A 121896-nucleotide genomic window follows, 5' to 3' on the forward strand; every position below is an offset into this window, starting at 1 on the left:
TGATTGCCAGCAGGAGGGTTCTTTCCTATCAGCTAGCAGGGCCAGGCTGTCAGTGGGAAGAGTGCGAAAACCCTGAGAGCATCCCCTCTCCTTGAGGCTTTTGTGCCTGGACATGGGCTGAGTCAGGGCTAGAGCTGCTCTCCAGCACGAGGAAGTTTAAATCGAAGCAGGATTTTTTAATACTACTTTTTAAAATTTAAACTGCAATTAAAAGACACCCCCAACTGGTGAAAGTACTTGCATTTCATGTGCTTGCAGGTTTCCAAAAGCCTAAACTTAGCATCCCAAATAGTTGAAGCTTTTTGAGCAGACTGACCACAAGTCAAGTTTGTATCCTCTCTGGGCAACCTTTAAGTTTCAGTTCCTGCACATACACACCTTTTTTCCAGGAGTTAGTCTTTCCCCAAAGACCTACATTTGCATGCTGGTTAAGCACATATATAACTTTACTTAAAACTGGTGTTTCAGCACACGGCACAGGGGGATTTATATGTGAGACAGGAGATGGTGATCTGTTCAGGAATAGTTTAATTCCCTGAACTCTTGGTTTGCAAGGAAATATGAAGCAATTTGGTTAGGAGCCTCTTCCTACAATGTTCTTAAATCTGTTATTTTTGCATGCTGTGTGCCTTTCTTCTTGTGCAACCACAATTTGCCAAGAAAGGCAGACCATTTTCCCACAACCTCAGATTGAGAGTGGAGACCTCCTGAGGCTTGGGATGGGAGCCCCATGAAGGCTTGTGTTGGCATTGATAAGGACTCAAGAACTCAGAGGGCTTCCCAAGGATATCCCATGGAGCAGTCCAGCGCAGGAGCTTTTACTAATGTATTTCTTAATGATTACCTGGGTGACACCGGATCCTAAAAGATAAAGCTAACTACTAACAGGGATAGAAAAAAGAAAAGAGAAGAGAGACAAACAACAGTGGAGCTTTTCAAACATCTCCCAAAGAAGATGCTTCCCTGGAGGGAACTCTGACACTTGTACAAACACCCAGATGGCAGCCGCATGTACCCTGTATCTCCCTGGGTGAGCTCCCCACGGCCATGCCAGTGAGCTTTGCTACCCTGCTTCTCCCTCTCAGCAACTTCCCTCTGCCTTGGTCCTCCAGCAGGGAAAATGTGCCTTGGCACTCAGGCCAGGTGCCTAGACCTAGCCCAGAATTTTGTTGTCTTTGAAAAACACCTGTTTGGGATTTCTGATTCCCTTTTTAAAAGCACTTTTGATGTTTCAGTTCATCTTGCGATGCTGTTTGCCACTGCTGCAAGTCAGGCTTTGCTATTGATTTATATGTGTACGTCTACATATGGATGAGATGACAGTAACTCCTGAAGGGAGCTATTTCCTTCCCCAGTTCCACCAGAGGCTGCCATGTATCTCAAGGATGGTTATCCCGACAGGGATGTAATAAAAAATTTCCACAGAACCAGCCATTAAAAAAAAAAAAAAAGGAAAAGGAAAATAAAATAAAAAGACTTTATGCTGCATTTTTGTTGCTTATAAGTAGGTATTTTCTCCTGTGTTTCCCAGGTCTGGCTCAAGCACCTAGTCCCAGCTATCATGTCACGCCTTCCCCCGACATAACTGCCACAGCCCAACGGCACCAGGAAGGCACCGGAGGTGTTTGGCAATCGCTCAGCGGCGATTTAAAGATTTAAAGGTAGTGAGGACTGAGGAAAGCGCCAGGAGAGCGCATTACTGCTCTGCAGCCCGGCTCCAAGGAAACATAAACACGCTCCTGGCCGCAGGTCCAGGCCTGAGCGTTGACAGGGCGCCTCGCCTCACCGCTGGTTCCCTGCGCTGCCCTGCCTGCTGACAGAAAACGGGTCCTGTTGGCAGTAAGCGCCATGCTCTCCGCAGGCCATGGTTTAATCCTGCCTGCGGGAAGCTGCCATAACGAAAACTCGTGTTTGGCCTCCCAGGGCTGACCCGCTACGTTCCCCTCTCCCCCCATCCTGTGCCCCCAGGGACCGGGATCTCTGCCCAGGCCAGGCCGGGATGGAGGCGGCAGCCCCCGGGAAGGGTCGGCGGTGGCCTGAAGAGCTCGCCGGGGCTCTCCAGCTCTCGCTGGGGCTCTGGAGGGGGGCAAGGAGCAGCGGGAAAGGGCCGAAACAGCCCCGCAGTGCTAGCAGCATCGGCGGACTCACGTACCGCACACCATTCCCCTACGGGCATGGCAAGGGGCTGGTGTGTTTAATGGCTGCCCCGGGGGACAGGGTGGGTTTCTCTATCGCGTTTTATCTCGGCGCCCGCAGGTGCCATCCCCCCGTAGCCTGCACGGAGGGCGGCAATCGTTAAGGGGCCGGCGCCATCTTCTGGGCTGCGGCACACTGGCTGGGGAGCAGTGAGGATGGGGAGCGAAGGGGCGGTTGTACAGGCCTGGAGGGGAGCCGGACCCTGGGGTTGGGCGCGCAGGGAGCGCCGGTGAGGAGTTGTTGGGGCTCTCTCGACTCTTCCGCCGCCACCGCCGTGAGAAAAACCCTGTCTCTCTAAGCGCCCCGGAGCGCTCCCAGACCCTCGGCAGTGGGAACACCTGCACCGGGGCTGGGAGGGAAAGTTCAAAGTGCAGTTGGTGGCGTGGGTAGAGCCCAGGTGAAAACGTGACTCCGGAGCAGCTGGAGCAATAAGGTTATCTCAGCCTGGGAACCCCTCCTCGCTGCTGTCAGCAGTAAGGCAGACAGCCAAAAAAGCACTCGGTATGCTGTGGTTTGGATTTATTCTCCCCTCCCTTTCCTCTCTTGTTAACCTTACAACCCTTTATCAACCTGTGTTTCTCAAACATCTCAGTTGAGGGGCAGAGAAACCACTGTGGTACCAATTTCTCACCAGCTACTGCTGGCTGCAGATTGCCTAGCGTGTGTGTGTGTGGTGAGGCTTCACGCTGTGCTCTATGTGCCATATGGTCCCCGTCCTTGGGACTTCTCAGACTTGCTGCATCTAGCAGGATGCTAATTATACAAAAGCAGGAAAGAAAATGTATAAATCTTGTTTGTGTCAAGAAGCCAAAGGAATGGCACTTTGCCTGGATGAAGGTGGTGGACACATGTGCTGTGCTGCACTGCCTGTGCTACCTATTTAAAGGCGGTGTTTGGCTTGCAACAGGCAGTTGGAACTGATGGGATGGTGGACCTGTGCCTGTCTATGCAGGCATGCCCATGGAGTCTGGGGAGATGAAATACAGGTCTTCTTATTTGCACTTATTTGCCTCTTAAATTTGGTGTCCCTCCAAGGAGGAGGGCATAATGTTCAGTCACTGCTAGTGACTGAACCTGGGATTCTGGGGAACAGAATTTACAATGATGCTGAGATTTCACAGAGCTGTACCTTGTTCCTTCAGTTCATGCAGGGTCAGCCTTAAGAGCTTTCTATGTTTTGTTCTGTTTTTTTTTGTCATAGGATCAAAAAGGAATCTCATCTGCACATCCTTGCCCTGATCGTTGCCACTCTGCATGGAGGGAGTCGTCATTGAGCAAGGCAATGAAGAAAGTCTCAGTAGTAACCAGTGAGAAATGGGAGGTTTGCAGAAATGAATTGTGGTTTCTTGGCTAACATTAAGGAAGAGAGTCTGGCCTAGATAAGCTGCTGGTCGGCTGCTGTAGGAATTCAGAGTGAATGCCCTGGAGTCATTGCCTCTCTCTGCATGTGAAAGGGACTAACACTTCCCATTCCATCCTTCAACTGTCTTCACAAACTGCAAGCCCTTTGCTCCAAGGCCTGTCTCTCACTACATGTGGGGATGACATCTCACACAATGCAGTTGTTGTCTATCTGGTGCTTTTAGGCACGACCCTAATGTTTCTTCGAGTAACCCCTGTGGTGGTGCTTTTCTTCCAAATCAGGAAACTGTAGAAATAAATCTCTTCCTCTCAAGGATATTTTGTGGTTCAAGCAGAGAGTTGCAACACAAGAGCTCTCTTTTGCCTTGCCATTGACTCAGTGAGGAAGACATTTCCTCTTTCTGGAGGAACTTCATGTCTCTGAAAATCTCAGTAGCCTGTATCTGGCATGAAAAAGTGGTCGGGTGTGGAATTGCTTGCATAGCGATAAAGTAAAGGAGTGTTTTGTTCTTGCTTAGTTGTCTTAGATTACTTACCACATAAAAGAATAAAATGGTAAAGGTCATCAGCTTGGGGAGAAATGCCTTTTGTGGAATACTTAATTCACTGAAAAATACAGTTTTGCAGAATGAATTTATTTGGGAATCTGGACTGAGTTCAGTGCACTGTTTGGGCCAAAAATGAAGAGGGAGAACTTTTCCAAGGAGGTTTTTGTTCTGGCATAAAATGTGACACATTTTGTTGGAAGTGTTGTTTCCTTAAATCACTAAAATTTCTAGGAAGGCAAAGGAAACAATTAGTGTGACCTGGAGGAGGGAAGGGCTCAGAGTTCCTGGAAAAAGCCTGAAAAAAAGCCTCGAACTGTCTGAGGTCAAACTTTTTAATGGGTCATGATCCGTTTTTTTTGGTCAGCCATCACCCGGAGCTCTAGGTCCTCATCATTATAAACCTGGGCTGGTGAGAGGACTCCCTGACATTTTTCTTATGTCAGAGTTGCAGTTTGCTGCTGCTCTCACCTGCAGGAAGACTTTGGCTTGCACCTTGGTGAAGAACACAAAGGAGTGATAACAATTTACAGACAAAAAGAAAAATATATATTTGAAACTGGTGGCTGTATCTGAGAGCTCCTAAGCTGGATGGGCTGTAAGATACCTACGTGTGCTGATGAAGAAATTGAGGTATCCTGTAAGGACTTTATCATTTATGGTCAAAAGTGGTAAGATGTCTGGAAAACATGTACAACATTATCTTCAGAGCCTGGATTATCTATTAAACTGTGGATGTCCTTGGAGAAAGAGTCTCTCCTGTGTGCTGGTATTGCACTCCTGTATAACCCTGACGGATCAGTGGCTCGCGGTGAGCTCTGGAAGTTGGAAACACACCTGTAACACCACTGCTGCAGTAGGCAGCTGCGAGGTTAGCGAAGCACATGCCAGTCCCCGGGCTGGCCATGCAGTGGCACTGAAAGCAAAGCTAAATCCCAGCCGCCAGCTCTGGCTAGGCGTGCGCGGGTTACAAGGGAGGTGCTGTGCAGGCTCTCTTGTGCTGGGAGGGAGGATGGATCGGGGTGTGTGGAAGGAATTAATCAGCTGCAATTTGCAGAGCACAGGGGGGGCATGCTCAGTCCTGTGCCGTTTGGGAGTTTGCTGTGTTAGCCCAATTGCTCACAGTATGAGCTGGCTTTCTGGGGCTGCATTTCACAGAGGCTGTTAGGAAATGAAAATGAGGGTCTTTGTTCCTTGCTCAGTTTGCCCTGCAGAACCGCAGATACTTCAGCTTTCCCTTCTGTGAGAGAGGTGTATTTTCATCCCTCTTTTTGTTCTGCCTTGTCTATCCCTTGAATGGGATGCTGACTTTGCTCACAAGTGTGTCTGCAAAGTACGTGAAACCAAAGAGAAGCTGGAGGCAGGAGTGTTAAAAGCACACATAAAGGAGTGTCTGCAACAGCAAAGGTTTTTACTGTAGCTAGCAACAAAAGCAAAGGTTGCCTGTTGATCTGCTCAGTTGCAGAGCATGCACAACGCAACAAATGGGTTTGAGCTGTTGTACTTGAAATGGCTGAAAATATTTCAATGAAATAGTTTTGCTCAGAAAATACTTTTCAAAAAGAAGGTGGTTTTGATTAAACTCTGCTTGGATCAAGGACCTACAGAGAAATGATTGCATGCTATATTACAGTGTGTAGCATCGGAGTGCAAGCACTCATCTGGGAAGCTAGGAGATGTGAGAGTCTGCTGAATGTGAGCTTGGGTGAATGTATCCCAACTTCAGATACCAGGTTCAGGGGTATTTTGGGGCAAGATTTTATAACTTATCAACAGTTGAAACTTCCACTTTGTAGAAATAAATATTCATTAGAACCTGGGTTCAAGTCACTGTTTGGTTGAAGCTGTGATATTTATGGGGTGCAGACAAGCTCCAGAGGCAGAAGTCCTGGCATGCCCTGTAGCCTGCTTGCTGGAGACCTGCTTAGAAGTCAGCCTGGGCTTGAAGAGTCTCATGTGGTAGTCCCTAGCCACTGGGATACACCTGCGTTTATTTTCAGAAGGATTTGAGACACCCTAATTTTGTTCTAAAGTGGGATTTTTCAAAGTTGCAAAAATCTCTGTGGGTTGGGAACCCATTTCCTACCCAGTACTTGTTTTGGTAGAGCAGCCACAGGAGTAAAATGCAAGATATACTGTACAATGTGTTCATGTGTGTGCGGTAGCTAATGGAATGGGACAATTAAATTCCAACTGAATAAGTTTCTCTAATTTACAGAGAAGTTCTGAATTGGGAGAATTGCTCTGAGGACTTGCTGGAAAGCTTTGGAAATACATGAGCATAAGTTTCCTTTCAAACTGTATTAGGTATTATCTGTTAAATAACTAGGTGAGCACAGAGCAAGCTGAACCTCTGACCTGCTCAAGGTAAACAGGTCTCTCTGTGTGAATCTAAATTAAAGTAATCCAGCTGGATGAGAAGGCACCCTTTCTGCTTTGGCTCTGCAGATCAAACACTGTGAAAACAAACAATCTCTCCAACCTTGTGCCCCTTCTCAGAGTATCATTTGCCTTATTCTTGTACAGTATGTTCTGTGCTGGTATTACAGCTATTCCCCTCCCATATGTAGACCCCTCCCATATGTAGTCATGGAAAGGGCGGTGGACAAGCATAGATGAACTGTGGAGATGAACAGTGACTCCACTGGCACGTAACCTAGTGCCCCAGTCTGAATTCAAATGCACTATTGTTCAGGATGTATTTACTGCAACATGGGATTATCATCTGCTCTCCCATCTTTGGTTGCCTCTAAGCACTGTTCTTTCATCAGTGTGTCTTTCAAGAATGCAGCTATTGCAACTTGATTTTCCCTGTTTTTCCAGGCTCTGAACAAGAAAAAAGATTGATTTTGTTTGGTGTATTTGGCCTTTAAATTGGTGGAGGAATCATAGTGCTTTCAGTTGGCAATGATCTGCACTCTGCACCTACCACCTCTGCAGCAGTGAGGGGCTGTGGGATGCAAACAGACCTGGAAGAAGCCTCTTCTTTGACCTGTGAGGTCCTGAGACAGGAAGGAATGGAACAAAAGAGGCTTAGTCTGTCCTAAAATACAAGCCAAGCATGCTTGGGATGCAGACTGCAGTTTTTCATTCATATTTACTGCTATCTACCATGCCTCTTGCCAGGCGAGAAGGCACAAGCACAAACCTTGGCTCCTACCAGTCACAGTCCCTGCTGCCTGTGCCTTACATCAGCATTCCCCTCACCTAGCAGGTATACTACATTCTTCCTCTGCTGTCTGGCTCTGATTGATACTGTCATTCGTATATTGAGACAACCAGAGCCTATAAATCCTTCCAAATACCCTATTATTAAAAAGGGATCTCACCTTCAACTTCGGGGTGGTGAGAAGGGCTCATTATGCTTCTGTTTGTTAGCTGTGCTTATGCAGGCAGTGTCTCTTGGGGCCAGAGATAACGCTCGGTGTGTGGTGTAATGCAGTCAGTGAGTAGGTTGCATGCATCAAAAGGTATCTTGAGGGCAGGCAGAGATTTCAAAGGCAGCAGCCTGCAGAAATTGAGATTTTTACAGTTGCACTGTGAGGGCTGGTGATGTGGGGATGGCATTTGTGACTTCCAGGTGACAGCTCTCTCCAGAGAGGTTCAGAGTGACGGCACAAGCCCAGGAACACTTTGTTGCTTCCTTACCTATGTCTGAGGGTTAAGATGGGTATAAAACCAGAGGCCCTGCTTAGCGAGTGCTAAACCTGACTCATTGAGCCTGTTTTGGGGGGGACAGAAACAGCCACTATAAGCAAGGCAGGTGCTGTCTTGAACTGATGGGAGGCTTCTCAGCATGTCTCTCCTGTGTCCTGGGAGCCTCACTTCCATAGGGGAGGACAGATACGGACTGGCCATGCACTAAGCCTCACTTACAGGCCAGGCTACAAAGACATATATAAGAAGAATTATCCATTTATGTATTTGGGAGTATTGGCTGTCTACTCCATGTCACCTCCAAAAAAATAAAAAGCTGAGGTAAATGTCTATCTCTGTGCACAACTGAATTGAGATTTCATGCTTTCTGGACATTCCCATTTTTTACTATTTTGCCTCGGGCTGAAGGGTCTGTTTTAGGGCCAGTGTAATAACAATCATAACTTTGTCAGCCTGACACATCAGTATGGTGCCAATCACAGTTATAGAGACCCTGGGACCACTTCATCACAGCAACTTCACTCCAAGGCTCCTTTTAATCTTTCCTAATAAAATTTAAATGACAGTAGCTGTTCCAGTCATGAACCAAGAAAAGCCTCTCATATTTCCTCCTTTTTTTTTTTTTTTCCTCAGTGTTGGGTTCTACATTTTATAGTGACTAATTTATATGAGAGCTGACATCTTCCAGAGCCAGCTGTATGTGTCTGAAACAAGTGACACTTCTGCTTTGTGATATTCTTCTCAGCAGATAGGGTGTTTCCAGAGTGATGTGGAAAATTGTATGTTTGGTCCATTGTCACCCTCATCTGAATCTAGGCTGAATTTTCTGGTGCTCACGAGTGGTTTTTGACCAGGAGCTGCTTCTTTTAATCAGCTGTTAGAGGTCTGACCCACTTGGTGCCGTTGGGGTACCTGTCTGCCTTTCAGTCCCACATTAAATGAAGAGAGCCAGTGGCTCCTTGCATGCTTCCACTTTTCTCCTCTCCCCAGCAGAAGACAGTGGAAGAGGAACTTTTAAAACATGGCACAACCTTTTCACTTTAATTATGAGGGGCACTAAATGGCCTCCTTGCTGGAAATGGGCCTCACACTTGGAAGGAGAACTCCAGGGGTTTGTAGAGTATTTTAGATCCTGCAGGCTGCATAGTTCACAGATTTGTACCAGCCCTGAGAAGAAAGTCCTTGGCAGTAAGAGTCAAGCCACAAAAGCCCGTCTCAGCCTTCCTGAAGTGTGAGGGGTCAGAAAGCTGTTTGGAAATTCTGTGGCTTGAACCACAGTCTGAGCTATTTCGGGCACTGAACACACTGGGGCTGGAGCAATAATTTGAATTATTCCCATGTGTTTTGCTTATTTTTCATTTAACCTGCTGGTGGCTGCTGTCTTGTATTGCTTTTCAGATCTACTGAGAGCAACTGCTTGTGACTGCATTAATAGGAATGGATGTTTATGACTGATCCCTTGGTGGTTGCAAAACTCATCATGCTCCATCAAACATCATACTTGGCTTGGTTCAAACAGGTATTTTTCTAGCAGAAAGCTGGAGAGTGACCAGAATCACTGAGGCTCTCAGAGTCTTGGTGAGAAAGTGGAAGGATGCTGGGGAGGGTGTCAGTCCGGTGGGGTGGGTGCTGCCCCAGTCCAAATGCCCCACAGGTGGAAAGCTCACACGATGGGGTTGTGTGCTGTGGGTGGGTAAGGGCAGGATTGCTGACGCAGACTCCAGGCATTGGTAGGTTTCCTTCATGTCATTCAAAGGTCATGAAGGAAGCTGAAGGGAAAGCAGGAAACTGCAGTGGTAATGTGTGAAATCCGAGTCCTCTGGCAAGGAGCTGGGAGATGGAAACTGATGTCCTTTCTCATCTCAGTTACCTCTTCATCCAGTGAATTTTACTGTTCTAGTATGGGAAGACCTGCTCCAGCTACTGCACCAACATAGAACTCCCCTTTGACCTCAGCACTTCTCCTTCCTTTCTCTTAGCAATTGGTGAAGTCATATATATAAGGGAAAGTGCAATAAATTATAAACAAGGCATCCTCCACCTCCTTTGAGAATGCATGCCAGGGAAGGTGATATCTCGGGCCTTATTAATACTGTAGCGGTGAAATGTCACTGACTCTGTGGCACAAGCAGGCCTTGATTAGCATGAGTATAATAGAGATCAGGCTGAGATCCTTAGACTTCAGTGTCAGAGGCCTGCAGGGTTGTATTACATTTTCTTTTCTGCTTATGAAAATGAAGTCCTGGGGAAAATGAGTGGTTTGGTCTCATCTGAATTCTTTTTTGAGTAGTGTTGCCTTCAGAAACTCTCACTGTCAGTCAGTGTCTCTCTTCTTGGCAGTCTTAGCTGGAAAAGCAAGGAATGAGTGGTCTGGGAACAACATTTTGGCATCTCTGAGCCATCCATGTTATCTCATTTAGCTACAAGAGGGGTTACCTACCAGTAACATCTGTTTGTCATGTCTAAGTGGAGAATGCGATAACATTTAGAAGACACATTCTGCATCTGAACCTCTGTCGCTTTCTAGAGCCAATCCCAAACTGACCATCTTTGAAGGAGATGACATCCATGCTTTTTCACATTTCCTGTAGAGACACTGTCTTTACTCAATATCCAGTGTCCTTTCATCAGCATACGTATTTCTGACTTACCGGCCCATTCCCACTGGCATCATTCCCCTCTTGTGCTGATACCTTTCCAGCATGCCTTGCTGGAGATCTGGCCTTTTGGCAAGTGGGACTTGACCTTGGAGGACTTCTGGCAATAATGTACCTATCTCAAGAGCTTGGATGTTGCAGGGCATCATCGGCTCTTTCTATTCTAAGTTACTTGCAGTTGGCTCATTCAGAAAACACTGCCTAGACTGGCATTTGCTTTGCTGACTGTTTTCTTACTTAGTACTCCTCAAGTAAGGAATCTTAATGTTAAGATAGGTATCCTGTGAAAGTTTGTGGGTTTGTAGTAAGATAAGAGTTCTGGCTGCTGCTGCTGCAGGCGAAGAGTGGGAAGACCTTGTACATGTCTGAACAGCAGCTAGACAGGCCTGGGCTTCTCGTTTCACTGTGTATCAGTGGTTCTCACCTATTTCTTATTTCAGGGATCTTCTTGGGTCCCATTTATCCCTATTTCTCTCCTGTAAGACTTTATTATGAATTACAGCAGAAACTAAGAAGTTATGGGAAAGTTGGAACTGTTTCTGTTTTTCTTCTTTCCAGGTATATGTCCTCCCAGGGTATATGTACTTTCCCCATTCAAAATTGCAAATACCCCCTAAGGGATGTCTCCCCAAGAACCCACTTGTTACCACTGAGGCTGAAACAAAGCCACATGTCATATTGATTTCTGGTAGCACAGTCTGAGTAGTTTAGGGGCTGGATTCAGGGTAGATGAGGACCTTGCGTCTCATTTTCAAGGGACCAAATTCTTTTCAGCTCAATCTAATTGTGTAAAGGTTTTACAAGATGCCTAGAATTTGCTACAGACTAATGATACCCAAAGACACTTTCTACAGCCTATTGCTTGTCAGTGGATCTCTCAAGAACATCTTAAGCTGTCAGTTTTGAAGCCTAACAGAGCCCTAGAGGGTAACTGAAGCTCAAAGAGTTACAGTGACTCTGGCAATGTCTTTTTAAACCCATTTCTTTTCTCTTACAACGTTTTAAATCCTGTGCCCCGTGCCTTTTTTTTTTTTTTTTTTTTAACATGTATCAATTTGTGCAGTTTCTAGCAGAGAGCACCCAAAGTTCTGTTTATGGGGGACTTCCCATGAATAATGACCTGTGAAGCTTGCAGTCAAGTGGTGGGTTATAGTACTAATTAAGGAAAATGTCATAGCAAGAGCATGCTAACATTGTTGGAATTAATGGCCCAGAGCATTATTACTTAGCACACCTTTTGAAGTTAATGGAATCGTATTAATTGGGATATCGGAGGGACTGAGGGACACAGAGTACATCGCTACTGAGCAGCACCTCTGTTATTACATTAGGTCTGGAACAGCATCCAAGCTCTTCCTGCTTTTTGTGCCCCTTTTGCACAGCCATTTCACAAATGGATGGCTTTGACAAGGCCCAGGGGAAGGTTGTTTGGTGCTAGGGTAAAAGGTAAAAAAGTCTGTTCCAGCTGTGGTTCCAGAAACCAGTGCAGAGAACTGCCAAACTGCACCTGGCACAATCCTGAAGGAACAGGGAGATGTGTCCAAAAATACTGTGTAGTCTTCTTCCTGGGTCTGATTCTGCAAATTCATCTCTCCTCCACAGAGCTTGTTCCGATGAGCGCAACCCAGGGGTTTGGTGCAAGGCACAGTGTCAGAGCATTAAAAGCCGGTGTCTGCCAGTGGTACCGAATCCTTTTGGATAACTGCCAGCTGTGGTAGTAGTGAGACTGGTGCAGTACATGCTTAGACCTCATGCCAAGAAAATTTTAGTTTTGACATGGCGAAAAGCAACTCATGAAGGGCATTTGCTTTCCTTGAAAAAAACTGGGAGCTGATACTTTTCCATAGAAAAGCAAACTCAAAACTTTTAATGCAGCGTTTTATATAGTTGAGGAAAAAGAAAAAAAAAAATACCCATCAGTTTTCTACTGAGAATTTTGATTCCAAACCATAATGTTCTCATTTTCATCCAAGTTTTCCACACGGGGGAAATAATTTTCAAGCATCTCTCATATAAAGTAATTAACCATAGACAAGGAATGGATGATTTCCGAAGAATAGGAACACATACTATCTCTAGACAATGATATTAAATCCATTGTGCACTGGGAATGGAAGTTTTTATGATACTGTAGATTTGCTGTTCCATTTTATCCTTATTGAGTTCAGATTAGGAAAAAAAATACCTAGATATGATATAGCATTTTCTCTGTATTATGAGTAGTACAGTTATTAATTGTCCTTTGCACCATTACTGGGATGTAGGTTCATGATTACTGTTGACTAGATTTGTACACTTTCAGATTATCTCCTGGGTCACCATAGGGGAAATGTTCATATTTGTTCGAAATGATGATTTGATGTCAGCTCAGTCTCCCACGGCATGGAAGTTGAAACAACAGTATGGTTTAGCTGATGCTGCCCACACAGGAAATTCCCTCTCAGCTCCATGGTGGCCTCTCCTCCCACCTTGGACACCATGAAGGCCTGACTGTGATATCCAGAGCTCATCATGTATGACGCTGCTCATCTGGGCAATAGCTGGAGCATGTGAGCCCTAATTCTGCTACAGACATACTGTGTGATGTTGGACACATCTCAGCCTTACTGCTGGGTCTGCTGTGCAGCCACATGTAACAGGCTCAAGGGACAGGCAGAGTTTGAAGCAGAAAGTCCTTCTGTTCAGCACAGTTTCTCTCAGGGACTGTTGCCCTGACCTTAGCCTGCAGAGCCACGCTGCTCCCAAGCACGTATGAGATGCTCCTGACTGTTTAAATCTATTGTAGCTCTGTTTGAATTGAAAGATTCCTCTGTTCCTCTGCACAGGGTGTTGTAAAACAGTGACATTTGTTAAATGGAGAACATGTAGGGCAAGGACTCCATCAGCTCCAAGGAGACAGTGAGTAATGGTCTCTTAATGTCTGAGAGCTTTAAAGCTACTATAATATTTTTCAAAGTCAAGATAGTGCTGTGGGACCCCGCTTTGCTATCCTGTGTTCAGGGACACACTGTCGCTGAGCACATAGCCAGCTACCATACTTCAGTAGCATCTATGCAGAGGGGAAGGAATTAGTTGCTGTGAAACATGCATCAGGTGAGACAGATTTATTATTTACTTGTGAGCATTCCTGTAGCGCCCATCACTCAGCTGGTCACCTGTACCAGCCAGACACTGCTTTGTACTTCCAGTGATGCCTGCTCTGACCTCCTCCTGACACAAATCAATAAGCTAGGCCTCAGTGCATTTGGGAAGGTAAAAACTGCACAGCTGTCATGGGGAGTGGAGGAGAAGGGCATGTCTGTGATCGGGTGGAAACCTGCGGTACAACTCAATGTGGATTGGATCTCTCAGACCAGTGGTGCCACTAATCTCTGTCCAGGGGCTTTGTGTTACCCCTTGGGTACCTCTGGAGGGCTCAGAAGAAAATGCAGGATGACAACTTCATGCTGAGTCCCATACTGGATTTGGTTTAAACTGAGTGTTTCTTGACCTCTTGTGCAGAACTCTTGAGCTGAGGGGAGCAGCTTAGCAGAGGAGGCTGTCCTGAGCAGATGCAGGACCTGCAGAGGCTCGCTACCAGCCAGCAACACCACTTCTGCCATGTACAGCACAGGCCTGAACTGATTGACCTCGACTGTCACCAGTACATGAAGATGCATATTAACAGTTTGAAACTTTGTCTGAGTAACAACTATGTGGTAATGAACTGTGCATTTTTAGCTTCAGAGTCTCTGGAACAGACATATGGAAGCATAGGGATGATTTATATCCTCAAACCTGTTATTTACAAGCATTCATGTTCCTCATCTCCCTGTAGAAAAATGGAAAGAGTTGTAAATTTGCCATACACAGTCCCTTGAGCTAATACTTATGGGAGATGTAATTTAAAACATTCATTTGTCCTGGAGGACTAAGCCTGAGTAGAATTGCCATGGAAATAGGTACAGTACCTGAAAGTAGGTGGACATGCTCCACATAGTCCTTACTATGAAGAATTTACTGTCCGTATAGACACAACAGAAGAAGCAGGAGGGAAATTAGGTCTCCTGAGTGGCAATTCACCTTATTAGTTACTGCCACTAGTGACTAGTTAAGTACTAATTAAGGGCTAACTGGATCATGAGAAGCGAGCCAGCTACCAAATAGGCATGACAGCATTGGGCATTTGTTCCCTAACTGATAGTATAGATGTGGAAGTGCATCCCCTGCTTTTAGTAAGCATGGGACTGCTGACATTTTAGAATTGACCTGGAAAACAGTTCTGCCTTGTTTCTGAGGAAAAATGTGTGTGTGTGCCTGTGGGAATGCAGCCATTATGTGAGATAAGGGATCAGGGCTTAGAAAATTTGCACTTCTTTTTTTTTCTGTACACTTTTAAGAGGGCAGTGTGGTTCAGTAGGACCAATCTCATGCAGAACCATTTATAAGAGCAGGGGTGGTGAGGGATTGTTCTTTTCCTTTGCAGATAGTCTGGTGGTTTGGTGTCATAATGCCCCAGTGCCTGTTGCTTACCATCCAGCATCCTGAGTTTAAGGAAGAGGTGAAATACAGCTGTTTTCTGAACTTTGTTTTCCCTGCAAATCTGCTTTCAGCCTGGAATATGGATTTTTGAGGGCTAATGTGGAAGTCAATAGAACTAGTTAAATGGATCAAATTCCCTTTTCATTCTAGTAATTGCACTGGCTTGACTGGAGTTGTTACTGATGACAAGAAAAAATTGTCAGTTGTGCCGTGGACTTCTTATGTGAAGGAAGAGATCAAGCCTCTATAATACTTTGTATTATCTCATTTTTTCCTCTCACACTTTCACAGTCTTGTTCCCTGCTGTGAGTGGAAAGCACCAAGTGCAATGAATGCCCAGTGTCTTCTTGACAGACAGAGCTAATGGCAGATCCTCAGAGTCCTGACCAGAGGGTAAGGCATGAGCCTTCTTTCTGTCTTTCTATAAGGCTGCCACACATATCTAAACCATATCAGTTTTTCCTAATCGGATATTATTATGAAACAGTGGGAGAAGACTTTACCTAATCATCCAGGGGTACCTCAAAGTAATGTTATAAGCAGATTGCCAAATTCCTCTGTGTGCTGGATCTGCCTTTCTTCCTGTGTGTGCATGGATCAGCTGTACCTAGGAGCTCTGCAGTGCCTGATGAAATGGGACTTCTGCACCAGTCTCTGTCTTGTGGCTGTCAGGGCATCTGCTTGACTGCCTTACCCCCTGGTCTTGCTTGGATACCTCAGCCATGTGCTAATACAGTAGCAATATTCCAATGCTAATAAAAATACATGTTCTGTTGTTCCTTTGCTAGCATTGCTATATGTTTTAAAATAGCTTCCTTAGATTTGATTGCTCTCTGGCTGTTACCTTCATTTCCCACACAGCTGTTAGGTGTGTTTTCTCTTTTAACCAGGTGTTTCATGTATCTGGCAATGGTGAATGCCCTGTATTTTCCAGAACCATTCTTGTTGCTCTCTGCATGTTAGCTATCTCTCTCCTTCCCAGAAATACAGTCTCTGTCATGGCATTGGGTCCTCCTTTCCCTGCAAAGAGGCAAAAGGAAAAAAAAATCACTTCATAAATTCTCCCGTTTCATCACCTGCTGACTCCAGTTCACCTCTATCATTTTTACTGGCGTAATCATCTTGTTTACTTTCTGTCTGGTACAGGCTTGTCCACAGTGCATTATGCTTCCTGGGAACCTCTCTGTAAGTCTGATCCTCAATATTTCTTTCTGGTTCCTTAATAATCCTCCTAACTCACTTTACCTTGGTTTTTATAGGTCTTCTAGTCCCTTTGCTAGGTAGTTCATATCTTTAATACAATTCTCTTTATTGCTTGTACTCCTCTATACCTTCTGGCCCAAACACATTGGCTCCTAATGGCTTGAGTTTTGCTCCTAGTCTAGACTCCTGTAATTAGCACTGAGAGCACAGCAGGTGAAACAGTAATTTTATAGAGTCATCCATGAACCTGTGCGTGTGAGGGAGTATCTAGGGGTAGAGCAGGGTTTCTCTGCTCCCCAGACTGTCCTTGCCCCGATGCTCCAAAGGCACCTCTTAGACAGTGCTGTTTTTTGCTGTTGTTATTTCAGCTACTAATGTTGTCTCTTATCAGGCCTGTTTGTCATTTATCACAGTGGACGTGGGTATGCAGGTGTCTCCCACTTGCAGATAAGAAAAATGCCTCATTTTAGTACTATTAGGGCTGTTATCTCTCATTTTTTGGCTTATATCTGCAGAGGGTCCAGTGCCAGCTCTGTGAAAGCAGAGGGGTGTGTGCTCTAAGGCAAACACCAGTCTCTCTACATGGGCACTTTTTCAAACCTTAAATGTGTAGGTTAGAAAAAAATCTGAGGATATTCCAGTACTGCACTAAAGCTGGGAAAAACTCAGGAAATTAATGACTGATGGAAATGGATAGTGGAGGATGCTAGGGTAGCCCGGGCTCTCTCAAAGCAAGCATAAATCCTCATGATAGTCTGTTCTGCTTCGTGGATCTTTTTTATATTTGATGTCATTGATAATATGTGCAAGATTAGTGTTAGATGAGAAGCAAAGGAGAAGGGCCACGAGGATGATCAGGGGACTGGAGCACCTCCCGTATGAAGACAGGCTGAGAAAGTTGGGTCTGTTCAGCCTGGAGAAGAGAAGGCTGCGTGGAGACCTCATAGCAGCCTTCCAGTATCTGAAGGGGGCCTATAGGGATTCTGGGGAGGGACTCTTCATTAGGGACTGTAGTGACAGGACAAGGGGTAACAGGTTAAAACTTAAACAGGGGAAGTTTAGATTGGCTATAAGAAGGAAATTCTTTCCTGTTAGGGTGGTGAGGCACTGGAATAGGTTGCCCAGGGAGGTTGTGAATGCTCCATCCCTGGCAGTGTTCAAGACCAGGCTGGACAAGGCCTTGGGTGAAATCATAGAATCATAGAATTGTTAGAGTTGGAAAGGACCATAAGATCAAGTTCCAACCCCCCCTGCCATGGGCAGGGACACCTTATGCTAAATCATATCACCCAAGGCCTCATCCAGTTCTTTACTGTAAGGGTGGTGAGGCACTGGAATGGGTTGCCCAGGGAAGCTGTGAATGCTCCATCCCTGGTGGTGTTCAAGGCTGGTTTGGACAGAGCCTTGGGTGCCATGGTTTAGTGTGAGGTGTCCCTTGCCCATGGCAGGGGGATTGGAACTTGATGATCTTAAGGTCCTTTCCAACCCTTATGATCTATTCTATGATCTCCACATAGAATGCAGAAATTCTTCAGGTGGACACAGAACTGCCAGCAGGAAGGGAACATCCCTGTAGACAACATTAACAGAATGAAAATAAAGATCCTTTCTCCTTCACATTGGCAAGACAAAGTGTTCTCCATGTCTCTGACCTGTCACCTGAGTTCCTGTCTTGCCTTTTTGTCTGTGGCAATAATGACAGTAGCTGATCCAGCAGTATGACTTTCCATTCAAGACCCAAGAGAGGCCAGAAAGCTGAAATACTGTGAGTTTATTCAGAAAAGCAAAGAGCAAATACTTCTTTTTTATAATGACAAAAAAGCTGCGTGACTCCATCTTCTTGGTGTGCAGAAGCTGCATATGTGCTTTTAAGGCTGTACAAGTGTTGCCATGTACATAGCACATCTTGTGCCTGGTAGTGCTCTGCTTTGTTGCTGGAATTTTGAAACACCAAAGCTTGCATTAAAGTGGAGGATACTGAGGTCAAGCAAGTCACAAGGGCATGGTAGTGACATTGTGATTCTGGCATAACAAGAGGCAATGAGGATTTTTGCTTTGGAGAGGAGAATGACACTGAGAACTCCTGGATTATTTTGGAACCAAAGTGTTCCAAGCAATCCTGCTTGCATTCTTTCCTGGCTACCATTACCAAAACTAATAGATGTAGGTAAGAACACAGAGTGTGGAATAAAGTGTTAGAGGCACTGTTTCATGAGATATTACAAGCAAAATTAATTTCAGTTGGTTGGGAGGTAAATGCTACCCCAAGGTGTCAGGGACACATTTTTGATGTCTAGAATATGAAACGCATATTCCTATCGCAGAGGGATATGTGTGATTTTCTATGCTTGGTTGTTAATGTCTGTATTTACTTTGTATTGCTGGAAGAGATGAAAAACAGAGGTGGGGAATGTTGTGAGTAGTTCCCCAAGCCTGTGTTTCAGCAGGCTTTTGGCACACAGCCTTCTGAATCTGCTGGGGCAGGGTTCTTCTCCTTTGCCTCCTAAGGAAAGGGTTGGAGGTGGGCAGATGAATTGCCTTCTAGAAGAGTTGGTCTCCCTGCAGTGACTAGAGGCACCACCTCAAAGAGTAGGTTAAACTACAGGTGTGACTTCTGGATAGCTGGAAATAGGTGGGAGTGGGAGTTACCTGTCTTGTTAAAGATTCTGGGAATTCTTATATTCTGTAGACAGCACCTTGAGGGCAGCTGGGGACAGAGGTGAAGGTCACCCATTGCAAGTAGCTGAAAGTACATGCTCCTGAGTACTGGAATAGAAGCCCAGTTTGAGCATTTGGGGAATAAAATGGCAAGATGAAATTACATAATTCTGATTTCCCTGTTGGTTTCCATATTCTGATATGTTTTGTCATATGTTCAAGTATGTTCTCACATCAGTCATGAGAACTGCTGGCTGTGGACTTAATACTGCACAACGCCTTGGAGCAGGACACACCAGTGTTCCTGTGCCGCTTCTGTTTTGAGGATTTGTAGAGTATTAGTTGGATCTGAGGCTCAGTCTGGGAGGGAAAGCAAGACAGGTATCACAAGGAGATGATCCTTTTTGAAAGGATTGTTTTCTTTATTTTATTCTTTTTTTCAAAACCATCCATATTGTCTTCCATTCACGATTCCTCAGCATTTTTAGAATACTTAATTAAAAGGTCATATTCACCTATACCGGGGGCCCTAGATAGCTTCTGTTTCCACTTTCTGGAAAAGCTAAAATTCCTTAGTGAGGATAAATGGGCAAAGTATTAGACCAAATTGGGTAGGTGCAGTGGAACACAGGAAGAAGGAAAGCATATGTAGAAAGTCCTGACAAGACTGCTCAGGCAAAGCATTAGTCACAGGCTGGGAGTCAAATGGCTTCCTAAATAACATCAGGAAACAGCAGCTATCATCAAATGACACATCGTAATATGATCCTTTGGGGCAAATTGCTTAATGCATATGCATTTCAGCTTAACTCGCTGTAAAATAAGGACAACACAGTGTTCACTCATCCCAGAAAGTAAATACGTAGGGAAGGTAATAAGTTCACTGGATATTCATATAATGGAATGATACATCAGATTGTACTGAAGCTTGTGCACTGCTGCCTGTTCTTGACAAACATGCAATTTCGTATGGAGATCTCTGGAAGCATCTACTTAATCATCCTGGATTGAAGAGGTTTCACCAGTGTCCTAAGTGGGAGGTACTGTCCCGTTGTGAGAAGTACTCCTACCCTCTGATACATGTCAATGGAATTTCTGTACTTGAGCACTCTGAATGACATATGCACTTTTTACCATGCATGCCCTCATGCACATACATTGTGGAAAACCAAATAAGCTACATTCTCTTACCTCTTGAGCACAAGGTTATTAAAATGTGAACTCCATAGTTAAAGTTGTAAAGCAAATTTCATAACTCATGTTTAATAAGGCAAATCGTTGATCTGCAGCAGCAAATTATATTTTTTGAGCATTTAAGTAATACTTCCACTTGGCTTCCAGTTTACAAGGCAATTTAATATTTCCCTTGGCTCACTAGTGCTGACTGTGCAGAACTTCTGGTATTGGGCATTTGTTCAGCATAGAAACTTGAACAAAGTTATTGCTGTTTAATGCACAATATGGGACCATTTCCTCCTAGAAATCTCCCCTTTGCCCAGCTGCAACTGGCACCATTGGAGTACACCCAGTTCTGGCAAACAATTCCAGAAGGAATGGGTTAATCCAAGTGAGCTGTAGGTAGCCAATATCAGGAACACCTGGCCTAAACGGGATGGTACCAGATTTCTAAAGCTGCCCTGACCTGGTCACCATCACTTCAAAAGCACCAAAGGACACGGTGTCTCCCCTGAATAATGGGAGGAATTCAAACATAGTAATCAGGTGCCTTGAGGAAAACTATTTCAGATGGAGCCATTGAACAAGAACTAGTGACATTTGTGTTGAGCCTTAAAAGATTTGGAAAAGATATTTTTATGACCCTAAAGCTATTTTTTGTTTTCTGTTTAGGTTTGCTCATGTAATGAAAGATACTGCTCCTGTCTACAGACCTTCTCTAATCTGTAGCCTTAGACTATGGTCATGAAGATGGTCACAACTGGAGTCCCTACAGTGCTGACAGCAGAAATCTCCTGGCCCCATCCTTTTGCAATTATGGTTGTACTGGAAATCTGCCAGGACACTAGAGTGAATTCCTGAAGACAGAAATATCCTGCTTGGAATATTTATTTTTCCAAATAGATTCTTCTTTAGCTAAAAGCTGCACTAGCTTGGAAACATAAACACTTTCAGAATATTTTTGAGAAATTTCCTTTAGGTGGCAGCAGGAGTACGAGAATATTCATCCTCTTCGATACTCTGGGCTGCTGCAGTTGTGTGGTTTCATGCTAAACATAAACTCAGTTTTACAACCTTTCACAGCCTAACACACATGAGTATTTTCATTATTAGAGCAACTTGCTGATGAGCTGAAATCATGAGTCAAGACCTCATCACCTGTCTTGCCCGTCCTTTGAGTCTCTGTATGTGACAGCTACGGCAGTCTGGACACTTTACAATATGGAAATGATGCAGTCTCTGCCGAGGGGATCTCAGTCTGAACTCAGTATCACCTACATATAACACTGTGATGCAGTGTGAATGCTCAAGATCTCTGCATTGCTTGTTCACCTGTTTTAACAGTTGGGGCAGAACTATCAAGAGTCTAAATACAATTGCAGTAGAGCTATTAAACTGTACAGAATTCCCCATCTCTGGAATGGCCCTACTGCTTGCTTATCTGCTGTGATGCCAGAGGATATTGCTTTATTCCTTTCCTCATCTTCAGACTCTTTCTTCCTTGAAGTCTTGTTTGCTTTGGAAGAAAATTCCCAGCTGATATGTCCACTACATTGCCTGGGAAATACTTTGAAATGTATGGAAGTTGTGAGACTAGGAAGCCTTCAAAGCCCTTTCCCTTTGGATACCAGTATTCCTAGGGTTCTCTTGGGAAGAGGGGTGTCTGAAATGTTGGCTCTCTGAACTCTGTAGGATGCCATTCAGGCACTTCCATCCAACTGGAAATAAGTCAGTACCAGTACTGCTGAGGGGGACCTGCCCATGCTGGCCTTGGGCTTCTGGGAAGCAAAGGCAGAGGCTGAACTGTGGCTCTTGTCTCCCTCACCATCAAGTAACTGAAGTGGGACCTAGCTTGGTGCTCATAGCTGGGGGCTTCAAGTGATTGCTGATATGCTACTGTGTAAGATCCTGCTCTGCTTCAGACCCTTCTGCTTTCTGGACTTGCTGGCCTCGGACTCCTCATTTCTCAGTGCTGCTTCAGCAGAGAAATCATGTTTTTGCTATATGCAGTGCTCCTGCCTTCTCAAGAGGGCCTTCCTTTTTGAAAAGCAAGTAGATATACCTCATCTATCCATTGCTGTGACTTGTGGAAGCTGCTGGCTGGCTGGCATAGGTCCCAGTATCCTGGCATTCTCTGTCATGTTCAAACCTCCTTCTATTCATCTGTCAATGAACAACTACCATTGCCTCTCACCCTCCTGAAGCCTGGCCATTTATCCAGCTTTTATGGTGAGTAAATAATATGCTCAGTTATATGTCTGGAAATAAGGTTCTGTATAAATTCCTCAGGCAATCAATATACAGAGTCGTTTTATGTTAGAAATAGCTTGTTCCAAATGGCCATATATATCTTTATTATACTGTAAATTCTCACACTGTCACTGGAAGCCACATATGCCTTATTACCCAGCTTTGGTTGCAGAGGAAACTCCTTCTTTCCTTCCCTTTCCAAGCCTCTTTTTTTCCCCTACTGCCCCCTTGGCTCAAGGTTTCGGAATTAACCAGCCTCTCCAATGCACTGCTAAATCTCCTTCCCTTCCTTACTTCTCACTTCCCTTCCAAAAGTGTCCACTTGGAATTTTTGTCTCCCTCTCTGCAGCCTTCTTCCAAAAAAACCACAACCTAACAAATAAATAAGGATTTGAATGTCCATGCCCTATAACCTTACTATTTTAGTTGTGTTTTCTCTTGAAATTATTTCTATGGCAAAAAACTTTAATAGCTCGCAGCCAGCACTGAGCCCTGCCCTGTCAGGTGCTGTACCCAGTGCACAAGATGGCTTTAGCCATCTGGAGCCAACAGTTTTACCAGAGCTCATCTGTGTCCTCTGGTTAAGGTCTCTCCACATCTGGGGACTAGTCTGAAAGGTTTGTGAAAGATAAAGTTGTGAGACCCAGGCAGTCAGATAAAGTGAGGACAGTTCTGGCCACATCATGGAGTATAAACTGTGTTGGCACTGCAGGCAGAGATGGGGGAGATGGGTGGTTACTGCCCCTCAGCAGCTGGGGGGCTGCTTCATAGTTCTCTTGTGCTTACTTACAAAATCACTGATAGTGGTATAGGAGGAGGAGGTTTTTCGTAGCTGCAAGTCTTCTCTTTGGGGAAAAATGTAAAAACTGTAGGAGGTAGAGCATGGTGATATTTGCAGATGGAGAGTGAGAGCCTTCAAACACAGGCACAGCTGACCCCTACAAGCACTCTCACTCTCCTTCCTGAGATGGGGGAATGAAAGCTATTTGCAGGGTTAAAGTTATGGGCACTGGAGACAAGAAAGTAAACAAGAATGGCTTGAAGAGAAGACAGAAAGACAAAGCATGGCTGTGCCCTGGAAGTAGTCACTGCTTGCTGCTGCACACCAGCTCAGGGCAGGTTCCACCTTCAGACTTGGAATTACTTTAAAGAGAGGTATCTCTTTTTTACTGTGCTTAGCACCAAGAGAGAGTGAGCTCGTCCTGCTCTGGCACAGCTGTAGAAAAGCTCTGGCTAAGTGAGAGCCAGAGACTGCCATGGACGAGAGAGGTAATGCTCACAGGTGTGAGGAGCATGGGTCATAGTTTACTATGAGTGTTAGCTCAGAAGAAAGAAGTTTCTTTGCAAATCCAGCATGCTTGAGCAAGCTCTGTAGAGGCAATTGAAATGCATTGCTGGGTTGTCAGGATGAGTGTGCATAGTCAGATGCACACACATTGCACAGCTGAGCCTGGGTGGAAGGGTTGAAACATGGCCCACAGGTCTGTGACTGAGAAGTTTCTGCTCACCGGTAAGAACTCCCTGTGGAATAACAGGGAGTATTTCTCTATGCCAGGGGCTGGTGCTCTGCTTAGCACAGAGGTGTCCACATCTTCAGCTGTGGAGGTATTAGTTGTGGCCGAGTCATGACCTTGGACCAGGGGTCTCAGAGGAGACATGCTCCCAGCTCCACTGTGTGATAGGGAGTGGATAAGTGAAGTTGTTCAGCGTGGTTACATGACATGTTTGGGAAGGGTGTTAGTAAAACACAGCCAGGAGAACCTGCTCCAGTCCCTGGGACAAGGCCTACATCTCTGTGAGCATCACCACCCTGTGCTGGACAAGTCATGAAACCCCACCACAGCTTTCTGAAGGCCAGCACCACTTGTGTGGGGAAGCAGAGCTCCACCAGAAAAGCCAATGTAATCCTGCAGAATGAAGTCACAGCTGAGGGCAACAGGCATGTCCTTTGCTGGTGTAAATCACTGTGACCTGATTGATTTTAGGGCCAGCCTTGGTATTCAAGATGTCGCAAGAAGTTCTTTTGAAGGAGTCTTTAGAGAAATATTTCCCCTTTGGTCTGCTGTTAACTTGCCTGTGATAATACATCTGCAGTGTGCTATCAGCATGGAGCTTGCTCACAAGAAGACAGAAGGAGAGAGACTACTGTTCATCTTATTGACTGCTTATTCACTTCTTTAAAAGTAATTAGGAGTTTAATCAGAGTTTCCATGGATTTTTTGGGGAATCTGTAATTAAAATCTGCACAGTCCCCTTGCATTATATACTGAACATTCTCCCAGAGCTGCTCAAATATTTTTAATATTCTCACTTCCTCTAATGGAAACTGTGAAGTAGCCCAGCATAAAAATGAACAGCTAGCAAAACTGCTGCAACAGGCTGCCAAACCACAGCCCCCATCAGTTTTTTGTTGTTAGGAAAAGTCTAATCTGTGATAACATCCCAGGCTGTAGGTTAACAGGCCTGATCGACTTCAACCTGCTTTCTCCCTAATGAACAGAGATGTTTCTTTTCATCAGTGTAAAGAGTGCAGTGCATGGAGAGGGGGAAGGGAAGGAGAAGGAAAAAAAGCTGTCTCACTGTGTGGGGATGGAGCCAGTCTCTTGATAAGCTTTCAATTAAGAGCAGATTAAAATTAGGTTTATCTTCTCCTGAAAATGGCAATGATGTTAATATAATAATACAATGTAATAACTTAATAACCTAGTTGGAAGTGACTCATCCACATTGGGAAGATCATAATTTTGCTGCCTAGTTGTGGGGAGGTTAAGTGTGCCCATCCCTCATTTCTGCGGGTGTCCAGGCACTTGTGGGGAGAAGCAAAGCTGGACTGTAGTTCACAGCCTGGCTGCTTCTCCTCCTGGCTGGTCCTTCAGGCACTTAGATCATCTCGTTTCAGGGCTGCTGGGAGGTGAGAGCTGGGTAGAGTGTGGCTGAGGAGATGATTAAGGGCTCTGATTTGTTGTGAAACAAATCTCTTGATAATTAGTGTATTCCTGGAGGAACATTCTCACCTGCTGGCAGGCGCTGCATTTGTAGGGTAGCCAGGGTTAGTCCAGCTTGCTTTGTCAAGTGCAGACCTACAGTGCTTGATTCTTCATCGAACCCTGCCTGGTGGGAGGGCCCTGTGTGCTTAGACTGTGCAAACAGAAAGGGACCAGTGGCACCTGGTGGTCTCAAGGGATAGTGAGATCCTGGTCCTTCTCTCCCGGTGCAACCCAGTGTTCGGAGCAGCTGGTGGCAGTGTGCAGCCAGTTATCGCCACCACTTCCAAAACACACAGCCCAGCGCATGGACAGAGCCCTGGGATGTGACTTTGTTCAGGGTGCCACAGGTATTGCTTGGGAAAACCAGTGAGATCTGGTCATCTTTGGCTTTTCTCCTGCTCTAGTGTTCGTTGAACTGCTGTTTGTGCATCACTTCCAAGTTCCTTGGTGCCATCCTTCCCAGTTTAAGGTCACAAGGAGCTGGTTTGGTCTTTGTGTCTTTGGCCTTTGCATTCAGACACTCTGCTGCATTCGGATCTTGTAAGTGAAGAAGGTCTGTTTCCTTGACCACATCAGCTGAGCAATGTGTTCCTGAGCCTGTAAGTCAGTCTGACAGGCTGGCAGCTATGAGAGAGGATTTTCTTCCCTGCTAACTGCCCTCAAACTACATTACCCCTACAGGGCCTAAGGCTTCCAGCAGCATCAGGGAAGTTGGTGCCCAACCAGCTGTTTTGGAGGAGTATGTTGAAGCTATATTGACTTGGACCACAGCTTCATATCTGCTCCACACCAATTCCTCCTTGGCTCTCTTCTGTGTACCACTGGCTTTTCATAGTTTCTGAACACAACCTGGTGCTGGAGGGGTACTCTGTTGGCATTTCTCTTGCATGGTGCACAGAGCCATAAGTGGAACCTGAGGCTGCATTTTTCTAGGTACTCTATTAGCAGGTGGCTCCCACACCCAAGCAGTTTGGTGTGACTGACAAGGGAGATTTGAGGTGCAGAAGAATATGATGGGTCCGTGTGTAGAAATAACTGTTGAGTCTCAGCAGAATCCTCCAGCACCTGGACCTCGCTGCTTACCCAGTCCCATTGCTCCACCAGGGAAAGTACAAAGTCACAGAGCTTTGAGGCATAGCAGCTGGTATCTGGCATTGCTCAAAAAAGATCCAGGAGTCTAACACCCACAGCTGGCTTTCCCTGCTTCTCATCCAGCCCATCATATGCATTAAGGCCTATGAAATCTGCTGGCCTTAGTGGGAGCTTATCTTCTCTGTTCAGGTAAAGCAAATAGATCTCCTCTGCCACAGGAGAGTGTTAGTGAAATCTGCCCTGTGCAGTGTTTGCTGCCCTGAGCTCAGATGCTGACCCCTGCAATTAACCCAGATTGCCACCCAGGAAGAGCCTGATTGAACTGGTGTTCTAGGAGAGTGCAACCACTCATCCAGCTCATGTCTGGATGAAGCTGCATGATCTCAGACATACCCTTTGGTTTCAGGGACAAAGCTGCTAAATCCGTTTCTGCAATCCAGACAAGGTAGCATTTTCGTGCTCTACCTGGACAGAGACTACTTCAGTTTATGTCTGGGGAAAACACAGTCAGAAATCTTCTTTTGTTTTTTCAATGAACCCCTACTTGAGATCATAGCAATCCACTTTCCTTCTAATGTCTGTGGTGTTTTGAATGCAGGGTGCATGCCTGGTTTACAGCTGCTGGAACATGTAATCCCACTGCAGATTTGGTCCTGGTCCTGCAATGAGCTCTAAGTCCTCTGCTTATAAAACTATGTGGCTTTGTATTAAATCCCTGTGAGAGCTTTCCAAGGGCCTGATTGCCAGAATAATATCTTTGCAGGAACTTCTTTTGTAAGGGCTCACTAGCTGGAAAGACCTTTGGTGCTTACCAGCTGTTTGATATCACTACATTGCTAGTCATTCTGCCTGGAGAGTTTTACTGTAAACACTAATTCATCACATGTCCTGCTGATCAGTGCTCTTTTGTCAGACAAGAGATACTGCCTACTGCCCCCTTGAAAGGCTGCTCATGTTTGGTATCCTTTACGCACTGTGCAGAGTGGATGTGGTATGGCTGATTTCTCACCATCCCTTAGCAGAGGTGACTGGTGCAAAATGCTAATGCCATCCTGGTGCTTAGCCCCTTCAAGAAGCTGAAATGATCAGCCTCAGAGGAAAAGGCAGGAAGGAGTTCCAATGCAAGGTAATCTCTGGTGTCTTCAGCTACCTCTTGATTGGGCTCTGACAGCTGCCCTATGGATTAAGGAGATCTTGGACTTGTGCAAAGCATTTGACTTGTCCCACATGATGTCCTTGTCTCTAAACTGGAGAGATACAGATTTATGGATGGACCACTCAGTGGATAGGGAATTGGTTGCATGGTCACTCTCAAAGAATTGTGGTCAGCAGCTCAACATCCAAGTGGAGACCGGTGACAAGTGGCATTCCTCAGAAGTTGGTATTGGGAACTTTTTAACATCTTTGTTGGTGACACAGACAGTGGGATTGAGTATGCTCTCAACAAGGTTTCTGATGACATCAAGCTGTGTGGTGTGGTCAGCACTCTGGATGCCATCCAGAGGGACCTTGACGTGCTTGAGAGATGGGCCTGTGAGAACCTCATGAAGTTCAACAAGATCCTGCACCTGAGTCAGGGCAATCCCAAGCACAAATACAGGCTGGGCAGAGAATGGACTAAGAGTAGCCCTGAGAATAAGGACTTCGGGTGCTGGTTAACAAAAAGCTTAACATGACCCAGCAGTATGCACTTTCAGCCCAGAAAAACAACCACATCCTGGGCTCCATCAAAAGTGCTGTTGTGAGACCCCACCTGGAGTACTTCATCCAGCTCTGAGGCCCCAACATAAGAAGGATGTGGACCTGTTGGAGTGAGGCCAGAAGAGGCCATGAAGATGATCAGAGGGCTGGGGCATTTCTCCTGTGAAGATAGGCTGAGGGAACTGCATTATTCAGCCCAGAGAAGAGAAGGCTCTGGAGTGACCTTAGAGCAGCTTCCAGTACCTAAAGGGGGCCTACAAGAAAGCTGGAGAGGGACTTTCTAGAAGGACATGTAGTGATAGCACAAGCGGTAATGGCTTTAAGCTGTCAGAGGGTAGATTTAGATTAGATATCAGAAAGAAATTCTTCACTATGAGGGTGGTGAGACACAGGAACAGGTTGCCCAAAGAAGTTGAGGCTGCCCCATCCCTGTTCAAGACCAGGCCGAATGGTGCTTTGAGCAGCCTGGTCTGATGAAAGGTGTCCCTGTCCATGGCAGAGGGGTTGGAATTAGATGATCTGTAAGGTCCCTTCCAACACAGACCACTCTATGATTCTGTGATCTGGCTATGATCTGCTTCCATGATTTGGCTGGGGATGATTTGCTCATCTTGTTTCATGGGTCAGTCCGCAGTGTAGCCTGTAACTCATGTGCCAGGGAAAAGTATTTGTGTCTGTACCCTGTGTTGTGTTTTATGGAGGAGGGTACACAACATTTATATTCCCTTGTCATGAAGGCTGTTGTCTTGGTCCAATTCCTGGGAATTGAGCTTCACCCTTGAGAAGTGATCAGATTAAACGGGTTGTCCTCCCAGACAGGGTGCCCAAGACCTCTAAATAATAAAGTGTAATGATACAGTAATTTTCAGCTGACAACATTTAAGCACCTGAATGAGTTACCATGCTTTTGTGTGCTGGTCACTCTGTTAATGTGCTGGAGATTTCCCGCACTTAAGTGTGTCAGTGGCTTGCTTGTGCCCTTGAGTTTATTTAGCTGAAAGCAATGAATCAAAGCAGCTTTCTGGTAAGACAAACACCTACCTGTGCCCAAATGCAAAACCCTTCAGAGCAGTATTTACTCATGTCTGACCTCTAATGTGGGCATAACCCTTTCGCTTTTGAGTTGAGTGACTCACTGTGATTGCAGGATGGGTCTGCTCAGTCCAGTGCAGGTGCAGGGTGGACAGCTTCAGTGGTTGTTGAAGTAACAGGGAAATATCAGCCTGGAGAAAAAAAGACCAGATTTCTTTCCCTTGGCATTATGGACTGTGTTTTTTCCATCTCTAGCTTTAATTCAGAAATGTTTCTAATGCACTGGAAAGTCATCCCACAGCGAGTGACAGCACAGCAACAATGTGGCCATGACTAACACAGTTCTTTGTGGTTTTCCCTTTTCCTCTCCTGGTTGTGCAGCTGGGGACATGAAAGTGGGAAAAAGCTTGAAAGCAATTAAACTGGGAAGTAGTTAGCCATAGGAAGAGGAGAATAAAGGAAAACAAGGGAAAATAGGGGAAGGAAAGGACAACAAGGGTTTTTTTCAGGTGTGAAAAGGACATTACATGAACTGCATGAGGTGTGGCATCAACACTGGCAGCAGAAATCCATCTGTACATCCTGCACTGGTCATGAGCCTCAGTTCCTCTACCCTGCTCTGGTTTGATTTTGAAGGTCATTCACCACCCATCTGGGATCAGTCAAATTCCTCATTTCTGTGTTTTGTCTGAGGTGATGCCCATCAGGTTGCTTTTCACCTCTTGTTGTACTGGTGACCTGTTTTCTCTATGCAGGAACTTGTGGTGGCAAAAGTTGGGGAACAGTCCTGTGACCCTGGTTTGTGTCTGACCTCATGTGTCTCTTTACACGAGACTGTTGCTTCTCTGCTTACTGGGGTGCATATCTGTTGGAGAGGCTGCCTCTGTCGGGAGGGGATGGCATAGGCTTTGTTGCTGATATTCAAGGCTAAACTTTGCACTCTCTGCAATGCTGTCTGAATGTTCTTCTCCCTCAGTTGTTTGAGGATAATGAAGGCAGTGGTTTCTTATTTGAATATATGTTGCTTTAGAAGGTTAAGCTGTGGGCTACCTTTGCATACTTCTGTGTTCCATCACCCACATCCCATGACAGCAGGTTTGGTATGTGCTGGTTTAACTGCATTTCCTTCCAGATACTTACCAGTAGAACAATTGCATAAATTTGTTAACGGTGTCAGGGGAAAAGAAAAAGCATGGGGTATTTTGCAAACAAGAGTATGATTTTTATTGTAGCAGTGATATAGGCTGTTTTCTTGGGCTTTGACCTGTATTATTTTGGACTGATTTTGAAGTGCTTGGTTTTTAATAGTTCGCCATTGACTGACACAGGAAGCTACTTGTAAAATTGTAATAGAAAAATAAAAATATTGTACTCTATAGGAAAAACAAGACATCCATGTTGAGCATCAAAAATGGGGAAATTTAGCCTTTGACAGCACGAACAAACTCGGCTGATTGCGGATGTTTCTGAGGGTGCTTTTTAGCTTCTCAACAGCATAGTCAGGACTGGACCTCCTACTTGGGTGTGTGAAAACCCCTTGTCTCTTTTCCTGAGCAGCCAGGGCTAGCCAACATTGATAAGTGTGTTCAGTGTTCAATAAATGGTGTTTATTGTTGTCGGGGAAAAAGTAATTCCCCTTCTGGCAGTGCAGAACGTGTGATTTGTAAATAGAAATCTGGGAGCGGTGCTGTGGCTGCAGATACAGCCAGGGTTTGACAGAAATGCAGCAGAGCTGGGGTACGAATGTGTCAGTGTGCAGGAGCAGAACAGCCCTGTCAAAATGCAGACTCCACTTGCTAGAGACACTGCCCTGAATGAGACCCTACAGAAAACAGATACCGTGCAAAACGGCTCGTGTACCATAATTCCCAGCCACGCTTACCAAGGGGGAATTAACCAAATAATGTAGGGCTGGAAAAACATCTAACAGCTTTATTTGATGTAATTTCAAATGTGAAATATTGTTAAGAAAAGTATCTTACATTGGTCATTTTGTAGATACTGAGATGCCTACTAAGGCTTGTTACACAGGTCATGGCTGTTTTCCTTTGAGCAGATGATACTACTTGTAAACAGAGAGTGATGTTCTTTCAAAGGATCTCCACTTACTTGGCATGCTTAAGTAGGTTTTCAGCTCTCAGGAGACTTTGCTCAGCTCTGATATCCCACCTGGGGTTCTCTTTGTCATTAATTTTCTCTGGAACAGAAGCACCTAAGCTGCAAATTCAGATGCTGGAGAAGCATTTGGGAATATGCCACTTACTCTATTCCTGCACTTTTTCCTGAGCATCTCTGGCCGCAGCTGGAGGCAGGCTCCTGACAAGGGTGGACACACGTCTATCCTGGCAGCGCTGATCCTGGCATCACCTACAGACTGGGTATGGAGAGGGCAATGAACAATTTAGGTACTGCCCCCTGGATGCCAGTTTATGCAAGCAACCCTGTGGGATTAGCCTCCCTTTCTTAAATACAGGATACTTGTGGTAACTGTAGATATGCTGGATTGTCCCTCACAGCACTTATCTCCCTGATGCGTGCAACCAGATCCCTGCCCTGGGCCTAGCTACTATTTAGTCAGGATATAGATGTTTAGTCTGTTTTAATCTGTTCCTCACAAATCAATCCCAGAAGCCTTACAGCTGTCTCTGCTGCCTTTCTCCCAGCGCTGTGTAGTTTCTTGGTACCCAGCCTGCTGCTGGGGATTTAAAAATGTGTATGTGTATTTTTAACCAAGCAGCTCTTCTGCACTGAGCTCTTGGAGACCGGGAACTGAAGGCTGTGTGCATGGAGGTGTACAGGGAGAGGAAGCTGGAAAAGTGAGGAAGATCCACCAGGATGCTTGCTATCTCTCCCTAACCCCATTGAGGAGCTGCTCAGTGCCCATGCCTTGTTTTTGAGTCTGTCACCTCAGTCGTTGGGGAGCTGCTGGAACAGGCTGGGAACAGGCTGTGCTGGTGCCAATGGTGCTACACAAAAAGGCATTCACACATAACGAAGCTCTGAAACGCCCTGAGCAAAAGTGTCAGCAGCTTGAAATGGGGTCAGCTGTGCTGTGGAGAGAAGCAGGCTGGGCTGGGGGAGCAGGGGAGAGACCTCCCACTCTTCAGCCTGGCTGAGGCAAGGGGCCTCCAAGGCAATGGGGAGTGAGCCTGCTCCTGCTGACTGTCCCTGGGGTCCTTACCCCTGCTGCAGATCAGGGTCTGGTGGCCCTGGTTTTCTTCAGGCCTCATGTAGGTACCCAAAAAAGCATCGTTCCAGCCACAGAGCTTGGCTTTCTGAAGCTGCTGTAGGCAGACACTGCACACAGACTGGCAGCTCAAGTAACCTCCTGAATATCTGTGATTCCCTAAGCAGCCATGGGCAAGTTGCCACCTTGCTCTGTGCCTCAGTTTCCCCTTTTTTATAACAGGATAATAATGCTGATCTACCAAGGGAAGGGAGGAGGTGGGGAAAGGATGTTTGTGTCATTCTGGCTGTCCCTGCCTGCGGGGCTGCTGTTCCTGAAGAGTTAAGAGGAGGTTGGTTTTGAGGCTAAGGCAGAAGGGTACTTGCCTTTGCCACTGAACTAGTGGCTGGCTCTAGCCACATGATAACACCTCTTCATGCTGTTTCCTTAAAACAAGAAGGTACGTCCCACCAGGTCCCGGCAGCACCAAGAGCTTTTTAAACCTAGTTCTGTCCCAGCCAGTCTGTGGTCCCCATTTGAAGGTGTCATGCCTCTGGCTAAAGGAAGCTCTTCAAGTTGAGTCATAAGGACCCACTACAGCAGGGTAGGTAAAACACTGGCCTTCCACAGGCTATACTTGCTTCCTGAATCAATTTTGAGAGAAAAAGATTTTTAAGGCTGTACCGAGTGGGAGCAAAGCCTTCCCCTGCCTCCTAGATATTTAGTAGCAACTGAGCTGCTAAAACACTCTGCCAGCAGAAATTCTCTGCAGTGCAGCACCTAGGGTTCAGCCAGCAGCGCTACCTGCTCTGAAGACATGAGATGCAGACCTGAGGGCATATGGGATGTAGTGTTGCTGTTCCCCATACTGGAATGCATAGTCAGAGTGTAGATACCAGCTGGATGTGTGTTCAGGATTATTACAAGTGCAATCACCAAATGTTGTTTCCTGAAACCCTGGGGCTGCTTTGCAGCAAATTAAAGAAAGGAGCAGAAGCCTATATGCTATTTCACTGGTCAAAGTGCAGAGAACAAATTAAAGTGCCTATTTTAGCACAGTGAGGCAGCTGTGCTCTTCTCAGGGCAGTGGCTGAGATGCCACCTATCCATGCTTGATGGAGGGGAAATCATCTGTCCTAGCAACAGGCAGTTAGTCAGAAGTGGAGGAGCTGGCTAATGCTTGCTGTTGAGAAAATCTTTGGATGACAGCTTGGCAAGGACTGAGGGGCAGATGCAAGTCACAAACATCCCCACTAAGCAGTGTCAGATGCTTTTTATGGGTCTGTCACATGCCATGTGAGAAGAGGCTGTGATCTATGCAATGGAGCTTCCTAGGGCTCAGCAGCAGTGAGTGTGAGGTGTTCCATGGGATTTGTTCACTGTTGGTTGTGACTCTGAGTTACCCTCAGCAGAATGAACTAAGGGAAATGGGTTGCAGGAACACTCTTCAGCTGCTTCTCTGCAAAGGCAGGCAGCTACTTAAAGAGCCTGTAGTAGTTTTTAAGCAGTACAAATGCATTAGATATATCATGTTACCGTTAAGCCTTGGTGCACTCTGGAAATGTCTGGCATTCTTATTCTTCTTTTAGCAAAATGAGGTTTAGGAAGTTCAAGTGACCAGAATCCCAATACATTTCTGCCTGAGGAGAAAATGTAAAGGTGGGGGTGTTGCTGTGCCTTATCACAGGCATTAGAAATGATGATTGGATGTGTTTGACTGTGCTTATTCTTTATTTCTAACATAGTTTTCATAGCAGAAACAAAATTGGAAATCAGAGAAAATGTCACCTCAGAGTTAATAGATCAAAAGAACCAAGTTGCTCAGAGGATGTAATCCCTCCCCATACATGTATATAGATGATGGGTGTGTTCAACTGTTTCAGCACCCAAAATACCATAGGGAGATTCTCAGTGCTTTATTTTAACCCTTTGCATATTATGTCTTATATTTGCATGAGATGACTGCGTTAAGCTAAATCACACCAAATCTAGGGTGAAGTTTTCCTTACTTGGTGTTTAAGAGCTTACACTTTGGAGTAAATTCAGCCTGTGATGTGCTTATTTTTGGATGCTTCTGGACTCTTCCTGTGTGGTCCAGAGCTGAGAAAGTCACTCTGTTATCAGCAGGTTTTAGTTTGCTAAGCAGCACCTACCTGTCTTCTAAAAAAAGTTCTTACAGCTCTGTAGTCAGTAAAAGGTTGCAAATGGTTGTTATAAAGGGCTGGCGGCTTTGAAACAAAAGAATAGCTCCTTTCCTTTTCCAGGTGAAAACTTGTCCCAAAGATGAAGTGATTTGCTGAAGGTCCCTCAGAAAATGTAGAGCAGAGACAGGAAATGAACCCAAGTCACCTGACAACCCCATTTGATGCTGTTAACCAATCTGCCTGCCTGCATTATGGGAAACTTAGCAAAAAACATGGGTAATGAAGCTGCCCAGAAGAATGACTCTGCTGCTATACAGCAGATAATCCTTTAGATTTAAGAAACAACATAACTTGTAAGTAGGGAGTTTACAAAATATATCATCTGAAGACAATGCCATGTTTAATGCATTTGGTGCCAATGATTTGCTTTCCCTTCCTATACTGTTTACAGAGCAGCTAGTGCAGAGCCATTGAATTTGCTATTGAAGATGAAAGGCTTGTTGTTTTTCAAAGCCCTTTGTACTTCTTTACTCCTAACTGGAGCTGTCACTGCAGATGCTTTTTATTTCCTTTATCACTGGAGGTCTGAAGTCCTGTCTTTAAAGATTTCCTCAATTCAAAGGAAGATTTCTTTTGCTCTTAGTCCCAAGTGACCTGGAAGGTCTTTGCTCTTTTGTTTGGGCTGAAGACTCCACAGGCAATGCTAATGCCTTCGAAGGACTGCTGAAAACCTTTAACCCTCAGACAGCCAATGTCCCATCTGAAGTCCTTCGGTGAAGTCATGAGGAATTCAATCTGTCCTGCTCATTTCTCTGGCCTGGGAATGATAATACCGCTCTTGAACCATAGAGATGGAGTGAAAAATTTCTGGTGACTATTAGTGTGTTTACAATGGTACACAAAGGATGCAGCTTCCTCCCTCACAACAGCCACAGAAAGCATGTGTTAGCTACTGTACAACATTCCCATTCCCTTTCCTTTCCTTTCCTCCCACCTCCCACTCCCATCAGATTATCACTGAAGTTATTTAACAGGCAAGTAATCAAGGCAGCAGAATCTTCCCCATTTCAAAGTTGAGGCACTGAAGCTGTGGGAGGTCAAGTAATTTGCCCAAGATCATGATAAGAAGATGAGACACAGCTGAGAATTGAAACTAAGGTCCTGCTTTGATACCTTAACAACCTGATTATCTTCTTGTGTGCCATCTCCCATGCATGGAAATAGGCTGAATTGGAGGATTTACTCTCCTTCATCTAGCCTGTCAGTTGGTGGGTCTGTTACTGATCTCTCTGATCAGACATTAAATCTGCATGATCTCATTTTTAAAAAAAATGTTCTAGCCAATGAGTTCTCTTAGGTTCAGTCTAATTGGTCCTTAATGGCAGTCTGATGGACAGTCTCTGCAATGCCTATTCCAAGCACGCAGCCTTCCCACTCAGCCTACACCAGCAGGGTTATCTGTCAGTCAAACTAATGCTCCTAAATGGCTACATTGCCCAACTGGAAAGCAGTCTATGCAAATCTCATAACGAAGCTATACTGAGCAGAACTGGATCCTCAGTGTTCTCCAAAGCTCTCCCCATCAGTGCATTCAAGTGACTTTGACTGATGAAATGCTCTTCAGCTAAATGTGCTTTTCATCTGCAAATGTGTTTTCTGTAAATGACTCATAAAAGTGATTTGAACTGGTATTTTCTCAGGTTGCCCTATAGCCCTGCTGCCAACACATGCCCCTTGTTGACCTATGGGATAGCCCTGGAGGGGAGCTGCCTGTGAATTGTGTGGGGCTGAAAAGCCCATAGCCCAGCACACTCATCTTAGTGGAATGAGAAACAGTCCCAAAGTCTCAGTGTTCACAATGACCACAGAGAATCTTGCTGTCCTTGCTGAGGAGTTTGAACACTGAGCGAAGGGTGAATTGATACTGAGTGTGCTGAAACCAAAGAAGGAATGCATTTAGATACATTTTCAGTGTTCTCCACTTATAAGGAAGTGATGGCACCTGGACCCTGGGAGACCTAAATAACTATTTGCTTGTTCACATAAAATGTTTCCTTCCTGTTTTATTTCTTGGGATAGTGTTTATACAGCACACAAACATCTTCCTTCTGTGCATCCACATGTGAACTACTTCTTTGTTGTTACTGATCACCCATTACAGAATTGAAATTAGACATGCATAAGTGTGAGGAAGGCATCATCACTGCCAAAGAAAACTTGTGTCTTGCATCTCAAGTATCAGGTTATCAGAGAACTGCGTAAAGAGTAATCAAAATGCATATGGCTACCACTGAAGGTGACTGTCTTTTAGCAGGGAATGTAGTTCTTTCTCTCTCTGTTATATTTGGTCAAATTGCACAATATCAGTACAAAAACATTCTCCAAAGGAGTAGCTTCAGTCACATTAGAAGTCTGTACAGAACTGGAAAGTTAATGTGAATCTTTTAAATCCTAGAGCATTGCCCTCTCTTTGCTTTCTCAAACAGCTTCATCTGAGAACAGCACAAGCTCTCTACCTGATTCTGTTACCAACTTTGCTGATTTTTATTGTAAAAATGTTTTGTTGATTTTTATTTTTGTAAATTTTAATCTCTTCCAAAAATATCCTAAGTGCACTGAATATTATGTCCTGCCACAGAACCCTTTGGCTTAATAATTAGGAGATTGATCACCACCAGTAGCAAGCATGAAAGTTTAAACGGTATATAACTATTGTCTGTACTAACGCAATAAAAGTGGGTTTACTTTTACAGTGGTAATTTTAGCAGCAATCTAAATCAACACCCTGTTGATGATCAGGTACTCTTTCTTTAAAAAGAAATGGAGTGCTAGTTAGTATTATAGGTACATTATTGTCTTTACCTTCTGCAATCAGCTTTTATTCATAATTTTATAATAGGTGTAAATTTTTATATTTCCTTAGGCAAGCACAAGAATGAACTGAGCTTCTAGAAAATTACTTAAAATAGGCAATACTGTATGGTGTGTAAAAGGTCAATGGATTCGAGTGCTGAGCTCTGCAAATGGGCAGCCCTGCTATGCTGGGGCTGGCAGTCAGGCAGCGTGGTTGGGGGTGTTTGAAGTGTGATGGGATGTTTTCTGTATAGATGTATGTTAGGGAATTTGGGAGGGGAGAGGGAGAATGGTGGGGAAAAATTCTGTGGTATGAGGCACAGCCGGTGGGTGAATGGTGTTGGAAGAAGGAATCATCTTGCATGAGGCTGGAGGATTTGCTTCTGTGACATACAGGGCACCTGCAGCTGTGCCTTGTTCTCACTCCTCAGTCCTAGGCTTCCGAAGGCTGTGACCAGATGTAGGAGCAGTGAGGGAGACCAGGAAAGTGGCTTTGTACCTTTGCGTGATACAATGACAAACACAAAGAGGAACTCTGGAAAGCTTTAACTTTGATGCTCTTGAGCAGTACCACAACCGTGGGGCAGCCAGTTTTATTTTCCCATTCTCTTGATAATGTTGCTTTAGAAAGTTGGAAGAAATCACTGAGCTGTGGCTGGGCTAAGTGTCACAAGTGCTCAAGGCATGGAAAGTTTGTTGCTCCACACAACTCTATTCCCAGGCTGCTCTGGCTCAGACAAGCAATGTGGTGGCAGGTCATACTTGCATCTCTTCCAAGGGGGGGAGCTTTTGTTTTTCCTGTTTTCTAGGTTCAGCCAGTGGAGTCTGAGTCAGTTACAGGATAACCATCATACCTCTCTGTGGAAACTCTAGACGGATACATGCTTGTGATTGATTTGAGGATCACCGCTTACATCAGTAGTGCAATTCCTGTTGGCTCCAAGGAGAATCTGTTCAGCTGAACATCTAGACAGATAGGTTAATTATTAGCTTTTCTTCTCCTTTAGTGTCCGGATGGTCCCTTGCCATCCTCTTCCAAAACAAGACTGCCCTTGAATGAGTTTGAATGCATATACAATGTACTGCTCCCACCTGACTAGAAACAGCTGTTCTGTGTGCATGGCTGCATAGCACAAAATGCTGAGGACCTGAGGCTGACCCTTCTCAAATAGGAGTCACTGCCCTCTGTCTTCTTGTCTCTTATCTTTCAAACTATCCTCCTATATGATTGCTGTTTTGTAAACGCTCATGAAAGTTGGTTGCAAAGTGTTATCAATGCAATTTTCAAGCAAAAGGAGAGAAATGGTAACCTATTCTGTGCAGTATAACTGAAGGCAGTGACATGCATTACGTTATAGTTGGTCTTTTTATCTCCTATCCTTTTTACTTTTTTTTTATCAGTAGCAAGGTGGCAATAAGTCAGCTTAGGTTGACTGCTCCTTGCCTGAAGGGCCATACCAGTGTATCAAGAGATGACTGTGATGACCTTCCAGGCAGTTTGAATGGTAAGCCTTGTACGTTCACCAGTCTGGAAGATTCCTCATGAAAGCACTTATTATCAGTGCAAGTTCAGATTCTATGGTAGAAACAGCCTCCTTTGCAACCAACAGGGGTGGGCTTGAGTCACGTCCTGGTTTCTTGGGCCTGATCAATTTGGAGAATAACATATTTCCCTGGGCAGGAGTAGGCTGTAGCTTCTTGAGTTGCTTAGTCAATTTTGTTCATTTAGCAGTGGTAGGTTGTGTATAGCATCCTGCCTTGCTTTGTGCTGGAGAGGTAAGGACTCTTAAGGGAGAGAGTTAAGGGACTCTTAAGTCATCTTTTCTGCCACCAGTGACAGATGGGGCTGGCTTTGATATCTCCTTGCTTTTTCCTTGGGAATTCAAATGGAATCAGTAGCTGGAGAGCTGATGAATGGCATTGCAATTGTATTTTGGTACCAGCGAGGAAATTCAGAGCTGATTACCTTACCCTTCAAGGCTAGAGAGAGACTTCCACACCTGATGGAAAAGATAAGGGATGGGGAGTCTGTGTGTGGCCTTCCACACGCTGAAGAGCAGAGAAACAAATCCATCTGTTAGCTGATAGAGAGAGCCCATCCCCATGGTTCTGGAATGACTTGGGGAACAAGCACTCTCCAACAGCATACTGAAAGCAGGAAGTTCAATGAAGTGAGCTTCTGTTGTGTGCCCTGAAGCCAAAGAACATTTATTTCAGGAACAATAGTTCCAGAGCTAGCAGTGACCTTTTGTTATCGTATCCTCTGGGGCAGGTGCTTGGCTCTGGTGCTCTGAGTAAGGCAGTCCATTGTTTTGGTTTTGGCTTTCTTTGCCTTCCCATTTCTGGCTCATTTTGGTTCATCGCAACTCAAATTACTCTCATTCCTCCTTGTTCCTGCCAGGATGGGGCATGGTAATATGGTAAAGCAGAAGGTACCACATGCATAGTCTGTTTTCACTAGCTAGATACAGCTGTGCAAGCCTGTGGTCCCAAAGCTCTTTCATTAACCTGTGAGTGGGCAGGGAACCTGTAACTTTCAATGAGTCTTTTGCTGAAGAAAGCACTTTGTGACTTACACTACAGCAAGATGTTAAGTGATGCAGAGTTGTCCCTTTCCAGGCCATCCACCCAGCCTCTGATGGAGAAGAATGAGCTTCTAACTGCTGTCTAAGCTGTGTTTGGCCATCTTGCCATTGGGCTGGCCTTTGCTTGTTACACATCAATACAAGCTGCCAGAGATTTACAAAGCAGCTACAGCTTTCATTGGCATGGCCGGAGTCATCTGTTCTGCATAAAAGGGGCTAACCATCATCTGGCATATCTCTGCGCCACTGGGATCTGTTGTAAAGAGTGAGGGGCTGAGTACTCCAATAACATGACTATAGAACAGGATTTAGTCACTGTAAGCAATGGCTCTCCCCTGATGTGGTTGCTTTCGAGCTAGAATGAGCTGGGCTCCTTCCTCATGTAAATCACCTGAATCCACAATGTCTGGCACAGTTATAATATCTGTCACATATGCATTTTCTTGGTGCCCGTAGCTTCAGTTTCAGGGGTGAGTGCCCTCCCCATGGAGAAGTTTGTTCTGGCAACCAGCATGTAGCTGAGGTATCTGAGAGTCTGCCCAGTAAGGGAGGGCTGGATAGCATGGATAGATGGGGCAAATGTGGCCCATGTGGGTGACACATAACCATTCTTTTCTCTCTGCCCTTCCCTAACAGCAAACTCAACCCCAGAGCTTGTCCTCCTTTGCTGGCTGGTAAATGAGCCATGTTTACTAAAGAAGCAGCGAGGAATTGTAAACCTGTATTGCCATTCATTGGCAATAACCTGCCTCATTGCATGTGCTTTGTCTGTGCCAGCACACCATCAGCAAGGTGGAGAAGCTGCAGAAGAGTGCACTGGCAATGCAGTTTTCTTCAGCTCTAGAAGATCTGGGAATGTAATGGTCTTACAGAGTCAGAGATGTGCATGGTATCTGAGATTTAGCATGTCTGAGGTTTAGGAATCTTCCTGTCCTGAAGTAGAACATGCTGCCTGCATTTTGAAATTATGAAAACATGAAAAACAGGGCTTCAAGTCAGTGAAAATATTTTTTACATGTTCTAATTGTGAGCTTTTGCTACGTGTTTGCAGCTTTTTTAAACTATAACAACTAAAATATTTGAAATTACATGTTTGAGTAATTTTGAAACATTATTCTCTCTCTCATTTCTTACATAAAGACTATCTTCTCAATTCCTTGCCTCTAAAAGACCCCATTTTTCCACCAGTTGGTAAATCTGCTTGATTCAATTAAAAGAGCTTTTGTGGAGCTGCAAATTTGGGGAATTTCACTCTCAAATGCTAAATGGTAGCAAGAAGTTTACCACTGGACATAAGATTAACCCCAGAACTAGTTTTTCCTAGTTTTTAGCTAATTTTTAAATGCTGGTTAATTCTGTGTTTGGTTTTAGTCTGGAAATCGCAGTAAGAAGCCTCATAAAGCAGTGTCTCATTTGATAATGAGACACCAGACTGAGATGTGCATCCACATGTTTTATAGCAAGCAAAGACATTAACTATTCATTCACTGGCAGTTGATTCCAATTCTCTATAAAGGGCTTTAAGAAAATGTGTGTTCTTGAGTTTTACCCTCAGGTAAGTCTCCCCTCATACTAGGTCTTGTAGCTACATGACTAATAATGTTGGACACCATAGTCCGAGCCACCTAACAGCTTAGCACCACAGTAAATCTATTCACTTCTTACAGCATGTGCCGGGTTTTAACTAGACTTTGCTCCAGCTCTGTGTCCCTAGAACACAGGATTGCCTTATTGGTGACAACCCACTGAAATCAGTGGCGTTATATGTGTGGATCTAGTCCTGTGTGCTCCTCTTGTCTTCCACAGCCACATATGCCATGCCACAACTTCAGCCTGGTGTGTGACCTGCCACTGGGCGGCATGTTGCCTGCTCCAATGCTGGCATATTAAAATACCTGGATGTATACATATTCGTATGTAATAGTTTGAAAAGTTCAGCCTGAGGAAGGTTGAACTGAGATGAAGAAAGTTCATCAGATGAAGAAAGCAGCCCTGTCTGGCCAAGATACAAGGAGAGGAAATCTCTGCTGTAACCAATGATAACAAACCACACCAATTACTCAATTAAAGCTAAACCCATCTTTAATCAAGACAGTCAATTTAAGAGGCCCTTGGGATTTTTCAAGAAGGAGGAGCCCTAATCAGTGCAAAGGGAATTGCTCCTATTTATTGCAAGGTTGAATTTGCCCCCGAATTTACAAGTGCTAATTTTGAAAAAGAAAATCAATCATTAGTTTTTAATAAAGAACTTTCTCCTTGTGAGTTGTGGGGAGGGAATGAAAGCATTTCCCTGCACGGTTTAAAGTTCATTACTGCACAGATCAGGGAAAGTGTGCAAGAAAAGTGCAGTCAGATGAATATTCCTTGCTTAACCTCCAAACCAGTAATTTAGAGAAAAAAAAAAAAAAGCAATTATTTCTAAATCTGAGTTCCAGGTGACTACCTTTTATCTGAGCTCCATTAAATTATTCCCTTGCTAGATTCTCATGAAATAGGCTGTTTGTTCGAGCAGCTGTTGACTCCCTGTGATCATTTTGAAACCAAAACATTCTGTTTTCATTAGCAATGTTTCATCTTCCACCCTGGTGACATGAGGGGCTTGAGGAAGGTGTTTGTGCCTAGGTGTCAACTTTCTGCACTGAATCCCTGTTTCTTCACTGGTGTGGGGACAGACTGGATGAACTGCTTCCTGCTTGTCTCTCTTGCTGCGGGTACAACAGAAAAATGTGAGAGCATTTGGCAGCAGTGCTATCTCCAACCAGGTCAAGAGACAATGTCCTCAGCCTCATTCTCACCACACAAACTTGTAGCTAGATCCCTTACGCTCATTCCCACTGCAGTGTCTCAGCAAGGTCTCTTTTCAGTCTCAACTAAGATAATTTCTTCCTTCCTTGGTTGCCGTATGTGATTTCTTTGTCCCCAGGGTTTATTTCTGTGTGGCAACCACCAGACAGTTTTTTCTACAGTCTCCTGTTTATTCTGGACTTACACACTACAAGTTTCCTACACAGCCCTTTTGAAAACCACAAATGTATTTGTTTTTACTGCCTCTAGTCCAAGTAGCTGTTCTGAAATCCCATAGGGATGGAGCATTAGGGGCAGACAGATGTGATGAGCTGGGGCTGCTCCACATAAAGTGCAGCTGGTTGGAAATAGTCTTGACTTTTTCATAAACTGAAGTGTTGTCCAGCCCTGTTTTCACTGACCTGATGTATTCATATGCTGAGGTGACTGGGCAGTAGAACTCCCTCAGCATTTCCCAGGTGGTGTTTGCTTGAGGCATGTTTGCCTTGACAGATTTCTTCCCATGCATGAATTCTGAGGCAGAATTTATATTTTATAAAGCTTTATATATCTCTGCCCATAATTTTTATTGCAAATTGAGCTCCCCTCATGTTGTATTGCTTCTTTTTTCCTCTCGTTCGTGACCTCACAGTCATCAGTGCCTGAAAGTCTGCCTTTACATACCTCATTTTCTCTCTCTGCTGTCCTGAGAAGGGCTCTATATCCATGACCCAGTGTATGCAGCTTTGATGCTAGTTACTGGGGTCTGAAGGGCAGTTCACATGCCTTGAGAGACTCAGGCCTATGTAGGTGTGTAGAAGAGCCCAGAAGTCTGGGATTCCCAGCCAGGAGCAGCAGTGGGAACTGAAAGCTTGTTGTGAGGCTTTCAGGCTCCTGCCTCCATGCTGGGGAGCCTGCAGTCTCCCAGACCCCAAGGATTTGCAGGGTCCTCACTGCGGGAATGAGGTGGGTTTCCTGAGCATCCAGGTGGGACTGAGATCTGTGGACCCAGATGTCTTCACTCCTGCCAACACCAAGGAGGAGATTCCTATCAAACCATTTTACAACAGGTTTAGCACCCCAGACAAGGCAGAGCATAGATGAGAAGAGAACCAGGCTCTTAATCTCAAAGGATGCAATGGCATTTTACCTTCTTATGCTCTGAATTATTCTGTCACAAACATCTTGAATGTCTAGTTATCTGTTCTAAAATGATCAGTAGACTGCTCATCAATCAGCCTTATTTAACAACTAACATGCTGCAGGTGTTTTAGCAACCTGAATGTTTGGGCTGAAATGATTGCATTGTCTGGAGCTCTGTGCCTGAACTGGGAGGGAGATTCTGGTGCCCTTGAGCTACTTGTGTGATGCACTGCAGTTTTACAATGGATTATGAAGTCAAGGCTGAAGAAAGTGAAAACTTTTCTCTCCTGGGCAATTAAAGAACCCAGGTTATTTTGCCTTAGGAATACAACTGTACCTGCCTGCTTCTCCTATTTCACTGCAAGTTGCCCTTGAATGGCAAAGTGATTCTTGCATGTGTAGAAAGTGGGGGCCTGAAGGAGTGTTCAGCACTCACAGGAGGACTGGCTTTTTGGAGAAGCTGATTAGTCAGTACAGTGGGTTTCCTTCCTGCTTGCCATACACCAAAGCCCAAATCTAATTTTAGGCATTAAACTGAATACTAACTCTTGAAAACATATGGCATCAATTCTGATTGCTGATAATTTTTGGTAAGTTGGCTTAATGCAAACAAATCCTATAAGTTGTTTTCCATTCCCCAACAGGGGATGTGAAAAAAGGAGGAAGCTGTAGGGCTGAGAGAGACCAGATCTGGCCAAGCTAGCTCCAACATGATTCCTCATTTAGCTGTCTGTCCTCCCTGTAGGATCAGCTGCTTCAGAGCAGAGGAGTCCTGCTCTGGAACTCGTGTAAGTTGGAAAGAGACCTCACCAATAGCTCTGCACTTACAAGTGTACTGAGTGGTACAGAAAATACAAAAGACTACCCTGAAATGCATGAATGGTGAATTAAAGAGTTAATGAATCCTCAAGAAGGAGTAAGTTTGCATACAGAAATCGGAGACAGAAGGCTCACCAGTACATTTCTCTGGCCAAACCCACAGACGAGGATTAACTGAGAGTCTTTGGGGACACAAACAGAACAACGTTATTCCGAGGCTGAGAGTTTGTTTCGCCATTCATTCTCTGTATGTCACTGTGGTATATAAGTGCTGCTGTGGGTAAAAGAAGAAATAACATTATATTCATTCCCTGCATTCATCTCAAGACACGTTCTGAAATTTAAACATTTGAAGGTGCTCTCTTATTTTGTATTGACCCACTTCACTTTTTCCCCCATGGAAGTCTGTCCGTCTGGGGACACTCCACTGACACGATCCATTGGGACTTACTGCAGATATTTCCGTGAGTAATGTGCTTTGGTTGTGTTCCTGTTCTTTCCGCATTCCCTGGCTAGGAGTGCTCGAGCAAACAGATATTGTATGAGGAATGTTTGAGGGAGTGGGCTGATTTGAAGCAATTGTCCAGAATATCCATGAAAGAGCTTCACAATGAGAGCTGTGCAACCTGCTCTGTGAACCTCTTTCTAAGGTGTGTGCTCATCCAGGTGAGAAACTGAAGTGTACAGTGTAGCCTGTGTGTCCTGTTGTGCCTCCACATATTGCAGATCACTAATGCTGCCAAAGTACCTGAAATTGTTTGCAGAAACTACCTGACAAATAGTTCTGATAAACCAAATAAACCATCTTTGTTTATAAGAGTAAAAAGCAAAAGTCAGAAATTGAGCAAGCTCAATTAATTAATCACCCATCTCCAGATCTGGCAAAATAACTTGGAGGAGGCTGGAGTCTCTTTTTGGTCTATTTTCAGCCAGTGCTGGAAGGAAAAGTGACAGAAATCTCTCTGCAAAGCCTGTTCTGATGAGATTTCCAGCCAGTTTCATGAATGAACTTGGTTTGGATTAACTGTGAATAAGCCCTTGGGCAGAACTAGCTAATCACAGACACTTCTGTGAATGGGGTTCTGACCCAACACTCAATAAAGGCAATGAGAAACCCACTGGGGCAGCTTATCTGATATCTGGGGAGCCTCTTTGCAGTTCTCTCCAAAGCAGTTGGAGTCAGCTATTCCCAGACACTGGAAACTGGACGAGGGTGAATTTTGCTTATGGTCCATTCACCCATTTTATGGGCCTTTCCATCAGGCCCAGGGACCATATGCTGGTGATTTAAAAACTGGTGTAGCAGATGAGACCTCGTAAGAATCAAGCTTGTATTTTCCTCCTGCTGCCTTGTTTCCCAGCAGTAATTAACAGAGACAGATGCCTGCTTCTTCTGGGATTGTTTAACCTTGGGGACAGTTTGAGGTCTGTCCCTGGAGGCTGTCTCCACAAGTAACATGTTTTTGAAATTATGCTCCTCTATTGATCCCCTGCCTGAACAATTTCTGGTGGTTCTTGCTCTGAGCACAAGGGTGTCTGCAATCAACCTTCTGACGATATTTGAGGAGAGCTCTGTTTTAAAAGGCTGCCTCTCCTGAAGCATGCTGTCTATTTTAAATGTGAAAGACTATATGAGAGGATCTGAAACAAAGAGATTTTTGAAAGCTTGGGAACTTTTAATCCTTGAGCCTGAGCCCAGCCACACCTTCTGACTTTAGTTTGGGAGCCTCTGATTCAAACACACCTTTTCCACCTGACTTCCAAACCTGGAGCACACCATGGAATAGTTTATGTTGGATATCCCCTCTCCAATCCAAAGGAGGCCAGAAGTCTTAAAAAGTCAAATTCTGTCAGATGCTTTTGCCTCTAAATGAGTTCTTCAACATGCTACGAATGATTGATCTTGTGAGATTTCACAATGGTGGAAATCTTACGAGACTTTCCCTTGCTTTGCTTTGAAATGCCCACCCGTGTGTCTGGGTTTCTCCTGTGCACCCAAATCCCAGCTTTAAGCTAAGCAGAAAATTTGAGTGACTGTTTCAAGGTACGGATAAAACCTTTCTGTATTTTAAGGAGACTTCAAAAACATGATAAATTATCTTCAATACCAAGCATAGGAAGAGCTCAATTTGAGATGAGGAAAAGTGTGAGTTAATGAGGTTTGGGTCTTTACCAAGTGATTATGGGATAATTAATTTAGTAAGATACATCTGTGGACCCAGCTGAGCTGCACTGGAGTGGTGAGGATGTAAGGCAGTTTAAAAGACAGCATGTCCTACTACTCTACCTGGGTAGCATTACTGTGGGGGAAGGATTTGTTGAATACTCCTTGATGATGAAGCATTGGCTTCATGGCACAGGGGCTAGTATTTGTTTTTTCAGGTCTGTGAGTAGCACAACAGTGCTGTTGTAGCATGATTGCAACATGTGTAAGAACTGCTTTTTCTTATCCTGTTGTACTCCTGATTGTGTTTGCTATGCTGCCATCAATGCATGCTATCCTTGAATGCAAATGCTATGAGTTCTTAGTAGACAGGAATTCTAGGGTCTTTGCTGGCTTTTTTTTTTTTTTTTTGGCTTATGAGCACAACTGAAGCATATTTGAAGGACTAGTTTGTATCATAAAGAGAGAAAGAATATAAGCTTCTAGGTTTCCCTGATATTGCAGCTTGACAACCTCTTATTGCCTTGTAGCCCTGAGGAATGAAAGAGTTAATGTGTTCTCCAGCATCTTTGTTGTTCCTGCAGAATAATCACCTTTTTAAAGATGCTTGCCTTGGTATTACAATGTAATACTCTGACTGACTAAACCCTAAAAATCTGGGGGCTGGTAGATAAAAACCATTGAGAATGAACATTTCATTTGAGGCATCAATAACTTCATCAGAGCTGTTAGGAAAACAGCTCAGCTGCTCAGAAAATGGCAAGGAAATTTTTTTGTGTTAAATAACTCACTTTGCTTGGCCTGCAAACCCTGGCTGAGGCTCCTGGGGTCAAATTTTCTGGAGGTGGAAATACAGTGTTGAATATATGATGGGACATAAGGGCTTCCAATCCTGCTTGTGAGGCTGTGTGAAAAGAGTGTGTTGAGAAGTAAAAGCACTGGCTGAACGATCTTTCAGGAGTCGTGGGCCTAGTTCTTGTTTCTGTGGCTGGTTTTCTGCACAGCCTTGGAATGATTTCTCTTTCTCCTTGTCCTTACGCTGGCTCAATTGCCAGACCAGTCTTGCAGGAGATGTCAGACCTCCCAGCTGCTTCTTCTGGTAGTCTGGACAGTCCCACAGCTGGTAGGGTTTCTGCTTGGAGTGACTTGAGTTGACCAAGGCAACAGGATACCATGACCCCTATCTCTATATGGGCTGTGGGTGCGCTCCCAAGCAGCCATAGCACCAAACTGTCCTTGTGGAGCCAGATGCTATGCTAGAGGTGGGACTTGTAGGGAGCATCCTTGAGGCACTAATTTTCCTTCAGAGCTTTTCTTCTAGAAGGTGGGGACTCCTTTGTCACTTCTTCCCAGTCTGGTGGCAAACTGGGCTGACAGTCCTCAATCTGGAGGCTGATTCAGGAAGACAGAGCTCGGTAAGCCTGTGTTTAAAGGGGTCTGTGCTGATTAGGATCACATGCTATCACCATAGTAGCAGTTAATTGAGGGGTTATCAATGGACATCAAACCATCTCTCTCTGATTTTCCTTTTCTTCCTGTTATTTAATAAAACTAGTAAGAGGAAGGTTGCATTAACTTTTATCTTTAATTCTGTGACTGCAGTAAAAGCTAGTACTTGAAAAGTCACTGAATACAGGACAGAATTGGTTCTGTAATAATAATAATAAAACCTTGTTTTCCCTCTTTGAAAATAAATATGGTCCTTAGTAGAAAGATTTAGCCATTGCTGGCAGCCAGTCAGCCAATTGGACAATTTGGGCTCCAAGCACTTGATTAGAATAACTTTAAGGAAAACTGCCTTCCTGAATCAAGTAAGAATCTATTAACCTGATGAAACAGGGTTTGCTTATCTGAGAGGTTAAAACTCAAAACACAGCCTGGGCTGCATTAGATGAAGCCTCTTTTAAAATGACATAAAGTCAGAAAGTAATAGAAACACCATCTTTCATGTCTAGTCAATCATATCTAGTAGAGAAATTATTCCTCTGACTTAACCATTATAAGATTAGCTGTTTGTTAATAATGGGAAGTGTCAGGAATGCTGAAAATAGTTTTATTCTCTCCAATATTTTTAGCTGTCTTTATGTTGGAGTGAATGAATATTAATCAGAGTTTATAAAGCAAAGATATTTCTAGATGAGCATTATGCTAAGGCATTCCATGTTAAGTCTCTTCAGTGGTTTATTGTTAGAGGTAAAACTGAATGGGAAATGCAGAAAAAGTGCCATGTACACTTTGCTTCTCAGTGATTATTTCTATAAACAAATCTCTTGCAAGTTGCTGAGCACTCAAAGGTTCTTTGAAGTCAATTGAATATATACCCCTCAAGTGTCCCTCTGCGTCTTAAAGGATGGTTAGATCTACTCATGTAGCTTAGACATATCTGACAGTCATGGAAAAGGTGATTGCATTCTCTTGGCATGGATTTATTGAAGTTAATAAACATTGGCACTAATAGATTTCTCTGTCAGTGAGTACTAACATGCTCCCCTCTGTTTACGAAGGGCTAGACAGGAACACCTGGAGATACCTAAAGGCTGAATGCCAAACAGCAAAGTCCTGCCAGCTGTGGGCACAAGAGATGAAAGAGGTGATGGAAAACCTTATACCAGCATATACCTAGCACCTCTGCTCATCAACTGGGGTGGAAGTACTCTCTCACCTTGTCACCCACCACAGATGACACTGCAATGGATGTGTTAACTGACCTGAATGGGTACACCTTCATCATCTAGCAGCCCCTGCTGTAGCTAGTATGTGCCTATGCTTCCTCATAGCCCCCATGTACCATTCCCATCTTGCAGCTGATGAGTTTTTTCTGTTTGCTGGGCAGATGTCCTCTCCAGAGAAGTAGATTTAAGAGAGCAAGCCCTGGGACTAGTGAAACTTCTGCTAGGTTTAGGCATTTTGCTTTGCTTAGGTACAGATACAATTGGCTGCCGCTGAGTAATAAATGTAAACAAAGGCCAGCTTGATAGCTGATAGCTCACCACAAGAAGATACTGGAGATCTACAGAGGGTTTGTATCCTATAAGGATACAAGAAACTGCTTAAAGATAATTTAGGGAAACAGGAGGATTGGAGGCAAGTATAGCAGCCTAAAGCATGAAGGTGGCTTAATTTGACTTCAATAAACCTCCTGCTGTTGTGTAGGACTCAAGCTCGCAGCCTGTGTCTGCAGTCATTGAAAACACATGGGACTGGCTTTGCTTCTGGTGAAGCCAGCAAGGCTCTGGTGGGCCTTCAGGTGCAATAAGAGCAATGTATGTTGTTGCCTGCTGCTTAGGCATGTGCTGTGCTGCTGCCCTGCACCATCAGCATTGCTTTATAGCTTCTGGAAAACACCAGGGGTGTTTTCTGTGTGCCCATGGGAAAAATATTTCTGTGTTCAGGGTTGCTGTTTGCAGAAGTGAAGTATCCAGAATGTTTGCAGGTGTGTGATGCAGGACTTGGCTGTTGTGCAATGGGCACAACCCTATGCAAGATCCCATGAAGAAGGAGACAGGATGGGGGTAGAAGAGGAGGGTTAGAGCAAGTGCCTGATTCAGTATTTGTTCACAGCCAGAAGATGCACTCCAGTTAAGCTACTGAGACAGGAGAGATTATTTCTGAGAGAAAGACATGTTGAGCACAGGATGTGCTGAGGTTGGCAGCTGGGAAAGGCTGAGTACCCCTGGTCCTGCTGATGTTGGGTGGATTGGATGCCACCCAGCTCCCATGGAAAAGTGGACCTTGTTGGGGGAGTTCGCATAAGAAGGAAGAGGCATAGATGAATTCTTCCTCCTATATGGGTATAACCTTTCTTCCCACTAAACTTGGAGGGAATTTGCCATGAATTCCGGTGTAAGTGCAACAAGGTCCAGATTGCCCTGGGCATACAATGGCAAGGACAAAATGTATTGTGCTACAAAGTGCCTAGAAACCCAAAAGCTGTACGCTTAGACCAATGTTAAAAAAAGGCTGAGAAGGTCTCTGGTTTTGTGCCAGTTCCTCTGGAACCCGAATCAGAGAAAATCCACATGACTGCACATCCTGCTGGAGCTGGTGATTGCTACTTGCACTCACTGTGTTAGCAAATTGATCCCCATGGTTGCTGAGGAAGGAGGCTGAAAAGAATGGATGGCACTGTAAGCTTGTTATGAAAATGCAGGGAACTAGAGATAATGAATCTTGGATGAGCCCCTGATCAGCCTGGCCCTTGGGATGGCAATGGAGAGAGTTGGTTGGGAAGGATCTGATTAACATCTTGGTGGAAATGATAGTCCCTAGAATGCAGAAGGTCATACTGTATTTGCCTGTGCTTACATCTGGGAGAAGTCACTGTCACAGAACTAAGATCTTTCTGGATTAGATCTGCAGGGTTTTTTAATCAGAGCAGAAGTATTTTGGGGATTTACATGTTTTCTATCCTTGGCATCTTGCCCTGATGAACTACCAATTACACAATTGCAATCTAACTTAAATTGTAGTTAAAAAATTGGCTGTGTGCTGGGATACGGTGAGAATACCCTTTCTGTGATGGCAAAGATTTGAAATTGTGCAGTGTGTTATGTCTCCTGACACCAAAGCTAGCAAAGAATAAAGCAGACTGTTTACTGTGGGTGCATGGAAAAAAATGGAAAAGCTGAAATTAATGCCTTCTTTCAGATTCTCCTCATCCTGTAGCCAGATTAATGAATGAAACCATTTGCCCTAGATGCACAAGAGATTAATGCTGCTTGATTTTCATTTTAAGGCCAGTGGATTTAAGATAAGGAAACTTTAAATATGTGCTCAAGGTGCCTGAGAAGTAGCACAGTCAGAACTGAGCCCCAGTGTTCTACTACCACATCTTGTAGCCGTGCCCCCTCCTTCACTGTGCAATAGGTCCCTCCTGGTGTCGGACGTCCCTGTGAGCTGCCTTAAGGAACAGAAAGTTACAAGATTCCTGCTTTGTCATTACCAGCTGCATCTCGCTGAAGGAAAGGCCAGAACTGATTAAAAGCAGTGATTTACTCAGGAGCTGTGTGGGACTCACCCCTAGGAAGGAGCTACTAGCCAAGCTGAGGCCTCAGTGCAGAAAGGAAAATTACCAAGGCAGTATCTTTCCAGAGGTTTGAAGTGAGTATGGAGAGGAAGGCCATGCACCCAACGGATGGCTGAGCCACTGGATAGGACTGTCCTTTGACATTTCTCCAGGCTCAAGGCTGCTGCAAGCTGTGGCATCTGCAATAGCTGAGCTATTCCTCAGAGCCTGTGGCAGAATAAATCACTAGCTGTTTTTTCTTTGCTGTGATAATATTAGAGGCAGGGCAGCTTAATGGATAGACTGCTGGGTTGCCATGCAAGAGGCTTCAGTGGAGTCTGCCTTCATCAGGATGGTTGGTTTTGCTCATCTCTGAAATGGAGATACTGATATCTGCTCGGTGAAATGCCATGACACCTGACACTGAAAGGCACTATGTAAGATCCTGTTTCTGATACTACCATGGAGAAAATGTTCCTGGGACACCAAGGAATCCTCAAGTGGTCTTCCAAAGTCCTGCTGCACCACATCCATCTTCCAGCTGCAGGGACCTCCCACCTTCTCACTCTATGAAGGGGATGACCCAGTCTCAGCCTCAGCAAAGTGGACTTGGTAAACCTTCAGATTTTTCTGTTTCCAGGCTTTCTGTTATTCACAGATTTTGAACAGTGAGCCTGAGTTGTGCCTCAGCCAGACAGCTATACTGGGTGTCTGAGGGACTAGCCAGCACACCTTGTTTGTTAGGGGCATAAAAAATACCATTCAGGATAGATAACTTTCACCCTTGGGAGTCAAACAGCGCTGACCGGTGTGTTAGAAACTGAGCTCACATTCCTTTATACACCTGTCTTGGCTCTCCTTTTCTTGATTTGTTTTTTTTCAGAGCAGTCTCTCTGTTGCTGACTTTACATACCTATGTGAACAGTAAAACTAGCTCTTGTTTTAACTTGGAACTGTCTCTAAGAAGTGGGCAGCATTCCTAAAATGCTTTAAATTGCTATAAAGGGGGAAAAAAAGCCAAGCAGGAAGGGCAGAGCATAAAAACATCTCAGGGGCTGAATAAGTTCCCATGGGTTCAGATTGCCTGGGGCACCTGGATGTCCATTTTCTGTCTTGAACTTGCTGAAACCAGTGCTACCAGTCAGTTGAGTCAGTGCACAGTACCATCAGTACTCCCATTCCCTCAAGGACAACTTAGAACTGGAGGGGTAATAGCTGGAAAGGAATTTGAGAGGTCACTTAGCCCAGCTCCTTGCTGATAGCCTGAATAGTTAAATTATTCCTGATTTTCTGCGCAATATATAGCTTTCATTGGTATTCACTTAATCAGTGCTGTGTTCCAAAAGACCACAAGTCTTCTTCTGGAGCTGACTTGCATTTTTTTTTTTTGCTGTGATTTTGTGATTCTCTCATCTTGAGAGACTAGAAAGTAATTTAGCTTTGTGGTTATATTTTGTTTGTGCTGGGTTTTCTTCATTTCCTGCCTCAGCTGATCAGCCCTATCTTTCCCTGTGTTTTGCTTGAACGTTCTGTCCAGTGAAGAGTAAAATCCTAATTTTTCCATATTATGACAGCCTCTTCAAATGTTTGGAAATAAAAGCCCTTCCCGATGTGTTTGGTTTGTTTGTTTCTTTTTTCCCCTTAATCTTTCAACAGAAGTCACAAGCATTACCAAGTAAAGCTTTTTATTCTTCCTAACAACTATTCTGCCTCCAGCTTTTCTTCTCTATTGTGTTGTCTGGCCTGTAGTGCTAATACTTCTCTTCTGCTTGTTTTTCACAATGCTTGCCCAGAGTCTCATACTGCTAACTTTGCCATGATATGCTTTGTATTTATCTATGGTACATCTTCTTATAATATGACTAATGCTCCTTGGATCCTGGCCGTATATTCTACATTCTGGATTTAAATCCTTCTTTCCTTTTATCTTTGCTTGAATATATCTTGTGGTAATAGCCTGCTCTTTTGTAGCCATAATTAAAGTTTTGCTTGAATCCTCCTTTTACACACCACTTACAGTTTACCATCATCTTTTTATGAGTTGTTTGTGCTGTTCTTCCTTTTGCTTCAGGCTGTGCATCCCTTGCTGCTCTATCAAATGACTCAACACCTGTAGGAATTTATTCCTCATTTCATTCTGGAGTTTGATCTGAGATTGGCTTAGGCTCCTCACTATTGCACATATAAGTGGCTGTTGCTGTGTATTTCTCTTCACTGTAAAGTTCAGATGTCTCTCAGTGTTTCCCTAGTACATCTTTCTAGTCCTCCTGCCCAGTTCCCCTGGGTCAATCTTTGTTCAGCTAATGGCAGAGTTCATTAGGAACTGCATAGCTGTTTGGAGTAACACTGTAATTTTGTGTGTTGAGGTGATGATGAGAGATATGGAGCCACAAAGCACTTGGGACTGGCATTTCAGTGCAATGAAGAAAGGAATGATGCAGGGGGCTTTGTGGCCATGATGTGTGGTGATGGAGACCTCATTTTGTTCTACTGATGAAGACACAGAATTTCACTGTGGGCTATTTCTGTGCCTTCAGAAAATATCTGGGTTTTTTTCCTGCAGAGGAGATGCCCCTCCAAAGAGAGTCACTGCTGTTTAGAGGAGGTTATGTGGGAAAGCAGAAAGGAATCATCAACAGAAGTGTGGAAGAAAAGATGCTGATCCTCCTTCAGGCAGCTCAAGGATTTGAGGTGAAAAAGGGTCTGCAATAATGGCATATTGATGTTAAATCTGCATTCCTGAACACGCGAAGAACCAGGAACTGAACCTAGTCTGCCAAAAGGTGGTGAAACCTCTTGTCTTCTCACAACCTTAACTACTGAGAGACGTGTACAGTTAAGGCTAGCTGTGTGGCTGGTGTATGGCGTCAAAAGTTTGGACTTATGGCCAGCTGTAGAGTGTGTGCAGTCTCAGGTCTAGTCCCTGTTCTCATTCAGAAGCAGTAATTTTACTGAAAGGTAGTGTAGCTGCAGCACAAAGTGATTGATCATGAATGTCCATGAAACCTGCCGTGCAGCCTTAGAGGCTGTATTCAAGGAGAAAGGCAGATTCCCTATGACAGTTGGGACCTGAGCAGAGATGACTTCAGATCACAAATAAATGAAAGTGTAACTTTTTTACTGGTGACCAAAGAACTGCTGTTGTGAAGTGAAACATTAACAGCAGGGTGAGTGAGAGCAGGATTGCTCAATGAAGTTCATCTTCAGGCACAACAGAACTGTGGCTGTCCAATGTGCAGGAAGCAGCAGGCATGGCAGAGGGGGACAGCATGCTGCAGGCTGCAGAGGAAGCCCAAGCTGGTGAGAGAATGTTTTATAGATTTCTTCTTGCTAGTCATAGAAGAAACTGTAGGCAGAAAGGCACCAGAAATGACAAGATGTTTCTCTGGCTGTTGTAGATTGACTAGTTACCAGATGACAGGCTCTTAAGTATAGATTAAGTACTTGATGTTGTTAGTGGTATTAATCCAAATACCTTTACAATTTTGAGTCTGTAAGAGCTGGTGAATAGAGCAGATATGCAGGTCTAAAGAATTCCAGCATATTTTCCTGGTTGTTCAAGTGATTTAATACATCATTCCCCTAAATTACTTTGAAGTTTGAGAAGTCTCCAGGCAATGGAAACCAGTCTTGTTCAGTCTAAATCAGTTAAGCCATACTCTTTCCTGTAATCAAAGAATTGGAGAAAATAAGCTAGAAGATACCTGGAGAGGTTATCTTGTCCATCCAGGGCCAGGTCATTAAGCTCAAAGTGATGCTGGCACACATTCATCTAGATTCTTGTAACCTTATCTTGGAAAGAAAGAAAGAGAACAGAAATACAGATATGGTAAGAGGGCTATAAAGTATGACCGATTTGATATGAATTCAGGCTAAGTCCCATTATTCAGATACCAGTGTGGCTGAGCTGAAAATCAAGAAGGGAATTGTGTGACAAGATGAATGCAGATGAAAATGAAGAGATCAGTTGAGTATAAACAGATTAATGTGCATAGCACTGCAGCAGGAAGCAGTGAGAATCTGAGGATTGTAAATGCAAAGGGAAAATGCAGATTGTCTTCCTGTGGATTTGGGAACCAGAAAAAATTAAATGATGAACTGAAAGTTATAGAAAAATATATTCAAGAGAACTTCTGGCTATGCAAGGCAGCTGGTAGCTGAATATTAAATTCAAGCATGAATCATCCTGCAGATTCCTCACTTGCATAATGAATAACTCAGAAAAGCAGAAATTTCACAGAAACCAGTCCTTGCTTTCGTGCTTACCAGTTAAAGTTATTTATCATGTGATTTTCATAGCAATTCAGGAGGGCACCTCATCCATCTGCCTGCTTTTGAACATGACTTGATATTTAGCCAGTCCCTAATAAATTCTTACATAACAGGCATGAGGGATTGCCTGGACCCTAAAGCCCCAGCCCCACCATCTCTGTTCCAGTGTTGACCTATTCTTGCAGAAAGGGAATTTGGCCAAAAGCAGCTCTAAATATTTTGTGAGGATGAAATCAGTTATTTTTCTCATCCTTGATGAAAATGGAGAACAGTTGGTCTCTGTGGCTGCTTTTCCTGGTAATGGGGTAGAATTCGGTATACTTCTTCCCTGAATTTCATCTTTTTCATTCCAGAGCCACAAAGTGGTTTCTCCCATTTAGCAATGTCATTTTGAATTCGCGCCCTGTTATTGTGGTTTAAGCCCAGCCGACAACTCGGAACCGTGCAGCCATTTGCTCACTCCCCCCTTCTCCCCAACCCAGGTTGGGATGGGGAGAAGAATTGAAAGAATGTTAAATCCCACTGGTTGAGATAAGAACAGCCCAATAACCAAAGTATAATATAAAACTACTACTAATAATGATGAGGGAAATAACAAGAGGAGGGAGCATAAAAATAAAAAGGGAAAGGAAAAAAAACAATAAAAACAAGTGATGCACAATACAATTGCTCACCATCCACGGACTGATGCCCAGCCTGACCCGAGCAGTGACTCAGGCCTTTCAGGTGACTCCCCTCAGTTTATATACTGGCTGTGACGTGCTGTGGTATGGAATACCCCTTTGGATAGTTCGGGTCAGGTGTCCTGTCTCTGCTTCCTCCCAGCTTCCTGTGCCCCTCCTCACTGGCAGAGCATGAGAGACTGAAACCCAGGATACCTGTTCTCCTTCAGGCTTCTCCATCCTGGTTTTGGACACAAACATGAACAGCATGTTGGCCATTTTTATGGAATAGCTGAGGACCTATGTGTTTCACGCCCTCTAATTTGGTAGAAAATTATTGATGGCTACTCTGAGAGGGATTTCCCAGTTGTCTACTTTCAACTGGTGTTGAAAGTGGGCAAATTTCAACACCAGTTGGAAGTTTGAAGGGTGTTTCAACTGGACCCTCTTTTCCTTGTGAGACGTTAGAAGCACTACAGGTACAATATATCACATCTGCTTTAGCTGTTATGCCATTCACGTTATTGCCAAAGAATAAAACAGTCTGGTTTGACAGCATCTTTTCTAATGCAAAAATGGCTGTTTTGTAATCCTTATTCTTCTTTTGGTGTTTAGAAGGGATTAGCTGATCAAAGATCTCTCAGGCTATGGAGGAGCACACCTAGGTTGTCCTAACCTGCCATTTTAAAGGCAGTGGTAATGCTTGTCTTGCTTTTGCTCTTCACAAGGGAAGTAGTTCAATACTACATTCGGCCCTTGAAGGTGAACTTCATCAGGCTCTAGTGACTTGACCACATTTAAGGTACCCAAATATTCTTCAAGCAGTTTTTGTCTCATTTTACCCATATTCCTACAAGTTCATTTTAATGGTGTAATGTATTTTGTTGCAATTTAGGTTTTTTATAGTCAAGTCAAACAAAAAGGTCACTTTCCTGGTTTCTCTGGATGAGCTTTTGTTTTTGTTTTCTAGTTTAAATAACAGACTTTCATTTTCCTTCCTCTTTCTCCAATATTGGCAGCATTTCTAACACCTTTCCGTACCGCTTTTTGTGTCCTGCTGCTAGCTGTAATTCATTTTGTGCCCTGGCTTTGCAACCTGTATTGCTCCATGCTTGATCTGTTTGTTTATACCTGTCTTCAGAAATGTCACCTTATTTCCATTTGTGGAACAATTCCTTCCTGGTTTTCAGTTCAGCCACACAGGTCTCTTCCTATCGAAGGAGATAGGAGGAAACCTAGAAGGAGATTCAAATTAATTCAGAATGAACCTATCTGAGGTGCTTGCAAATTTATTCTTCTTAACTTGCTCTTCTTGTTTGCTATGAGTTACCATTTATTACCAGACATCTGAATTCTTTTTCTCCCTTTCTGTCTAAGATGACCTTCGGGAAGCTAATGGCCTAAATGGCTCTGCAGTGTATTTGACATGTAATGTGTTAATTCCAATGACTGATACATTTGTTTTCATGCTACGATTTAAAAAAAAAAATAAAATCATTCAGCTTATGTGACACATGGGGTTGTATACATACACAAGAAATACAGCTGCAGGATGCTGAAAATATTAAGGCACCACACTGCAGCAGTGGGGAAACCCTGTTCAAGGGATGGTGAAACTTTTTCTGGCTTCCTTTTGTATTACTCCTGTAATAACTTGTCGTGGTTTAAACCCAGTCAGGCAACTCGTTCACTCACTTCCCCCCCTTTCTTGCCCTCCCCCTGCTCCCGGAGGGACGGAGAGGAGAATCAAAAAGAATGCAACTCCCACGGGTTGAGATAAGAACAGTTTAGTAACTAAGGTATAACACAAATCACTACTGCTACCACCAATAATAATAATGATAAAGGAAATAACAAGGGAAGAGAATACAACACCTCAGCACCAGCCGACCGATCACTCTCCCCCCAAGCCCGACCAAGCTCTGACTGATACCTCCTCCAACCCTGCAGTCTCCCAGCCCTTCCGGCTAACTCCCAGTTACATCCTGGGCATGACGTGCTGTGGTATGGAATAGCTCTTTGGTCAGTTTGGGTCAGGTGTCCTGTCTCTGCTTCCTCCCAGCTTCCCCTCCTCCCTGGCAGAGCATGAGGCTCACAAAGTCCTTGGCCAAACCAAAACATCTCTATCAGCTCTGTTCCCGAGCCGAAAGTCAAAACACTGCACTGCACCAGCTACCAAGGAGGAGAAACATGACTGCTACTGCTGAACCCAGGACATAACTTCAGTGCTGTGTTTGCTCTCCTTGCCTGTGCATGGCAGAATACAGCAGGTTTCTTCCAGGAATTGTCTAGAGATAGCTGGGGTAGTAAGAGATACCACCAGAAGGCTCAGAAATATTGCTGCTGCCTCTAGCAAAGGGTCAGACTTGCAGGACACGAGAGTATGTGTTAACCTGGTGTGTAGGAGGCAGGACTAACATACACAAGTCCTCTTCTTTGTACTGCCTGCAATGTTGAGTATGCTTTTGAGTCACTTTGCCCTGTTAAATGGGCTTAACAAACCCTAGCTTCCTGGAGGCTGCTTGTGGCACCTGAGAAGTGACCCAGGTGAAAAGCAGGGCTGTGCAAGGTGTGCAGATCACTGGGAAGGCTGAAGATGAGGAGCTGGTCTGTGGCAGTGTGGACAAGGTACCAAACTTGCTTTGCTACCGCTGTAGAATGAAGAAGGAATAAGAAATAGGTAGACCCTCCTGACCTCATCTGAACTTTGGGTTTCATGTTTAGCTGCTCAGCTGGTCCCATGCTTAGCTGTACAGTTACCAGGAGTGAAACAAGATCCTCAGGAATTTTCAGAGGAAGCAATGCCAGAGTACATGAGGGAATGTGGAGAATAATTATGCTTCCTCTATGCACTCTGTCATATCTAAGTGTTTGCCATGTCTTGTTAGCAATAACTGAAGTCAGATTTAGGATCTGTGGTGTTAGCAAAGGCCTCTTTTCTGATTTGCCAGCTGCAAATCTGGTCCCTGTGGTACCCAAGCACTAGCAGCAACTCAGTACTGGAGCTGGGGAGGAGTTTATGGAGACTCCTTGTACTTTTCCTAACAAGAGAAGGGAGAAATATTTAGGAAAATTCTTTGAACATATGCCATTTAAAGAAGCCAAATGTGGGAATGAGGGGAAGGAAAAAACCCTCATGCACTGCACCAAGAATACTGCAGAACCACAGCCACGAAGGATCATTTATGGGAAGGTTGAGAATTTTGCTCTGTAATTGTAAATTGCAGCTGGCACTGGAAGAATACTGATGAAGAGCTCCTCTATTTCCATGGGAAGGGCATGGAAGGAGGGACAACAGTGTGCTTGCAGGCTGCTGAGTCCATAGAGCTGCAGGGGGAATCCAGGGTCTCCCAGCAGAGCACAAGATGCACTTGCCACAGTGAGGGCTTGGCTTGACGAGCATTTTAGTTGTTATGACCTGGGTAGAATTTGTGGCTTTTCAGTAGAATGAGATCCCTGCAGAATAAGCCTGTCATTACTGTGTTGGGAGAGAGAAGCATGCTCTGCTCCTAAATCCGCAGGCAGTAGGTGTATCTGGGACCTGGGATTTTTATTCAGCTCACATCTGTTCAGTGTACAGTGCTGTGCTGGGCTGGTGCACGTATGATAGCTGGGGGCATGCCAAATAAAAGGGCAGTCTGTGCCACAAAGCGCTGACAGCCCCAACCTGTGAATGATTTTGGCTGTGTTCCCTGACTCTTCTTGAACTCTGGAGTTGCCTTTCGTGGTAGCATCTCCCTCCTTTTTCTGTCCTGGCTGCACAAATGTGCTCAATTAGGGTTAACTCAAACTGAATCAAACTTCATGCCTGAGGTTGGAAATCTTCCCAGTCAACTCACCACAGCCACATAGCATGGTGGGAGACAAGGCGAGAGGGGAGATGAATGCTTTTCAGAGAAACGAATCCAAGGAAACTTTGTTCACTTTTATTTCTGCAGGAGATGATCCCCCCAAAGGAGATTTCCCTGTTCAGAAGAAATCCCCGGTGAGTGTTACAGCTGGTTTCCTTTGCTTTCTGCTCAGCTTGCTCTAAACATTGCAAGATCTCTCTGTTCTTTCCTCTGTTGTGCTCCGGCTAGAGACAAACACCCTTTCTTGCAGAGGGTTGAAATAAGCATTAGCAACTCGAGGCAAAATCCCTCCACTAACCTGATTAAGTTTAGAAAGTGCAGCTTAAAGGGAAAGACAAACTGTCTGAATGTTTGGGGAAAAGGGTAAGAGTATTGATTGCTGCCTTTTTCCCTGAACACTACTTTCCTTGTGGGAAAGGAGGTACTTCTCTGAAGTGGAGGGGGATGTTGGATGTGGGAGGGAGGGAGCTGATCTGTGCATTTGCTTCTCTTGATGAAACCCACCAGGGAAGGGTACCCAGATGCTGCAAAGCAGAAGAAAGGACAGGGGCTGAGGACAGGCCACTGATGTGTGTTAACAGAGCCCAGCTGTAGTTCCAGAGCCTCAGGTTTGCATCTTTGGCTCTGATTTAAAGCCATATTCAGGTGAATATTTAGTTGCCAAAGCAGTTTTGATGCTTGTGCAGGTGTTCAGGCTAATTTTGGTTGAGTGCTTGACCCCTAAAAACTGTACACTGTATTGACTTCAGGGAGAACAGGGATTGTATTGCACCTGCTTTGACTTGCAGGACAGTATGGTAATACTTGTTCTTAAAGCTCACAGTCATGTCCTTAGTAAGTCAACTATTTAACTCCCAATTCTAAGTACTGTGCAGATATTAACTGTTAAATATCCAGAGCTCCTGGGAAATATTAACCTTTGTCCCATTTTGCAGCTAGTCAGCAAGGAGAGGTGAGAACAAACATCTCCTGTAGCTGGCAATTTAAATGACCTTTCTTTTTTCCAAAAACGCAGACTATCAACTTCCACAGTATCTTTAAGAGCTCCATAATCCTGCACATCCGCAGATCCCAGGCTTACAGTGGTAGCTAAGCAGAGCAGACTCTGCGCGCTCATGAATCCAGGCTTAGCCTCTTTGCTTTTGCTGGGGCCCTCTGCTGAGCAGGGTCCTCCTCTGCGAAAGCAAGCAAGCTGCATCTGGCTCTCTGCATGGACGAAAGCTGCCCACTTTTGGATGTCCAGGCAGGCCACAGGCAGGTCAGTGATAGAGTGGAGAGAATACGTGAGGGCTTGTGTGTGCTAATGCCATCTGATGACATACAAGCCAGATGGAAGTACCCCTGCTTGTAAGTCATTGCTCTCTGTTTGTAAGCACTTACTCAGGGCCCTTGCTCAGGCTCGTGGGCAGGTTTAGCTGGGAAGTCACAACCTCCAGCTCTGCTTCCCCTGCTTGCCCCTGCTCATCTGTAGAAGGTGCCCGTCCCAGAGCAGGAGTGCCTGAAATGAGTTACTGCCAGGCTTTCTGTCACTGCAGGTCACAGCGTAGCTTGTGATGCCTTAAACAGAAGCAGCTAAATCCAGCAGCGCTGGTGCATCTGTGCAGAGGGGTGAGTTCAGGCAGTAGGGCTCCTGACACCTGGCCAGGGTGTCATCTGGATCTGAACAGTCACACTCTGTATCTCTATCAAATGTTATTAAATCTAATGAGTGCTGATAGCCAGATCTGTGAAGGAGGGGAAGAAAATGATCCCTGTTACACAATTTTACTTCCAAGTTGAGAATATATCTCCAAGCAGGAAATATAAATTGTATCTTACAGATATTCTTCCTTATGGTGAAAAACATGTAGAAACCTATTATGTGTGTGCATATGTCTCTGTGTTTGTGCATCTACAGCTTATAGGTGCCACCATTTTTAGCCTAGTCTAAAAGCAGGAGTCCTCAATGCAGTTTCCAAGGCAGCCCACTCTGTCTTACAAACCATATGCTGAGTATCATGGTTTCAGAGTAAATAATAAATGAAATGGATAATTACATGTTTACTATAGTATAGCAAAGAGGCCAAGAGTTTCTTCATAAAAAAGCAGCTCATAAATAGCATGAGAAAAATGTATAAAGAAGGACAAAAATACTTGTCTTCAGAGATGCTGGGTCAAGTAATGGAAAGTGGTTTTGTTTTTTTTTTCTTGTGGACAAGCAGTCTTTTCTCTTTTGTTGGTCTTGTATAATGTTGACCAAGATGGCATCATTAAGCAAGACTTTTCTAAACTTCATTCCATTGCTTTGGGAATCCAAATAAGCTCAGGTCTCTTGGTGGTGAAATAAACCTGGATAAACACATCTCTTTTCGTATCTGTATTTGCACTTGGGACTGTGGGAAGAAATACAGGAATTCATTACTTCCGCCATGAGGCACAGAAATGCATGTGAAAAGTTCATCTCACTTTGCTGGCCCATACCATGGCTGTTTAAAACCATAAATATGAATGCAGCAGTTAATATCACATTCCCCCCCATCCTTCAGCAAGTGCACAGCCAGCCCACTAATTGGCAGAGGATAGGCAGTGCTGTGAAAACTTGCTTTCCCTGTTGCGAGGCAGTGGAGCAAAGCAGCTGGAAGCTGCTTAGCTTGGACCACAGTGGGGTAGCAAGAGGGACAGAGGCCCGTGCAAGGTCATGCCAAGACTCATCTTTTTAAATGCCTTGTATTTCACTTGGAAGCTGCTGATTTTAGCTGGAGCAAAGTCAGATTCAGTGAAAGAGTGGCCACGCTCAGACAGGTTTGACAGTCCCATCACTGTTTTGTTTAGTTTTGATTAATAAATTGAATTATCCATAGCTATGCCAGGGTTCTTGGAATATGAAATGGATGCCATGCCTGAGGGAGTGCAGGATACAGGGCTGACACTGTGCTTCAGTAAACAAGATGGCACAGTTCAATGCAAGTGGGGTACAGAGATTGAGGGCAGTTGCTGCATGTGAGGGAGCAGTTTCACGTAGAAGCAGAAAATGGCTATCTAGGGTCTACTAACTGCTGAGGCAAGGTCTGTTACTAGGAGAGAGAACAGTTTTGAGGTGTGGAAGTAGTTTTATGTGAATTGTAGAAGAAAAGGCATCTGAAGGTGTTTTTGCGTTTCAGTGGGTTTTTGCATTGCAGCGGAGAGGTGGTAGGACCTACTTCCACTGGAGTTCCTGGAGCTATGAGCATGGTAGGCTGCTGACAGCCCATGAATCTGCATGGTGGTCCTTACTGGGCGCATGGTGGTCCTTACTGGGCCCATGCTGGCCAGGCTGATTTGCTGGAGAGCCTTAATCAAAGCAAGGTAGGTGTGGGGTCCCCTCTTGTCCCTTCAGTCTAACCCACAAGCCAGTGGAGCAGCAGGGGCACCTGTTTTTTTTTGGGCTGGACTCTTCTCTGTCCAGGCACTATGGAGGTATTGCTGGGATGAAGGCTTGCATAGAGCTGATACATTCTTGTTTGTCTCCTGCAGAAACTCTGTGGCTCCAACTACCCCCTAAGCATTGCCTTCATCGTGGTGAATGAGTTCTGCGAGCGCTTCTCCTACTATGGCATGAGAGGTATAGGGCCTGTGTCTGGGAAGTGTCTTTCCTGTCCTTGGGTTTCAGCATGCATTTGTCTGGTGTTCCAGGGCTGTGTTGTATATGGTCTCAGCTGTCTTTCAAAGTAAATTGACATTTTGGGATTCAGGTATAAATAGCGTGCCCTAATACTGATGCTACACCTGCTCTGAGCAGAATTTTGGATTAGAGAGCTCCAGGTGTGCCTTCCAGTCAAAATTTTAATGTGATTCTCTGTACCAGATCTCGTTTTCCAGAGTGTGACATCTTTCATAGTGGTGTGCAACCAGCATGTTTGGGAATTGAATTGTACAGGCACCTAATTTTCAAATTGAAAATGAGCATAAACAGAACTACAGGTTCCGGTAAAATAAGCTAGAAAAAACATTTTCCAGCTAAACATGAATGTTTAGGAGCAAAGAATGCCTGATACTCATATATCTCAGTTTAGCTTTTCCTGTGTCAGAGACTGAGGAACAGGTCTGAAAGCACAGACCTTTTCACAACAGTGCTCATAGCTGTTAGACATATCAGTGCTTTTCTTGTCACCGTGATCCTGCTTACCTGCAGAGATACACATTAATTATCTGATGTGATTTGCTTGTTTCGTTTTAGCTGTCCTGACACTATACTTCTTAAGCTTCTTCCACTGGGATGAGAATCTCTCCACCGCTGTGTATCATGCCTTTTCTGCGCTATGCTATTTCACACCTGTTATTGGAGCCATCATGGCAGACTCATGGCTGGGGAAATACAAGTAAGTGAAGGCACCTCTGTAACTCGTAAAGCATACACCTACACCATGCAGCCTGTATCAAGGGCAGTGCTGTGTGTGCTCCCGGTTTTAAGCTAGCTCAGAGTGTAGCAGAGACACACTTGCAAAGGTCAGCTCCTTTCCTAACCCATAAACAGCTGATCTGTTTGCTTATGCTGTTCTGTGGGCCTTTCTCCCAAGGGCCAATGGGCAACAAAACTGAAACAAACTAAATGTCACAGGTACGGTTCTCCAATGTCCTTCTGTACCCATCTCCAAGAAGCTGACGTGTAGGGTGATTAACCTGCAGCTTGCAAAAATCTGCTTCTGAGAAGGATTCAATGATGGTGTGGAAGCAGTGTCATCCTCTAAATCTCACAGTTTCAGGTGAACTGTCACTACCTATACCATACTTATGCTCTCACAGCATAGCAAATGTGTGAGCACACCCATTTCCATTCCAGAGAAACCTGGTTTCACTCAAATAATCTCTCTCAGCACATAACCAGGTAAACTCTCCCTGGGTAAGTTAGGCATTCTTCCTTTCCACTGATAGGTTGTGGGGCTATCATCTGCCCCAGAGTGGTGGTGAGCAGCTGGATATAACAGTTGCTTGGCACTGTTTGTTTATTGTCTGAGGAAACTTGGCTTGTCAGAATGATGAAGTGCAGCTGAACCCTTCTGTCAAGGATTGGGTACATCTGGCAGAAGGGTTTCAACAGGAAAAAAACTCAGCTGCCGTATGCCTTTCCAGCAGGAAGTTCTTAAGGAGGTGTCAATATTCTTTTCTCTTTCTGCTCAATTTTAGCCATTCTCTTGGCCCTTTGAAGAAAAAAAACCCACCCCAAAATAAGAGTGGGGGTTTACTAACTTTTTTACTTAAGGTCACTTAGCAATGTTAATTGGTATTTGAGGATGTCAATCTTGCAGCTTAATGGTGTGAGAAGTCCTTTTGCAGGCTTCTGTGTGTTAGGCAGGACTTTATGACTTAATGGGAGGAGGCTTTTACTGTATTAGCTGGATCTCAGCCAATACTGGGGACAGAATAACAGATTATAGGTGCTTTTAGGAATGATCTGATGTGGCTTTAAATTAGCTGTTGAAACTAGGGTTTGGATGCGTTGAGGATCACTGCTGTTGCTCAAAGCTTATAGGACTTCTAGTGCCTCTGTCCTAAAAAGTCCATCCATTCCCTTTGTGTATGTCATCTGCATGTAAATATGTAGGTATCTCTTAATCCTGAAGGTGAGGAAGGAACAGAATACATTCAAGAGACTGATCCTCCTAGTCAGATTTCTATTTCTTCCTCAACAAGACATGGGAGGCAGGTAGATGTGCTCAGACCTTTAGTCCTTAAGGTATTTGGAATCTGAAACAAACCTGTAATAGGGAAACCAGGCTCCTAATTCAGATGTTAGTCAGGTGGGTTGAATGTGAGTGACAGTCCCTATAGATGCCTTCCAGTCAAGGGATTCCTTTAGGTGCCTGCTGCAATGCCAGTTGTTAGTAATCTGGAAACTGAGTTGAAGTATTCAAGACCAGGTTAGATGGGACTTTAATCAACCTGGTCTGGTGGAAGGGGTCCCTGCCCCTGGCAGGGAGCTGGAACTAGATGATCTTTAAAGTCCCTTCCAACCCAAACCTTTCTATGATTTGCAGCCTTCCATGCCTGACGAGACTGGAATGTATTTAGTTTATTCTGCTGATTAACCTCTGCGAAGAAAGCAGGGGGTATCCCTCCTTAATCTGAACCAGTTTGCCTGTCTGTTTTTTCTAGTGCACTCAGTGTTGACACAAAAGTTATAGCTGCCTGCTATGCCAGTGGTATGAAAAACCTGTTCCTTACGTGTCTGCCAAGTAGACCTGCCATGTTAGGAAGCACAGGCATGCTCTGTTCTCGAACTGTACATCACTTTTAGTCATTGCTGTTTCCTTTCCTCACAGGACGATCATTTACCTCTCCATTGTGTATGTTGTTGGCCATCTGATAAAGTCAGTCGGTGCAATTCCATCCCTAGGCAACCAGGTGGTTCATGTGTAAGTAACTGTTGAAGCTGCAGGAGGTTGTGATGGTAGCTGGTTTAGCAGGGTGGTAATTTGTTTCACATCCATTGGGCTAGCAGTAAGGGGGCTGTGCGTGGGTTGTGTTTACCAGAGAAGGGTTTAGGATGTTTGAGGGTGGATGTAGAGTGTGAATGTACCAGGATGAGTTGAAACCACCACAGACTCTAAGCCCTTTGATATAGACACCTCTGATCACCCTTCTTTGCTATACCATGCTCCTCTATCCAAGCGCCTGCACCAGGCTCATTCCTCTCTCATTTCTTCATCAGCGTAGCTGTCCAGCTCAGCAAGGACTCCTGTGTGAATGAGAACATAAAACCAAAGACAGGTTTTCTGATGTGACAGAGGAAGGGTCTGTCTCTTCCATAGGGGTACAACCCTTCCTGCCCTCTAGCTTCTGAACTGGTAGGCTTGTCAGAGTAGCTCCCTAGCTGACATTTCCGAAACCACCAATCTCTTCTTGCCTAGGTGGTCATAGCTCTAAAAATACACATGTGCAGGAAGGAGCACATCTCATTTCCAGAACAGTCTCCTTTTGTCCTAGACTTGTTCAGTCCTGACACTCCTGTTCCCTACAGGTGTAATCTGTTTGGCCACCAATGGTATTTTGAGGAGCAGTGGGAAGTAGAAAACACCCAAGAATGAGCCTAATTCAGTTTGTCTGCGCTTACTGAGGCTGGAAGGCTATAGGAAAAGGCTTTGTATCTTTTTTTTTTTTCTTTTTTTCTTTTTCTCAATGGATCTCTGCAATCTTTAGTTCTCGTCTGAGTGAAAAATAAACCTAAGGATCTTTGATCTTTAGTATATCCATTAGGCCTCAGAACAGAAAGAAACTGACAAAACCAGTTGGTTAATTGACTTGTACTGAATACAGAAATGAGGATAATGAATTTGATTGTTTTGCACTTTGCTGGCTCATCACTTACGTACGTGCAAAAGGAAATGATATTAATGGACCCATGGTTGGATGACACTAAAATGCTCTCATAAACACTGGAAAGGTTCTGCAATGGTGATATTTTTGTTCTTGCATGAAGGATCCTGTCTATGGTTGGTCTGTTTTTGATCGCCCTTGGAACGGGAGGTATCAAGCCCTGTGTCTCTGCATTTGGTGGGGACCAGTTTGAAGAGGAACATGTAAGATTTCTTTTCTTTCTTAAAATCTTCAGTGTCTGCTTGCTTCTTGGGGATGTTTATGTGATCAAATCCTGTTGTTCTAGGATAAGGGCCCGTTTGCTAGGGAAAGTTGTAGTAAGATGTGAGGTAGGATGGTTTGCATAAGACTTGAGAGAATCTGGATGCTTTAGGAAAGGAAAATGACAGCAAAACAGAACTGATATTGGGAAGGATAAGTCATAATTGCATCAAATCATCTTAATGTTAATTGGATGTCAAGAGTAGTTGGGAAATTCCATATAATGTATCACAGAACTGTAGCCATTTCTGAGCCAGCTTAACAGGGGTAGCTATAATGCACTGCAATGCAATACAGCAAATGAAAGAAAAAATGTATCACCAGCCTATGCTTCCTTGGGAAATTTTTCCTGAAATCAGACATAGTCTGTGTCTTACATATTGTTCAGAAAGAACTGTAAGAAATTCCAGTCTTTTGAAAGTAGTGCTGGTACCAAATCTACCCAGAATGCTTTCTAAATATTCCAGAATGGAAAGTTCTGAACAGTTGGGAAAATGCTTCTTTTTAGATTTGTTTGTGCTCTGCATCTGTGAATTGTAGTCCAGTTGCTTTGTCTCCTCACTCTCTATCATGAATGTTTAGCCCCTCACCTGCACTAATCTCAAACTCCCATTACATTCAGCACAGTGTTTCAAACAGGGATAAAGTAATGCTTAAAGAAATGAAGAAGGTCAGGAAATGCTAATCATCAGGCAAAATGTTAGATTTTCAAACTGACCTGAAATAAACCACTCAGATTTATGTTGACCTAACACACAAATAAAAAATTCCATTTTCTCAGTGGTAGTATTCATATCAGCAATTTCTGTGTGTGGCATAAATCCTCAAATACGTGGAAGGCCACTGCTAAAAGAAAGAAAATAAGCGTTGGGGTCTGCGATGAGTAGGCTTAAATTCAAGGAGCATTATATGGGACTGACAGTAGGAAAAGATTTCCAGAAATATATCTAGAGAAGTACTGGAAAAGATTAGGACTTGTGAGAGATGGCAGCTCCCATCAGTGGAGGCATGCAAGAAGGATATTAGGCTAATGGTCTGTTGGGAAAGGCACTGGTAGAGTTGGACTAGGGATGGTCCCTTAGTCTTGGACAAAAGATGGGAACTCTGTAGGGCAGTTTGCTGTTTGTCTTTTGCAATGCCCAAGCACATAGTCAAGCATTTAATGAATAGATAATATAGAGTAGAATCTTTATTTTGTAATTTTGGGAAGACATGTGCTTTCTGTACATGAACTGTGGTTCATGATTACTAAGGAATAGCAAAACACAGGATGTTTCATAGTCACTTGTTCAAAGACCCTTCTGCAGGCATGTCCATCTTGTGTTGGACCCAGTGGTTTAGAGAAGAAGAGAAGAGGCAGTAGCAGTGACCTGGTGGTCGCCAGCTGCATCAGTTGGCACAAATCTGACCAAAAGCAGGCTTGGCAGTACAACACACATGCTCTGGGAATACACTGTTTGCACGCCAGCATGTGGGCATCCCAGCCTGCAGTACCAGTAGTTGTCCCAAAAGTATTCGAATAGGTGTTCTAGCAGCATTTTCAGAAGAGCTGCTTCTATGAATATTAATGATTAATACTGTTTATCCAGCATCTTTCAATTACCACCTAATTACAGTGTGATAATATGTACCACTTATCTTCAGAGTGTTTTATAAACTTCAGTTAATGAAGCTCAGTACCCCAGTTGGGTATATGCATATTATTATCCCAACCTTACAATCACAACTGAGTTACAGAGCAAAACCTGAATTCCCTGTGTTTGTGTGGGCCTGTACCCATACTCCAGCATTCAGACTACACATTTCCATCAAATTTATCAAATACTAAGGCTCAAACATTCACCTGCATGTTTCCTTCAAGAAAAAAAAAATAATTTGGAGAAAGAAAAATGTAAAAAGCCTTCTGATAAGGGCAATGTCTTCTGCTGTATTTGTTATTTTCAATAGGAAGTCTTGTATTCTACCATTTTGAAATGACTTGGTCTTTCAGAAGAAAGAAATGATTTATGCTACGCGATAGGAAATTTAAGTCTTCAAAATTGGAATAAGAAATTTTGGTCATGTAAGGACTGAAAACTTTGGGCCTAACCAGAATATTTCTCCCCTTCAGAGTGGTGTCTGGGAGGACTTCCGTTTTTCATCTTCCACTCCAGTAGGATGAAATAAGTTTTGAAAAATTCCAATGAAATGAAGCATTTGATTTCCCCCTTAGTTTTCAGGATGCCAATAAAACTCAGATGAGCCCTTAAGTGCACAGGCTTAGCTGCTCCATCTGGAAATGAGGGATGTGGTAGTTCTGTACAGAAAATGAATAAATAAATTGCCCCTGCTATTCTCATGTAGAGACAAATTTATGTTTTGAGGCAAATGCACACCACTGGTCCTGTTTTCTTGTAAGTACTTTAGGATTGTACTAGTCTTGGGTCTGCCACTTTGAGAACAGTACTACAACAAACAGTGATAGAGACTGATTCAGCAGGAGGTCAGACAGGGAAAGTAGATTTATCTGTGGGAGATTTCCAAGCATCTTTGTCTATGGAATTAGGAGTTCAACCTAAAAAATCCTGAATAAAATTATATTTACGATATGTTATATGACTTAGAAAGCTGCTGTGCATATTGATTAAGGACCAAAGCTGCTTTCAGGCAGTGTGATATGGTGTTTAAGGTACTAAATAGCTTTCTCTTTGTTTCTTTATTTTCTGGTTGCCAAGGAGATCAGGATTATTGTGTATGCTGCATTTTCTCAAATTAGTTAATCCAAATGATGTTGTTAATGTAAGTCTGCTCCAAAGATTAAGAAAATAGGGATGGAATTCCTAATTTTGCAATCAGAGTAATTTGCAAGGTGCTGGATTATTGTTTTTTTACTCACTTCTGGTTTTCTCTGACCATTTCTTTTTTCCATTGCTTAAATCTAAAAATACGTGAAATAAAGTGCTCCAAATTCTTTTTGTATAGCTTTCCTTGTCTCTTATCAGCACATTATTTTGGATAATTATTGCTCTAGACTTTATTATGTTGAGATCTGCATGCTTGAGTTTTTCTCAGGTGTCAGAAATTCTGAGTTGCTCAGGTACAAAGCGTTAGTGATAGGCATTGCTAGAATCTAGAGAATTTGGCTAGAAGAGGTCAGGACTCTGAGGACTCTATTTCACCACCATGTCAAGCCATGGCAGGGCTACTCTGGGGGTGGGAGAGATTTGCTGAGGCTGTTGATTTCTCTAGATTTCCTTATGGTGACAAGTATCTTACCACAAAGGTAGAATGAAGAAGGAAATACACTTTTACTAGCTTAGCAGTAGAAAGCTTCAGGTAATCAAACCACTGGAGCATAAACCACAATGGAGCATAGAAGACAGTAAGACCCAGTGCTGTTTGCTGTTAACCATAGGGACATTCCATAGAGATGATTATTATAAGGCTTACAGATCCTTTAATCCAGGATACATAATTTGAGTAATATATGGATTAGATTGCTTGGAACACACTAGTTAATAAAATTGTGGAAAAGCCAGAAGTTCAATTTGATGGGGTCTTTATAACTGGGAAAAGCAAAAAGCCCTTAATCCAAGTGGGGGACCCCCAGGCTCCTTGGTGGCTAGCAGTGGGAGTGGTTCTCACCCTCACCTTCCTTGTACCTATGTCACAAGGCAACATAAAGTCTCCCAAGCCCTCGCCCTCCCTTGCCCACAGTGGTCCCCTGTGATAAGAGGCTTCTTGCCATCCGAAGTAGCAATATTTCCTGTTGACTTCTCCATCAGTTATGGAATGTTTTGTTACATTTCTGGGTCTTGGGCTTCATTCCTTAAGAGCTGTCCTTTTTTAGCTGCCTGCAATTCTTCACATCTTCTCCTGTTTTCTAGCCTTGTCAATATTATTGTCTCAGGGAGCAGAAGGAAGCAGAACATATTAGAAAGAGACGGGATGGAAACATGCCCTTGAGGAGCTCCCTCACATTCTGCTAAGCTGAAGCTTCATATTCTAATGATGCTCAGGTCATAGAGATGTGGCTCAAGGTGCCCTAAGGAACTCTGTGCCAGAAACCTAGCCATGCCCCAAGCAATTTGCCCACTACATGTTGCAGGACCTGATGGCAGCTGGGAGGGAAGCCTAGATACTTATGGAGCATACTGGCTGCCTGGGTTTAGGCTGTCCTTAACTCCTGTTTTTATCAACTCAGGTGTGCCGTAACTGGTGATATAGATGAGCATGGGATAGGTCAGGTAGTCTGTTCTTCTTTCTCCTTTCTGCTGGTCCACCCAGGCACAAGGAGGAGGTTTAGCACGACGTATGTGAATATGACTGTGCATTCCTATCTGCCCCACAAACAAGGATAAACTGCTCTCAGATGAATGTCTTCACACATTACTCCTGCAAAAAGGACCAAACTCTGCATCAAGTTCTTGATTCCTTCCGTGTTATGAATTATGATGGAAGAAAACAGATCAAGAATCCTTTAACTGTATGAACTATAATATGTTAAAATACCAGTTTCTCTTATGGTTCATACCTACATCAAGCTCTTGAATTTGCTCCTGTAGGTTTAATTTATTATTTTGAGGTTGACTGGCGTCAGCTTGGTGATCTCCTGTCTGATGGATACCTCTCATTTGCTGGCACTCTCTCATCTATGCTGTCATTACAGCTCTCAAAAATACACAGGTTTCTTTTCCTGTTCCTACACAGGAAGGGGGTGGGGGGGAGAAGTTCTCAAACATGAGAAGAAATTATGAACTTGTCAAGCCATGCCAAATTGGATTGAATTAGGTGACAGAGGATCTAAATCATGCTACATGTTCTGAATAAGTAAATGCTCTCTGCTCCTTCCTCTCACAGTGCTCTTGGAGCAGTGGCTGGCTTTTCCTCTGAAATGCCAAAAAGCCCCAAAGCACTTCTTGAGTAACATGAGCTGATTTGTGTAAGCATTTACCATCACCTGAACACAAGCTTGTTTGCTTAACATTTTATGCACTGTGTGTCAATGTTTACCCAGCATTCCTAACAAGAGAATTGACAGTATTCACTTTGCAAGCCCAATGCTGTGCATTAGCCGTGACACTGATATTGTCTTCTCTTGTTTTAGACCTCGGAGAGAAGCAAGTTTTTTTCCATCTTCTATTTATCCATTAATGCTGGAAGTTTGATCTCCACGTTTGTAACTCCTGTATTAAGAGGTCAGTGTTGATTTAGAACAAGACAATAAATTAGCTGCCCTCTGACTACTGTGCTGTGCATAGTTTTAGGCTTTTATGACAGCTGAATGGCAGAAATTATATTATCTGTGGAGTGGTCAGTGCATTGCATTTATGCCTTGTTAATCCTGCTGTAGCAGCGTAACAGATTTATAGTACTAGCAGACAAGTCACAGAAACTGTATTTCTGGTTGTATTTGGAAGCCAGCCTGAACTGCAGAATTAAAATACAAAAGGTACAAGGACCTATACGATGATGTAATCCTTCCCATTGCCAGTGAAGGATTATTGCCCCATCTTGCTTGCAGGTACCCTATAGATGAGAATTGATCTCTGCTGTCCTGTGTAGGTGTCAGGGCCAAAAACTTAGCAGGGCTGGTTTTGAAGTCCTACCTTCTTCCTGACATAGGGTGCTGCTGACTTCTGGAGGGTTTTGTCCTGGCACACATGCATGTCTGTATGGGTCTGCCTGCAAGATTTCAGCCCTGGGCAACTATAACCTTGAAGACAAAACAGAGACCTATGCCCCATTTAAGACCTACTTTATATTCTAGCCAGCTTGTACAACTCTTTTTAGTCTACCAGTTTTGCTGCGCTTACTTCACTGTATTTCAGTGCCTAGAAGCTGTAGTGGCACACCCTAAATACAGACACAGAGGCAGAGCAGCAGGCCATAGGTGGTGGGGACAGGGACAGGGACAAGGATAAGGTAGCCTCCACATTTAGTAGTAATTTTTTTTAATTTCATCCTGTGGCCTCTAGGAAGGTTTCTTTGTTCAGTGTGATTGTTTTAACAGGCTGATCATTTCATGAGCTGTGGGCAATTGTGCTTTTCTCGTATTTACACCATATGTACAGGCAAAGACAAATGTTGTATCATAGAATGGTGGGGGCTGGAAAGAACCTAAAGATCATCTAGTTCCAACCCCCTTGTCATGGGCAGGGATGCCTCACACTAAACCATGTTGCCCAAGGCGCTGTCCAACCTGGCCTTGAACACCACCAGGGGTGGAGCATTTACCACTTCTTTGGGCAACCTGTTCCAGTGCCTCACCACCCTCACAGTAATGAACTTCTTCCTTATACCTAACCTGAACTTTCCCTGTTAAAGTTTGAACCCATTGCCCCTTGTCCTATCACTACAGTCCCTAATGAAGAGTCCCTCTCCAGCATCCTTGTAGGCCTCATTCAGATACTGGAAGGCTGCTACGAGGTCTGCACGTAGCCTTCTCTTCTCCAGGCTGAACAGCCCTGACTTTCTCAGCCTGTCTTTATATCTCTTGGTCTTTCTCTTATTGGTGTGCCCAAGTCAGCATTCTGTTGGAAAGGGGCTTTTGCTCAGTGTAATCAGTGGGCAGATGAAAATCCAGTGCCCTTTGAACATCAAAACCTGTGCCAATATAGCCCAGCAATAAACTAGTCACGACATGGAAATGAGGTGGAGAGGATGGGGAAAGAGTAAAATTTTTGCTAAGTGTGAAAGGTTTTTTGGAAGAGCAAGAAATGCAGTTTGTAGACATTTGGCAGAAATGTGGAATATATACTTTAAGGTGGAGAAGTCCAACTCATTTTGCATGTCAGAAGTTCAGTGTGCTCATAATGTCTCACTGCCAACTTTGTTGGATTCCAGCTAATGTGCTGAAAATAAGTAAATAAGCTATGCACTCACACAACGATGCAGCTGACCATGACTGCCCAGGGACAACAAACAGGAACTGAAAGCTTCATGGTTTGGCTTCCTGTTAACTATGTTGGCTTGTTTTTGCATTTTGTTATTACTCCATGTGAGAATGCAGTAATTTGTAGCCACTGGCATACAAACACAGACCCTGCTGCTGGCTTACTCTTTGCAACTGGACCTCTGAATTCATGTGGTATGAGAACTGACCTAGTTGAAGAGGTGGAGGGTTTCCGTGAACCATAGCTCAGATCAATCAAAGCCATGCTGGTTTCCTGATGTGTTATTGCAGGACCTGGCATTTGGAGCAGGCTGCCTCTAGTGAGACTGGGAAAGTGGTGAGAAAAGGAACTGCAGTTTTAAGACCAGTCCTGTTCTTCCACTTACACAGTAGGGGCATTGGCTTCCACATTGTTGCTATGAAATCAGATTCCAGTTTTTACCTCAATAACTCATGCATCTGGCACAAATAATGTGGAAACACAGTACTGGTTATTTAGATCTAGGCAAATAAAAAATGGCTTCAGGTTATTTAAACGTTGTGGTTTTTTTTTCCCAATTACAGTTCCTACCTATTTGTCTGCTTTCTCACTTCTACTATTCTCATCAATATACCATTATCAGCTGCTTTTGCTGGCAGACGCTAACCCTGCTTCCAAATTTTCTTTGTCAAGGGAGGACAACTGTTTCAAGGAGATTCAATTCACAGTGTCAAGCACCAGCAAAGAAGATTTAAAGCCAGGGGAAGTGAATGATTTAGGGAAGCATATCAAAGGGCCCAGTAACATAAGTCTGACTGTAATGAGGTGCTTTTATTTCTGACTTCTTTCAGGGGATGTGAAATGCTTTGGAGAGGATTGTTATGCACTGGCTTTTGGTGTCCCAGCAGCACTGATGGTGTTGGCGCTTGGTGAGTGGAAACAATAAAGCTTGTAATAGGAGTTACCATTTTTGAGTCCATGAACAGATGAGAAAATGTACAAATTCAGTAGCTCTGGATGGATATTCAAGGTTTCAAGGTTATCCAGAAATTCCACAGTTCAGAACAACAAGAAAAATCACTAGTTCATTGGTGGGCAGAAGGTGGTTTTACCGCAGTCCTTTATTATGATACTGATGAGAGAGTGGTTTGGGCAGTGTTTCACAATACAACTGCCTGGTTCTATAAAGCAAGGGGAGGCACCGGAATGATTCTTCTGATGTCTTGCAGCTTCACCTATGAGCAGGCTTGGCCTTTGAACTGCACTCTGAGCAGTTGCTGGAGTTTCCCATATTATAGAGGAGAAGCTTAGCCATGCCACTTCTAATCTCTCCACAGTCTCATTGCATCTTGGGCCCATCTTTAATGGCTCAGACTTTTGGTTCAGAATCTATATGCCACAGAAATTGTAGAAGGAGCTGAATGAGATGTTACTTTATTATGAGCTGCCTCACTTCACTTGACTGAAGTAATTCCCACAATTACAGTGACAACGTATTATTATGTTGCAATAAGAAACCCTTATTGTTCAAGTGTCAGAAGGCAGCTGCAATCACCCTGCTTCCTAAAGCTTGCATCTTAGCCCCATTAATGTACCTGTCAAGATTTCTTCTTCAACCCTTATAAAATACTCAGCAATTTCCATGTTCTTGCTGTTACTCCTTGGTAGCCAATATAGAAGACGCCCCATTAGCTTTAGTTTCACAGTTGCAAGCTGCTGAGGGGAGCAAGTCCTCTTATTACACTATATTGGAGAGGTTCTGACACAGCATGGGGTGACTTCTCATTCAGCTTGTTAGCTTAATTGAGAGGCCAAGCAATTGTGTGATTTCACCATAGCATCTGTGATTTGAAAAGTTTGTCCCCCAGAGAATGTGGGTGTTGCTCTCCCCTCAAACTTCCATCAAAGAGAAGAATCAGAACTGGAAAAATGTCATTGGGCCACAGCTAACACTGCAGCAATTATTTTCAGCAAAGTGCATGGTCACGGGCCTGAGAAACTTCTCTTTTCCCCTGTGACCTGTTCCTATCAGTTTAAGGCAGCACAGGCTCCTCTGCGCACCATTGTGTGATGAATGTTTCTAGCAGAGTAGTAGCTGCCCAGGGGAAAATGGGTGTGTAAATATTGCAGTTTCAGTGAGGGCATCAATTGAAATGTGTTTTTAGCTAGTGTCCTGCTGCCAGATTCCACAGCCTGCCCAGCAAAGTAGCTCTGTGTTCCTTTGTAACATGCTAAAATGCTCTTGGAAGTGATATATTTGATTATGTGAGCAGAATGCAGAACTGGAGAAAATACCATTTCAGCCCTGACTGGGCCTCTCCCTGTCATGATGGAAAGCAAAAATAGACTTAGAGGCAGAATGGAAATCTTATAGAGGAAGATTTTTGTGGGCTTCTTCAGTTTCTGAAAGATGAGGGAAGGTTGACACTATTTAATTCCAAATACCAAACCTAATGCTGGAACCTCAGTTCCCAAAGGAGTCAGTGGCATCTCCAGAAGGTATTTCAGCAGACCTAATTAATCACCTTTTGGAGGCACCAGCAGGTCCGCAGAGAGATGCTAAAAATTAGGTAGTGCAACTACTCACTGTGGGTGACTTTGAACAAGTGTCTTTCAGTGCAACTCATCTAAACTGACTTCAGAGGTGTCTCTGACAGTTCTGCAAGTCAGAACTGGATGTGAAGGGTCTTCATAATCAGAAAAGAGAAACAGTGGTTTCCTTGCAGTGTCCCAGGCCTCCTGTGTTAGTTCAGAGGTGTCTGCTTTTCTCCACTGGCTGTGGACTGACCCAGATAATTGGGTTAATTTAGAAAGTTGAGGTTGGTTTGTTATATGGATTTCACACTCGGCTTTTATTGTGCTTCTCTCTGCCAATATCTGTCCAATTGCAAAGTGCTCAGAGGCTCTCAAAGAGCAGGACAAATGATATATAATCAGATAGCCCCATCTCTGACAGGATTTTGAAGCCTTGGTCCAATATTCTTTGTGCTTTGAAGGAGAAAACCCAGGCAAAACGATACCTTAAATAGTATATCCCCTCATAGAAACCATAAATAGAGGTAATTTCTGTTAACACCAGTGTGTGATGCAGTGACCTTAGTGGCTGTTTCCACTGAAATATGTGTGAGATGCAAGTACAAAAAGTCTGCTTTGGGTCTGGATTAATTCTCACACAGTTGCAATGAGTCGGGGGTGATTTCCAGCAATTCAGTATGGATTTTAGTTCAAGTTTAGCCTACAAAAAGCATAGATGGAGGGAATGTTTAAACCTTTGTTTTCCAGTGTGAATCAAATGTAGAGGTACCTGTTTTGCCAGAGCAGATCATGAGAAGATTATGGTGACTTCCTAAGAATCATGCTGCCTCTTGTAGGATGCTGCATTTTCTTCCATGTGAAGGCATTAAAGGAGTTCTGTATATTTATTCTGTTAAAAGTTTGATCCTGTAAGCCCCAAAGGCATAGGATTTCTCTGGAATACAGGGGTGGGGGATCCTCCCCAGAAGCCAGTGTAGGATTGAGCCTCAGTCATGTGAATTCCCATTTGGATTACAATATTTTTCAGTTGTGTTCATTGCTGGAAGTGGACTGTACAGAAAAACACCACCACAAGGGAACATCTTATTGGAAGTGTGTAAATGCATCGGTGTAAGTGTATGCCATTTTCTCTTTTTCATGCATGATTCTGAGGTTTCAGGTCAGAAAAGTGCAAAGGGAGGTGGCATTTGGAGTTTTTTATGCTGCTCCTGGGTATCTTACAAATGAGCTATAAGGAGGAAGAAACATGTTTATGTCCTAGTTTATTCTTTCAATATTTCAATTGTTTTTCCTTAGCTACATGAACTGTTCAGTTGATGTCAGTAGAACCACTAGTGGCAGGTGCTGGTGGAGAGTGAACTGAAAGGACAATTCAGAAACTTGGAGAGTATCGGATATATGACTCAATTTTCTTCAGCTGAATAATTTTACTGAAGTTTATCAGTTCAGCAGACAGTAATCATACACATTCATATTATGCACATTCACCATATTCATGTGAATGCAAGAGACACCTGCTGAAGTTGCATTATAGCCTTATCAATTATTTTTTCATAGTGTGTGAACTGAATATAGTATGTAAAAAAACCTTCACCCTCTTATTAAGTGGATAATGACTTTTTTTTTTTTTTTTCCCCAGGAAACTGTTGCTATCAGGAGATGTTTTCGTTTTGCCTAGGTCAACCCTATAGACAGATTTACTGTGGCGAAAAGGCCAGATCTTAAAGATAGGATTTCTAAGTGAAGTCTGCCACTCTTTTTGCCAGAATGGCTGATTTCAGTGTGCTCAGTGACTGGAGCACACAGCATAAACAAACAGGTTACAGCTTCAGTGTCACTGCTTTCTCCAGTGAGAAACAAACCTGAAAGATGGTCTAGGAGTGAATGAGGCATGGGCTGCACCAGTAATTTGCAAAGAAAGGTCTACAGAACAAGAAGGAAGTGAGAGTTCTGGTTTAGAGGTTGCTTTGGATGAGGTATTTCCTCCCCAGCACAGTGGTCAATCCAACAGGTGCTTTTTGGAAGGGAACTGAAGAAATTCTGTTTAAAGCCTTATCATGTAGCAGGTTTTAAATCAAGCATGAAACAAACTTTGGGGGCAATTTTCTGGCGCTGCTTACATTTGGGGATGGGGAGGGCAGCTTGAGTTGGCAATGTGACAAGGGTAGGCAAACCACGAGGGAGTTACTCACCTGGTTTTCTTCCTAGTTTGCTATTAAAAACCGGCTGAAAAACCGCTCCAGTCAGATTCCAAAGAGAGATCACTGGCTGGACTGGGCATCAGAAAAATACTCGGTAAGCAGTGCTCTATGTGGCAGGTTTGGAGGGGGAAGACAAGCGAACAGACAGGGAGACAGTAAGACTGGCCTGGCCACAGCACTCCTCACATGCATCAGGTTCTCATTTGTCCTGTCCCTTCCCATGAAGTCTGTACTCTCCTGACCCTTACTGAATAGTTTAGGTGCTGCACTGAAATGCAGAAATTCAAGTACGTCCACTCTCATGAGTAAGTGCAATGAATAACTGCCATGCAGAAAGAAATAGGAGTTCTCATTTTTTGTGGCTTGAATCGCCTTTTGGCTTTTTTCACCCCCATCTTACCTTTTTGCCCATTGCCTTTACAGAAACAGCTGATTGGGGAGATTAAAATGGTGACACGAGTTCTCTTCCTCTTTATACCACTGCCAATGTTCTGGGCCCTGTTTGATCAGCAGGTACAGTACAGTGTGTTGCAGATCTGCCCACCAGCCTGGGTTTGCACCCTTGTCCTTCCAGGGTAAGACCAAAGCATTCTGGGGACACAGAGTGCCATGTCTCCTATGAGATGCACAGGGGCTTGCTAAGGCAGTATCCACCATCACTGCTGGCCATCCTTCTGCAGTCCAGCCAGGTGTCTGGTGCAGGAGGGTGAGGAGGCAGAATGTGCCCTGCTTACTGGCAGATATTAGAGGGAAGAAAAGAAATAGAAGCGAAATAAGACCTCCAGCACTGTAGTCTTTTCTGTCCCTGTGTTTTCTAGTTCCATAGGACGTCTTGAAGGCTTCACAGTTGTCTGTTTTCTCCTTAGGGATCCAGGTGGACTTTGCAAGCCACAAAAATGAATGCTGATTTTGTAAGTACTTAATGTAACCAGGGTTGATAAGACTAGTAGTAACATCACTGCTCTTGCTTTGTAACCAGAGTCTTACATACTAAGAGCGTCTGCTTGATAAGTCTGGGTGAGTTGCACTTTTGGTGATTAGAAGCGAGAGGTTCTGCGCAGTCATGTTCAGTTCAACATGATGGGGAGCCATCAGCAGCCTGCAGGGTCAGGAGTGCTGAGCTACTGACAACTGGTTGCTCTGCAACCTTGAGTGGGTAAGGTTTACAGCCTGCTACCGCCACTGAAGACAGAGATGCTGGGGAAAGTTCACACATTCCTTGTAAGGTGTAACTAGAGCTACTATAGTTTTACATTTCTGCTCTGGCTTTTTGGGTGATACATTAATGAGTCCTCTTAAAACCAGCAGGAATCCTGTGTTGTATATGGTAGAGATGTGGTGAGGATTAACTAGCATGCATGAAGTTCTTCAAAGATGTGAATGGTAAATGGTACAGGGTGCAATGGCAGATAAATTTGGATCACGTATCTGCCTGAACATGCCACTATACAGGGCTGGTTTCCAGACATACAGGTTTTAACAGGCCATCTGTATCTTAGCTGTGGATGCTCACATCAGAATTTAGGATTGTAAATGCCCATTTTCAAATTGACTTAAAAGCCCCAAATTTGAACCCTTCTATGTCACTCCTGTTAAAAATTGGGCTCTCAGCATGTGGTAGTCATAAGGCTTAATTAATTCAGATAGGCAGGAAAAAGACTACAACTATGTATTTATCCACTACAGAAATACAAAGCAATGACAATTCATGCAGTCTTTGTGATGTGTGTTTAAAAAACTTTCTCGTATTTAAAAAACTTTCTCTGCTGTTTGCACACTTATATTTGGTGATCCATCAGCAGCAGATCTAAGGATCACCAGCTGCCACTTATTAAACTCTCCCTTGTGGAGGAGGACATATTCAGGGCTCTTCTGTCACACCACCTTGGGTAGATTTTTGGCTTGTAATTCAGCCTTATCCACCCTCCACTGGTGAGCTGTCCCAGCTCATGGAGGTGAGAATTAACTGCAACATTGAGATGATCCCACGTTTTCTTGGAAAGATAGAATCATAGAATAGTTAGGGTTGGAAAGGACCTTAAGATCATCAAGTTCCAACCCCCTTGTCATGGGCAGGGACACCTCACACTAAACCATGTCATTCAAGCCCTCATCCAACCTGGCCTTGAACACTGCCAGGGATGGAGCATTCACAACTTCCCTGGGCAACCCATTCCAGTGCCTCACCACCCTAACAGGAAAGAATTTCTTCCTTATATCCAATCTAAACTTCCCCCATATAAGTTTGAACCCATTACCCCTTGTCCTATCACTACAGTCCCTGATGAAGAGTCTCTCCCCGGCATCCCTATAGACCCCTTTCAGATACTGGAAGGCTGCTATGAGGTCTCCATGCAGCCTTCTCTTCTCTAGGCTGAACAGCCCCAACTTTCTCAGCCTGTCTTCATACAGGAGGTGCTCCAGTCCCCTGATCATCCTCGTGGCCCTCCTCTGGACTTGTTCCAACAGTTCCGTGTCCTTTTTATGTTGAGATCTTCTGTCTTTGATGAAGTTTCAAATGGAAAAATGCCAGTATTAATTTCCTATGGCTTTGGTGATCTCAAAAGAAATCTGGATAAATACTGTTTTCTTCTTACTTTTTCCCCTCTTCAACTTAATTTCAAATGAAGACCATTGCTTGGAGTTCAAACAAACACCAAACACTCCCTGGAGACAGCTCCTTGGTCCCTTTTGGGGACTGGGACCTTTCTGTCTACCCCTTTTGACCATGCCCAATTGAGGGGGCTGAGTGCAGTGATGTAAGGGTGAGTCACCGCTTATAGCCTTGAGGACTATATATATGGCTTAAACAAAAAAGTCACAGTTGAACAAAGCCAATTAGGTACCCTTGGCAGATGGAGGGAGGAAAGAGGTGTTTGTGCAGCCCACTGTCTCAGGGATAGTCTTTTGTTACCGTTGTGGGGTGCTCAGGAGAATCATCAACAGAGCTTAGAGGGTCCTGAAGCTTGGGAGCACTCACTTGTAGGATCTGGGCTTTTCCCATTACAGAAGCAGGGAGGGAGGAAACTCTAAGCTCAAATCCCAGGTTGGACGTTAACATGCCTATTCATTCCCACTCGCCTAGTTCACAGCACAGCCATTCTGAAAGATGTGTCTTAGTACCTGTCATAGTCTGTGTCCTAGCTGCTATATATCAAGGACTGAGTATAAGCTTCCTTCTGCAAAATGATTCCCATCAAACACCGTGTCCTTAGAAGGGAAGTGTCAGGAGAACAATATTAGCAGCTAAAGCCAACATAAAGCATTTGAGGAAAAAGCCTTTGCTGCTGTGGGTCTCTACTGGACTGGTTGCTTGTTTGCCATATGCCCTGTTATATTATGGTGTTTATGAGTCACTTGCAATATCTTTTTGTTTCAGGGAATATATGTCCTTCAGCCTGACCAAATGCAGGTAAAATACTATAGGGTTGGAAATAACCCTTAGAAATGTGTTTTCTTTTTCTCTCATTTTTATTCTTCTCATGGGACCAGTGGCCTTTCTCTGCTCCTTTTGAAGGTAATAGCAGTGCTCCTGCTGACTGCTGTGGTGTGGACTCTGCCTTTATTGCTCACTGTTTTACAAGCTTAGTCTTGGGATCCAGAAGACTCCAAGGATGTCCTAACATCCTTGAGGTTGAATCTTGCAGAATAGTACAGAGGTGGGGAGACATTCCAACATAATATTTCTTGAACTAGTGCTGGCATGGGGAGGATACAAACTATGGCTTTTTTTTAACATGTCCCTGTGCTGGGATGAGTGTTGTACCTGAAACATGTTTCCTTCCTCCCTTTGTGGGGGGAAGATGAAAATGTGAAGGCTTCAAGATGGTGCCATGTTGCCACAGTTGATTACAAGTTTTACATGGAACAGCTCTGGAGAAATCCAAAGCTGTTTTGTTCCCTGAAATCTTCCTTTGAAACTGAAATAGCATTTTTCTCTGCTTGTTCTCCATCATTCTCTCTTTTCTTGCTCTGCCACTGCTGACTGGCAAACAAGCTCTGCCGCTCTCAGGAGGAACTTCGTTCCTGGGGGATTACAAGACTGTGTGGAAATGTGAGAAATTGCCAGTCTCACACAAACGTACCTGGGATTTTGCTGAATTCCCAAGATGTTTCCATTATTGCTGATTTGCTGTAAGGTCCCACCAAAGCGCTGAAGGTCACCTGCTTCTACTGTCAGTGGATTTCGTACTCTTAAAAAACATAATGCTTCAGTTCTCTCTTCAGGGAAACTGTGCCAGTGATGCTTGCTTACCTCTTGGAGGGGATATGAACAAAATGTATTTGTGCTTGTGAAAACTAAATAGCAGAAGCCGTCGAAGTGTGAACTATGATTATATTTTAAAAGGAGGTTTTAAAGTGTTCGTGTTCTTTCTGTAATGGAATTATTTCTGGAGGACAGTGCTTTATTAGTTTAATTACTGAAAGTTGCTTTCTAGTCACTAAAATCCCATTCTTTTGTATTGCAGTTCTTAAATCCACTTCTTATTCTTGTCTTCATCCCCATTTTTGACCTTGGGCTCTATCCCCTGATAAACATGTGCAAATTTAATTTCACGTAAGTACTTTGGGACAATGCAGATGCCTCAGTGCTTTTTCTTTTGCAGGAAGTGAGCAGAATAGCTTTTAAGGAGGAAAAACACAAATTTCCTTTCACTCTTCCCAGTACGTGCTTCTAATTCAGCCACAAGAGGCAGCATCACCTTCTTCCATACGCCCTGGAAATTCCAGAGGGGAAAATTCAGTGATGTTGGATTCTGCTCTGTATAGATTCTCCCTGAAAGCAGATACGAACAGTCCCTCTTTAAGGGAGTCCCTCCCTCATCATGTTCTCCACTTTACCTCCTACATCATCCCTAAATAGTTTCCTTCCTGAAAGGTCCCTGTGGGGCCAAGTTCACTGTTGTATGTGAGCTACATGTGGTGTTGTGAAAGTAGATTCCCACTAGGATCTGAACCAGTGAGTAGGTAAGGCAATTTCCATATGGCCCAAGCATGTTATCCCTTGTCTATGTAAGCAAGAAGTGCAGTGTAATATGAGCAGATCTCCAGGTTGGTCCTGAAACCCATTTTATGCAGTTTTGCTGATTTTACTTTAGAGTATCTGTAGTCTGTCTATGTGGACTTGATAGCCTTTAGCAATAGAATTATGTTATGTGCACTCATGGATTTACTCTGCCAGTACAGTTTGAGCTCCAGCACCACTTCTCAATGTGAACCACAGCATGGAAAGGGGTAATAAGTAAGAGATGGGCTCATAAAGCATGTTCCTAATCCAAACTAAGATGCTGGATAGACAAAACCAGGAGACAGAATTTGGGTTCCTAATCTGGATTTCCAACAGCACAGTCAATCTGGAATGTGGATTCAGACCTTTACAAAGGTTGGAGATGGCTGAATCTAAAACTAGACTTGTTTCGAATCTCAACAATTCAATACTCAGTTTGGACGTGCCATTCTGGACCTATTTTATTCTGCTTTATGTCACTGTCTCATGTAACTTTGGTAGAGTTACACTGCTTTTGCTCCAAGTTCAGAAGCAAGCTCTTTATTCTCTAGAAATGTAAATGTATTGGCAAAAGAAATAACCCAGAATGGTGCCACAGATGGTCAGAAACATTGATGACACAAGCTATGCATTTTTCTCCTCCTGCTGCTAAATAGCATGCTACTCTTTTTTTTTGCCTTTCCCAAAAGGGACTTGAAGATATGTAATTTCTAGTGCTCCGTCCAACATCACAGGTTAACATAAATGCCATGAGCTGTTCCCACTAGGAGAGCTAGGAACAAGATAATATGAAACTTGCAAGCAAAGAGCTTTTTTTTAATGGCACACCAGTTTTAATTGGCCTCAGTGCTGGCCCCATACAGAAAAATAGAATAAAGTTAAATGATTGCAATTTTAAACAGCATGTCATCCCTGGTGCCACCTGTTGGACAGATTATTACATGGTTTTGGCATTTTTGGCTCTGAGAAATAGTATTTTATATTTAAAATTACTTAATTTTTTTTGTTAATGGCACATCTTTCATTTGCTCCACAGACCAATTAGGAAAATGGCAACAGGTATGATCCTTGCAGGGATGGCGTTTGGACTTGCAGCTATTGTAGAAGTCAAAATAAATGTAAGTATAGCATAAGGGATTCCTCAAAATACTTTTTTTCCCTGAGATGTCTTTATTGATGCCTGTTAGATAATCCTTTTAACCATTGTGTTCCTTGATCATAATTTTTAATGTGTTCTTTACAATGAAGCATACTGATCCAGTTGCTAATGATAATTTTTACTTTGTCTACTTTTCCCTCTCTTTGTCTGTGTCTCTCTTTTGCTCTTTCTAGTCTTTGCAGTTTTGCTGTGCCGGTCATCTATATTGGTCTATATTCTAGATTTCCATCATCAAAGTGCTTGACAGACATCTAGTTAATGCTAGTGATTAATTCCCAAAAGGTAGTCTGTTCTCTCTCCTATTTCTTACTGTAGCTTGCCTATACTTTACTGTTTGGGGTTTGTTGTGTGTGTGGTGGTTTTGATTTGTTAATTTAATTACTTTCCTGCTTTAGGGTGGAGGGGTGGTGTTTTACAAGACAGACTGCTTCTCCTGTGAGGCAGGTGAATGCAGTCACTTCTGTAGTCACAGGCATCAGGGACTGCGAGGCATCCCCAGACAGGATGGCAGTAGATTTCTTGTAGATTCAATGCTAGCCCCTGCAGATTTGTACTGTTTGTTTCTGGCTCATGGCCAACCTTGTGCAGACTTCAGCTAACCTTTGTCTCACAAAAGTTACTATCAGATTAATTTTTAAAGCTTCCATGTATACTTAAAATGTTCTGTCAGAGTGGCTGGCACACAGCCCTGGACTCTTAACATCTGCTGGTTGCTCAGTGAATCCACTCCCAAGTCTCCTGCTGAAATGAAACTGTGGGTTCAGGTCTTCTTTCTGATCTCTTTACACGGGCAAAGGAATGCTGCCACTGCTACCACCAGCAGCTCTGGCCAAGCACTTGAAAGTCTGCTCTGGCTGTGGGTGACTCCTTGGGCAGAGGCAAGGTGAATTAGAAGTTATCCCCTCCATGAGCATGGAATTTTTACCTGGAAGGCCACTAAAAACTCTAGCAAAGAGGTGGATAGGGTGGCCCACCTTCACTTGGCTGTGGGTAGCACAAGTGATAAGCCACAATAATGGAATTTTCTGAATCACTTTAACAGGCCTGTTAGTCCAGAGCAGTATGTGGGTAGAGGGAAATCCATGTCACCTTGTCTTCTCTGCCACTACATCTCCCCAGTGAGTTCAGTTCAAACTGCCCTGCCTGCAATACCCAAATTATAGGATGAGATACAAAAAAATGAGTATCTCTGAAGTATTGCTGGCAGGTACTTGCAAATAAAGTGAAGAAAACAGAATTTTTTTTTTTTAAGTATGATACGTTTTAGATCTACAGGTAGTACAAGGCTGATACTGATTGATATACTCTTTCTAGGAAATGATGTCTGACAGAAAGAGATACCTCTGTGCTAGAGGCATTGTCTTCCCTTTCTCGGATAACAGGGAATAAGATCTATAGAGTCAGCTGTTAGAGAGCATGGTGTTAAGGGTTGCAGAAGTACCGATTACAGACATGGAGCTGGACTGAGATTTTCAAAACCGCTTAGTTTCTGGCCTAATTCTTTTCCCAGTCACTGACAGCAGTGGAAAATAATTATTTTGGTCACTGCTTTTGAAAGCTAAGCACAATTTTTCCATTCTGATATTGCAGTTGGTTAAATCCAGGCTCTAGGGAGCTGTATAATGAAAGCAGTGACATTGTTCTACCTACCCAGCAGTTGTGTAGCCTGTATGCTTAGTGGTGTGAAGAGCAGTTTTTGGGTGGAATGATAGGTTGGCTATTGAGCTACTACAAGAAAACCTCCCTAAATAAGATTTATGTTCAGTTTTCTCTCAGTGGAACTTTTGATGAGGAAGAGATGGAAAAGTGTCATTACAGAGAGGAAGACTATTATGGCTAAAAATGAAGAGATATTAAAGTGCTAATAAAGCACATAGATGGCACTTAAAGCCTTTTACTTTAATTAGGAAACTGATATGCCTCAACTTGTCCCAGAAGAAAGTTTAATTCGGGTCCTGAATTTGGCAAAGAACCCTGTTCAAGTGACAATCCAAGACAAGGACTTATTTCAGCAGCCTGTGGAGGCTTTTCAGGTAAGTGTATACATGGGGCTAGAGGGCCTGACTTGTGTCCCATTGAAAAAAGGGTGGGCTTTTTTCCAGGCATTTTCTAATAAAGCCCTCAGATACTAGAGCTTGTTCTCCTTCATCACATTAGAAGTACATGGGAATAACTTTAAAAATGGAGCATATTATCTCCATTGAATAGACAGAAATGGAAAGTCTGAAGACATATTTCTATGGCAAAGAAGGAAATGGCTAACTAGATTCATGAGTAATTTGGAATAAAGGATAATTGTACTGAGATGAGCATGTAGAGACATTCAACTCAAATATTTCAGTGCTCAGACCAGGCATTACTGCTGGGATCGGGATGGCATGTGAAAAGTATTACCTCCAAAGTAGGAAAGTAATGGGAAGGCATTTAACTGGGCATGGGCACTGAGTTGTTTCCTATTTCAGCTTCAGATTACTTTACAGGTCAAACTAATTTGGGACTCAAGACGGGCAGTCCGTTAGTCACCAGACCATTGGCAATGGAAGGTACCCCAAGCTCTGGCTTGACTAGCTCAAAGCCTATATATAACCATGTCTTTTGCTGTAGAAAACAGCTCTGACCTCTCTTTAGAGGGTCCCTTGAAGAGAGGGTAGGGTTGCACTTGGTAGGAAGAGTCAGATCCTTTCTAATCTGAAGAAAGTGTAACCATGTCTGTTTTCTCTACAGAACCCAGCTGAGTACTCAAAATTAGTATTGAATGGAGAGCAACAGAGCCTTCGCTTCACCCTGCAATATCAAGGATTGTCTCTTCCTTTTAACTACACCATGAAGGAAAAATCAGTATACAGCTTAATTGTTTTTGAGGCAGGAGGAAACCTATCAAGCCGCTTAGTGAGTGTGGGAGTGAAGTGTAAATACAGTATTAATTCAGTGACCGTGATGATACAATGGGGTAATAGGCTCATTAATTCATTTGCTCAGTTGCAGTGTCTGTCTGATTGCTCTCAGGTGCTCTAAACCTGACTTCTTAGCTAGCAGCACTGGATCCGTACACATTTCTGCTGGTTGATTAATAGAGGCGTTATGGCATCTGAGAGTTTCTGGGCACACTTTAATCCAGTGAATGCTGCAGTGGGAGAGCAACATCATGCCTGCTAGGCAGCAGAGCTTGAGAAAGCTGAGGAAACAGAGCTGGAGATTTTCCCCCAAAGATGGTTCTTTAAAGCAAAGATGTTAAAGAGGCTCTAGGGCTGGGCTGGAATAACAGCATCAGAGGAATGATTCCGGGTTTAGTTATTGCAAGTGTTTAGTGAAAATGCACAGAAGGCCCACTTGTTTTGCTGAGCAGAATAAATGATTAAGCTCATTTCAAGCTCTGCAGCGGAGCTGGCTGTGTTTGGACATTTGTGTATTGCTGCAACAATCAGAGAGGCATATGGAGTGTATAGGGCCAGATTCATGTATCTTTCACCTGTAGCTGTATCCTAAGAGGCTCTCTTGAAATGAATGGTGTTACTGCACGTCACGTGTGGCAGGTGTGTAAATGCTGACAGAATCTATCCTTATGCTAAAATATCAATTCTCTTTGCAGTTTCTCAGCCTTGCCTGGTTGCCACACTAAACATTCAGTATTGCCTGGTAGAAATCATGTAACTGTTTTTCAAAATGAGGAGTTTTAAGGATTTATTTTTTCTTAACGTGGGGTTGTTTTTTATTTCCTGCTTTATGGCTTAGAGCCTGGGGCTCATTACTGCACAATGTTATTTCCCTGTGACCCTAATGACTGTGTGCTGTTAGCTTGAGAAATGGACACTCATACAGTGATTTTCATGCAGTCCTTAAGAAGTGAAAGTCTGTGACAGTCTGGAGCAAAGCAGTCTCTGAGTTTCAGTGTATTTCTGTGCTGCCCTAGCTATCTAACCTGTGCTTAAATTAATGCCCACCCTGGAACAGGAAGGCTGCCATGCACTGGGGAACAGCTGAGCTGTTGGGTGATGCAATTGACCTGTCATTCTCAGCTGCAGATAAAGGAAGTGTGGAAGACAGTATGGTAAATGATACTTGCTTTTTCAGCATTGCAATGCAACAAAGGCGATGCTAGAACCACTGCTGTGTTGCAGGGCTTGCCCTTGGGAAGCCATGGCCCATGACGTCCTTCCTCACTGCTGGGTTTGGCCTCCTCACTCAGATGGGGGTGCTTTCCTGGAAGGAGCCAGTCTGAAATTGTTTTCTTCTCCTTTATGGGCTATTTAGCAGGCAGGAAATGAATTTGAGAGCTCTGGGGATCATCGAGTAATAATTTGGCTCGCCTCTCTACAACAAACTAGAGTTTTAATTCCCATGTGTCTTCCATAGAAGAAAATGATGATGTTGTTTATTATTTATTGCTTTGACATTTATTTTTCACTGTGACTATTTGTTATTTAGGGCATAAATTATCTGTGGGTCAGTGTGTCGCACTGAAGCACAATAGTCATTTTATAGGTACACTGGAATTCTGGATCCTTGGTCTCAGAAGCCCATGGTTTAACATCATGAATAATGTGTAAAGAGAGGGCTGGAAAATTTTGAGAGAAAGTCAGTTTCTGAAGGTAGATGCAGTCCCTTTTGGCTTGCCTGCAGCAAAACCTGAAATTGCCCTGCCAGCTTAAGGGGCACGGCACAGCTGTGGATTTCTACCAACCAAGAACCTTGCTCTGTATTCTTTTTGTGTGACCACACAACCTTCACGGCAGGGCTGTCTTTGCTGTCTTTTTTTTCAGCACTGTACCCCAAATAGGCTCTCCTCAAATGAGTGTAGATCATGTTAATTACTGAGCTGTGATCTCCAGGAGAGGCACTCTCAGTCCCCAGTGTGCCCAACCAGGTGGCCATTTCAGGGGTGTGTCTGCAGAGACTGTGAGTGCAATCAAGCTCAGTGCATCTTGGTTTCTCCTGCTCTCTGCCTGCACCATACAACAGTTTAATGTCCTGAGCATTGAGGGTCAGGGAAAATGAGTGATACATGATGATCAGAACAGTAACCTAATGGTTCCTCTTGGCTCTAGGCTTCTGTGAAGTCTGTAAGTATGCCAAGAATCAAGGTCTGAAAGTTAGGCAGTTGCAGGTTTTGCAGGAATAAAGTACTCATGCTTAATTGTAACTAATCACTGAAAGAAGCTCATGTGGATAATGATCTCTTGCTATCTTCAGATCAAGGGAAATATTTTTTTTGAGGGTGTTACATACCCCTCAGTAGAAGGGGTGACTGGCTGAAACTCTGTAGCCTTTGTTATGCAGGAGATTAAGAAAAAAAGTCATGATCTCATCTTAAGCACTTGGTGGAGCTGAAATTTTGCTGTCAGCTTCATGGTACCAGGACTTTTGTGGCCTGATGTAAAGCTTATGTGAGAGTCCAGTCAATTTCCATGGGTTTTGCAGCACATGTGTAACTCCATAGACACTAGTATTTTCTGCTGCACATTGTTACAAGGCAGCAGTAATAAATTTGATTTTCTTTCTTTCCTTCTTTAGATTACAGATTTGGAAGCAAAGCCAGAAAATGGTTTGGCAGCTGTTAGGTAGGAATGGCTTTTTTTTGAGGATTTGGAGGTGGTGGGATGAGGGGAAACTGCTTTTGACTAATGCAGACTGTATGTAACATAACCCAGATATTCTCAGGTTGGAATCTAGTCCACTCTTCTCATGCAAGACTCAGGTGTCAGCTGTGGAGGCTTGACAGCGTGTCACCTCCCACAGTTGCCGTACAGAGCTGAGCATTATTGCTGCTTACTAGGCATTACTGCCTAGGATACACTGAGCTGAGATGGCAACAGAAAAGATCTCCCTTGGAAGAGTGGTAACACATCTCGCTGTGTTCCACCATTTGGGAAAGAAAGAGAAGCAGCAATCTGGAAAGGAACCATTGCCATTTGTTCTCTGCAAACTGGCTAACTTATGACGTTCGCTTATGTCACCCAACCTCACGCACAAATGCCTACTAAATTTGAAACAGCAACAATTTTATATCCTCAGAAACAATTCAGCTGCACATTAGGGTCTGCTTAAGCAGCTAGTTTACTTTCCTAATTTGAACTACTCCATGAACAGGCCTGTGCTGTCATCTCACTGAAGTCGCACTTAACCACCAGACGTATGTGAGGTGCTGAGATGCATAAGCTGCCTTATCCTAAAACATGTGTTGATAGAGCATGAGAGCAGTATCTCTTCATAGCCCTGTGCTTGCGAAGGCTTCTACTGGCTAAGCACCACCTTTGAGAACTGATTAATAACTGCAAGTGGGAACGTTTTATATTTTCCTGTGAACACTTTTGACAAAATATCAAAACGTTCCCTTGAACAATTTGTGAAGAACTTTCACTAAGAAGAAACTATTTTTCCACTAGCAAGGTCCTTTTGTTAAGCTTGACTATCTTCAGGGATTTCAGCCCCATTTTAAGAACTGAAAACCAAGAGAACGTTCCCGTGAAAGTTTTGGTTTTGGTGCAAATACCTTATTTTGCTACAAAACTTTTTCCCCTTGGTAGAAATAGAAACTCCTTGAAAAATACACCAGCATGGTGTGCACACTCATCAGGACACACAAGTTTATAATTTTCTGGTGTAGGTTGGGGCTCTGTCCTCTCAAACAGCCACAGAACAGTTGTCATAGAATTAGGTTGGAAGGGACCTCAAAGATCATCTAGTTCCAAACCCCCTGCCATAGGCAGGGACACCTTCTACTAGATCAGGTTGCTCAAAGCCCTGTCTAACCTTGCTTTGAACACTTGCAAAACCTGTGCCATTGTCTCACCACCTTCACAGTAAAGAACTTCTTCCTAATCTAAATCTACCCTCTTTCAGTTTAAGGCTATTCCCCCTTGTCCTGTCACTACATGCCCTTTGTAAAAAGTCCCTCTCCAGCTTTCTGTAGGCCCTCTTTAGGCACTGGAAGCTGCTGTAAGATCTCCCTGGAGCCTTCTCTTCTCTAGGCTGAACAAACCCAACTTTCTCAGCCTGTCTCCATAGGACAGGTGCTCCAGCCCGCTGGTCATCTTGGCCTCCCCTAGACACACTTCAATCTTTGAAGGTCTCTGAGAAGAGATTGCCTGGAAGTCCTAACCCAAAAGAAGTGAGGGTCACTTTTCACAGAAGAGAGTAAGAGGGTAAAATTACACAGCAGAGAAAATTAATCTTATATTGAAAACCGGGCAATGAATCAGACATGTTTTGGTAACTCGCAGGAGAAGCTGTCATAACCTTATGGAATTACAGAATGCTTTGGGAGAGAGAGTACGCTTCTGAAGTGTCTGATATTGTGCTTCTTCTGCCCTGACAGCTCAATGAAATATGCTTTCTTTGCAGATTCATTAATGGTTTGAACCAAGATGTCAACCTCACCATTGACAGCAAATGGTTCATTGCTGTTCAGAGAAACTACAGTGCTTCTGAGTACTCGCTGCTAGAGAGGGACAAGTAAGTTTCCTTTGCTGAGCTGAAGGTCCTTCCTGAGGCCCTTCTGTGGATACAGTGGGGCTTTTTTAGGTGAATAGCAAAACTTTCATTGCTATTTTCTTGGCATTTACCTGCAGGGGCAGATGTTTGTAAAAAACCAGAATTATCAGTTCTGTGCAGCTCCAGGCAACTTCTGTGGGTGCAGAAGCTTGTTTCTTATGTTTTGTGGGGGCTGGAGGGAAAAGGCTGGCCATTCCTGTGCATTTGTCAGCAGAATAAGGTGGACAGAGTAAAGTCCCCTCTGTCATTTGACGCCTCCTCTATTTTGATGTTCTCACAGGCCCAACTGTTAGGGTATTCTCAGGGAAAGGCCAATTCATATTCCACACTACAAAGTCTTGGTATGTGGGCTGATAACATCAAGTAACGTTACATGGCTTTGCAGGCTGGGCTTGTTAGACAGGGGCTCCATATGGTCTTGATTTGGCAGCATTGGAGTTGGCTCTTGCAGGGTATTTCTGGTGTTTGCAATGTTTCAAAACAAGCTTCATGGCTTTTCTTTGCATCAGTTCCATCCAAAATATTTATTGCTGCAATTTAGTAGGATGAAGCAGCCATTGCGGCAATGTTGCTGAGCCTCTGTGCCATCTCGCACATCCAAAACCAGAAGAACAAATCTGAAGGCTAATTTGCTCTATTGAAAGGAAGCAAAGTGGCTTGTGGATGTGTATCTCTGATTTCCTGAAGGCTGCTTGAGCCTGGCTAACCTGTCTGGCCCACAGCTCTTGATGGAATGGAGAAGTTTGGAAGGAAAACAAACCTGAGGGGCAAAAAAAATCAGTGCCAGGAAGCAGCAGAAACCATTTAAAACTGTTAGCAATAGCCACAAGTCACTAGGTGAACTCCACTTAGTGCCTAAGTGTTTCTGGAAGGAAAAATGACAAGAATTCTAGTGATTGTCTGACATAAACATTACTGCAGCTTTGCATCTTATATCCTCCCTGCTCCATTGTATGGGCATATTTGATGCTCTTTGTCAGTGGGACTAACTGGGAAATACTGTACTTCATCCTTCTATTTAGATATAATAATGGAAAATGCATAACTGAAATGGGAGAGTTTCCCCTGGAGCTAGGGCTGCTTGACTTCGGCGCGTCATACACCATTGTGATAACTAACGTAAGTGTCCCTGTAATGGTAACAAGCTGCTTTTATTCTTATGCTGGTGACTCTCACTTGCTTTCTCTACCCTGCAAGACCTGGGCAGTAGCTATCTGAAGGCAGTCCACTCTACAAGGGCTAGTGAATGTTTTCAGCGCCTACATAAGCAAGGCAGATGGGTACTCATTCCACCTTACACTGTGATCTTGTCAGATCTCATGGGTTAACGAGAAGTAAGATCTCTTCCTTGATAGAGATCCTTCATGGAAAATCATGTGATCTGTGGTTTGTTCTGGTCTCATGCCGTCCATCCTTATTCAGTTAGCATTGATGTAGCACACTGCAAAGAGCTATGACAGTCTACTAAGAGATGACTCTGCTTGTGGTCTTTAGAACACTGTACCTGGCAGTAACTCACACCTGAGAAACTTTGCAGAAACAGTCTGAAATATCCTCACATTTACTGATCTAAATGTGGACCTTCCGAGACTTGTGGATTACACATGGGGGGAAGAGGGATAAAGTGCTGAAGGAAGAGGTTGGTGAGATGGTGCCTCTGTTTTTCCTCCTCTTCCTGTCTGTACAGCTCATTTGGAGCCTAGTGTAAAGTCAAGGCATGGTTTTCTGAACAACCTAGCCCTAATGGGGCATGAGCACTTCTGTGGGGGTGGATTCCTTTCCAAGCTTGCCAACCTCTTAGGCTTGCTGCTCCAACCCTGTTCCAGCTGGCAGGAACCACAGAGATGAACGTGATCAGCTTAATTCCCATTTTAACCTTTCCACTGCATGCTCACACAGACAAACCAGGTCTGACAGGACACACTGCTAAGCTGCCCTCTGAGACTTTGAGTACTGTGTTGTGATGAGCAGAGCAAACTGCTGTCAGCTACTCCGTGGCAGTAACATCTCCCTGTTGGGCAATTAATGGGAGCTGTTCATGTCTGCAAAGTCCAAATACGCAGGGGGGGAAATAGAGCTGCAAGGCACCTGGCATTTTTTTTTTAAACTTCAGTAGCTGGAGTAGAATGCACAGTCCTGGAGGGAACAGGCAGATGCTGCCATCTGTGAGTGCAGAGATTTATGTACATAAACCACATACTTGAACTGATGTTGGCCAGACCCTTCCTCCATGGCTGCAAGCCTCTTTCACCAGATGAGAAACTAAGAAGAGAAGTTGCATTAAGAATATTACACTAATAATATTACCCTAAAGCCTCTGATAAATGCAACTGAGTCAGGGTCAGTTGAGGTAAATGTGTCGCACATCACTGTTGGCAAGAATTTCAGTTTGTGGACCCATCTACAAAAAGTCCCTGTTGTAGCCATGGCTGCTCTGGGGTGTCTCTGTGCCTTAGTCCTTCTGGACCCTGTGGTAGTCCTTTAATCTTTTTGACCCTCTGTTTTTCCATCTCTCTGCCTGTGGTTTCTTCCTTTTGTAGAGAGTTAGTTTGCTCCAGGCCAAGATATTTTTTTAATTATTGCAGTGATTTGTACTGAGCCCTGCTCCTCTGCCAGGAGTGCTATATAGAAAAACTGGGAATGCAATATATTACTCTGCTAATGTGGCTGACTGTGACGCTTAAATCACAGAGACGCTGCCTTCTAGCCAGCCTTCCTCAGTGTGCAGTTATAGTACGGTGCTTGTGACATTTCTTTATGGGCTAAAGAGCAATGCACAGCTCTCCTCACAGCTCTTTTAGTCTGCTAAAAAACAGTATCTTGATTTGCCTTCCTGCATTGTGATTAAGTGCATCTAGTAAATATCCATTGTATTTTCCCAAGTACTCTCCTTAAGTGTGGGTTTTTTTGCCTGAAGTCATTTTAGCCTAGTGTTTTCTTGGCTACTAGTCAGATCTCTCTCTGCTTCTGAGCCTCTGTGCATCAGAGGCAATATTAATTACATCTGGGAAAGCAAATAAAAATGATTAGGAATACAGCTACCATAACTAATTGAATACATCTGGTACAGGGCAGTCTCTGCTACTCTTGGTGTCCCTGAACTGGATTTCTTTGGGTGTCACTGTTATCATATTGGAGTTGTACATTGCTAATGAAATGGGAACAATGACCACATGGTTGCAATGAGTGTTTATCCTTTTGTCCTCTTCTAGCCTTGGGGACAGCAGTGGGCCACAGGCTCGGCCCAAGTTTCACACAGACTTCTCTCAACCCCACTACAGAAGACAACTTGTTGGTTTGCAATAGCTTAGGCAACTCTTGAATGTGTGGGAATGCTTCCATCCTGCCACCTGTGCAGTAGGAATCATCCCATTCCTGACAGGCTTGAAAATGGCAGGTGTCAGACCCATAGTTTTGCTTCTAGGGCAGAGATTTGCTTCCGTCTTTGCTTAAAATTTTGTTTTGGTAAATTTGCTGTTTCTGTCCAGGCTAAGAAGGATCTGATCTTTCAGCAGCTAATCAGTGTGCCTTTATTTTCATGCTAGGTTTCTGGAGGTGCTGTTAAGACATGGAAGTCAGAAGACATAAAGGCCAACAATGTCCATATGGCTTGGCAGTTACCACAATACTTATTAATATCTGCTGGGGAGGTGATGTTCTCCATTACAGGTCTGGCCTTCTCCTATTCTCAGGTACACCACTTGAAGATAAAGTGCTTACAATTAGACTTCAGGATTTATTCCTGCATCTGCTGTTGACTTGTAATATGTCCTTTGGCATGCCACTGACTCACTTAAGCAAAAAGTGGGTTTGTAACACAGCTTGCTGGGTGCCCTCAAACTAAATTAATTCCAACCCCTATTCTATGATTCTATGGTACTCTGAAGGATACTTCTTCTCAGTTATACTCAGGACACTCCTTTTCTAGTGAAGCTGAGAACACAGAAAAGAGCTGGATAGAAGTTTATTTTAATGTGAAAGGTCTAAATAGTGTAATATCAGGTTTTTCTCCCAGTGAAATATTTTGTAGTATGTATTTTCCAGTGATAAAAAGTCAAAGGTGTCTCAAGGACTATAGGGTGGCACTGGGCTTTGGAATCTGCTTTAAATGGAGAGAGCGAAAGGGTCTAAGCCTACATGAGTCTAAAAAAGAGAGCAGGGGTTAGCAAGTGTGCAAGGGATGATTTGATTGCTGTCTAGGAAGAAGGTTTATGAGGAGAGGATGGAGGCATTACAAGATCGAAAAGCTGAACCTACTCAAATTTATCCCTGGAGTAAATTGCAGATATTCATTAATAGTGGGACAATTTGTAATGGGATGTAGAAACTTTGTCATCACAGGAAGTTCAACATCAAGATTCAGTTCCAAAGGTGTACAGCCACATGGCATCAGACTACAAACTGCAGGTGGTGTTGTGTGGTTCCCTGGACTTTTCGATTGTACGATTTCAGATGATGCAGATTGGGGATGATGAGGATCCAGCTCTGCAAAAGCAGCATCTCTTTCTTCACGTGTCCTCCTGGAGGACATGTTTTGAGAGTTTCTCGTATGAAGCTCTTGAGATTAACCACTCTGCACAGAGAAAATTTCCCCCATCTCATAGACTGAGCCCAGTGACACCCGCACTGGGCAGGACATCACAAAGTGAACCAGGGCAGAAGGGCACAGTGTGATACCCACTGATCAGACCCTTCTCTTTTCAGTCTCCGGCCAGCATGAAGTCGGTGCTGCAGGCAGGCTGGCTGCTCACGGTGGCTGTTGGGAATACCTTTGTGCTCGTTGTTGCCCAAGCTGCACCAATGGCACAGGTATGGTTTGGCTCTCAGAACAGAGGTAATGCTTTTAAACAGGCTGCTGGATGTCCACGTCCTGGAGGCACAGCTTTCCCGCACAGCTCCAGGCTCCTGCAGATGAGTAATGGCAGACTGCACTGAGATCTCCCAGCCAGGGCCCTGTGTTGCCCTCAGCAGAGTTGCCCTCTGGAGCCGTGGCCCTCCCTAAGTCTCCCAGTGGCAGTAAATAATAGTGACCTGCACTGCTGCAATAACATTGATGGAGCACCGCTCTAGGCAGGCAGGCTGCCTGTGGGCCTGAAGCCTGTATACGATGCCAGCCACAGATTTCAGTTGCTTACCAAAAGCAGCTTGCCTTCATCCAGGTAGCCCAGTGGGCTGTCAGCCTCCTCAAGTGTCTAGCTTGGTATCCCTCAGGGCCAGCTGCCTATGGCACCCTAGAGATGATGAGCTCGCATGGGGAGGTTGTGGAGTGGAGGTTGTTAAATTGCGGCTATCAGACTTCTGAGATGGTGCCATGAAGGTGTGAACTTGGGCTTGTTTCTGGATAACATGAAACTGCCTCTTCCAAAGGAATCTTGTGGGCAAAAAGCCCAGACAGGTATGTTGCCGTCAGGATGGATTTCTAAGAAAAGATTTAATGAAACTAGCCCAATCAAACAGGTTTATTTCAAGGTATATCACATATTCGTAATTAAATTATGTGTACATGGGTTTACCAGAAAACAGGATGAGAAAATTTCTATCTTGTAAACAATTTTGGAAACTAAAAAGTAATTTTCAGCCAGCTCTTTAAAAGGCACTTGTAGGTGCAGAGATGTCCTCTGGACTGAGAGTCTGGGGTCTCCTGACCTGCTGTTCTTTTTTCTTTCCTAGTGGGCTGAATTTGTCTTGTTCACTGTTCTCCTCTTTGCTGTGTGCATTATTTTCTCCATCATGGGATATTTCTATGTCAGTGTGGATCCAGAGGACCTAGAAGAAAAGGAAGAGAAGAGAGAGTCCCCAAGCAGAGGAAACATGATTAGTCTTGTTACTCAGAAAACAAAGCTCTAACACATGATGGGTTGGGATTTTTTTTTTTAATCAGAAGATGGGAGGGTAAAAGAAGGGTGGGGAAAATGTTCTTTTATTTTATAGCATTGTAGTCTTTATTACTCAAAATGTAGCCATCTTCTAAATGGGACAAAATAGCCCTTTATAAAAACAGTGGGGGTGCTAAAATCAGAGCAAAACTCCCTGGGAAAGCTCCTCTGGTATTAAAAGCCCTCAAGTAAATACAGTGTAATTTAAAACCTGTCTATTTTTTTTAAGTATAGGATGCTTTCCTATGATTTGGTTTTAAACATATACTTAGGGCAGCAGGGAGGAAGGGTGGAAGGAATGCCGTACGACAGCAAATTTGGAGATGCTGAGAGAAAAGAATGAAAACTCATTACAGGAACTGGGGAAGAATAGACGTTACTGACAGGAGAACTTTTAATGCTGTCACCGAGGACTGGAAGTGTTACAGTCCCAAAGGCTTTTATCATGTAACTCTCCTTACGAGTATTTCACCCCATTATTGCATATTATGAATGGTCCTGATTTATGACTTTCACCTCCAGGCTCAGAAGTAATAACAGGGAATTAAATTCTGCAGGCTAAAATATTCCCCAAACGCTACTGAAGAAGATGTGTATGCCACCATCTCTCCGATACTGACTTTTTTTTCCTAGGAAGTTTAGCAACTGGTGGTTTCTTTGAATATATGTGATTAGAGAATTGGTTTACACTTTGTTATTTCAGAAATCCAGGCAGTTACTTGCCATCTTCCTATATATTCTTTATTGAGCATTTCCTTTTACAGCACTTGCCACTGCAAGTTAGGATAAGGCTGATTTCTTATCTCATCCTTCAGTTATTCCCTACCGAGAGACACATTGTGGCAGTGTCTATAAAATTCCAGACATCCCGCAGAGAGTTAAACAAGGATGCATTTTATCATCTTTTCAGTCTACAAGAGAAGACCATAGGAGATTTTTCTTTTTCCGCCCTGTTTTTGTGTCTCTTTACTAAACTTTGGATATAGTTATTTTATCAGAAGTGTGATATAACTGTCTGATTTTCCTGGGTTGTGTGAATCTGTGATTTCACATTCTGCATAGAAGTAATTCAACCATTGCTGATCTAGTAAAACTCCCGAGACAGTCTCTGCCTTCGTCTGTCCTCCAAGGCTGCAGTTGTAACAGGTATGTCCTAATTTACAAGAAGTTGTCAATAGGATCTTCAGGTTCACAGAGAATAGATACTAAATGATGCCTTCCTTTTCTATCTTGGCATTGGCCATAATTGTTTGCTGATGCTTTGATTCAGGAGATTACAAAATACATGTTAATTTAACTCGTGTTCAGGACAGTGCTAGGGAATACACTTAGTTTGACACCTGTGCTACTTTAATGTGCTGCTTTGTGTATGTGTGTCTTCTTGAGTGAGACTGAGAAAACCCCACTTTTTGGTTTATAACTGGAAGACTCACAGCCTAAGATTGTTTCCTTTGCTTCCGGTCATGAAGTTCCACCACTAGTTCTGCATAAACTCCTGCCTGCTGTGAAACAGCGTCTGAGTCTTGTGCCAGAGGGGGACCATGGTCTCAGATAAATGACACCAGGCTGCAGTTCTGCACACAGAAACACTTAATGATGTTCAGTGAATGCAAAGCTATTTATTAAGCTGTGGTGGCTGGATCCAGGCAGCTGAACCCTGCAACTCAGCAGGGAATGAAGGGCATTGAAAAACATCTATTAGGTCATCCAACCTGCTCCTCAGAAGCCAAGTGAGGATTATTCCCTCTACTCCTTTCTGGTATTGTTCTCCTGCCATGATTCTTTGTGTAGGTTCTTTCTCCTCCAGACATTGTTGTTTTCCTAATCCTGCTTTATGATACACTGAGAATCAGCTCCGAGGTTGCTGAATCATTCTACTATGATGCTATTTGACCAACTTCCAATTCGGAGCACTAATAGAAAAGATTTCTTTCTCCCCCCTGCAAACAAAACAAAAATCCCCAAACTGAAGGAATGGACAGGCTCCAGTAGCACTGAACAAACAGAATTTAGAATTATTGGAGCATTTAATTTTTTATAAGCCTTGAATTCAGAAGTGCGTTGGGGTTCAAGGGCGTATGTGGTGAAGAGACAATTGAGAATTATTGGAGCACTTTCCTTGGAAAGCACTTGATAAGCAGCTCATAGTGGCATGAGGAAAAGCAATGTGTCCAGTTCTTTACATATGCTCAAGAACCTTTTGATTTTGTTTTATTTCCTTATTGGCGGCACTACCAGAAGCTGTCATACACTCTGAGCTTAATTTAAAGGAATCATTCCAAACTCATAAAAGATACATTTAGGATGTCATCTGTAGCTTTTTAAACTCCTAGTGCCAAATTTCCCCTTTCCAAACATCTCCATGTTCCAAACCATCACCATAATGCTGGGGGTGGGGAGGGAAGGGGAGGAGAGGAGAAAAATTGCAATTCACAGTTGGGAAGGTTATGAACAGGAAAGCAATGCTATAAATGAAGTGCTAACATGAGGCTAGGGGCTGATTACATTTCTCTTCCAGCTGACACCTCTACTTCTTCCCACCTGCTCATCATCACCTGTTGGAATCTTTGTCCTCCTCCCATCTGCCTGCTTGGTTTCTGATATGATCCTTCCCCACCGTTTCAGCTGCAGCTGTAAAGCTTTTGCTAATTGGACCCATTTATTTGAAATGCACCAGCAGTTTGGAGGGATTTCCACTGAGTGGGCTGACAACCAGCCAGGAGCAGGCTGGGGCCTGTAATTAAGAGCTGCCCCTGCTGTAGCTGGAGAAGGTGGCAAAATAGCACACTCAGCATAGCATTTCTCCAATATTAGAGCAACAACTCTGTCCTCGGAGCTGTTTCATCACTTTCAAATGGACTCAAGACTGGATCAAAGATTTAGGATGTGATTCTGTGGAGTATTGAAGTCTCTGGGTTTGTCTTCCATACAGTCAGCCTAGAGATGGGACCATCCAATTTTAGAACGATATTCCTTATTCCTCCCAATTCTTTGATCTAGGATCAGAGGGAGAATCCAAAATAGTGATATGTAAAGCTATATGAACATCTGTAGAGAAGCAGCAGCCTCCTGCCTGTCCAGCTTTGCCTGTCACTGCAGGGAGTCTCAGCTGTTGGTGGAGTCTGCCCTGGAGCAGATTAGGGAAAGCTCACACCAGCTGTTTTGGAGGCTGATGTACAAAAATTATCATCTCCAGCTAAGGGACTATAATGAGCTGATGGGGATCTTTGGGTATGTTGCTGCACAAGCCTTCGTGGAGATTGCAGGAGTTTGGCTTCACTGTAGAAGTATGTGTATTCATTTGTTTTTCCTAAAATGATCTCTGATAAAGAATTTTTTGTGCAGCGAATTTCCCTGCAGTTGCATTGGCTGTTACTCAACATGTTTTTCCCCTTAGTAGGTTGCAAGTGTGGCCAGTGTTATTTCCAGCTTTGCATGAGACAAGCATAAAAAGTGAGCTTTCAAACTCACCAAAAACTTGACTGTGGGGTCCTTAAATTTACCTGTTCTCTCTGAGGCAGTCAAACACCTTTATGTAGTAAGCTGCTCATTGCAGCTCAAGGAGTTTGCATCTCTCTTTTCTTCCCTCTTCCTTTCCCCACAATTCCAGAAGATGATTTTTGGAAGATTCAAGAAGATGAGCCATGGGAAGTGTGCATGGGATGGGCTTGGATGCGGCTGGCGCATGCTGTGTTAGCTCCAGCTGGGAGACAGGAGCCTGGCCAGGAGCAGGAGCTAGTTCCTCCCTGGAGATCCGAGTGGGGCTGGGCAAGGTAGCCTGGGGCAGGGCTTGCCCTGGTGGAGGATGTGGTTTTCCTGAGCAGTGATCTGGATGTGAAAGGAGCAAGTGAAAGGAAAAGTTTTCACTGGCCTTGGCTTTGGCCTGAGCTGCTGTGCAAGGAGGCTGCAGACTGACAAGCAGGGAGGAAAAAAATGGCTATTTGGTCTAGGTCTTCCAGACTCCTCAATGAACAGCTGAAATTCCTCACATCAAATTAATTGCAGAGAAAATTATATGGGAGAAGTGGAACGCTCAGGTGATTAAATAGTGGATGACTTCAGACCTTTCTGAAAGTGCTCTCCTAACTGGTGGTGAAGGGCCATCATGGGAGTTAGCTACCCATGGTTTGAAAACTGGTTTGTAGTTCTGGAGCGCAGCAAAACCTGCATACAGACCTGTGTCCTTGGGTCTGCAGTGACTGGAGGAGGAGGTAACTGTGCTCCCAGTGATGCCACCACCAGCCGTGACAGCCACCACCTTGGCTTCCCCTTGGTACTGAAAAACACAGCTGAAGGTGTATTACAAATGGAAGTAGCACAGGGGGGAGGGCTACAGTTAAGGGTAGTTAATGGGCAGTTTTAGCCAGGGTCATACACAGAAGAATAATTACCTCTTCTATGTCCTCTGTGTGTGGAATTTCTCTGCTTCACTACAAGAAACACTTTCTAGCACCAGCAGCTTAAAGAGAGTTCAGCTCCATCACAGATACCACAGCTGCTGAATTTTGGACGGTACCAGACTCTGCATTTCATTATCGCTACATTTGTTATTGTGCTATAATTCTAAAACAGCACTTAAGAGATGTTTCTGGCCCCAGATGTTGACAGATCTGGCCATGTTTTTGCATATTGATAGCCAGATTTACACTAGCCTGTCATGTTAACACATGCGATAAACCTGTCATGTACAAGTAGATGTTGTGGACCCTGTGGATTTCCTCAGCAATTTAGAAGGAAACCAAAATCCCTAGTGAAGCTGGCTAAGCATGAAGGTGTTGCTTCCTTGTTGGAGATACCACAGGCTTTGTAAAACAAGGACCCTCATTCAGCTCTCGCAAAGTGGTTCTCAGACAAAAAGAGGGGGACACTCTTAAACATGTTGCCTTGAGAAGGGCTTGTGCTTCACTGCAGAAATTGCCCAAAGGAAAATAATTGCTTTGCTTAAAATCCATCCTCCTTCCTTGCCATGTCAGGTGGTCAACAAGGAATGAAACAAGTTGTTTCTTTGTGAACATTGAATCAAGGAGCTGCAGCGTCCTCTGAAGGTCTTCCCATAATGTGTTTTACTAGCAGATCAACATTAACTTGCCTCTACTACCTGTAGATCAGAAGAATGCCAGGATGCAGAGCAGACACACTCCAGGCTCCCACGGCTGGCTGATCAACTCTCTTCATTTTTAATGAAGTTTTTAGCATATATACTGCAGAGCTCAGACAGAATTGGTCTAAATTTAGGCCAAAACGAAGGGCCTGTGAGCTGTAATCAACAAGATAAATGGAAAAACTTCCCCTCAGAACTGCTAAAGTACTGGTTTATGGCTTAATTAAAGTTTTAATATGCTTACAGAAACTAAAACCCTAACCCAGAGTGTAACAATTCAGGTGGAGCAAGGAGGAGCTGTAGTTGGAATCCAGCAGTGTGGCAACTGGCAGGCAAGCTGAAGGCACAAAAATCAAGCAAACATCACTTTTTAGATTACTTTTTGTCATTGCATATGTTGTTCAGTCTGCTTGGCCTGTCCTGTTCCAGCTACCTGTGCGTGTAAGGAAAAGAAGCTGAACTGACTTGTGGAAGACACGTACCCTTCCCAAACTGCAGCTTGGTTTTCCTCTTGTTGCAGTCTCTCAGGTTAGCTCCAGATGACTCCCTTTGCTAGCAGTCAGCCCCCTCAGTCCCACATGCTGATCTTCCCTGCCCAGAAGTTACTCAGACTTCTCCCTCATGACTTTGCCAGCTATCAGCACCTTGCTTATTCCTTCCTCCTCTCATGCAGCCTCTCTGCTGCCAGGAACAGCATGCCTTCTTAGGGATTGTCCTGGGTAATGCTGCCCACTTTTCTGCAGCCAGAAAAGCTTCTTGCCCACAGGACTACCATGTCTGGGCAGAAATCAGGCAGAGCCAATATCTGGGTGGCAGTAGGGCATCTGCCCTGGCTTGTTTTGGCCCTGGCTCCTTCTCACAGCCTTGTGTGGCCCAATGCATCTTAGAATCATAGAATAGTTAGGGTTGGAAAGGACCTTAAGATCATCAAGTTCCAACCCCCCTGCCATGGGCAGGGACACCTCACACTAAACCATGTCACCCAACGCTCTGTCCAACCCAGCCTTGAACACCAACAGGGATGGAGCATTCACAACTTCCTTGGGCAACCCATTCCAGTGCCTCACCACCCTAACAGTAAAGAACTTCTTCCTTATATCCAATCTAAACTTCCCCTGTTTAAGTTTTAACCTGTTACCCCTTGTCCTGTCACTACAGTCCCTAACGAAGAGTCCCCCCCCAGCATCTCTATAGGCCCCCTTCTTCTGCAGGCAAATAGCTTTAGAATTATTGGGGTAGTCCGGTATCTCTGTGTGTCCTTCCTATCTATCCTGTGCCCAGTTAGCTTCCCACAGGCAGCCCTTGTGTTGTACCCTGTCAAGCTGCAGGGACTTCTGGCCCCAAACGCTGCTGTTACCAGCCATGGGGGTCCATTTCTGCTGCCTGTGGACCCAGGTTGTTTTAGTTGGCCTTTGTTCATACATTATTTAAGGTCAGGCTGCTCGTTCCAGCCTCCCACTTGTGCTGGAGGCTCTGGAGCCCTCTGCCATCAGTTAGTTTGTGAGTCTTGCAGAGTAGTAGGAGAAAGCCACTCGGCTTGTGTTCATCACAGCACTAGTGTGTGCTCAGTGGGCTGCATCTGCAACAGATCTCCCATCAGTGAGGACACTGCATCTGGTGAAGTGGGGTTGGCTCCTCTGCTAGCAGTGCTGGAGCAGTGATTGCTGGTGTCAGTGGGGCTGGCTCTGTGTCCTTCCCAGGTTTGACTGGCATGTTTTAAAACCTGGTGTTGGTGTTTTGCTGGGAGACCCCTGTTATTACTGTGGTGCTGGCAGGCGTCAGCTACTGAAACTGTTGGGTGAGGAGCAGCAGGCTGTGTGCCTGGGCAGTTGACACAGATACCCACGCTTGTGCTGCTCACCTGCAGTGAGGCACTTTCTCCTCCTTCTTCATCTACTTGCCCAACACAGCAACCAGGTCTCGGGTAACTGGCATGTCCCAGACCTCGCTGTGTTATGTGCCCACCCACAAGAGGAGTTTTCTTTGAGTGAAAATGAATTTGGTTGCTTTGAGGTCTGGCTCTACTCAAATCTGTTTGAAGCCTTTATTTGTTTAATCTGTGTATCAAAACACTCCAAGTAGGCCTTCATGCTGTCCCTACCGAAGACAGAAGCCTCTCAGAGGTGCTGTGCCAATTTGGATATTTCCTGCCCAAGTCAGAGCTGATACAGGCCAGCAGGAATTCAGCAGACCCCAGGAGATGCCGCCTTTCAAAAAGGTGAGCTGCTGTCAGTCATGGTGGCTCCCCACAATGTGAGGCCATGCAGTCCAGATCCTGCTGTGTCGTGAGCTCAGCAGAGGCCAGTGGATGCTCAGATGCCTCTCTGGGGGCTGCAGTTCCCATGTCCCAGCACTGGCCAGCCCACCTGCATGCCATTCATGGTCTGTCAGCACCAGCTTTGCTTCCTGACACTTTATATAGAATTCGATATGCTTTTAACCAGCAGTCCCTTTGTGGGGATTAGCCAGCCTGGGTAATGTTTGCATTTCACCCTTTGCTGTGTGCTGGCTGTGGCTCTGATTTTGAAGCCAATGTTACTGTTTTCCTTTCCTTCTCCCCCCCCCTCCCCAAGGTTGTCCTGAGCACTTGCACTCTCTATAAAATAGCTAAAGGGCCTTGCCTGTTTGAAGACAGATGGTCCATCCATCTTCTGCAGAACCTGTGATAGTGCCATGACGAATCCCTCTGTGGTAATGGTGCTGGTATAGTCCTTTAAATTTCTATTGGAGGACTTCTTTGATCCTCCTATGCAGCATCCTTTTGTTATGTTGCTTAAAACCAAAGGGGTTGCTCTTCATTTCTCACAGCCCACAGCACTCCTCAAGCTTCCTTAATGCAGACTCTGAGTTCCCTCTTCTGTTTGAGCTGAAAACTATTAAAAGCCATTGGGTGCTTCAGAATCAGATGTTTTTTGCCTAGGAAAGGTTTGGGGGGTTTCTTTGCAGATTTTTAAGCGTGTACACATCCATCACTTACCGTGGAGTGAAACACTGCTCCACTCTTCTTTCTGAAGAAGGTTGGGCTTCTAGCTTTTCCATAAGAATCTGATCTTCAGTGTGTTTAATCCTAATGCTGTTCATCGTTCAGCGTCCCTTAAAGACTGGGATTTGGGCTCCTTCCTTTGGGTTTCTGCTCACATCTGCTCAGCGTTTCTTAGCTGGTGTCAGTGTATTGTGTCTCCTGGGGCCAACTGACCTACTGGGCTGACAAGGAACAGAATACATCCCAGTGGTTTTAAAAGATGCACCTTGGCTGAACTTGCTCAACTCTGAAAGTTTTGAGCCCCTTTTCAGCTTGTTAGAGGAAGAGAAGGCACTTTTCCTCATAAAGGTGTCCTTCCCATTATCAATGCTGTGCTTGGAGTCAAGTGCCCTTCACGCCACAGATCTGCAAGCTAAGTAAATGTAGCAAATCATTAAGACAGACTTTGGCCACTCCTGTCTCCATCAAAGACTGGGATTAAATTAGGCCCCTTTGATAAACTGATCTGATGGGCTGATGTGGATCGCACATGTGGGTATTAGGAGCCTTGCAGGGCTTATGATTAAAAGACATAAGAGAATGCATTTATTTAGAGAGGTTCTGTAACTCACTAGTCACTTCTTTACCAGAACAAAAGAGCCCAATTCTGCAGGGTGGCAGGCAGCTTCTGGGAAGTGCCTGTGTGCCTCTAATTGCCCAGGGAGGTGAGAATCATATTTGTCTCCTGCAGGTTTTGATGTCTGTGATAACACTGGGCAGGGGTCAAATGTCACTCGGGACCATTTCCATCCCCCAGGCATTTGTGAAACCTTTCACACAGGTGGCTCCTTTATCTCTTTCTACAGTTGCTTGGGTTTTGTTTTCCCCATAAACTACAGCTCTCTTTGTAGCAAGATAATGCTCAGCTGGGTTTCTTTGCTGGACTCTAATCAAATCCTGACTTGCACAGGGAGCTCAGTGCAATCTAGGCTGACTGCCTACATCAAATTCTCAAGCCTGGGGCTGGATCCTGATGCAGTAGGAAAAGCTCTGTTAGCTTAGGCCCTGCATCAAGCCCTGAAGATGAGAAATGTCTGACTGCACACAAACACAATTTTGCTTGTTATTTTTCTCTCAGGTTACTGAGTCAGAGCTGAATGGTGTATGTAATTCTAGTAAGGCTATTCTTCTCTCTCTCTCTTTTTTTTTTCACTTTTCCCAAGGAACATTCATGCTGCATTTTAATTACAACATTTAGAAAACATCCAAATAGCTTGAGCTCAAATTGATCTTGTTTTTCAGCCAGGAAACTTGTTTTTAATCTATTATAATAATAAATGTGCTATAGATAATAGTTCAGGTGCAATACAGCAAAGCTTTGTGTTATGCATCAGTTCTGGAGGGCCAGAATTTTCTTATTATCCATTATTGGTATGACAGTTTGCAAATATTTAACAAACAAATTACCAGGTTTTTCTTGTTCCCTTCTTAGTTTACAATCTCAGTCTTTTTGACAGCTGTATTTGGGATTAATAATGATCTTGTTTAAGATGATTGTTTGCTAGCAAACAAGTTTATTCTCTAAACCTACAAAGTGCAGTAGGAGAACTAGCACTGACACTTTGAATTACATCCGATCCTTGAGGCTAATATTTTAGATTTATTCCCTCCAATTCTTATAAGCAGAGATCAGAGTGCTTAGACCTGTTATTATTTTCTTAGTTTATGAAGTCATCTTAAACATAGAAACTTAACATGATGGGCTGGTAAAAGCAGATGTTTTTCTCTCCCAACCCGGAGCTTGCTGGGTATGTTCAGTTTGTAAGTGCTTTAAAAGACAGGTCCTCCCTGAGCACAAGCATGGGAGTGAGGAGACCACCTGGAGCCTTCATAGAAAAGAGATACCCAGAAGAACCTGATGGATTTGGTCCTTGGTAAAGCACCGGGGGCAGCACTGGGAAACGTTCAGTACCAGGAGCTGGTAAAACATCCGTGGTCTGCAGCAGCTTCCTCTCTGCCTGATCCAGGTCTGAGCAGAGGGTGAAGGGTATAGAAAGGGCTGAAGTACCAGTGTCTGCCTGGGAAGGTTGTTTTTTGCGTAGACGGCTTCAGTTGAAGCAAGGAGGGTGCTACACCTGATGGGAAATCCTGACGCATCCCTCAGGGAGATCTGGGGCATCTTCTTGGAGAAAAAAAACATTAGAACATGGAACTCGAAAGAAGCATGAAGCACCCCTTTGGAACACGTGCTGGGCACTTGGCCATTTCTGCCCTGTGGTTTCTGACCATGGGCTTTGTGTACACAATACAGGAATTCACTAGTGTGCGAGCTAGGCTTTGGAGATGAGGAATGAATTTGTTCTCAAGTAAAATTATCTTTTGTTAGCAGAAAAATCTGTGAGTTGGGTTCCCCAAGGGAATATTGTTTGAAAATCACAGATGATTAAAAGATAACACATTTGAGAGTGTTTTGTTTGGTTGGTTGATTTTGTGGAGGTTGTTTGTTTGTTTGTTTGCTTTTGGGTTTGGGAAGCTGGATGTTGCACGTCAGTTTCTCCACAAGTGGCCTAGCCACAGATATTGTATTTTAATGCAAGAAAATCTGAGACTCTCCTTAAAAGCACCCCCCCCCCCCTTCCCCCCAGGAGTTCTGAAATACCAAATGTCACACCAGCAAAAATGACTAACGTTGGCAACTCTGAGTGGAGTGTATCACATTGGTCTTAAGCAAAAATAAGCCAAATCAAACAAGACTTGGTGGAACAGAACAAAAGCAGGCAAGCACCACAGCTTGGCTTGAAATAATGTGTCGATAAAGAATGTTTCTTCACTACTTTTTATTTGATAAGCAGTAAAACCATAGACTCATGCTGAATACAGTTTGTATGTGCCCTCTGCTAATTGCCCATCCCCAATTGCAATGTAAGCACTCATTACTCACTTCCCTTGGAACTAGGGGTGGCCAGCATGGAGCAGCAGGGAGAGGGCACAGCTGTGTATTTCAGCCTGTCTGCACATCTGTTTTCAATCCTGGAGTAATCCCCATTATATGGACATCTTAGCCTGGTATCTAAGGCTTCATCTCGCTTCTTTTTGAGGCTTGCTTAACGCTTTTCCAGCTGATTGATGCAGCATCAATCACGGTAATATTCCAGCTATGATATTCCTGTTAATAACTACTGAAGAGCCAGGTGGCTCAGACCCCTGAGCTGAGCACAGGCATTTTCTCTGTGAATGAATGCTGGGGGGATCTGCTGACCACAGCAACATCCAGGAAGAAGCTGCTGGTCATCTGGTGCCCAGGTATCTCCCATCTTTTGAAGTGGTTCCATTTGCAGCTCCATGCTCCATCTTCTGCTGATGGGGGTTAATGTTTGAGAAAAAATGAATATGCAACTTTGTGAAGTGCAGCTACCAGCTGGACACAACAAGGGTAAACTGGCTCCAATTACCTGCTTTGCTTACACCAGCTGCTGTGTCTTACAAATCAAACCAGCCACAAGGAACCAAACTATTAAGCTGCTTTCTCATAATCATTAACGATGAAGTTGCCATCACTCCTGTTTGTAATCTATGAACTGTCCTGTGATAACTGATTATTTTGTTTTTAGTTCAATGAATTGTGATGGTGAAGCTGCAAACAATGTTGGCAAGCAACTCCCACAGGGACCCACTCCTGCAGGTCTGAACTGGTGAATCCTCCTTTTTGTGACACAAAGTACAGTGACCTCATGGGTACAGGTTTATGTTCCCCTCCCATCCTCCTGGCCACCCTGCCCAGCCTCTGGGAAAAGCCCAACCCAAAAGTGTCCTGTTTTGGTGGTCTGGCACGAGAAGGGCAGGCAAGTATTTAATACGCTGACAGTCAATGTAAGGAGAAGCTTTCAGGCAAGAGGGTGTCTCCCCAAAGGCTTTCTCTGTCATATTGAACACCCCAAAACTTTGCTGAGATCTGTCAGTCTGGGTATTAATTTCCCCTCTCCTGCTTTCCCATCTCTAGTGTGTTTATTCTCAGTGAGACATCGTAGTGAGAGGAGCTTTCATGCCTTCCAATGGCAAAGGCAGCAGGTATGGAGCAAAACCCTATCTCTTCAAGCCTCCTTCAATTCATCTCTGCCCTTTTGTGTTGCTGGGAAGGGCATAGAAATGGGTCAGAAGAGAAAAAGGACTCCCAAGGCCAATGGCATCCTGGCTTTTATCAGAAATAGCGTGGCCAGCAGCACTAGGGAAGCTACTGCCCCACTGTACTCAGCACTGGTGAGGCTGCATCTTGAATACTGCATTCAGTTCTGGGCCCTTCACTGCAAGAGAGACATTGAGGTGCTGGAGTGGGTCCAGAAAAGAGCAACAGAGCTGGTGAAGGGTTTGGAGCACAAGTCTGATGAGGAATGGCTGTGGGAACTGGTTGTTTAGTGTGGAGAGAAGGTGCCTCAGGAGGGACCTTATTGCTCTCTACAGCTACCTGAAAGGAGGATGGAGAGAGTGGGTGGCTGATCTCTTTCTGAGGTAACAGTGATAGGATAAGAGGTAACAGCTTCACAAGGGGAGGTTTAGATTGGATATTAAGAAAACTTTCCTCACAGAGAAGGTGATCATGCATTGGAACAGGCTGCACAGGGCAGTGGTGGAGTCACCGTCCCTGGAAGTGTTCAGAAACTGTGTGGATGAGGCCCTCGCTGTCGTGGTTTAGTGGTGGTCTTGGGAGTGCTGGGATAATGGTTGGACTTGGCGATCTTAAAGGTCTTTTCCAACCTAGCTGATTCTATGATTCTGTGAAAGTTGCTCATCCCACCACGGTCACTTGCTGCCCAGGTTATCCATGGTCTGCAGACTGAGTTACCAATGGGACTTGCTACCAGAGCATCTGGGACATTCTTGCACCATTTTCTCCTGTAACTGCTTTCTGGACAGATGTCTCCCAGCTGGTCTGCCTCCTCAGATGAGCCCATGCATGTGACTGGATCGCTGATAGATGCTCCGCAGCCATCTGGATGTATGGAAGAAATGACAAATCTCCCCCCACCAACCACACCTTCCATGAGATATTGATGAATGAGATCTTTATTGGCTGCTGGGCTAATTAAATAGAAGTTGCATCAGCTTCTAGCTGACAGGCTCTAATTGCTCCTGAGCAGATTTTGAGAGGACCAGATGAATAGGAAAATAAAAGGGAAGACTGTGGACTAGATCCAAGGATGTATCTGACTGCCTTGCGTTTCAGATGAGCTGGAAGTTTGTCTCGCATTTCCCTGGGGAACAGGAATGGACAGGAATAAGGTTCCTGTGCTGTGAAAGTGCACAGGGAGGTGCTGTCAGAAAAGCCAAAATGAATGTAGGTAATGAAAAGGAGGTTTATTTAAGAATTATCTTTGCCCCATTGCTCTGTGTTCCGTTTCCTGCCTGTCATGCAGGACTAGCAATGCCTGCTGCCAAGGGCTCAACTCTGCGATGCTCTGGCACCACATGGATCCCTGAGCCTGATTTTTTTCCTCCTGTTGCTTGAAGTCCAAAGACTGCAAAAAGGGTGTCAGGCATGCAGCAGAGCCCCCCAGCCCAGCCCTGTGCAGCTCTGCTGAGGGCTCAGGAGAAAGATCCTCCTCTCCAGGAACAAGGACATGGAACTTTTAGCCTGGCTTTTTGTGGAGCACGGTCCTTTGAAGACAAGAGGTGCCGAGTGTGTGCCATGCTGTGTGGTAGCTGACAGCAAGGAGTGCAAAGCCCTCTCAGCTTCTTGCTGCCATTGCCCCATGCAGGAGCAGAGCTGGAGTCCAAGTTACTTCTCTCCTCCAGGCTCTTAACCTAAACCTCCCAGTGGAGAGTGTGGATGGTTCAGCAGGAGTCAGTAAAGCAGATGTTGCTGGCTATGCAAGTTTTGGGCTGGTCCAGGACAGAGCTAGACGTGGTACACAGTAGATTCTGGCATTGAAAGAAATAACTGAAATTAATGGCCAAGCCCTCAGTGACTTCAGTGGTGTCATGTTTTCCCCAGTGGACTCTGCAGGCTTTATCTGGGCACATCCACCCTAAGAGGCGTGTCCCATGTTTAATTTATAGGGTGATGAATGAGTTCTTAGCATACAATGCATTTAATTCCATTTTGGCCTGATTTATGATGTGATGTGAACTGCATGTGAAGTTTTTAATTCAGTAGGTGGTGACTCTGATTCAGTATATGGAGTGTGATGGAAGATGTGATAAATTTGATTCCAAAGGTGATGCATCAATTTCAGCATGAAGTGCATCAAATTTATCACATGGCACATTGGTTTCAGTGCATGACACCCCAATGATGGCAGTGCCAGGCTGGTTAAGCGGGATACCTTCACTGCATCACCACTGGTCCCCATGTCCACCACCTTCCCTGAGGAAAATGGCCCTTGCTGATTGTCTTTTATTTGACCTTGCAGGACTTAAAGGAAAACAATAAAATGTCTCGTAATGTGCTGGTCAAAATATTTGTCTTCAATTTAATACATGCCCCAGATAAGGGCTTCTTGATATCCCACCTAATTTCAGATGTTAGAAAGATGATGCTGCTCCTCGAAATCTCTGCACCAACCAGCAAATTGGCCTCATTTTGGCTTTATTTCATGATTCAGTATCTTTGCTTTTAACTCAGTGTCTGTCTGATCCACATCACTGAATGAGGATGTGGAGTTTGAGCCCTCTCTGGGGGACAGAGAGTTTAACACTGGGCTCTCTCATATCTGTAACCTTTGAAGGATATTTAAATAGAAAACATCCAAAAAATGGAGAGGACAACTCCCCTTATTCTACACTGGGGATGCTTTGGGGATAAGACTTCCTGGTTGAAATAAACCCATATCACGATTAGGAGATCCTAATGGCATTCAAGCAGCCATTTGGACTCATGGGAGTTAGTGCATGAAGCAGGACAGCATGGGGCATGCTGGGCACCAAGGGGGCTCCCAGTACCTGTGGTACACAACCGCTTTCCCATCCTCATGCCCCATTAACACCAGTGCCACTGAATCCAGTCCCCGCATGACAGAGCGTGGCGAGTCACTAACAGAGCTGAGAAAGACGTGAGAGAGCTGATGAAGGGATTTGGTGACAAGCTGAGAGGGAAGTAATTACTTTTCTCCTTCTCTCCTCCTTTCACTGCCACAGCCTCTGCAGCAGCAAGGATAAATGCAGTATATTAGCAGCAGTGAGTGGCAGATTCACTGAGCTGCAATTTATAACACTCTCCTCCCAAAAGCCTCATTGGAGGGCATTATGAAGTTAGCTTTGTAAGAGGGGATAAAACGATGATAGGGTCACTCTGGAAAAGCATTTGGAAACTCTCAGAAAAGGAGCTATTTTCTTCTCTCCACGCCAGGTACATCTCATTGAGCTGGTTCCAGTGGAGCTCTGAGGGAGGGTTAGTGCTCATACACCAGATATTAAATTAAATCTAGTGAGAAGGAGCAGATGTTGATGTGCCAGGCCTGTCTGCCACCACGTCTAATGCATAAGGATGGCTGAAAAATCTCCCATCAAAATATTTTGATTTTTCTTGAGGAAAAAATAAACTTCTACTAGAAAAAAATAAAAAATGAACCCCCGAGGCAGAAAACTTATGGCTCAGAAAACTTTGTTTTCAGACTGTTGATAAAGGGCTGCTGCTGTCAGAGAGGATAAAGAGGAGGATTTTTTCATCAGCCATGTTAATCTGATCTATCCCTGCATGCAGGCTTTTGTGGGCAGATAAAATAAAACAGATCCTGATATGCTGATGAGCCAAACGCTATCACAGTTTCCAGTGAGGGACTCTGGGCTATCAGGATGGAGAGGCAGGGGAGGGCTTTGCTTATAATATACCCCGGTGAAAGGTGTCAAGCACCAGGAAAGGCACTGGGCTAATGTGTTTCTGGTCTGCCTAGAGAGAGCTGTTAACAGGCTTGGTCCTTGCTCTGGGCTCCAAAAACCTCTGCAGCACACAGGTCATGGTGCTCCAGCTGTTCACACCCCAGTTCCCACAGGAACAGCAAGCTTCGACCCCAATCCTGCCCTCTCCAAAAGGGTTAAAAAAACCTACATAGGCATACTTTAGATAGTTTAAAAAGCATAAGGACAGGGAAATGCTAAAATCCATCCTTTTCAGGAGCAGAATTTCTCATGAATCTAAACTTCTATTTCAGCACCACCTTGAGAAACACCTTTGTTCATGATGAGGGTAAGAGCCATTGGGGTTGGGAAGTTGCTGTGCCCACTCCTCCACCCCCCAAACACCCCACTGAGGGTAGGTATGTGCCACACTCTTACCCCAGCCAGGGGTGCCAGGGGCACTTAGGGATGCTGCCACCGCTGCCCCTAAGATGAATCTCAGTGTCTGAGCCTGCCAGGAGCAGGGACCAGAAGGCAGGCAGTGAGGAGCATCCCAGCCAAAAGGCATGGATTCTGCTCTCACATCCTGGCTGTGGGGCAGCTCACCAAGCCCTCAGCACAGACCCTCCCGCGGCACCATGCAGCTTCCCAGCTGCACAACATCTCTCAATTGTGGAGAGAAGCATTTCTTTCTTCGTTTATTTGTTTGGCATTGGAAACGAGACTGCTGGTTTATAATGTCAAACCACCATCCTAGCTGAAAGCGGTAGGTCCTGTAAATCAATCAATCAGCCTCTCCAGAGCATTACTGCTCGTCAGGAACCAGCAGTTCTTCTGGGGGCACTCTGGAGCCAGTCTCAGGTCTCAGCTGGGGCAAGGACTGTCTTTCTTTTCTCTCTTTTATCCTGTTCCTTGAGTGGCAGGTTTTTATTGACACGCAAATGCACAAAAAGCCCATTTCTGTCCGTGATCAAAAGGATGCGGTTGAGCTGAAGTTTTTCCAAGCTGCTTAAGGGTGAGCCCTTATTTTTAATCCAAACTACATTTTTTAATTTCTACTGTCTAAAATGAAGGTTTTGTGCCTTGGGATCCACACTGGGCACCCACATGGCCTCTTAATGTGGTGGACCCTATTGATGGGAATTCCTGTACTCTCCTGCCCCACAGGACCCCTCACACCTCTAATGATCAGATCCTGTGCTGTTGGATTTCCTGGTGATGTTTGATTTGCCCCATTGTGTCTCAGTTTTCCCACACTGCTCTGCTTTTAATTTTTTTACATGGAGAAGAGGAAAAGGCAACCTGAGGCCTCTGGGTGAAATTCATCCTCTGCAAACAGAGCGGAATGCGCGCTCAGCTGGACACGGACCTGTCCTGGCTTTTGGTTTATTTTCTGTGCAGACAGGGCCAAACTTAGTTTCATCTGTAAAATTTCCCATTCACAGCAGCGAATGTTTCAGCTAACTGATAAACCACGATGATGAGTTTTCTATGAACTGTAGGACTTGGGAGGCTTGAAGAGCGTATTTGGGTATGTCTCTCCCTATGGCATGGGGCATTTGGGAATGACTGGGGTCCAGGCTGTACCCCTGCTTTAAAGGGATTGAAGTTATAAAATGTGGGCAGTTCCTTGTTTGTTTTGAGTCAGTTCTCTCCACCAGCATCTGGCTTGGCACATTTTTAACACAGAGCTTCAGTCTGCAAACAGAACTGAAATTTTCAGACTTTCAGCGCTAGCTTCGCAACTGGTAATTGCATCAACCGGGGATCAATGGAGCAGAATAATATCTGCCCACTAATAAAATTAATAGCCCTGAGCCTGCCATGAATTACTTTAAAATGGGGATTGTAGGATAGTAATGTAAACAATCATTGATTTTTCTTGGGAGAGTACTGTAAATTAGATATGACTCTCTTCAGTGTGTAGCTGATACCAGACAATGCAGAAGATGTATCTGATTACTCGGAGGTGGGTAGGGAGGGATAAAGTGAAGAGGGCCCCTGTGACAGGGGGGACGCGATTAGATCAATTAAATGAGCCTGATCAGAAGATGAAAGCTCAGAGCTGCATGGCGCTCAATATTGCTGCCATCCAAGCTGACCCAATTAATAACATATTAGTGCAGGACAGGTCTGCTCAGTGGTTCAGGTCTGTTAATTGAAACAGTGTGGTTAACGGCGTTGAAGGAGATGAGGAATACTTAGAAAAATGACGTGAGTCTGCAACTCCGCACCGCTGCCAGAGCACCTCGTAGGGGCAAGGGAGGTAGGGGGTGGCCTTGCTCTTCACAAAACCCAGCTTTTGTGTTTCAGCAGCCTGTGGCCAGGCTCCAGCTCTGCTTTTCTCCCCCCTGGAGATCCCATCAGCACCCCAGCGGTGAGCTCGGTGCCCACACTGAAGTCAGAGAGGTGGCAGCTGCAAGGGCCAAATCCATCCTCAGCCTTTCCCATGGGCACAGGGGGACTGCTTGCATTCGGCAGCAGCACCGACGCCCATGGGCTTTCCATGCTGGGGTCTGGCTGCTGGGGTGCGGGCAGTGGGCTTAGGGCAGATGCGGAGCCACTGCTCTCGTGGGTGCTGCTACCCACTGCTGCAGTGCAAAGGGACATTGGGGCCCCTGCAGCAGTGCGGCTTCTTTCCCCCTAGCTCACACACACCCGGCATCTGCGTTTCTCCCTCTGGAGGCCAATTTTCCTGTTGATTCCAATTAACCCCAGCGCTGATGTCTCAAGGACAGCTCTGGAGGTGGCTTTGAAAAAGAGCAGAGATTCAGAATCCTGTCGTGGGGCTGCAGTGGCACCTTGGAGCCCAGCCTTAATTGCAGCAAATAGCCCAAAAGAGCTGTATAGTGATTTGAGCCACTGCCATCTGCAGAGTTACTTGGCTGCAAGATTATCTTCAGCCCCCTCTTTGCCTTACCTCAGAGCCTCTGCTTGAACGCAGGGCTCAGTGCAGGGGCAGGTGTGTGTGATGCACACGCTGGGTGTTTTCCTTGGAAAAACAAGTCTTCCCTTTCTTCTCCCTGTTAAATATGCACCCTGCTGCTGGTGAGAGAGGCAGCCTGCTGGGAAGGGGGGCAGTAGGCTTCACTTCCAGGGAGTCAGGGCAAGCAAGCGTCTCATCCCAAATCATTGCCTCCCGGCTGCAGAGAATGAAGCATTGTTGCTTTAAGATCTGCTCTACCCTGGTCTTTTCTGGCATTCCTGGCATGGAAGCTGAGGGTGAGCTCCTTCCTGTGCCTTGGAGCCGGCTGTGCGCCCATGCCTCCCTCCCAGCACAGTGCCTGCCTATGTGACCCTGGGAATTCACACTTGTTTTGAAAAGCCCAAATCCACAAGTTTTTGGAGGATGGTGTGGCAAATGGGCATGGTCCAGGGGCCTTTGCTGCCGGCAGAGGCTGCATGAGCCATAGCAGCTGTTTTCAGATTGTCAGAGGCAAGGCGACTGATACAAAAGCAGCAGCAACAGCAGAGAGAAGTGGGTTCAGAAGAACGAGTCAAAGCATGGCTTTTGTGGGGAATAATAAATGAATAGAAGGACCCACAGCACCACAGTGAACTGAACTACCCCTTAAATCTTTTGTTTTCATTTTGGGTGATAAAGGAAAATCATTAGGGCTCAATTAGTCATGAAAGACAGGGATCCTTCTGCATTGCAGCAGCTTGAGAAAGCAACTCCTGCTCAAGAGCACATCTTCCCCATCCAGAGTAGGATCATTAAATATCAAACATTTTGTTTGTGCTATTTGCATTGCCTATTGCACCCTTGCGTGGGACGAAAAGCCTGTGGCGATAACTGATGTCTGTAGTTTTAAAGGCTCTGGGCTCTGCCTCACAGAGCTTAAAACGCAGAGAGAAATGAAGGAGAAGCTCTGAACAGCAGAGGCTGCCCGTGCTGCTCCAGCGGTGCAGTGGGATGAAAGGGAAAAGAAGAAGGGGAAGGAGTCACAGGGGGAAGTCACAGATGAGAGCAGGTGCCCCTGGCACAGGGAGATGAAGGTCTTGGGCATGTTGTCTTTCCCTTGGGGGTGAAGAGGAGGGAACGGCGGATGGCACCTGCTGCCAGACCCGTAATCAGACACAGCTGTGCTGCGGGTCCCAGCATGTCACTGGGATGGAACTGGTGTCTCCTCCCTGCCATGCTGGGGGAAAACCGTGCTGTAGCAGACTGTGCACGTGTACCTGAGGCCTTTAAACGTTCATAAAGCAGTAACTGATGTTGACATGATGGGTGAGAGAGGCTGAACCAAGAAGGTTCCTGAAGCCATTTGCACGCTGGCCCTGCTGCAAGCCCTTGCTAAGTGACTGGCGGGACCCTTGGCAGTGGCAGTATGGGGCTGTGCTTTGTGCTGAGCAGACAGGACACCCCAAGAGGAAATAGTCCTTTAAAAAATCCCCCCTAACAGAACAACCTCCCCAGCTCCTCTCTCCCCCCAAACATGGCCGCACTTCACGCAGGGCGATTTGTTTTCGTCACCGTGGGAAATGTAAAGCACAGCAGCTCTGCGTTACCTACTGCTTTTATTCCACTTACCTCTCCCTTCATTTCTTTGCCAAGACTGCAAATAAAAGAGCAGATGTGTGGCATCTGTGCTGCTGTCACCTTGCTCAAAGGCAGCGGGGCAGAGGCCACCGGGAGCAGCTGAGTTGCCTCGAGCCCCAGCATGGTCCCACACAGAGGAGCTGTTGCCGAAGCGATGAGCACCCAGGCCTTTGCCATATTTTGGTACGTGAGAGCCTGTGTGATGGGGCACAACGAGTATCTCCAAGCAGTCACCTCAGGACAGGTCACAGGGTGGGGATGGGCTCTGTCACAGGGTTTTGGCAGAAGCAGGTTGGGCATGGGATGGGGTTAGGTACTGGCACACTTGCTCATGCGGATGGAAGATGCTTGTGCTGTTGCAGGTGCCTCAAGAGCTTTGGGAGTAAAAGCCTGGCTGAGCCTGCTCAGACTATAGCAGAAGGGACCCGCCGTGGCTCTGGGACTCAGGGATTTCATTCCTGCTTCTCCATGCAATTTTTTTCCTTCCTGCAAGCAGGGACAGCAGCAGGCTAAACAAATAAGGGGCTGGAATGTAATTTTAGACACATGCTCTTGAATTCACATTTAGAGCACAAGCTGTAATATTTTGGTTTATTACTTAATTACAGGGTTTGTAAATGTAAATGGATTTAAACTTTTAATTTTAGGAGGCTTGAATTACCTTACATTCCTTGTTTAATATTCAGGTGGAAAAGCTCCCATGTCTGGCTGCAGCCTGTTTGGGGTGTGCAACACAGCTGGGTGAGCAGGGCATTTTCACTGCTCTGTCTTCTCATTTATAGAAGTGGGGCCAAATTGTGTTTTACTGTAAAGTGCTAAAATTAATTAAGTGGCAGAGCACAAGGAGCTGGTTTCAATCTTTCTTCCCCCAGCAGCACTTTGCAAACTGTGATAACCTCCCTGGTGAAAACCAGGAGAAAATGGAGCTCCCCACCTTTCCTTTTTCACCCGAAATATTAAATCTGGTCTTTCTGGAGTTGTTACCCCATTCGAGGTTGTTTGCTTAATACTGACTGTGTCAGACAAACCCCTGACAGTACAAGGCCTCCCTGGCTTGAACCGTGAGCTCTGTTCCCATGCAGGGCTGAGAGCACATGTCTCCTTTTAATCAAATTGGTCAAAAGGCCTGAGCACGTGCATGGGGCTGGTGCTGGGGTATCCTCATGAACTGCCCCTGTTCAAGGTGACCGAGGCCCCGAAACACCACAGGCTGGGCAGAAACTGCTTTTGAGTGCTCATGTAAGTGCTCCTGCCCACCTGGTGGTTTGATCTTTATGTTTTTCTGCTTGGCTGAATTCTACCCTCCTGAAACAGCAGCTTTTCTGGGAGGTTTTCCATTGTTTTTCCTCTAGTGAAGGGTTTTCCAGAGGAGCTGCTCCCCTGTTTCATTGTGATGGGCTCCTCCTCAGCTGAAGTGTGCCCCAGGGAATGGTGCTGGCTCCTGTGCCAGGACCCCATGGAAGCTCTGGATGCCTGGCTGGGCAGGGATGCTCCTATAGGGTCTTGCAGGGTAACCCCCACAAGCAGGAGGGCAGCATCCCTGCTGCCACAATGGGCCCAGGGCTCCCATGCCATGCTACTCCTGGACATGCCACCATGCTGTTAATTACAGGAATCAATCATGAGGTGCCAGCAGCAGCATTGCTGCTCAGGAGTGAAGTGCTCATTGGGCATCACGGGGCACCCCCCTCCCTGCTGAGCTGCTCCAGTCAGGTATCACCAAACACCCAGTGAGGTCTGGGCCCTCACCCTGGGGTACAGCAGTAGTGTGGGGGTTTGGGACGCAGCCTTGAGGTCCTTCCCTGCTGCCCCATGTCTGAGGCTGGTTTGGGGGTGGATGTCTCAGTTGTTTCCCATGAGAAAAGACCACGCCGTTTTCACTGCTCAGATGAAGCCCCAGAGAATTAAACCCTGCCAAAGGCAAGCCCAAAGCTGTAGAGCAGCCCGGGTGGTGTGATAGTTCTGACAGGAGCCTGCAGCTTTCCTCACTGTGACCAGAGGAAAACCCCCGACTATTTTGTCTTCTCCATCTATTCTGAACTAATTAAACTCAGGCTGCTCACCCTTGCAATTCCCAGCTCCTCACGCTTTGTCCCAGCATCAGCGATGTCTGCAGGCAGCTGGTCACAGCTGGGAGTGACTCTGGAGAGACACTGCACATGTACAAACTTAAAAACCTTCTTTAGGTACTCAATGACTGTTTTGCCTTGGTCTTCACCAGCAAGAGCTCCAGCCACACCACCCAAAGTTGCAGAAAG

General features: G+C 44.4%; 1 protein-coding gene and 1 long non-coding RNA gene across 10 annotated transcripts; both read left to right on the forward strand.

Annotated features, from left to right (window-relative positions):
* The first annotated feature begins 32784 nt into the window (after positions 1 to 32784).
* Positions 32785 to 100646, forward strand: SLC15A2 (solute carrier family 15 member 2). 9 transcript variants are annotated; one of them, XM_061467973.1, is made up of 23 exons: positions 32785 to 32807; positions 60573 to 60619; positions 63978 to 64065; positions 64681 to 64822; positions 66764 to 66856; positions 67921 to 68020; positions 73165 to 73255; positions 75784 to 75861; positions 78495 to 78577; positions 79676 to 79762; positions 80092 to 80181; positions 80535 to 80579; positions 83048 to 83080; positions 84138 to 84226; positions 85713 to 85794; positions 87743 to 87868; positions 88560 to 88724; positions 91347 to 91393; positions 93177 to 93287; positions 94349 to 94445; positions 96872 to 97018; positions 98031 to 98135; positions 98997 to 100646. In XM_061467973.1, exons 3-23 carry the CDS (start codon positions 64059 to 64061, stop codon positions 99171 to 99173), a joined length of 1995 nt encoding a protein of 664 aa, XP_061323957.1. In that variant the 5' UTR covers positions 32785 to 32807; positions 60573 to 60619; positions 63978 to 64058; the 3' UTR covers positions 99174 to 100646. The 9 variants fall into 9 exon arrangements, with proteins under 9 accessions (XP_061323957.1, XP_061323376.1, XP_061323874.1 ...); XM_061467392.1 differs by lacking the exon at positions 32785 to 32807 and adding an exon at positions 44800 to 44995; XM_061467890.1 differs by lacking the exon at positions 32785 to 32807 and adding an exon at positions 52835 to 52908.
* Positions 100647 to 106173: 5527 nt separating this feature from the next.
* Positions 106174 to 114946, forward strand: LOC133276857 (uncharacterized). The gene is made up of 3 exons (XR_009746042.1): positions 106174 to 106227; positions 112487 to 112597; positions 114608 to 114946. It is a non-coding gene; the product is annotated as an uncharacterized LOC133276857 (long non-coding RNA).
* Positions 114947 to 121896: the final 6950 nt, after the last annotated feature.

Source organism: Pezoporus flaviventris, unplaced genomic scaffold (assembly GCF_033815535.1).
Source record: "Pezoporus flaviventris isolate CSIRO_AGI_PZ_B2104156 unplaced genomic scaffold, CSIRO_AGI_Pfla_v1 ptg000001l, whole genome shotgun sequence".
NCBI lineage: Eukaryota > Metazoa > Chordata > Aves > Psittaciformes > Psittacidae > Pezoporus > Pezoporus flaviventris.

Coding starts and splice junctions, on each gene's coding strand:
- SLC15A2 (XM_061467311.1), top strand. CDS start 60,488: ATGGTGGGAGACAAGGCGAGAGGGGAGATGAATGCTTTTCAGAGAAAC. Junction 79,763..80,091: donor GGGCATCAGAAAAATACTCG/GTAAGCAGTGCT, acceptor TTGCCTTTACAG/AAACAGCTGATTGGGGAGAT. Junction 94,446..96,871: donor ACACCATTGTGATAACTAAC/GTAAGTGTCCCT, acceptor TTTTCATGCTAG/GTTTCTGGAGGTGCTGTTAA.